Here is a 144,179-nt window from a genome sequence, read left to right on the forward strand (position 1 = left end):
GTGTTCAAATTCCAGCAATGCCCATCACTAACTAGCTGGGAGACCTCAGGCTGGGCAAATCTTTCCACCCCACCAAGTCCCATTTCCCTCCTATGTAGGGTTTCAGGGAAGATTGAAGAGGTAAATGCACACAGCATTCAACAACCCCTCCCAAAGTGTTCTGTTATCAATGACACTATGAGCTGGGTGTGGATACTCCAATTTCACAGATAAGGCAGCCTTTGAACCCAGGTCTGCTGTGGTCAAGGCCCAGGTTCTTTCCATCTCCCCACTGCTGTGACCCTCATGTGAGCACCTGTTCTCATACTGTCTTGCACCGTTACCATACTGTGCATTTGTGGAGGCCAGGACAGCCCTAAGTAAACAACTGTTTGAACTGAATGCATGAATGCCCATGTTAGTAAAAGGAGAGGAAATGATTTGCATTTGAGAGACAGAAAAAGCACTTGTACCAGAGGCTAACATTAATTCATGTAGACAGTCAGCCCTATTCATATAGATTGTACCATTCTGGATGCCTGGAGGGAGTGGGGAAGGCAGGGTGGTGGGATTGGAGGAATGGGAAAGTTGATCTAAAAAAACTCTGAATTATAAATTTTAACATTATTATTTTCAGATAATTGGAAACCTCAAACTGGGTTAAAAAGTATTATTAGAGACAGTGAAAACTGATAATATAATACGATTTTTAATAACTATATTAGTAACCATTATGTGAAAACATTCCTGTCCTATTCTGTTCCAATATCCTGGTTGCATGCATACTTTGCATTATCTCTCAAAACTAGTCACTTTAAATTCCAAATTAGCACCGAGTCCAAGTGAAGGTTTTTATTGGACTGTTGCTATGGGCAGAAAGTACTTGAAAAGAAGACACTACACCTTGGATAGGAGGTGCAGAGAGCCTTCCAGAGAGCAGGACTTCATGTCTTGAAGGAGGTTTATGCTTCTTCACTCAGTCATTCACTTGATTTAGGAAGGAGACAATCAGCACGTGTAGGAACCCCAAAGGTCCCAGGTATGTGCAGTTAGTTGGGGGTAACACCACCATTGCTGGGAAGGCTTGATGTGGTTAGGGTTCTGGATGAACTGGTGGAAAGCGGGGAAGAGAAGGAAGAACCCAGGGCCAAGGATTCCTCAGTGTGGGCATCTGCAGGTTCAGGTGGGTAGAAGAACAGACAGGTTAAAGCAGGTTGGATCACAGGTGACACAGTGAGGAAGGGCTCACGGGAGCGGCTCCCAAGCATGAATCCTCAAAATGAGTGTTGAAATGGGAATGAGATGAATCTGGGGACTTCACTCCTCCTGCAGTCAGTCTTGAGTCATTAAATGGACTCTGGCTGATGTAGAAAGGGGATGGGTGAAGGCAGTCTAATAAGGTGCCTCCAAGCATGTTTGAATGCCAGTCTGTCTCAGGCTGAGTGATCTTGGTAAATTATTTAAACTTTAGGCTTCCATTTCCTCATCTGTAAAGTGGGGATGACAACAACAGTTGACAACCTGTCTCCTGGGATGTTATGAGGATTAAATAACTTGATGACTGTCACATGCTCAGCATTGTACCCAGTACCTAAGCACCTCGGTGCTCAGTACCAGGCAGTGATGATTACTATTGAACTGCAGGGGTCTAGGGCTACCACTTTTGGTTTATTAGCCCCTCAAGGGAGGGATCTATGGTTTTATCTTTAGTACTCATTAAATTATTTAGTTCACTATCACGACTGTTTATAAAATAACATTCAGCCATTTTGTAACATGGCTTCTGCTTCCAATGATGACTAATACCTGATAGCAAGCAACCTCTCTGTGGACCTAGAACCAACTCTTCCAGGTTTTTTTTTGCACCAGAAAAAGAGACAGTTGAGCCACAGCAACACAGTTGAGCTGTCATGTGAGTCATCCCTGCTCCCATTGCATATCCTTAGATTACTCCCCGAACCTCAGATGCCAATAAAAGAGCCATCATAGAAAGAAAGAAGAAAGGAATATGAAAGCAGAAGTAGAGAACTGTCTGCCTGGAGGGTTGGAAGGCATTTCTGAAGGCTCTCCAGACCAAGCACCCCACAGTCAATCAAGTAACAGTGAAGTCAAGAAGGGGACAGAGAGAAGTGATGGGAGGAAGGAAGGGAGCCCTCCAAGGAAAGGTAGGTTACAGGTTCTAAGGGGGTTCGACAGAAGCTTTGCTTCTAATTCCAGTGTTAATAACTGATCTATGCTATGTTAGAGAGGCTGAAATTCTTGGGGAGTTGACAGGAGGTCTCTTCCCAGATCCTGAGGCCTCTGGCTGAGACTATCTTTTGCAAAGAGGCACCTGTAGATATTCTCATCAGATAACTAGGTTAAATTATAATAGACTTTTTTTCAACCCTAATTACTCTTTTCTACCTAGCTTTTGTAGTACTCATGTACAATATGTTACCACTTTCTTTCTCTGCCATCCCTTTTCTTTTTAAATGTTGTTTCTCTACTTCTCTCTTTCATTCAAAGTATAAACTTTTTTTTTAGAAAAGTCCCTTCGTTTCCTTATTTTCTCTCCCTCTGCCTCTCCAACTCTCTATCTGCTGTCCTTTGCCCTTCTGTTTTCTGATTATTTATTTCGTTTTCTGTTTTACTTGCCACTTATCTTGCTCTAACACCGCATATGAGCCTCTACTCATATTCAGGTCTACATCTTCAGCCCAAGAGAATACCATCTCTTCACAGGGAGGAAAAACTAGAAAAAACCCAGAGCTCTGGTTCTGACCCTTCTCTTATCGTGTGGCTCTGTTATTCCTTACTTCTTTTAATTCTTACTCTCAGCACTGAAAAGAGAGAATGACCCAGGATACTACTCAGTAATGCACTCTACCAATCACCTTTCAACTAAAGGCTTAGAAGGCACAGCTTCACTATTTAAGGTGCAAGATGTTCCAGGCTGATATTATGGCGCTGATATTATGCTCTTATTACAGGATTAAGTAATCTGGCTGAAGTCCAGCCTCTGCCACCCTCTACTGCCCACAGGCATTGAGACACTTTGTGATTCTGGGATTCACTTTGGAATTATAGAGATTTTGGCAGAAAGTTTCTTCAAAGTCAGTGCAGTCCATCTGGCCACCTGACATCTACGTCCCTGAATCCAGTGAAGGGAAACTCACTACTTCCCAAATCAGCCTAATCCATTCCACGACCAAATAAGAAAGCTAGATTTTCAAAGAAAACATTCGTATATTTTGTCATGGTGATTGCTTGCTTTGCAAATTCTCCTTCCATGAATTATAGTTATTCATAACTTTCAACAGCCATAGGTCATTGCACTCCTATCAAAGTTTTTGCAAGACATTTGAATTACAGATGTGGAGGTAAAAATGTGTTTGTAGTGCATGGATCCAACCTCATCAGCCTTATCATCTAGTATAATAATAATTGCTAATACTTCTATAGAATTACTGGGTGCCAGGCATTTTCTTAGCATTTTGCATATATTAAATTGAGTAAATGTAATTTCTCTAAACACCATTTCCTATTTGCTTCCCTACAGGGGCCCAGAATTTGATGGCATATCCACAAAAGAAGGAATCTAGATGTCATCTAGTCCAATCCTCAACTTTCCCCACGAGTCCCAGAGAGGGTGTGTGCCTTACCTTAGGTCACACAGCTATTAGTGGTAGAGTGGGATCTCAAGCATCTTAATAACAACAAGCTCACTGTTCATAGCCAGGATCAAGAAAGGTATTGTAGGAACCTGAGACTCTCTTTCATAAGAATCTGCCTTGTTTTGTTCTACATATGGCTAATACTCTGCCGCAAGGTGCCAAAATCACCTTTCCTACCTTGTGGTCTTTTAAAGTAAGTCCTTCTTTGAATTTACTTTAAGGCACTTGTATCATCTCTCCTTCCATTTCCCAGTGTTTTTAAAAACTTTTCTAATATAGCCAAGTGAATTTCTTTCCACGTCAGTGAGATTTCTGCATCAGGAACAAAATCATTTCAACCTGTCTGCCATTAACTCTCCCATCAGAACAACTGACAAACACAGTTCAGTTGACCTATTCAAGATCTGTAGGATCTTTCTCCTATGTGGCTTATGGTGAAGGGTGAGCAGGTGTCAGGAGAGAAGAATCCTGGGTAGAACATGGAGATGTGTGGCATCTTAGCTGGCTGCATGTTGAACAGAGCACCTCTCTGGCAGCAGAGAAGGGAGCTGGATCCCTGGCTGTTTGCTTCCATGGACGTTCACCTGAATTCTGCTCTTGGGACAGAACTGAAAACTCCTGCCCAAATCTGGTTGTGTACATTTCTTTCCAAGAACCCTATCTACATTTGCAACCAGGTCTGGCAATATCAGTAGAGAGGAAGACTTTTGTCCTCTCAGAACACGGGAATATTCTACGTCAGCAGCCACTTTTTTCAATGTTGGGTGCATCAGTGTCTGGGCTGCATAGAATATTTTAAAATCATGTTTGCTTTCAAGCAATGACAGCTTTATAAACAGAATGGACATGAACAGATGATTCTAATTCAGTTATAACTAAAGCTAAGGCAATTCCAAAACTACTTTATTGTATAAAATATTGTTCAGAATTTGTGTATTGGGTTTGAGCTTCTTTTATTTTTAATACAGATTTTATTATAGTTATATTCGTTGGGGAAAAAATACCAAAGAGAGACTGGTTGATTTTTAGTCAGGGTTCTGGTAAAAGTGTGTTTTCCCTAATTGTCTGAACTTTTCTCCACTTCCATAACTAGAAAGATGGGATCTGTATGGATTTTAGGGCCACGGACATCTGCGGCTCAATCTTCATTCCACCACTTAAAATTGTGGGAGCTTGTGTATGTGACAACTCTGAGTCTCCACTTCCTTCTATGTGACTGATAGCACTTATCTCAGAAGCCATTGTGGGTTTCAAACAAGGTATTTGAAAAGCACATGGAATAAGTTTGCATAATGTTAGGTATATAGACACTCAGTAAATGTTAGCTTCCAGTTTCCTTCTCTCACTCTTCACTCTGTGTGTGTGTCTGTTTGGTGAAAAAAGGAGGAAGATTTGATGAGTATGAATTGGACGACTGGTCCAGAAATAAAGGATCAGTATACAATCAAACAAACACACAAAAAATCAAACACAAAACAGAAAGGAACAGAGGTGAGAAATGGAAAAAAGAAGTTTAGAAAAACGCTATCAACAATAAATATTTACTAAGAACTTCCTATTTATATGTTTAGGTCCTCCAATGTATGGGACTCAAGGATATTCTTGTCCTCAAAGAGCCTAGACACTTTTTTTTTTTTTTGCGGTACGCGGACCTCTCACTGTTGTGGCCTCTCCCGTTGCGGAGCACAGGCTTCCGGACGCGCAGGCTCAGCAGCCATGGCTCACGGGCCTAGCCTCTCCGCGGCATGTGGGATCTTCCCAGATCGGGGCACGAACCTGTGTCCCCTGCATCGGCAGGCGGACTCTCAACCACTGCGCCACCAGGGAAGCCCAGAGCCTAGACACTTTTGAGGAGACAAGATTTATTCATTTGTAAAAGAGATAATTAAAATGCAAAGGAGTTGCTACTCTTGGAGTTGAGAGGAGAAAGCAACCTCTGTATTTATGGTATCTTTCAGTCGTGCTATGGGAGACAAGGGAAGACGAGAAAATCTTGAAATGCCCAGCCATTTGAGTCTGATGACAAAAGCTGGGAATATTCTTACAAAGGGAGACCATTGGTTTTGTGAAAACTGCAGTGGTGAAAATGATCGTGGTATTCTTTGTAACAACAGAAAATCCCTAAACAAACCTAAATGGGGCCTGGTAGTCTCACAGCCTTTATGCTAAGGGGCAGGGGGTGGGTGGACAGGCTGAAGACGTCCAGTGCATACTCCTGGTTTCCTTATTCAGCCTGAGAGACGCTGATACCCCTTGTTGAGTTACTTATCTAGATTCTCTTTAAGCTCCATCTCTTTCTTTCCCCAGCAGATCCCTGGAGAGATGCCCTTTCAACCTCCATCTCTACTAAATGCCTTTTGGATCCCAGCAGTGGAGCCCATTGGGTGGCTGGATTGACTCAGAGCAAACTATTACTGAGGCCTGTTAGCGTTGGTGAAAAGAATTCTAGCCAAATCCTCCAGGTTAGAAGAGAAATGACAGCTCCTCCCAGAAGTATTCCCGTGGCAAAACACAGCAACCACCCTACAAAGGGTTAATCTTCCCCCCTCCCCTGCCCCCCAACTTGCTGCCAGAGATCAGCTAATCTGATAATTATGGCAACAAACACAGTTTAGACAAACAAGACCTGACCCTGAGGGTTTGGAATGAAAACATTTACTCTCTCCCTCCCCAGAGAGACTGTGCCTGGAGCATACACACAGAGAGACACTGGGAAAATACCCTTGTGCGGGAGCTACAGGGTGAAAACATCTGTGTTCCTGAGCTGCTTAAGAAGGTAAAGTTAATGGGGAGAAGGAAGGGGGTGGGGGAGGTGGGAGGAGTGGGGAATGGTACAGTCGGAGGGTGTGCATGTTTGGAGCAGATGGAAAATGTACCCAGAACTGGAGATGTAAGCCAATTGTAATTGATTTTACAACAGAGACAGAGTGAGAGGAGTCTCAATGAGGCAGAATTCCAGTGAAGAACCTGGACTGTGGCTAGAGGAGGAGAAACATCTTAAACCCCCAAAGTAGGACTTATTCCTGAGAGCTGGAAGGGAAGATTATTCCAAGTAGTCCACGATTCTAAGTGAATTTTAATATCTGCCTGCCAGGCAATGAGGCTCACAATCTAACTTGGCTGGTCATCCTTCTCTCACCCCTAGTTTTGCTTCTAAACTGAGCAGCATGGGACTTCCCTGGTGGCGCAGTGGTGGCGCATCTGTCTGCCAATGCAAGGGACACGGGTTTGAGCCCTGGTCAGGGAAGATCCCACATGCCGTTGAGCAACTAAGCCCGTGCACCACAACTACTGAGCCTGCGCTCTAGAGCCCGCGTGCCACAACTACTGAAGCTCATGAGCCTAGAGCCCGTGCTCCGCAACAAGAGAAGCCACCACAATGAGAAGCCTGCGCACCGCAACAAAGAGTAGCCCCCGCTCGCAGCAACTAGAGAAAGCCCGCATGCAGCAACGAAGACCCAACGCAGCCAAAAATCAATCAGTCAATCAATCAATAAATCAACGAACTAAGCAACATGCCCTTTCCCCCTTGCTGTCTGCCTCAAAACTTGTCAAGCTACTTTTCCCCTTTCTGCATCTAAAATGCTGCTTCCTAGAAGAAAACTTTCTGGGTTGCTTAAACTGGAGATTCTGACCTTGGCTTGCTTTAACTTGGAATTCCAACAGTTTCTCCTTTCCAACTACCTTCAAGTTTTGCCCCACGTAGCCATGAGCCTAATGTCATCCTAGAGCCAAATGTCATTTCTTTTTTGCACATGGCTGGTGGTATATCAGCTGGTAAACACTCCTTGCCCCTTAAAACTCTCCACAGGATCTCTAGGCATCCAAATCCTTGGGGATTTGCAGACCATATATATGGATTACCCCAAGCTAAGAGGAGCAACTACTATGATTGATGATAGGATCAAGGTTTAAAATGAATTCCATAAGGTGAAAGATGGTCTAAAATCAATAAGAGAGGATGTGCCAGGAATGTGAAGCACTTCATTTAGGTCCAATAATCAATTTACGAGCATAGGACGGAAAGACCTACAAAACAAGTTTACGTAAAAACAAAATAAAAAAACCATTATTTTGGACAACAACTGGTTCAATATGAGATAAAAATGAACCTATCTGCTTAAAGAGTGAATACAATCATGGTAGGTGTTAATAAAAGTATTGTGATCACATTAACATTTTACTGTATTCTTAGCAAGGGAAGGGTAGAACTGAACAAATCTTTTTTTTTTTTTTAAGTCTAACTGTCGGCTGACCAAGCAGAGTCCAGGAGGCTATGCAGATCAATTTTCCTTTGTTTGTGCTTTAATTTAATTTCAGATTCAAGTGCCCTATTGCAATCTACACAGGGTCCACCTTGGCAATCACCATACCTTGTTCAGCTGGTTCCACTTGCCCCTGTGTTTTGAATCCCATGCAGGCCCATTTACTTGTTCCTCTGCCAGTCTGTTGGAGAATCGGAGATTCCTCTACTCCTCAAGGAAAGACACTTCTTTCCAAATAGTCCAGTCTTCTCACTGCTCTTCACACACCCCATGGTCGTTTGTTAATTTGTTCATTCATTCATAAATCCATTGACCATCCACTATGTGCCAGGCACTGTACCAGGAACTGGGATTCAACAGTGATAAGAAACGGTCCTTGCTTTCATCAAGCTTATGTTCTCAGGGGGGTAAGCAGATCCTAAACAAAAACTAAGAAAATTTCAGATAATAAAAAGGTATGAAAATTTACCCTGTACTTGAAACGCCTTCCAACTTCTGCCTAAAATTCTCCGAAAGTTACCTCCTGCTTTCTAACTCAGCTCAAGTTCCACCTTCCCCTTGGAGGGGCAGAGAACTCCTCCAGCTTTCTCCTCCCTGAACTTTTGGTGCCCAAGGGCTTGTAACACATAATTAATACTCAACTGCTCTCCAATTGTTTCCCTTACACTAATTTTGCCTCCCAGTAGACTGTAGGAGCCAGTAAACTCTTTGAAGTTATAGGCTATGCCTTCAGTTTAAACATATTCAGTCAATCTTTATCTATGATACTGTTAAAAAGGAAATGAGAAGCACAGTTTAAACATAACTTGAGGCTTTCAAGCTGATTCCCAGATAACAGGAGAACTTCTTCCAGCGTCTCCGAAATCCTCTAGAATAAGAATGTAAAGTCAGGATAGTAGTTTGTTTATTTGCTGAACACACCTCCTCCAAAGAGTCCTAGATTTTGTAAGGAGATCTTTAAAGCAACAAACATACCTTGAACTGAGTATTAGTGAGATTAGAGGGAACAGCAGGAGGGAAACAGCCAACAAGCTCAAAAAGGGAAGAAAGTTAAGGACAAACAATGGCAAATTCAGAAAAATGTTTGGTCCAAAATTGAGCCCAAACAACATTTTTTTGGGCCCCTCACACTCTGCAGAAGCAAAGCGTCCTGAAAACAAAACAAAACAAACCTAGAAACAACACAAATGGCCATCAATAGAGGATTTGATTAAAGCAATAATGGCACCTTCATAATGTGGACTGGTATGCGGTAAGAATGAAGTAGTAAATCTACATACACTGATGTGAAGAGATGGCCACTTTGTAGTTTAAACAGCAAGTCTCAGAACAATACAGATAATATGACCCCTTTCATTAAAAAACTTATTTATATATGTGTAGAAAATGCATTTAAGGATATATACTAAATTGTTAACGATGGTATTTCTGGGAATGGGTTATAGGCAATGAGGTTGGGGAGACAGGGGGATTTAATAATTTATTTTTACTTTATAACTTCTGAACTGTTGTATATCCTGCACTTATTTATGGATACCCAGAGTGGTTCCTGGATTTGTACGTGCCCCTTGTGCCACGTGGAAGGACTTCTGAAGAGAAATCCTAAGCATCTGCCAATGAACTGTGCATGGCTATGGCCTAGGGGGCATTCTTGGGTAGAAGGAGAGCATGTCCCAGCCAAAGATTTGCCAGGGCACACAAGGAGAGCCATGAGGAGGCCGCTACAAGCATGTTTCATGAGTTTGCTTCCTTAATGCAACTCAAGGATGCACTGAACAAATTCCATGACAAATTTGTTGTTGCTGTTATATAAATGAACCCCTGGAAAAACGTATAAATAAAACTTTTACGTCACCAGGCAGTAAGGGAAAACAATATTTAAGACATGTTGAGGTCAAGAATGTGGCTTTGGGATGATAGAGACATTTTGAATTCTAAGTTTGCCACTTACTAGCTTTGTGAACATGGGCAAATTACATCACCTCTCATTGTTTCCTCCTCCTTCCTGTGAATCTTTTTTGGGGGAGTCTTCTCGTTCTCTTTCCAGCCCTGAAATGCTGGTGTTCCTAAAGCTGCTGTCCGAGGCCCTCTTCTCCTTTCCTTGGGTGATATTATCTTCCTGTGGCTTTAGTGGCCACTGCGTGCCTGTGACATACAAGTCAACGGATCAGGCCAAATCTCTCTCCTTAGCTCCATGCTCTGCCTGATACCTTCTAACGGAACCCCATTTCCTGCATGCTAAAACCCTTTAACATGCTTTACATGGTCCTTCAAAATCTGGGGCTAGGTTACCTTTCTAATCTCATTGCTCACACATTCTCTCTTCCCTCTCTGCTCCAATCAGACCAAGCCATTTTTCATTTCTTCCACTAACCGTGTCCTGTGGTCCTTAAACTCTGGGCTTTTACAACTCTTTGGTCCTCTTGCTCTAGCCTACGTGTCTAGCACCCACCCCGGCAGTTTCCCAGTATTGCACTCCTCACACTGCATTGAATGACTTGTTTACACATTTGGATCATCCACCAGATCATAAGCCCCAGAAAGCCAGGGTATTTGTCTTGTTTGTCACTGTATACTTAGAACATAACCCCCATTACTGGCACTTGACAATCTAATTATAGACATTTGTTAAATAAAGCCCTATCATTATAACATGAGCGAGGTGATATAATCTTTAAGAACTGGGCTCTGGGTTCAAACTTTAGGTCTACTGCTTAACAGCTGTGCAACTTTTGGCAAGTAATTAACTTATCTGTTCCTCAGTTTCCTCATCTGTTACCCCATCTATTAGAATGCTTCGAGGAAATGAAGCACTAAATGATGTAACTGTTTTCATTACAAAGCAAGTGCTTAATAAATATCAGATAGTTTAACGCTTAGAAAGTGCTTAGAACAGTACCTGGCACATAGTAAGAACATAATAAATATTAGTTATTAGTATCACTATAATTTTTTGTAATGATAAAAATAATCTCTAATTAGTTTTAAAAGTTTAGATTTCTGTGTATAGATTTTCTTAAACCACAGCATATTTGTGCTTAGTAAGTCAGGTAGTCTAGTAGCTTTTCCCCTCTAGGAAAGTATTTAAATACTTGAGTGGAAAAGTTATTAGGGACAGTAAGAGAGCAAGGAAGGAGAACCAACTGTGTTTAGTGCTAATAGTGTTTTAGATTTCAGTTGTTGCAAAACAGTGGTTGGACTTTAATGTTTCTATGATTGTTGCTTTTCTTCCAATGGCAGTTCTCAAACTTGGGTGTGCATCAGCATCATCTGATAGCTTGTGAAACTACTGATCAACTGCCTCTATTTCTAGGTGGTTCTGGGACGGGGCCTGGGTCCGTGGACTTTTACCAAGATCCCCTGGTGATTCTGATGCAAAATAAGGTTTAAGAGCCTGTGAGCCAATAAAAAGCAATTGGTTAAAACCAACAACCACTGTGTCCAGGTGGCAGCATCGGGCTCAGCAGGACTTTGTTGGAGTTGCCTTCTGGAAAGGGCTCTGAGAGATTGGTGTCTGGGAGATGCCTCTGTTGTGAGGGACTATTGTGATGGCCAGGAGAATCCTAAAGACAAAAGGCTTCACCTCCAACAGGAACAGCTGCTGAGGACCCACTCTGGGCTTGCTGGGGGAGGCGAAGAGGAGCTCCGCCAAGAGGTGTGCTGGAAGCACCATTAGAAGCCCTTGCTGGAGGCGCTACCCTGTAGCAGCAGTGAGGATCATCTAGATAGTTTGTTAAAATGCAGATTCCTTGGTCCTACTCCAGACCTACTGAATTGGGATATGCATTTTAAACAAGCTTCACAGATTTGTCTCAGGCATGTTAAAGTCAGAGAACCATTGACAGAAGCTTGGGCTGATCCCAGTGCGTCACAGCCTCTGCCAGCTGGTGTGGAGAGATGTTTTTGTTTTGTTTTGTCATACTCCCCTTCCCAGCAGTCTGCATGGAACCTAGACTGACTTCTCAGATCTTAGATGGTCACCAGCCCTCAAAGACCAGGGAGGGTGTAACCCGGAAAAGACTTTTGTAAATCAAAGCATAACTTTCTTTGAGTTATTAGATGTTATGCCCTTTTCTGAGGACAACTAGAGTGGGCATTTGGTTTTCAGGAACTGTCTGGTTAATGATTTTCTTTAGAGAGAAATCTCCATTGTGGTAGGTGGGCCTTGTCTGGATTCCTCCTGTAGGGTCCTGCGAGGGAGACAGGGCTGTCCTGGTACACTTGGCTCCAGTGAGTGAGGTGTTTTGAAGGTGACATCTATTCTCCTTATCTGTCAAAGATAGATGAGCAGGGACTTGGTTGCCGCGGGGGATGTTACCGCCTTGGTTTTCCCATCAAACTCTGTCAGGCTTTGTAACTTGAAGGAATGAAAGAGGGAGTGGGAGAGGGACAGTTTCTAACGAGCTGTCAGCAGGGTCCCACCAGCCTGCCTTAGCCCAGACTTTGTTCCAATGCTATTAGGGTAAAAATCCTTGAGTTTCTCTCAGACAAAGAGAAGTGGCCTGGGGCTGAGAGGCACAGATTCATAAGCAATTTCCCTCATTATACACTTCCAGTTCTTAATCACCAGTTCAAAGAGGATGAGCTATCAGAGCAGACTTTGAGAATTTTGCCCTAGACAAGATGCACAGCCCTCATACTGTAGCTTAATCAGTGTGCTTTTCTCAGCTGCTTAAAATGGGGGAGACCTGGCTCTCAGCATGGCTGAGCTGTAGGAGACCTTTTGTCCCTAGTGATTTTTAGGCCTGGGACAAGGGAGAATTTACGAAGTGCTAATGTAGAGATCTTTCCAGAAGTGGGATCTGCTCGCACGGATGAGATATCCAAGGAACCAGAGAGGTTATTAGCGACAATGCCAAGTGTAACATCGGGGGTGTGGGGGGAATGTATCTGGAAAAGTCAGACTAACACAATTCCAGTAATCCCAGAATCGAAAAGCTACAGGTTTAATAACAAAAACCTTGGTGCCCTAGCAGTTTTTGTTTGGTGCAGGAATTATAGATTTATTTTTTGTCAGCCACTCTGCTATTTATTATAAAATTATGCATTTAGGATTATAATATTAAAATAATAATTAGCTTAAATAGTCTGTAATCCAGGATTACAGATGGTATGACAACCAATAGCCCTGGAATGCACTTGGAATAGTTACACAAGTAGTGCATGGATACATTCTTGTAAAATATTTAGAAGTTTACACAGCAAAAAGTCCCTTTCCCTCCCATTCCTCTTCCCAGAGGTAACCACTGTCAACAGTTCAGTAAGTATATTTCAGTCATCTTTCTGAACATTTACATACACATGTATGTATATATGCACACTCATCTTTTCCCATGAGATCATATATATTGCTATGTAACTTAAAAAAAACCTGAATAGTACATATATCTTGGAGATATTTTCATAGCAGTACATATGAGTCTTCCTCATTCATTTCCACATTAGCACAGTACTGCATTATCGGGATGTGCCCTACTTAGGGAATCACTCACTAACTGGTAGACATTAAAATTGTTTCCAATATGTTTGCTATTACTAACTTTTAAAAATGATGTATACCCATGCTGCACTGCAGACCCACTGATTCAGAATCTTTGCGAGTAGGACTTAGGCTTTGGATTTTTTCAGAAAAAAACTGGAAAATTCTAACGTGAGGCAAGGATTGAGAATCATGATCTACACATTAAACAAAATAAAACAAACTCTAGAGCATTTTAAGATAGTACAATCAATTATTATGGAAGCAATCAGAGACAGTCAAATAGTCACTGATTAATTTTTCATTTACTCTGAAAACACCTTGAGTAAATCAAGTTATCCAAGTGAAAATAAATATGATATTTAATAGCTGCATGGCATTTTTATCTTTGGGAATGCTTTCCTTTTTTAATCTCAGCATCTTCAATTAAAAGCTGTGAGCAAGGTGGGCCAGGAATGATCTTGTCTATTTTACAGTCCTGGAAGCTGATGGGGGTAAAATGATGCTTCTCAATTTTAATATGCTTAGGAAAAATCTGGGAATCTTCTTAAAATGCAGATTCCAACTTAGTAGGTCAGGGGTGGGCCTGAGATTTTGTATTTCTAACAAGCATGAAGGTGACTCTGATGCTGTTGATCTGAGGACCACATTCATTAGTAAGCACCTGGATTAAAGGTAGTGAGCTAAATACAATGGAGAACTCAATTCAATAGAAGAAACTGGGTGTCATTGAAATGATGGACACTTAGCATGACGAAGAAAGGAGTTAAAGGAGAAGGGAATACAGGGTGGAGAAGGATGGACGGCAAAGAAGCTCTTCCTCTACATCAGCTAAACAAGGATGCCTTTCATCTTGGAATCCCATGCCCTAAACAGGGGCACATCCTGAATATGGCACTAAAAGCATTCCAAGCCTATTGGCTGTCATACCATCTGTAATCCTGGAGCTTGCCCAATACTATTTCTTGTCTCTGTAACTTTCCCTTCTGGGGGATCCTGATGGTAGCCCATGGGTCCTGTAGTGCTCATCCCACTGCCTTTCACCTTGTTTACAACCCATTCCTTCCTGGGGGAACCAGAGACTCCAATTCTGAACTTGACATGTCTCTGCAGACCATTTACTCTCTTGGTTCAGTGGTCTTCCAGAGGAGACTTTGCAGCCCAGCGCTGGCTGTTATCTCCGTCAGAGATGGAGGAGACACCATAAGTCTCTTGGTGATATCCACTCACCAACTATGACAGTTCCATCTTCTTTGGGCCGTGCCTGTCATCAGTTTTCCTCTCACTCTTTAGAGATTCCTGTCCTGTGTAGGATCAGAATAATAAACATGTAAGTACACGTTTCTGATTCTCCCTTCTCTTGATATCTGTTTTTATTTAATTAATAAAGATCTATGTGATTCAGAATAAATTTTTTACTAGTTTTACATTTCTCAACTGAGTCATAAAGATAAGGATACTTGTATCTTACTAATAGAAACTAGATTTTTTTAAATGCTGTTTTTGCGCTTTTATCATTTGGAACAAAAGAGCTAGAAGCACTAATAAGATAACAAAGGTATTATTTTAATGGGCCATTTTCTCTTGAAAACATTGGCTTCCAAAACATATTCCAGAAATTTAAGATTAGTATGTGCAAGCTGTAGGGTCTAAGAGGTGCTGCTGGGGTGGGAATTAGAAGGGGAATGCTATCCACGCTGGAGGGAATATTCTGAGGGGAAAGAACTGGCCTCAACTAGATGAATTCCCCTTATTAATATGCTTTCACGTTCCTTTTCCATGAAAGGACAAACAGCACTTACCATGGCTGTAATTTTAGTAATTTTATTTGTGCACTGCTTTTATTGTCTGTCTCCCCCATTAGATTAGAGAATTCGTGAGGACAGGGACTTTGTCTTTTTGTTCACCATGTTATCTTTTTCTATTTTGGCCGCACCGTGCGGCTGTGGTTCTTAGTTCCCTGACCAGGGATTGAACCCAGGCCATGTCAGTGAAAGTTCCGAGTCCTAACCACTGGACCACCAGGGAAGTCCCTCACCATGTTATCTTTAGCACCCAGTGCAATGCCTGACACATAGTAGATGGTCAATAAATATTGATAAAATGAATGAAGTGAATGGAAAAAATCATGAAGAAAATTATGAAGAAAAAGAAACAGTGGTACTATGAGATGGAGTTTTAATGTAACTAAGGTTAAAACTACAATTAAAAGTAAAAAATAAAAGGCTCTCAAGACTACAAAGCTGATAAATGGAATATTGCCTGCCATATCAGTAAACAAAAGATGTCACAGTCATCAGCAATTGCAGCCACAGCCAGTGGTGAGCTGGTGAGCCCTGAGGAAACTCAGGAAGGGAAAGTGTACCTGCCATCTAGCAGCCATCAGGCTGCAGCTACTCCCTAGGGTGAGCCCTGAGGAAACTCAGGATGAGAAAACACAGGATACTGGCCCCAGTTAGCTGAAGTACATATCAAAGGAATGATTTCAATGAGCCCAGACTCTTGCATCTTCCCATACATAGAAAAGCAATAAATTCCTTAACTTGAGATTTCTAGTTTTCTTTAATTAACAGTAATCATTTGTTCCTACTACCTGCCCTTTGTCGCAAAACTCCTATATATCCTAGCTCCCCCCTCACCTCCTCAGAGCAGTTCTCTCAGGGTTATTTGAGATGCTGCCTCCTGGGCTTGAAGCCCTAAAAATTCCCACCAAATAAAACATTACTCTCAACTTTTAGGTTGTGAATATTTTCTCAGTCGACAAAGCTTAGCTACGGAAGAAGGATTCCTGATTGGAAAAGTTGGAGACCCATTGCTTTAGTCATGTGGAAGATTAAAACTCACACCTTATCCCTTTAAATAATTTTGACATTGTTAGGTCATTTTTCTTTGTAAGCCCTATGCCTCTTCCATTTCGAGAGCAGGATGTTTCTCTGTTCCGAACTTGGAACTCTTGTATGGAAATTAATATGATGCCAGAAAGCAAATACAGTGACTTCACCACAGAACAAGGACCTCCTGTGGTCTTTTTAAACTCAAGTAATGAACCAGTAATACATTTTAAATGTTTTTTAAAATATGCTCTACCTTAAGGAGAAGTTGTGGGATTAAATTTTGGTATGCATTAATATAAAATATTCTGAAGTCCTTGGAATAAAAGCACAATATAATATCTAAAACCAGAACATCTCATGCATTCTTTCACTCAATAAACTTTTATGACACCAGAGGCCATATGGCACAGCGGAGCAGGGACCCTGAAGATAGGCTGTCTAAATTCATATCCCCACCATTTTATGGTTGTGCCATTTTGGGCAAATTGTTCCAGTGCTTTTTGCCTCAATTGCCTCATCTGTTAAATGGAATAATAAGACAACCTACTTCCATTGTTATTGTAATTTGAGTTAGTTTTTATTGAGCACTTAGAACAGTACCTGCCATATAGTGAGCACTATGTACATGGTTTTAAATAAACAAACTCCTGTAATGTGCCAAGCAGGTACTAAGCACCAACAGGCTTCCAGGAAATTAGTGAGCTAGTATCTACTGAACACTTGCTATGTATCAAGCACTAATCTGTAGGCAGTTTTGTATCCATTTTTATGACAACTCTGCTGGAGATATCATCCTCCTTCATTCCTTCAGCCAATATTTACTGAGTGTTCACTAGATGTCAGGAGCTGTTTTTGGTCCTGAGACACATGTCTTGGGATTTATGTTTTAAAAAATTACTATTTTACTAACAAGTGATTTTCAAGAGCTCCCTCGATTTCCAGATCAGCTCAAAACGGTAGTGTGTCCCATTAATCTTTATTAAAACATATTCTCATAACTTCTGAAGTTTTAAATTACTACATTTCTAGAGCTTTGTAGAACTATTTTCCTCCGTCTGTTCTACTTAATTACCATTATTAGAAACTATCTTAATTTTGCATTCTTGTTGTCTCTTTCAAATGTTATTTTTTCAATAAAAACTTGATTTTTTAGGTTATAAAATAACACCTTTGTTGGAAAGTATGTCATTGTTTATTTCTCTATTAAAGCAATGCTGCAATGCATAGTTGTATATGACTCTCTCTCTTTGTAAACTTGTATAAATGTCTTTAGGATAGATTCCAAGAGGAGAAATTGCTTGGTGAAATGGTATACACATTTTGACTGATATTGCCAAAATGCATTCTAAGAAAAGGGTTTATCGAGTGACACTCTCACCAATAGTGCATGAAAGTGCCTACCCTACCCTGCACTCTCAAAGACACTATTTTATCCATATTTATAAATATTTTTGTCAGTCTGATGGGCAAAAATGGATTAATTGGTGCGGTTTCAATTTTATAATGAGTATGATTTTTGGTCCATTTATTGGCCATTTGTATTTATTCTTTCCTGATTGATTTCTCTATATCCTTAATTCATTTTTATATCAATACAATGAAGCGCTGAGTATCTACTAGATGTGACTGATAAGCAGGCTGCAAATATTTTTTCCAAGTCATCATATTTTAATTTATGGTGTCTATCGTCAATGTTTTTCTTTACGGCTTCTGAGATTGTGTCGTGATTGGGAAAGTCTATTCCACCCCAGTACTGTTTCAAAAATCTCCACTATCTTCCCTATTTTGTTTGTAGTTTAAATATTTAAATTTCAAAAAATTGCTACAGTGATAGCAATAATGATTAAAAATAGTACTTAATTTTCAGTAATTAACAGAAGTCACATATTCTGGAAATCAAGTAATAACAGTTTCTTTTAACGTGATAGTTTTCTTCATGTAAATGTTTAATTATATGCTAGACATAAATGACCTGTGAAAGCATTTTATAGAGGCGCCTCTCTTTTCTGGCATATATTCCCATGTTTATAGAAAATGGCTGAGAAAATGGTTAGAGAGAGACCAGGACAGAACCTCTCTGAGGGGAGTGAGAATTTAAAACAAAGTAGAAGTCTTTCGATTACCTTGTTCTACACATCCCTATCCGCAGAGTGAAAGTCCTGTATTTTTTTCCTGTTTTTGCCCAATCAACAAAGATGTGCTTTGGAAAGCAGGTGATTTGGAAGATAGTTATTAAGAATTAATTCTGGATGAAAAAGTTACAGAGATCTGTTGTATACAATGTGCATGTAGCTAAATCTACTGTACTATACACTTTAAAATGGTTAAGATGGTAAATTTTATATGTTTTTTACCATAATTAAATAAAGAGTTAATTCTGCATTAGAGTGTATTTTTTAATCAATCAACAAATATTTGAGTGTCTATTATGTACCAAATATCTTGTTGCGGTGCAGGATACCAGGAAATACAATTGGTGGTTTCAGTTCTCAAGGAACTACAAAGCTATCAAGTTGGAGAAAAAAGTTAAGTATGCATGAAAATGTACAATCTCAGGCAATGTAATGATACCAAATGAGGAGAAGAGACACAAATTCTTATAGGAGTTTAGAAAAAGCAGGAATCTGACTATAGTGATAGAAATATTTGTTAGGTACTTAAAGGGCTTTCAAAGCACTTTGACATATATTTTCCAAATTGACCCTTTTACCAGATCTAGGAGACATTATCTCCGTTTAACAGATGAGGAAACCAAGGCTCAGAGGTCGTAATTTTTCCAAGTTCACACGGCAGAACTGGGAACTAGATTCATGTCTTCCAGTTCTTACTTCTAGTGGGATTTATTTAAGTTGGCACTGAAGTTTTGCTGCCAGAAAGTTTTGAGGGTTACAGCAGAATCCAAATGTGCCAGGGACACTATGGTTATGTATTAGCTAGAATTATGATTATTCTCTCCTCGCTGTCATCCTGCCAAAGAGCATCAGGTAACTTTTAATACAAAATAAGGGATTATTTTTTTCTTGCTAGTTACTGCAGAGAGAAACTCAAGTCAAACTGCAATTGAATGAGGACTAACATGCAAGACTTTAAGTTCACCACTGTATACACACAGCCATTTAGCCAGCTGCAGTCCCATGACAGACATTCCTTACTCATCATGTCTGACATCATTCTTTAAAGTCATAATACATATGGTACAGGTCTGATCTGACCCAGGTGTGACAGAAAGGAAAACTAACACAGACAGCAGAATAAAGTCAGTGAATTCAAATTTAAAAGCAGTTATCAGGGCTAAGACCATATGACTTACACACATTTTTAAAACCACATCCTGCTAGTTCAGTGGACTGACTTCTCCCCAGAAAGTGCAGAGGAGCATTAGGTCTGTTCATACAATAACCCTATCTGATTGCCTAGGGTCAAGCTACTGTTTATCTCTGTCAGACACAACCCATATCCTGAACAGAGCCCATATCCTAAAACCTGCGTTTTCACCAATTACTTCAGGGCAATACAGGATCTGACGTTATTTCTACATAATCACCTAAACAAGAAAAATACTCTAATTTTTTGTTTTTTAAATATTAGGTAAAAGTAAACGCACAGACACAGTGGTCAAGAGCTTTGCTTTTCATTTTCCTTCTCGTTGAGTGCTCAACATTTTGCAAAAGAAGGGCAGTGCTGCCCTCTACTGCAGGATGTTGCAATGTTCACAGTACACTTCTACATCCACGCATCACCCCACACTCCACCCCAGACATGTCAGGTAGAAGAAGACAATCTATTACAAGGTTTTACACTACCCCTTTAGGAGCTGTTTAAAAGAAATGTGTTCTTGGAAAATACATTGAATTTGTTTCCTTCATTATCTCTTCATCTACCTTCCTCTTGTATCAAAGCATAGGACTTTTAGGACATGACCTAATAACAAAAAAAAGGATATTACAACTTGGGGGGAAAAAAGCTTAAGACATTGCTCTAGAGGTAAGAGGTTGTGTTTTGATGCATTTAGGGAGAAACGGGGCAAGGGGAGGAAACTTTCTTCTGACTTTAAGGTCTGTAGCCTTCTGGTCTTCTGTCATTTGGTGCGTTCTCATCAGCTTTTAGCTAGGGTGATCTATTTCCTTCTCTGTATTTCTCTGACTGGAGATGACAGTCACCTGGGTATGTTAAGAGAGTAGTGGAATAGGGTGTCTAAAACACTCTCTACTCTTCAGAAAAAGATAATATAGAAATACTAAGGGCTATTATTAATATAGCTACATTTTAATTAATTATTAAATGTCTTGTTACCTTTAAATTGCTTTGAGATTTTACAGATCTCTACAAAGATTTCTTGAAGGGTTGAAGATATTAAGAATTATGTTCTGTTTTCTTTTCCATTAAAAAAAATTTCAGAGTACATGCCCTCAAGAGGCCACGGCAGACAGACTTTAAAGACAGTCTAACCATTACCTTATAGCTACCCAGGAACTAAATTGTAATCTTCATGATAATAATTTCTACAACTGTGTTAAATTCATATGTGTGTGTGTGTGTGTGTGTGTGTGTGTATCAACACCAAGAAAACAATCTTTTTTCCCCCAATTTACGGATAAGAATACTAAAACTCAGACATATTAATTTACTGAAACTTTCAAAACTAGTAAGAGGCAAAACCAGAATTTGATTTCAGAATTTGATTGAAAGCCTAGGTATTGTTCTACTATGCAGCTGATCAACGAACAAACTAAACAAATCTCAAAGGCACATGCTTGTAAACAACATCTGTGATGATGACAATGATGATAGTTAACATACTGAGTACTTACTAAGTGTCCAGTACAATTTAAAGCATTTTAGAGTCAATCATTTAATAACATTAAATCATTTAATCCTCACAGCAACCCCATGAGGTAGAAATATTATCTCCATGTTATAAGTACGGAAACTGAGGTATACAGACGAAATCTAGTCCCAGAGGCCACGCTTTTAACCATTATGCTACACTGCTTCTTAAGTAAAGTACAAAAATTATATAGCACAACAATTTCTAAATGGTGCCCTGGAACTTAGTTCTATTAATAAGTAGATAAAACCCATCCATAGTTGTCAGTCCTGTTGATATCTGTTATACAAAGGCCTCAGCAGCTTTAAAAAAAGTTCTGCCCATGTAAGTGCCTAGTTTAGAACATTAGACCTTGTCCACCGCAGGCCTCACTAGACATGCCCTTCTATGAAATAGGAAACAGCAAGAGACCTTCACTTGGTCCAATCCATGTGTGCAGGTGGGGAGACAAGTCATACATAAGGGAGGGAGGAGAGAAGTGAGGGAAGAGATGCAAGGGGAGATGGTTCCACCAAGGCACAGCCAGGAAACAAGCCAGTTAAGCTGAAGGGAGTGGTTGATAAGTGATCACTTTCCTTAGCAAGAGTAAACTCAATCCAATCAGAAGCCAGCACCAGCTTAGGGGCTCTACTCTTACTTTCTTGCCCACGATTTGGTCACACGGTGACTATCAAACAGATCTCCTCTAACAGCTTTGGTTTTTTTTAATTTTTATTGGAGTATAGTTGATTTACAATGTTGTGTTAGTTTCAGTTGTACAGCAAAGTGACAGCTTTGGTTTTTAAAGAAACTTTTGTTCAATGCACAACTCAGTTTCTAAATAATATCCTACCCTTAGTGACAACATATACCCAAATATAACCATTCCAAAGCGCTTTGTGCTTAAGTACAAAGTGTGATAAACTCCTCCCTCCCTTGTTGCTAAGCATAGACCTTCTGGGTATCAGCGGCAAGATTAAGTACAATAAGCAGGTGTGGATTTGCTTAGCGGTCCATGCAGTGCCTGCTACTGCCCTGGCCTGCCTCTTATGCTATGCGGCAGTGCTGCCTAGCCCCAAAGGCTTCAGATTTCCAAGCGAGTATATTCTAAAGGAATTCATTCCTGATCAAGCTGTTGCTATGTGGTTCCTACTTCCTCCCTTCCAATTCTTTTGGAAAAAAAAAAAAAGGCAGAAGGGAGATGGTAGGGACAGATAGTCATAATGAAGTCAGGAGCCAGGGGAATACCTGCCCCTTTTCCTTCTGATCCTTACTGCCCTTTCCCTGGACACTCACTTTACCTGGCTGCCTACTACTCTGGGCAATGTTTGCCTCTCAAGAATCTTTTGCTTGAATTATCCATTCAGCAGGGAGGCTGTCTTGCATCCATTCTAAGTCCAAGTGTTAAAATTAGTGATGGCCTGGAAAGCATTTTGTTTACTTCAATACAGGCATTTTGCTTAGAGGGGCAGGCTGCAGGGCTCAAGATAGAAGGCTACTGAACTTAAAGTAATCTCCAAGAAACATATTCCCGAGGAAAAAAGTTTGAGACTTGCATCCCACATAATATGCAATCCCTTCCCCCAACACCCAGTAACTGTTTGCCCCTTTCTAAAATTCAGAACAGATAAGTATGGGGACATGAAGAAAAACTGCATATGGTACTTTCTATGCCCCTGTCAGCACTGACTTGGTTATGGGGCTGCTTAGGTTGCCAATAAATATTTATTTGGACTTAGCTAAGTTGATAATGTTTAGGTAATTTAGGGTTGTTTTTCCCCCAGGGAATGACGTAAGGCGTGACCATGACATTGTTGGCTAACGCTGTGAAGATCATACTTTTAAATCAAACTTTGGTAAGGCTGGGCTATATAACATCTCACTCAGCAGTTGCCCTTTGCCTCTGCTTATGGAAGCACCGAAAGTTCATTGTCATTTCACCTTCAGTGTTGAACTCACAATCTTAGAGGAAAGTGTTGTTAATGAAACACTGTTGACAGTTATCTTTAAAACCAGAGGCTGTTTCTGAAAAGAAGCAAATGATACAAAGGTTGGCAGGTGTTGCACAAAGGACTTTTGGCTTATGTTTGTTACTTTGAATGAGATTCATTTTGAGATTTGTCATATTATCCAATGAACAGAGGGTAAGGTATTGCTTTTTTCTGAACCAACAGAACTGACTCCTCCTGCCACCATTTATTGAATACTTACTAAGTGCAAGAAACTAAGGGAGACTAATACAGGGTTAATATCTCTAGCCAAAGGAAGTTTACCATCTACAAGGGGTGTGCATCTGTGCAATGATGACAATAGCTAACATTTAGGGAGTGCTTACTATATGCAACTAAACACTTCATATGTATTAACTCACATAATCCCCACAACAACCCTAAGAAAAGTACTATTATCTCCACTTTATGGAGCAGGAACAGAGAGGTTAAGTAACTTGCCTAGCCCTGACCAAGTTAGTAAGTGGTAGCATTAGAATCTAAACCTAGGTAGTCTGGCTCCAGAACTAGGTTCTTAACTGGGCATTTTGGTCATTTTCCACAATTGTAATATTGCCAACAAGGGACAGAAGCACAGGAAAGACAGAGGGATTTTAACCAGAGTGAGGGTTAAGGCAAAGCTTTAGGGAGGAGGCATTTGCTCTGGATCTTGAAGGTCAACAGATGGAGAGAGGGGCTGGGGAGGAATGAATAGTCTGACTAAAAGAAGAGACAGTCTGAATACCAGCCAGCTGACGACAGCAAGATCTGGTTGAGTGCCTGCGTGGGAGAAAAGCTGGAGGGGGAGGCCGCGCCCAGATCCGTAAGGTCCATGAGGACCAAGCTCTCTCGGTAAGGAAAGGGGAGCAAAAGCTTCAAACTGTAAGAGCGGCAGAAAGGAATTCCTGGACACTTCCTCTTTTAGTAGGATGGCCCCCTGTCTGAAACCAACGCAGGTGGCCCACCCACATTTCTCTCGGGGGAAACAGCCGGCCGAGATGGTCAAGGTCGTCCGCGCGGGCTCCGGAGCTGCGCGTCCTGGCCGAGGACTCACTACCCGTGCGCAGAGGCGGATTTGGCTGCCAGCCCGAGCCAGGCCAGACTGGGTCAGGAACGTGCGCACTCCCGGGCCTGGCAGGGAGAACACCAGCTCCACGGGTACCGGAAGGGCGGTCCTCCAGCTACCTGCCGCCAGCCACCTCCCGCCAGCTACCTCCAGCTTGTCTCCGGGCGCCTGAAGGTCGAGAAAGCTGCCTCCCGCGTACGCCGCTCGTCTCCTCCCCTCAGCGACCCAAGGAACAACGGCTTCAGCGATAGGAGCACGCTCTGCCAATCAACTCTATCCCCGCCCCGTCCCAGCCGGCGTACGTTGCATTGGTTTCATCAATACCGGCCTCCGATAAGATTCTCTTCTTGGATTGGCTAATACCATCCTGTTCCTTTTGCGTCAGAAACTCGCGATTGGTTAACCGCGTTGCCAAGTTCCGGACGCGGCTCGACCATTGGAGGCCGCGGGCCCGCCCCTGCCGGCTAGGCGAAGGTGAGAGTCTCCTCCAGTCGCAGCCGTTGGACCGGACCGAGCGGCTTCAAGCGCAGAGTGGAAGCTTTCGGCCGACTCCAGCTTTCTAGCTATGGCGCCTCCATCAATCTTTGCCGAGGTTCCTCAGGCCCAGCCGGTCCTTGTCTTTAAGCTCACTGCTGACTTCCGGGAGGATCCGGACCCTCGCAAGGTCAACCTGGGAGTGGGAGGTAAGGATGCAGTGCCCAGGAGTGTGAGCAGCCTGGGAGTGGAGCGGGCCTAACCCTGGCTGTGGGGACCGTAGGAGATAACCAGGTCCAGCTTAGCTCCGTCGGAGAGGAGGAAAGATCCATGAGGCTTAGTTCAACCTGCCCATTTTACAGATGGGGATATGGAGTCCCTGGAAAAGGGAGATGTATCAGTGTACACACAGAAAAGGTGTAGCAGTCAGGGTACAAACTCAGTTTTTCCGATTCCGCATTGTGTGTTCTTTATTCTGCATCCTTTCGCCTCTTAAGAAATGGGGCGGCCAGGGATTGAAAGGAGAGGGATAAAAATAGGAAGTCTTATAGGCTTGGAGTCCTGGCTGCTGGGGAATGGAAAAAGGAGAACTCTTAGCCCTAGGGAGCTCTGGTCTGGGTCGGTAAATGTTTGAGGTATCAATCAGGTAGTTTACCAAGCCTTGTGCGGGGAAGACTGAGTCTTGGTTTTGGCCCCAAGGAGATTAAAATCAGCAGGTGTTAAGTGATGTAATAGAGATCTAAAATGCTTCTGAGACAGGTTAGTGCTCCCTGGGGATCTGGGAAGAATGTTCTGGCTCTCACAGATGTGGTGGGAATGGTAGAAATGGTGGTAGAGATGGTAGAAAAGAGAGGAAAGAGTGTGGACAGTAGAAGCTCACTTTCCACACATCCTTGTCATCATTTCTTGCTTGTATTTCTTGGACAGCTCAGAGCATGGGCCTCAGTTTTTCCTACTGCCAAGAAAAAGATTTGGACTGAAATGCCTCTGAAATTCCTTTAACTCTTATCTTAATCTTATCTGGTGAATTTGTTATTTCTGTCACTGTCATTTGGATGTTTGAAGCCACACCAACACTTACTCAACCACATAGAAAGATGAGCCAGGGAGAAGAGAATGAATAGGACAATGTTCTGTGCTAGGGAACAGACTTAGAGCAGAAGGACTAGAAATTTCTGAAAGAGAAAATTGAACTGTTTTGTAGCAGAGAAGCAGTGGCGAGAAGGAGGTGCAGAATCAGGTGTCCCACAGTGACAGTGTCTGTACACAGAACCTGTTAAAGTCTTCACCAAGGAATATGCAGGAGGGGTGAGGAAAAAGCCATTAGAAAGTGATGGTTTGGGCTTCCCTGGTGGCGCAGTGGTTGAGAGTCCGCCTGCCGATGCAGGGGACACAGGTTCGTGCCCCGGTCCGGGAAGATCCCACATGCCGCGAAGCGGCTGGGCCCTTGAGCCATGGCCGCTGAGCCTGTGCTCCACAACGGGAGGGGCCACGACAGTGAGAGCCCGCGTACCGCAAAAAAAAAAAAAAAAAAAAAAAAAAGTGATGGTTTGTTGAACCTGGGTAATGGGTACATGGGCATCCATTATATTATTCTCACAACTTTTGTGTATGTTTGAAATTTTCCATAATAAAGCATAAAAAAGTCAATTCAGAATACATAGTTTCACCCACAGAGGGAAAGTGATGTTTTTAGCAGGCAGCAAAGTGGAAGTAATATTGAAAGATTGCCTTGAATTGAATTGGAATGAGCACTATTCAAGCTCTTAATTTAAAACCAATCCAAAACCTCCAAGTATTCCTTTAGGGCCGGATATATCGTGAAGAACTAGTATTGATATTAATCCAAATACATGTTTTTAAAACCTTAGGTTTCATTGGCTCAATTACCCTTGAACTATCTTACAGCATTTTGGTGAGGATTAAATGCATTTAAAGTGCTTAGAACAGTCCCTGGCACATAAGTAGGAGTTATGTAAGTATTAGCTGTTACTGTAGTTGTTTTGGCATTTCTTTGCATAAAAGATACTGAATAAAAATTTTCAGCTCAAGAACTGCAAAATGAAATAATTTCTGACATTGGTTCAGAAATAAATTGCTAATGCATAGAAAAAGCACCCTGCCAGCCGAGGCCAGAAGTGATTGGCTCAGAAGCATATTCTGCAGCCCGGATAGTGGTCAGTTCAACTGTGAAAGTGCCTTTGTCATGTTTTCCTGGAACCGAGGAATTCTTTCTCTTTACTACAAGCAAATGATTTATGCAGTTAATTGCATTTAGTGCTTAGGATGACTCTGGAGGGTTGTTTATTACTATTACTGTTTTAGAGATAAGAAAGCTGAAGCCCAGATTGATGAAGCATTTTGGTCGAGATCACATGGCTGTAGTTGGTAGAGCTGGGATTCTAGGCCACATTTCTCAGATCCCTAGGTCTCTGCCCCCTTCTCTATTGGGCACCTTCAGGTGGTCCAGAGGGAGCCAGTGTATGGTAGTGGAACAGCCAGGAGACCTGGGTACAGGCCCAGGCCTGCGGTCCAGTGATGTGACCTTGGGAGTGTTATTTACATCCCTGGACCCAGTCTGTTAAATGAGGAGCCAGAACGGAATGACCTATCTCTAAAATTATACTCTAAGATTCACTAGCATGTTACATGACTGTAGTATAGAATAATAATGTTACTGGCTTCATCAGATGACTGAGAATTAAATGAATAATTATGTGTGTGAAATATAAATGAAAAGTGTTGTATAAATGTTATTTTTGATGATCACTGTGACCCGTCTTTTTTGTGGATGGCAGGTGCTCAGATAAAGGTCTCATTAAAGTATAGTAGAATAAGAAGTCTCTTTATGGCTTTTGTATGTCCTAGCTCTATTTATACACATCCCGAAGTATATCCTTTGTGAAGGAAATGTATTGATAATTAATCTCTGACTTTGGTGAAGATGCCCTTTTTTTTTTCTAAGTTAAGATAAAGCTTAATGGAAGTTAACCAGCTCAAGTTCTAATGACGTTGGACATTTAGAACAAACTGCAACTATAATCTCATTAGCTCATTCCTACTTGCAGATAGTTTCCCCAGAGATTTTCTTCTTGCTGTGACTATTTGCATAATTTCCGTATACTTAAACAGAGCAGAGCATCACATTTTTCACTGTTAAATATGATGCTCTTCGAGTTGACTGTTTTAGCGCTTCGTAAAGTTTCAGACAAGTAACTTTAGGGGCAGGGGAGATATGAGTTCATTCAGCCTGATGCAGCCTGAAGCAGGACATTTCTACATAGACTCCAGTCTGTTCATCATGTAAACTTAGCTTTCTTTTGTTCCAGGTAGACTGTGCTTGCTTTCATATTTGTTGTTGTTTTTTTAATATGGGTTCTTAGCATCTTCAAATAAAGTTGTGGGAGAGACGTGCTGTATCAGGTGTTTCTGAGTACCCCCGGTCCTCTCCGCAGGGCCCTAGTTGGAGAAGGGCCTTAAAGAGGCATATGTGCATGGGCTGTTGGGTAGGGATGGATGGGGGAAGTGGAGATCTTAGGAGGAGGAGGAGGGTGATGGTTTGATCATCTAATTCTCCGTGTTCTTCTGGAAATCGAGACTCACCTGCAACCTGTGTGACTCCTCTAAAAGAGCTGGTCCTCAGGGAGAAGGGTGTGGTGTGTGGAGCTGAGGGGCGTGCTGGTAGGTAGAAAAGCCCCTTGCACAGTCAGTCCTCTGGGACCTGCTGGCTTCAGGCTTTCCCTAGACATCTCTTGCTCTTTAGAAAAAGCACAGGGATCCATGAACTTAATATTAATAGTATGACAGCCTAACTCTTACAGTTCTTGTGATCTTGGGCGAACTTTTCTGGCCTCAGTTTGCAGATCCCGAAAATAGAGATCATAATATCTATTTTGTGAGTTGTTATAAGAATTAAATGAAAGTTAAAAAAATGTGAAGTATTTAGCACAGTGCCCTGTATGTAGTAAGTATTCAGTAACTCCTTGTTATTACCATGGCTTCAGCCACCGTCCATGTCTATAATTATGAAATCTTTCTTTCCATCCTGGACTTCTTCCCTGGATGCCAGACCCATATTCGCTACAGTTTGCTGGACACGTTGTACAACCACTTCAAATTCAACGTGTTTAAAACAATGCATGGATTTCACCCTCCCCTCAATCTTTTCTTTTTTCTTCTGCTTTGCTCTATATCTTGGTTGCCTTCTCCCCTGCACCACCCCCACTAGTCGTTATCCAGACTAGAGAGAGACTTTGGAGGTTGTCGGTGACCCTTTCATCAGTCCCATGTATATTTATTTGGTCACTAGGTTCTGTCTTTTTTACCTCATAAATTTATTTTGAATGTCTCCCCTTTTGTTTATCCCCGCGGCCGCTGCCGCTGCTGTGATTCAAGATTTCACTATTTCCTTCGTGGATTATTGCAGCAGCCTCCTGACTTCACTGTCTGCTTCTGTCCTCCTTCCAGTTTATTTTCCATCATGTCACTCAAATGATTCTGTTAAAATGTACAGCTGTCCACGTCACTCTCTTGCTTAAATGCTTTCAGTGGTTTCCCCATTGAGACAAAGTTCCTTAGAAGAGACCCCAAGACTCCCTGAGCCATTCCTTGCTGTTTCTCCATGGATCTTACCTCCGAGCCATGAACATGCAGATCCTCAAGAACCTCATCTCTTCAAGCCTCTGGGGGCCTTGCACAAGTGTTCCCTCTGTCTGGAAAGTCCTTTTTCCTGTCTTTTAAACTCTTATTCATCTTTTATACTTCATCTTCCCTGCTCACTTACAGGAGAACTAAGGACTCTATGCTCTATGTTTCCTGGAGGGAGGCCAAGACAGTATCTTGTTTTATCTTACCCATCTCTGTGTAGCTACTTCTAGCCAGTACCTGGTTCATGGTGGATTCAATAAGTAGCCGTCAAATGAGTGAGATAATGAAAGAATGAATGAGAAACTCATGGGTCCAACAAAACAGGAATAAAACCCCTCTGGGAGAGCAGGAATAGTGGTTGTTGGTAATGCTTAACCTCACTGCTCCAAACGCCCAAGAGTAACTGCAGTTCTCCTTCAGTAGGGCAGTGAGACAAGGCATTGGGAATAAATCTAGAATTGAATCTGGGGGAAACTGGGCAGTGAAGAAGGAAGCAGAGGTGTGAATTGGCCATTTTCTCTTTTGTCACAATATGGACACAATGCCTCCCTGCCTCCAGTCCTATCACAGGATTTTTTAGAGTTGCACAGAGTATACATTACTGGTAAGAACAGTGGTACTATGGCTTTATCTTTCATATTTTATTTATTTATAATACATGATTTACAAATGACATATCATAAATATAAGTAGCATAATTATATATTAACCATCCAAACACAGATGGGAAGCATAATAGAACTAGTTTTTCTACAAACACCCATATTCTTGTACATCTAAACAGTATCCCCTCTGTGTAGTGTAGTCCATATATACTGCTATTGCTCAAAGTTTTCCGAAAACCCTGTTTTGGAATGGCCTTCAAAGCATGTTAGACCCATGTAGGAGGCCATCTTTTTATAGCTGTTCTCCATTAATATTATTCCATTCACCCACTTACTTTGCTGGACATAATACAAGTACCATTTTCAAAAATTAAATTTACTTTCAAAGGACAAAGATTTGGCATCATTAAGGATATTCAAAATAATGAGATATCTCCTCTAAAAACAATTCCAAGAGAAGAATTCCAAGAATATTTTGAACAATGGTAGCATTGTGATCATAGATGGGGTGATCTACTTCAGGGAAAACGATTACTTGGGAGTCATTATTTTGGTATCTCTTTGAAAAACCAGACCAAATCTCAACTGATAAAGTAGACTTTTTGAACTTGTTGAGAGGGAGGGAATTTGGTGGGCCAGGGGGTCTAATGTGAGTGATATGACAGTATTGTGAGTCAGATTCATCTACCCAGAGACTGGTTGTTGGTTAGTGGCTGTCAGTCTGGAACTCTCTCCACATTTTTATTCCTAGCTTGATGTGCTTTTCAAATTTGCAGATGACACATTCCTGGAAGGTAGGGTTAGTTGATGGAGTAGACGACAGATGCAAAATCAAAATATCTTATAAAGTCTTATTTGTTGTCTGACTTTTGATCTAGTAATTTTACATCTAGAAAAAGTTTTCCTAAGGAAGCGCTCATGAATGTGTAAAGTATAAGAACATTAATTACAATGTTTATTTTAGCAAATAGTCAAAAGCAACACAAATAGTTAATAAATTATACATAGAAAGGAATATTGTCTAGCCACTAAAATTGTGTTGTAAATGGCTCATATATATGAAAAATGCCCAGTTGCATCCACGATAAGAGAAATGCAAATTTAAACTACCCTGAGATAGCATTTGGACTCTTAAATTGGCAAAAATTCACTCAGTGGCTGTGGCTGTGGGGAAGCAGACACTCTTGTACATTGATGGCAGTGATGTACACTGATAACACCCCTGCCCTATGGCACAGATGTACACTGATAATACCCCTGCCCTATGGCAGCGATGTACACTGATAACAGCCCTATAAAAAAGGCAATGTGGATATATCTGTCAAAACTACAAATACACAAAGTATGCTTAAAAGTAATATATTTGCATTTAAACTTTTCATTGATTGCCACCAGTATTCTTCCAATCAGTTGTTTTAACCATATTTGTCCTACAACCATGTGTTGTAAAATGAAAATCAGTTGAAAGTAGTAAACTAATGTATACCCTCATAAACAACAACAAAATGACACATACACGTACTTCTCAACCTACTCTTCCATTTTCAACCCTGCCTCTTACAGCTATATTTACATACATGTAAGATGACATATGTACAAGGTTCACTGAAGTATTATTTTCTAATAGCCAAAGATTAGAAACAACTCAAATGTCCATCGACAGGAGACTCACAAAACAAATTATAGTACATTTATCAGTTATGCAGCTCTAAAAAGAACAAAGACAGTCTGTGTGCACAGACTTAAATAGTTAATGATGATGAAAGATATTCATAATATATATTTAATAAGTGGAAAAAAGCATGTTGAAAATTCTATATAAAAAATGACACAATTGATAAAAGAATATACTCATGTAAAATAAAGTTTAAAAGGCTGTACACCAAAATTTTCATACTCCTTATCTCTGAGTGCTGGAATTACATGTTAATCATAATGTTTATTATTTTCTTTCTGGGCTTTTCTAAATTTTCTACAGTCAACATGTGTTGTTCAGTAAACAGTATCAACCACCCTAAAAAAGTGATTTAAAAAAAAAAGGGATTAATGTTGAGCAGAAATCAACAAGATAAAGAAGAATTACTTAAAAAATTTGTTTCACTGTCATTTGCCAAAGTATAGGCTTATTGGAGACCTAAACAGTCCAGCAGAAGCAAATCCCTGTCAGGAATCCTGCTCAGAGAAGTCATTGGCTTGGATGCAAGCCAAAGCAGCTGCCCTCTCAAGCTATAATCTCAGTGATTATAGGGTAGTATAGGAAAAAAATCAGTGACAGGATAACTCAAAGTAGACTAAAAATACTTTTAGCATAGAAGAAATGCTTAGAAATTTGCTGTAATCAAGATTAAAAATTATGAAACAGGTAAACTTAGATCCATAAAAGTGTGAAGCAGAGGAAGTGAGTGGTAGGAACAGTCAAAATGGTAAACACTGACTGATGTCAAAAAACAGCAAGAGGACAAAGATGTGTTTAAACTTGTTGTTCGATGATTGTGTAACCAGTTGTGGGACTCTTCAGTCACAGGTGTTTCCTCGCCATTTGTCTCATTTCTGTTCTTACAGGACAAGAGGAGGAGGTGGGCCTCCCTCCGCCCTCCTCTCTCTCCATGTTTATGTTTGAAGGTGCAGCGTTCATGTGAAGTAGCACCGAACCCTTTTCTTGGGGAGATGCAGAAGGAAGGCGATTACTGGGCCAGTGGTCGTAGAGACCTCAGTGCCCTAGTGATATTGACATAGCATTTGTAAGGTATTTTTAATTTGCGGAGTGCTTTTGCGTGCACTCTCTCACTCGATCAGGCTCTTTGATGTCCCAGTTTTATTTCAGCATTCTACTTTTTGGAGGTCACATATTTAAGAACTATAATTTCCGTAAGGATAGGAAACTGTCCTTCTGCCTTCCCAGCACCTAGCCCGGTGCCTGGCCCAAAACAGGCAGTCAGTAAGTGAATGAACTTTAATTTCCCTCACAGTTCTGTTTGGATTGGAAGGTGGTAGAACTCTCCCTGTTCACAGCTCCGAATTCTTCCTTGGATGAAGCCTAAGACTCCTCCATTTTATGTCTCTTTCCCGTGTCCCAGCTTATCGCACGGATGATAGCCAGCCCTGGGTTTTGCCAGTCGTGAGGAAGGTGGAGCAGAGGATTGCTAATGACAGCAGTGTAAACCACGAGTACCTGCCCATCCTGGGCCTGGCAGAGTTCCGGACCCGTGCTTCCCACCTGGCCCTTGGGGATGACAGCCCAGCTCTGCAGGAGAAGCGGGTGAGTTTTGGGTGAGGATCTATTTTTTTTTAGAAACTGTGAGGGTAAAAAGTGGTTAAAAATTAGGTGTTATGTCTATTGAACTGTCAGTGAATAAGGGTTTAAATAGTGTGACCTCAGGGACTTGATAGCACGAATAACATGCTTCTGTATAAAGCACAGCTTCTTCAGTTGTTCACTTTTGCCCAAGAGATGATTGGATTTCAGCTGCTGGGTTTGAAGCAGTTAATGGAAGTGCCAGCCAAGGGAATTTAATGGAATGATCAAGAGATTAGGGTCTGGACCCAGCTCTGCCACTACTTTTGACCAAAGGCAAGTCATTTGCCCCTCTAGCCCCTATGTCTCATCTGTATGTTAGGAAAAGACTAGTTTATGGTTCATGGTCCCATAAGGAGCATTTGCATAGGGGATCATTCAAGGGGCCTCTGAACTCCCTGAAATTTTAGGCAGAATTCTGTGTGTATGTGTATTTCTGGAGAGAAAGTTCATAACTTTTATCAGATTTTCTGAAGGAACCTATGGCCCCCGAAAGTCCAAGAGCCACTAGTCTAGATGCTCTCTGAAGATCCTGCCAGTTCTAATATTTGATTCTTCTAGCCTTGATCTCAGCTTCTCTTCATTTAAATGCTTCCTGGTATGTAGTCTATGTATAACTAGAGATACATGGAAGAGAAATGCATTTGGGGAGAGTCTGTATGTGGCAGAAAGTGGTGTGATAGAGATTATCAGTGTTGTAGGAATTCAGAGAGACTGACAAAGGCTGGAAATGGGACTTGAGCTGAACCTTGGGGAATGAGGCCAGGACACTGGTTCTCAACTGTGACTGTATCACCTGGGAGGTTTTAAAAACATTCTGATGGCTGGATCCCATACCAGACCTGTTAAATCAGAATCTTGGAGGGTACCACCTTTCTCTGCCCTTTTGTTACCTTTCCCTACAATTCCCTTCCCTTCATGGGTATTTTTTAAAAGCTCCCCATGTGACTGCAAAGTACAGCCAAGGTTGAGAACCGCAAAGTACAGAGGAAGAAAAAGGAGGGGTATTTGTTTGGAGCAGTAGGAGTCCAGGGACAGAGGTTGGAGGTGAGCAGGTCTAGGTTGTAAAGAGACCTACCTACCTGATATGGGCTGGGAACATGCTGGATAGATCAGGGAGGCTGATTTTGGCAGCCAGGGCAGGGGAAGCCCCTTGAAGTTTTGCGCAGAGAAGTTACCCAATAAGAGTGTTTGAAGAAGATAAACCTGGCTGGATGGGTAGGAAAGGGAAGAGCTCAGGTTTTTGCAATAGTCTGATTAGGTATTGTGCAATTTAAACCAACTTCCCTTATTGCTCTGCTAGGCAGTGTCAGCCCCGCTGAGCAGCCTTCATGCAGGTACAGCCTTCATGCATGAAAGAGACCACATCTTGGAGTCACTGATTTATTTCCATGCTGTTACCCAGATGCCGTGATAAGCAGAGTGGGCAGGGTAAAATGAAGGCTGCACACAGGCACGTTCTTATGTATATCAGGAGACCTGGAGGCTCTGCGTGAAGGTCTTGGAACTCAGATCAATGGTTAGATAAGTAATTAACTTGATGAGGGTTTTGTCTGGATTGGTATAAGAGACTGTAACTGACTTGCCTCTAGGAACAGAAGGAATATGGGTAGAAATGGTAGACTTTAGAGATTATGGGTGACATTGGGAAGTTGCTCTGAAAATCTAGGGTTTCCACTGAGGGAGAGAGAGAGTCCTGATGAAGTTTGAAAATGGGGAACTTCGGCGACTGGAGGTGATCTTCTGAGACGTTGTTGATAAATTAGTTGGAATTCCATTGCTGACAAATGAAAACAGAGGTTCTGTGTTGGGGAGCTTCTTCCTCTAAGACTATACATTTCTTATATGATGCTTATTAACTATGTTGGCAGATAGATGCTTGTTCCTCTGCCCAGGAACAAAATGCTCTGTTCCCCATTTTGATCGCTTAATACTGAGGCTTGGGGCTATTGCTTGTGGCATAGAGCCCTTCCTCTTAGTCTAGTTCATCCTGTGTTATGTTTTTGATCATAGAACAAATTTAAATGGCAGTCTGTAAATATTTGAAGATTTTTACTTTTTACTTTTTGTGTGTGTGTGTGTAATGGTTTAGGATACCCTCTTGGCATCTACAACACCCTGGGTACCAGTTCATACTGAGCTCTGAGCACTTGCTCTTTCCCTGGACCATCCCCAGGTGACTGACTATCTTAGCTCAGCCCACCATCATCTCATTTGGATTCTTATAATAGCGTCTTGCCTCTAGTCTCTTCCCCATTCTAGTACATTCTGCACAGTGCAGCTAGAATGATCTTCCTCAGCAAAAAAAAAAAAAAGAGCTAATTGTGTCACCTGCTTCCCCTCTCACAGACACACAGTAGCTCTTCCATTATCTACAGGGTAAAATGCAGACTCTGACCCGGGCATGCAGCGTGTTTTGTAGCCAGGTGTCATCCTGTTCTTGCAGTTACTCTTGCTCCCATCCTCTCAGGGGCCTGCCATCCTAAGAGCCTGCTGTTTTCTAGACCTTCCGAGCCTTGCCATGACTTGGCACCTTTGCCTCAGCTGTTCCTTCTGCTAGGAATGCCCCCTTCACTTCTCTGACTCCCCAGTCCCCACCTCCAAGTCCTTCAAGGCCTGAGCAAGGGTCACTTCCATGCTGAATCCTGAGCTCTCTCAGGCAGAGCTAGTTGTTGGAGTGCTCTGAGTCATCACAGGACTGTGCATCGCTTGGGAAAAGCAGTACTTACTGTGTTTAATGTACAATTTTGTAAGCCTGTCCCTCCCGCAAGACCCTAGGTTCCTCCAGGGCAGGGGTGATGGCTTATTTACTTACTTAAAAAAATTTGTGTGTGTGTGTGTGTGTATGGTGTGAAGTATGGTTCTTTTATTTATTTATTTATTTGGTTGTGCTGGGTCTTAGTTGCGGCCCATGGGCTCCTTAGTTGTGGCACGTGAACTCTTAGCTGTGGCATGCATGTGAGATCTAGTTCCCTGACCAGGGATCAAACCTGGGCCCCCTGTACCGGGAGCACGGGGTCCTATCCACTGTGCCACCAGGGAAGTCCCAATGGTTTACTTATTTACCTCATGAATCTTCAGCATTTAGCTCCTAGCCTGGCACCTCAGAGATCTCAGATGTTTTAATTCACTCATTCGTTCAGTCAGCAGATGTGTGCTCACCACTAGGCACTGTTCTAGATGCTGGAGCACAGTGGTGACCAAAACCATTGCCCGGCTTACAGTTTTGTTGGGAGAAACCGACAGTAAACATAATAAATAGGAACATTATATAGTTTTTTGAAAGATGATAAATGCTACAAAAACAGAGGAGAGGAAGGCATATTAGGAGTGCTGAGGGTGGGAATGAGAGTGGATACAGTTTTAACTAGGGTGGTCATGGTAGAAACAGAAATGACATTTGAGCCAAAACTTGAAGGAGGTGAGGCATGAATGAAAGAATGAACCAGAAAACAAACAGTAATCATGTCCTCTCTTAGATTTTTCTTCTCAAGATTTTACATTACCAGGTCCATCAGCCATTTTGAGGAGACCTGTTTTCTAGACTCGTCACTGCCGCCTTCTGCTTTTCCATCTTCAGATCTTAGAATCCAGACCAAATGTCAAATTGTCATCTCCTGCCTGGTAACATTTCAGCTTCTGAAATTACTGAGCCACTGCAGGTAGGAGGGCTTGTGGCGCATGAGATGGCGTCCCAGTTTCCTGCTCGGACCGTTGCCTCTGGGAGACTTGGGGCTTTCTCTGTGGCTCTCACCTTGTCAACACTGTCTTCTTCTTCATCTAGTTCAGCCCATGTTTCTTTAGTGCCACATGCCAGATACCACATGAATTGCTAGGAGCACCCAGATCAATGCATCATAGCCTTGGCCACAAGCAACTCCTAAATAGCTCTCCTGCTCCTCACAGGGAAGTCATTACATCAGCAAATTGTGATCTCGGACAAGTGTTCTAGAGCCCAGCAGGGATTCCTTCAGGCAATTCATGGCTAAATTGGGAATACAGATTGCTGGCATAGCTTTCTGCCAAGTCTTACTGGATTTCTCTTGTTCTGGATACTCCTGTTTAGCCACCCAGGTCCAGTTGTCTGGCTCCTTTTGAAGTTTGTATTTATTTCCTTTGCTATTATGATTTTTTTCCTTCATCCCAAATACAGGATTTTCTTGAGCTTTACAGCTATTTGCCAAAAATCAGTTCAGAGAATGACCGAATTGACATATTATTGATTCACCAAAAATTCATTTCCGCTAGTTGCTGATATAGTTTAGAGCCATCTGTGTTTCACTGAAGCCATCTAGTGTACAATATATTTTTAGAGGGAATGATAATTTCTTGGGAATTTAATATGTCAAGTGTCATATACATCATGAATATCAAGAATTAGTTACAGGGGCTTCCCTGGTGGTGCAGTGGTTGAAAGTCCGCCTGCCGATGCAGGGGACACGGGTTCATGCCCTGCTCTGGGAAGATCCCACATGCCGCGGAGCAGCTAGGCCTGTGAGCCATGGCCACTGAGCCTACGCGTTCCGGAGCCTGTGCTCCGCAACGGGAGAGGCCACAACAGTGAGAGGCCACGTACTGCAAAAAATAAAAATAAAAAAATAAAGAATTAGTTACTGTTAGTGAAGTGGGTTTATCTCTTCCAAACACATTTCCAATCTAGTCTACTGACTTTGTGACTTCTTTTAGTTAATGACTTTGCTTTTTGGAGTGGGAGAGAAAGGGTGGGGTTAAAAGCTGAGCACAGGAGAGGGCAGACAACAGAAGCAAGAAGAACTACAATCCTGCAGCCTGTGGAACAAAAACAACATTCACAGAAAGATAGACAAGATGAAAAGGCAGAGGGCTATGTACCAGATGAAGGGACAAGATAAAACCCCAGAAAAACAACTAAATGAAATGGAGATAGCAATCTTCCAGAAAAAGAATTCAGAATAATAATAGTGAAGATGATCCAGGGCCTCGGAAAAAGAATGGAGGCAAAGATGAAGAAGATGCAAGAAATGTTTAACAAAGACCTAGAAGAATTAAAGAACAAATAAACAGAGATGAACAATACAATAACTGAAATGAAAACTACACTAGAAGGAATCAATAGCAGAATAACTGAGGTAGAAGAACGGATAAGTGACCTGGAAGAGAGAATGGTGGAATTCACTGCTGCATAACAAAATAAAGTAAAAAGAGTGAAAAGAAATAAAGACAGCCTAAGAGACCTCTGGGACAACATTAAACGCAACAACATTCGCCTTATAGGGGTTCCAGAAGGAGAAGAGAGAGAGAGAAAGGACCAGAGGAAATATTTGAAGAGATTATAGTCGAAAACTTCCCTAACGTGGGAAAGGAAATAGCCACCCAAGTCCAGGAAGCGCAGAGAATCCCATACCGGATACACCCAAGTAGAAACATGCCGAGACACATAGTAATTAAATTGGCAAAAATTAAAGACAAAGAAAAATTAATAAAAGCAGCAAGGGAAAAATGACAAATAACATACAAGGGAACTCCCATAAGGTTAACAGCTGATTTCTCAGCAGAAACTCTACAAGCCAGAAGGGAGTGGCATGATATACTTAAAGTGATGAAAGGGAAGAACCTACAACCAAGATTACTCTACCCAGCCAGGATCTCATTCAGATTCGATGGAGAAATCAAAAGCTTTACAGACAAGCAAAAGGTAAGAGGATTCAGTACCACCAAAACAGTACTACAACAAATGCTAAAGGAACTTCTCTAAGTGAGAAACACAAGAGAAGAAAAGGACCTACAAAAACAAACCCAAAACAATTAAGAAAATGGTCATAGGAACACACATATTGATAATTACCCTAAATGTGAATGGATTAAATGCTCCAACCAAAAGACACAGGCTTGCTGAATGGATACAAACACAAGACCCATATATATGCTGTCTACAAGAGACCCACTTCACACCTAGGGACACATACAGACTGAAAGTGAGGGGATGGAAAAAGATATTCCATGGAAATGGAAATAAAAGAAAGCTGGAGTAGCAATACTCATATCAGATAAAATAGACTTTAAAATAAAGAATGTTACAAGAGACAAGGAAGGACACTACATATTGATCAGGGGATCCAAGAAGAAGAAATAACAATTATTAATATATATGCACCCAACGTAGGAGCACCTCAATACATAAGGCAAATGCTAACAACTATACAAGAGGAAATCGACAGTAACACAATAATAGTGGGGGGCTTTAACACCTCAGTTACACCAATGGACAGATCATCCAAAATGAAAATAAATAAGGAAACAGAAGCTTTAAATGAAACAATAGACCAGAGATATTTATAGGACATTCCATCCAGAAAGAGCAGATTACACTTTCTATTCAAGTGTGCACGGAACATTCTCCAGGATAGATCACATTTGGGTCGCAAATCAAGCCAAGTAAATTTAAGAAAACTGAAATCATATCAAGTATCTTTTCTGATCACAGCGCTATGAGATTAGAAATGAATTGCAAGGAAAAAAACACAAACACATGGAGGCTAAACAATATGCTACTAACTAACCAAGATATCACTGAAGAAATCAAAGAGGAAATCAAAAAATACCTAGAGACAAATGACAATGAAAACACGACGATCCAAAACCTATGGGATGCAGCAAAAGCAGTTCTAAGAGGGAATTTTATAGCTATACAAGCCTACCTCAAGAAACAAGAAAAATCTCAAGTAAACAATCTACCTTACACCTAAAGGAACTAGAGAAAGAAGAACAAACAAAATGCAAAGTTAGCAGAAGGAAACAAATCATAAAGATCAGAGCAGAAATAAATGAAATAGAAACAAGGAAAACAATAGCAAAGATCAATAAAACTAAAAGCTTGTTCTTTGAGAAGATAAACAAAATTGATAAACCCTTAGCCAGACTCATCAAGAAAAAGAGGGACTGGACTCAAATCAATAAAATTAGAAATGAAAGAGAAGTTACAAGACACTGCAGAAATACAAAGCATCCTAAGAGATTACTACGAGCAACTGTATGCCAATAAAATGGACAACCTGGAAGAAATGGACAAATTCTTAGAAATGTATAACCTCCCCTCTTCCTCCAGAACCAGGAAGAAATAGATAAAATGAACAGACCAGTCACAAGTAATGAAATTGAAACTGTGATTAAAAATCTTGCAACAGGGCTTCCTTGGTGGCACAGTGGTTGAGAGTCCGCCTGCCGATGCAGGGGACATGGGTTCGTGCCCCGGTCTGGGAAGATCCCACGTGCCATGGAGTGAGCCATGGCCACTTAGCCTGCGCGTCCGGAGCCTGTACTCTGCAACGGGAGAGGCCACAGCAGTGAGAGGCCCGTGTACCACAAAAAAAAAAATAAAAAATCTTGCAACAAACAAAAGTACAGGACCAGATGGCTTCACCGGTGAATTCTATCAAACATTTAGAGAAGAGCTAACACCCATCCTTCTCAAACTCTTGCAAAAATTTTCGGAGGAAGGAACACTCCCGAAATCATTGTATGAGGCCACCATCACCCTGTTACCAAAGCCAGACAAAGATACTCCAAGAAAAGAAAATTACAGACCAATATCACTGATGAATATAGATGCAAAAATCCTCAACAAAATACTAGCAAACAGAAACCAACAACACATTAAAAGAATCATACACACCATGACCAAGTGGGATTTATCCCAGGGATGCAAGGATTCTTCAATATATGCAAATCAATCAATGTGATACACCATATTAACAAATTGAAGAAGAAAAACCATATGATCATCTCAATAGATGCAGAAAAAGCTTTTGACAAAATTCAACACCCATTTATGATAAAAACTCTCCAGAAAGTAGGCATAGAGGGAACCTACCTCAACATAATAAAGGCCATATACGACAAACCCACGGCAAACATCATTCTCAATGGTGAAAAACTGAAAGCATTTCCTCTAAGATCAGGAACAAGACAAGGATGTCCACTCTTGCCACTATTATTCAACATACTTTTGGAAGTCCTAGCCACAGCAATCAGAGAAGAAAAAGAAATAAAAGGAATACAGATTGGAAAAGAACTGAAACTGTCACTGTTTGCAGATGACATGATACTATACATAGAGAATCCTAAAGATGCCATCAAAAAACTACTAGAGCTAATCAATGAATTTGGTAAAGTTGCAGGATACAAAATTAATACACAGAAATCTCTTGCATTCCTATACAGTAATGATGAAAAATCTGAAAGGGAAATTAAGGAAACACTCCCATTTACCATTGCAACAAAAAGAATAAAATACCTAGGAATAAACCTACCTAAGGAGACAAAAGACCTGTATGCAGAAAACTATAAGACACTGATGAAAGAAATTAAAGATGATACCAACAGATGGAGAGATATACCATGTTCTTGGATTGGAAGAATCAATATTGTGAAAATGACTATACTACCCAAAGCAATCTACAGATTCAATGCAATCCCTATCAAATTACCAATGGCATTTTTTACAGAACTAGAACAAAAAAACTTAAAATTTGTATGGAGATACAAAAGACCCCAAATAGCCAAAGCAGTCTTGAGGGAAAAAAATGCAGCTGGAGGAATCAGACTCCCTGACTTCCGACTATACTACAAAGCTATACTACGGTAATCAATACAAAAGACCCCGAATAGCCAAAGCAGTCTTGAGGGAAAAAAATGCAGCTGGAGGAGTCAGACTCCCTGACTTCCGACTATACTACAAAGCTATACTACAGTAATCAAGACAATATGGAACTGGTACAAAAACAGAAATATAGATCAATGGAACAGGATAGAAAGCCCAGAGATAAACCCATGCACCTATGGTCAAGTAATCTATGACAAAGGAGGCAAGGATATACAATGGAGAAAAGACAGTCTCTTCAATAAGTGGTGCTGGGAAAACTGGACAGCTACATGTAAAAGAATGAAATTAGAACACTCCCTAACACCATACACAAAAATAAACTCAAAATGGATTAGAGACCTAATTGTAAGACTGGACACTATAAAACTCTTAGAGGAGAACATAGGAAGAACACTCTTTGACATAAATCACAGATCTTTTTTGATCCACCTCCTAGAGTAATGGAAATAAAAAGAAAAATAAACAAGTGGGACCTAATGAAACTTAAAAGCTTTTGCACAGCAAAGTAAACCATAAACAAGACAAAAAGACAACCCTCAGAATAGGAGAAAGTATATGCAAATGAATCATCGGACAGAGGATTAATCTCCAAAATATATAAACAATTCATGCAGCTCAATAGTAAAAAAACAAACAACCCAACCCGGAAATGGGCAGAAGATCTAAATAGACATTTCTCCAAAGAAGACATACAGATGGCCAAAAAGCATGAAAAGCTGCTCAACATCACGAATTATTAGAGAAATGCAAATCAAAACTACAATGAGGTATCACCTCACACCAGTTAGAATGGGCATCATCAGAAAATCTACAAACAACAAATGCTGGAGAGGGTGTGGAGGAAAGGGAACCGTCTTGCACTGTTGGTGGGAATGTAAATTGATACAGCCACTATGGAGAACAGTGTGGAGGTTCCTTAAAGAACTAAAATTAGAATTACCATATGACCCAGCAATCCCACTACTGGGCATATACCCTGAGAAAACCATAATTCGAAAAGACACATGCACCCCAATGTTCATTGCAGCACTATTTACAATAGCCAGGCCATGGAAGCAAGCTAAATGCCCATCGACAGATGAATGGATAAAGAAGATGTGGTACATGTATACACTGGAATATTACTCAGCCATAAAAAGGAACGAAATTGGGTCATTTGTAGAGATGTGGATGCATCTAGAGACTGTCATACAGAGTGAAGTAAGTCAGAAAGAGAAAAACAAATATCGTGTATTAACGCATATATGTGGAACCTAGAAAATGGTACAGATGAACCGGTTTGCAGGGTAGAAATAGAGACACAGATGTAGAGAACATACGTATGGATACCAAGGGGGAAAGTGGCGGGGGCGGAGGTGGTGGTGGGATGCATCAGGAGATTGGGATTGACATGTATACACTGATGTGTATAAAATGGATGACTAATAAGAAAAAAGAATAAATTAATTAAAACAAAACAAAAAAACCCCCCAAAAACAAAAAAAAAAGCTGAGCACAGGAAATATAAAAACTATGCTTGGGGATGTCTTTACTGATATCCACATGCACCTGTCACATATCCATGATAACTTTAAGTCCCTGCTTTAAGGGAGACCTTGCTCATTTGTATAGGAAGTATCAACATTCCTATACAAAGTGCTGAGGTATTTGAAATATGAAATAATGAATAAAGTTGACATTCAGCTTAGCTGATGACAAATCCATAAAAAATGAATGTACATTTAGGTTACATCACCTTGGTCGAGATTTGCGTAAGGAATCCAGGTAGGTCACAATGTGAAGCCCAAACCTTTAAGGTAATGGGAAGCAACAGGTACACACTGCTATATTTAAAATAGATAACCAACAAGGACCTACTGTAATAAATGAATGAATGAATGAATGAAATTATTAACATAAAAAGAAAATAAAGTAATGGGAAGGGACCAGTGCTCGGGGGGACCACTTTGAAGAACCACATCTGATGCACAGTGACCTTTTCCATCCCAGTCCACTGCCTTTGCTCCTCTCTGCAGTGGATGCTGTGCTCAGTTCCTCATTTTCCTGAACGTCAACTTCACTTCTGTTTCATGTTTCAGGCGATGTTCTTTCACAGATGCTCAGATCTCTGAATATAAATAGAGCAGTGGGGAATAATAGTGATAATTGGTATTATTGCCTAGTTCCTAGCTTAAAGGGAACTTCTGCTCGTGATTCAGTGTTCTTCATGAAGCTGACTTACTCATCATGGCTGGATCTTATTTTCTTTTCTTTTTAGTTATTTTTAGGAAGTCTCATTGCTTCTTTTTTTACCAAGCATTTATATCAGAAATAGCTCTATTGTTTTCTCCTGTTATGATGATCATTTGGGTGATCATTTTCTCTATCTAACAGCATGACAAATTTTATATTTCTTTTCTCTTTTTTTTAAAATAGGAGAAAATCAAAGTTTAATAACATATATACATGGGAGAGGTCCAGGAAAACTGACTCACTCCTATATTTGTTAATAATCGTGCATTCGTGGGATGACTAACTTGACCAAGGGAGTATTTTTATATGCACTATTGGATTCATACTGTTCATCAATATTTAGGAAGTTAGTATCAATATTCATGAAAGAGGTCTCTTTTTTTCTCTTTTTTTTCCCCTTTGTCATCTTTCAGCATTGGTGTTGACGTTAGTTTTTTTTTTTAAAGATTTTGGAAGCTTTTCTTCTTTAGGAAGTTTTTTTTTTTTTACTTCTTTATTGTGGGAAATTTCAAATATATACAAAAGTAGTTAAAACTGTAATGAACAAACCCCCATGGATCCATCAGCTAGCTTCAACAATGATCTGTATTTGGTCAGTCTTGTATATTCCCCCGCCCTCCCTGCCAAAACTGAATTATTTTATAGCAAATTACAGACATCTAAATATATATTTTAAATTATTAAAAAATTTTCCAAATAATACATGAATACATTCTCCTTATTTTTTAAAAAAACAACTTGTAGATTAGGCCAAAGTCCCTTTGACCACTATTCCCACATCCTAGGCCCGTCACCAGAGGTTGCTGCTGTTATTACATTGGTGTGTGTCCTTCCTTTTCAGTAGACATTCTTATGTGATCTTTCTCTTTCTTTCTCCTTTAGACATATTAAGCAACACGTAATTAATGACATTTCTCTACTGAAAGAGTTATGCTAAAACCTAATTAGAAGTGTGAAGGGGCAAAAGCAAAGATGTTTAGGCAGAACAACAGAAGTAGGGCCTAGTGACTAGATGTAGAGTGAGAATGCCTGGATTTATACCCAGCTCTGCCGCTCACCAGCTGCGAATCCCTTGGTGAACCACTTCTCTGAATCAATTTCCTCATGTATAAATTGGGGATCTAGAACTTACTTTACAGGGCTGTGTGAGGGTCAAACAAGAATGTGTGTGAAGGTATTTTGTAAACGGTAAAACGTAGGACTTTTATTATTGCCCAGGTGAGGCCATTTTAAGATAAGAGGAAGCTTCAGGAGAGGAGAGTAGTATTTGCATATAACCTTTGTTCTGTGAGAACATTTCTAAGGATTAATAAGCCTTTGTCATAGCGATGAGAAAGGGCATTGCAGACTGATGATAGCAAGCTCGGAACATTATTTTACCGGCTTCTGTTGGAGGGCAGTTTTGATCTTGGGATGGGTGCAAAGGGATGGGTTTGCTTTGCAGGGCACACTCTAGTGTGCCCGAGGTATGTCCTAGGGCCTAGGTATGTCCTCCCCCTCTGTGTTCAGAGGGACGCTCCTTTGGGGGTCAGACTTCCAGACTTCCTGGGTGAAGATCTGACCTTTCTGCTGAGTAGCTGGTAACTTTGAGCAAGGTGCTTCACTTCTTAGCCTTAGTTTCCTCGTTTGTAAACATGGGCAAATAATACTTTTTCATGTAGTTATGACATTTTATAGAGATAACACATTTAAGGAAGTGCTCATCATTACCATATTTTCCCTAATATTATCTGACCTCACCATTAAATAACCAGTGACCCTGCTTGTTCTCTTCCAGGTAGGAGGTGTGCAGTGTTTGGGGGGAACAGGTGCACTTCGAATTGGAGCTGAGTTCTTAGCGCGATGGTACAATGGAACAAACAACAAGGACACGCCCGTCTATGTATCCTCACCAACCTGGGGTGAGTCCTGTAGCTGTAGCGAGAGGAGAAACAGAGAAGCCAGAGGAATTCTCACATACTGTGAGACAGCTATATTGATGGGGTCCTATGGAGGCACATAGCTCAGACTCTGGGGAGTGTGTGTGTTTTGGGAGGGCTGGTGGTAGCAGAGGAAGGCTTCCTGGAAGAAGTGGTTTCCGTGTTTAGACTTGAAGGATGAGGATGGGTCGGGGCTGGCAGGGAAGGAATTATCCTCATGAATTTCACTGCTTACACTGAAAATGTAACCCAGCCCTGGATCAACTAACATGAGAATGGCTTGAGCAGTGGATTATGGTAGTACATGGGTAACCTGATGCTTAAATTCAGATTGGGACTACTTTATCCCAAGACTCTTGGTGAACTTGTGTTTTAGTGTATATTGAGCCTTCCCAGAGGAGGGAGGTCCCACTGTAGTAGGATGTAAGTCAGCATGACTAGACTGGTCAAACTTGTTGTTGGTCACAGTCATTCCTCTCAATCTTAACCCCTCACCTCCATGTCACCCAGTGGATGTTGAGCCTGTGAGGGCCCTGGAAGCTGCCTTGAGTCCCTTCTGTTCATGCCTCCTTGTGTTTGTAAAACATTTAACATTTTACCCCTTTGCTTGCAGAGAATCATAATGGTGTCTTTATTGCCGCTGGATTTAAAGAAATTCGGTCTTATCACTATTGGGATGCAGCGAAGAGAGGACTAGACCTCCAGGGTTTTCTGAATGATCTGGAGGTGGGTTATTAGAAGAAAAAGTAGACAGAATGCTATGACGTCAAGAAGAGCAGGGAAAAGTCTTTGGATCAGTTGATAGGTGAGAGAGTCTGAGACACCCTACTCAGGCCAGATGGTGGTTTCTGAAATGGCACGTAAGGAGGGAGTACCTGCCATCTGTGCCCCTGACTCTGCCCCCCATGTCCCTGCTGGTGTCAGAACTTACATAGCTTCCTTCTCTCCAGAAAGCTCCCGAGTTCTCCATCTTTGTCCTCCACGCCTGTGCACACAACCCGACTGGGACTGACCCAACTCCGGAGCAGTGGAAGCAGATTGCCTCTGTCATGAAGGTACCCGTCTTTTCAGAGCATCTCTTAAAATAGTGTGTGTTAATATTTGATGTATTCAACAGCAGTACCTATTTACGGAAGAATTTGGAAAAATGGAGAAAAGCCCAAAGAAAAAATAAGTACTAACTATAAATTCTATTACCCAAAGAAAGCCACTGTTAACATTTTGATATACAGAATGTCAGGCTCTTTTCTTTTTAAATTTTTTTTTAGTGTAGTTATACATGACATGCATGGCTATGTCACAGTACAGATTGATTAAATCAGTTGATGGCCATTTCGTGCCCAGGTTTCTTACTCTTGTGAACAATATATGTAATAAACCTCCTATTTTTTTTTTTTTTTTTTTTTTTTTTTGCGGTACGTGGGCCTCTCACTGTCGTGGCCTCTCCCGTTGTGGAGCACAGGCTCCGGACGCGCAGGCCCAGCGGCCATGGCCCACAGGCCCAGCCGCTCTGTGGCATGTGGGATCCTCCCGGACCGGGGCACGAACCCGTGTCCCCTGCATCGGCAGGCGGACTCCCAACCACTGCGCCACCAGGGAAGCCCCAAACCTCCTTTTTATTATTTCTTCGGGATAACTTTCTACACTGGAATTTCTAGCTCAAGGTGTATATATTCTTCATTAACATGTTTAAAGAATACTTCTTGATAAACTATTATGTACCAGGTGCCATAGGGGGACAATAGTGAACAAAGCAGAGGTGGTCCCGCCCTCAGAGCATACAGCCGGTTTGGGGAGACAGCCACGTACTGTGAGACAGCTGCGTTGATGGGGTCCTATGGAGGCACATAGCCCAGACTCTGGGGAGTGCGTGCATTTTGGGAGGGCTAGTGGTAGCAGAGGAAGCCTTCCTGAAAGAAGTGGTTTCCGTGTTTAGACTTGAAGGATGAGGATGGGTCAGGGCTGCAGGGAAGGAATGTTTCCTGCAGAGGGAAGAGCACCATCAAAAGCCCAAGGCAGAGGTCATGGTCCATATGAGGAAGTAAAAGTAATTCTTGGTACGGGCTGGAGTTCCAGGGGAGGGGGCGAGTGAGTGATGAGGCTAGAGAGGTAAATGGGGGCCAGGTCCTGTGCTGAAGCCTCGGACTTTATTCTGAGGGCAGTGGGGAGCCCCTGGAAATCTTTGATGTCATGGAGTGACATGATCAGATGTGCCCTTGTTGGCAAAGCAGCATCGTGATACTCTAGGACAATATACTTAAAAAAATAAGGTTTACCGAAGTTAGATTTGTTGGTTGGTATTTAGGTGAATAGAGAAACAGATGTAAAGTGGAGTTGGATGCAGAAAGGAAAGAGGTAGGAGAAATGGACAGGGGTGAGACATTCCTTCCAGGCACCAGTTGGGGAAGGAAGGCCGGTGTCTGAGGTTGGTTCCAGGAGGATTTCCTGCCCTGACTCACTTTCCTTTCTCGCAGCGCCGGTTTCTGTTCCCCTTCTTTGACTCAGCCTATCAGGGCTTCGCATCTGGCAACCTGGAAAAAGACGCCTGGGCCATTCGCTATTTTGTGTCTGAAGGGTTCGAGCTCTTCTGTGCCCAGTCCTTCTCCAAGAACTTCGGGCTCTACAGTGAGTGCTGTCATGAGTTACAGCCCAGCTGCCCCGGCCTCGCCGCCCCCGGAGCCCCAAGGCTGATTCTCCTCCTTCCTTTTAGATGAGCGAGTGGGGAATCTGACCGTGGTTGCGAAAGAACCTGATAGCATCCTCCGGGTCCTTTCCCAGATGGAGAAGATAGTGCGAATTACGTGGTCCAATCCCCCTGCTCAGGGAGCACGAATCGTGGCCCATACCCTCTCTGACCCTGAGCTTTTTAATGAATGGTAAGGGGCTCAACGCCGATGGGCGAAGCGTGGGGATGCAGAACAGCGATTGTTCCATTACATTTAACTGTCTCTTCCTTTTATGCTGGCAGAGGCAGGACAAAAATACTTGAACCTCTTTTGAGTGTCAGTTATTATTTCTGTAAAATAGGGCTGACACTTACACTGTGTGTAACAGAGCACTGGGAACATAGGAAGGAGGCCCTCAGTGAATGGGAGTTTCCCCCACTCTCCCACCACCCAGGCTTCCTCCCCTTAAAGTTGGGAAATACAGGTAGGAATTTCTGATAAAATAGAATATCTAACTTCAAGTTAGTGCAACAATTTTGGGGCTCTTCATTCTTATCTAATTTATATACTTTTTGTCTTATTTTGAAACAGTAATTTTTTTGTAGTAGCTAAATCTGCAATCTCTACTTAATTACACCTGATAAAATACATTATCCTGTCTCAAGCAGCACCTAGCTGAAGAAAATATATTATCCTGTCTCAAGCAGCACCTAGCTGAAGTCTGAGTTAAAACATAAGTGGTATTACAGCCAGTATACCTAAGACTAGCCATAAACTCCATCAGTAAATAAAGTCCTTTCCTTCTGCCTAGTAAGTCTATCTCTCTGGTCTTCTTATCTACCCATCCAGGCATCCACATACCATAATAGGCAGGTTGTGATCATGTTTTCAGCTTACAGATTAAATTACATTTAAAAAATTTTTCTTTTTTCGTGTACCATCTCTCCTGTGTGGATTGGTATTCATATTGCTGTCCACTCAGGACAGGTAACGTGAAGACAATGGCTGACCGTATTCTGACCATGAGATCTGAGCTCAGGGCACGATTAGAAGCCCTCAAGACCCCTGGAACCTGGAACCATATCACGGAGCAGATTGGAATGTTCAGTTTCACCGGGTTGAACCGTAAGTGGCCCCACCGCCTCGAATACTCACTGTTGGACACAGCACTCCTCACAGCCAGTGTTCTTGGGCTTGGCTCCCTTAGCTGTTGCCCATTTGGTCAGCTATGACTTTGGACCAGAACAAATTAGATTTTCTCAGTGTGCCCCACCCATCTCCTGGACTGCTTGGGTCTCAGAAGAGCATTGTGTGGTCTACCCTCCAGAACATAACTCAGATACTTTCATTTTTATGGGCTTGGGAAGTGGCTCAGAGCCAGCTGGGAAGTAACAGGATTTGTACCTTGGAGCCTTGATTTATGAAACATCTTTTATAAATGCTTAGGCACCTTTTGGGTTTTCCTTAACCTTAAGTATAAATATTACATATGATTATCGAAGGACCTAATTTCTTAACAGGTCTTTCCTAGTCTCCAAGCATTGCCTAGGTTACAACATTCTCTTTTCACTTCATAAATAAGAATTTAGATTGGTAGTTGGAATTAAAAGTCAGTTGACAGTCTAGCAGGCAGACATGCACGATCTTGGTCAGCCGTCAGTAGGGTGTATCAGTGATTGGCCATCCCGTCTGATGATAGAGGACTCATTCATTTAATAAGTAATTCCTGAGCACCTCAAGCCAAGCCACTGGTTGCATGGTGCAGATATGACCTCCCTGTGGAGCTTGTGTCTGAGTGGCTCAGGGGACAGATGTGTGCCTTTGGGTAGTCAGTAGAACCTTAGGTACTGGGAGGTACTATAAACCAGGGCCATCAGAGTGCCTGTTTGAAATGGGCTCAGAAAAAAGCCAAAAGAAAGGTGGTAAAGACTGTATATTGCAGACTCACTGAAACACTTTGGGGTAAAATGAGGCTAACCAAGAAAGTAAACGGATAGCTCAGTTAGCCTTTGGTGTCCTCACAGTTCTGGAATGGGGAATTAGTTCACTTAATTAAGGAAAATCATCTTTATACAATTTTTAAGATATTAAGTGTAATGGAAATGGTGTTTAGTAGTAATATTCTTTTTTTTTCCCTAGCCACATTTCTTTTTTTTTTTAAAATAGATTTATTTATTTATTCATTTATTTAATTTTTGGCTGCATTGGGTCTTCCTTGCTGCATGCGGGTTTTCTCTAGTTGCTGAGAGCAGGGGCTACTCTTTGTTGCGGTGCGCGGGCTTTTTGTTGTGGTGGCTTCTCTTATTGCAGAGCAGGGGCTCTAGGCACGCGGGCTTCAGCAGTTGTGGCTCACGGGCTCTAGAGCGCAGGCTTAGTAGTTGTGGCATACGGGCTTAGCTGCTCTGTGGCATGTGGAATCTTCCCGGACCAGGGCTCGAACCCATGTCCCGTACATTGGCAGGTGGATTCTTAACCACTACGCCACCAGGGAAGCCCTCTTTTTTTTTTTTAATTTATTTTTTTATGCAGCAGGTTCTTATTAGTTATCTATTTTATACATATTAGTGTATACATGTCAATCCCAATCTCCCTATTCATCCCACCACCACCACCCCGCCACTTCCCCCCTTGGTGTCCATACGTTTGTTCTCTACATCTGTGTCTCTATTTCTGCCTTGCAAACCAGTTAATCTGTACAATTTTTCTAGATTCCACATATATGTGTTAATATACGATATTTGTTTTTCTCTTTCTGACTTACTTCACTCTGTATGACAGTCTCTAGGTCCACCCACATCTCTACAAATGACCCAATTTTGTTCCTTTTTACGGCTGAGTAATAGTCCATATGTACCACATCTTTATCCATTTGTCTGTCGATGGGCTTGCTTCCATGACCTGGCTATTGTAAAGAGTGCTGCAGTGAACACTGGGGTGCATGTGAGTAGTAATATTCTAAAAGCTCACAAGGTGGGGATGTCTTCCCATGAAGTATCCATATTGTCCCACTCTCCAGAGTAGGAAATTAGTTTTATTATGAATTGAAAAGTGGTGAGAATAGACCTGGCCTTATAACATAAAGTTATACTTTTAGAACTTGGCATTATTTACCCTTTTTAAAAACAGGGTTTGTTTTTTTTCTTCCCGACATTTTATTAGGAAAAATTTTAAACATACAGAAAAGTTAGAGGACTTGAACCCCATGTGCCCGCCACATAGTTTCTACAATTCTCATGTTGTGGTACTTCCTTTTCTACATTTTATCTCTCAGAACAGGGGCTTTCATCCTGAAATATTTTTAAAATTGGGTATGCCTATATTGGCCTTTTTCTAGGGAAAAGTCCCTAACTTTTACTAGCTTCTCAACTGTGATACTCCCTTTCCCCATAAAAGTAGAGAAGTTTCATTTCTATTTAAGAAAACGGGGCGGGAGCCCTGTAACCACAACATCTACCTCTGGGGCATAGGCTTTACAAGGTGCTGTGCCCGTGGCTCTGTTGATGTGTGAGGTTAGGCGCTCTCTCCTTGGATGGCTGTAATTCACATAGTTAAAGCTGATCAGGGCTACTGTGAAGGTGGCTTTGTTTGGAGGGGCCCAAAGGTAGCACTGAGTACAGGGTCTAGGTTTTTCACTTCCATACAGAGGCAGTATAGTATCCTGGCTAAGAGCTGAGAGCCGGGAGTTATACTGCCTACCTTAAAATTCCAGATTCACAGCTGACTAGCTGTGTGACCTTGGGAAGGTCATTTAACTTCCATCTATGCCATCTGTAACATGGGGGCGATAAGGTTATTATCAAGATTAACTGAGCTAATATAAAGTGCTTAGAACACTGCCTGGCACCTAATGTTTGCTCCTCTGATGATTATGAATTTATTACTGTCTTAGTCTGCTTGGGCTGCTATAACAAAATGTCATAGACTGGGTGGCTTAAACAACAGAAATTTATTCCTCACAGTTCTGGAGGCTGGGAAGTCTGAGATCAGGATGCCAGCATCAACAGGTTCTGATCGGGTTTCTCTTCCTAGCTTGCAAGTGGCTGTCTTCTTGCTGTATCCTCACATGAAGGGAGGAGGTGAGGGGGGGAGAGAGAGAGAGAGAGCTCGTGCATGAGCAAGCCTCTCTGGTCTCTTCTTATAAAGGTCACTATTCCCATCATGCATGCTTACCCTCGTGACCTCATCTAAACCTAATTACCAGGCAAAGGCTCCACCTCCTAATACCATCACAATGGGGCTTAGGGTTTCAAAGTATGAATTTTGGAGAGACACAAACATTCAGTCCATGACAATTATTATTATCCTGATCCCTCAAATTGATGGTGCCTTAAGGGTGCTAATTACTTAGGGGAAAAAAATCAGCTAAAATTCTCTCATGGATTTGCAATAAAGCAAAAAAAGCTCTAGAGATTGTGGCAGAAGGGAAGTACAGGCAGTCCCTTCCCATTTCATACAGCAGCGTTTCTGCAGACTCATGGGAAAACCCTCCTGTGTGTGTGTGTGTGAATGAGAGCTGAGATGCGCCAGGCCCGAGAGGTCTCTGCAGTGTTCAGGCTGCGGGTTCGCACACACAGCATTTATCCAGCAATGCTCATCTCAGGGCCTTGTCCAATGTACTGTGAAAATGAAACGTCAAAGGGAAGTTGCTCTGGGTGCTCAGGCTTAAACAAATAGAGGTAAAGGAAGAGATAAACAAAGCAGTTCTTAACCAGTTTTTCATATTAATGGATTGTTCTTAGGTCTGTGGGTTTGGTTGAGTGGATAGGGTGTCCCGGTGAACGTAACCTCCAAGGTTTGGTTGGGAGGTAGTCCCAGATTAAAATTCCCATCAGGAAGAACCGTGTTAAACTTGCTGGGGATTAGGAAATTAGCTCATAAGAGTAGTTTCCAGAATCTGCTGAGCGTATTTCTCACTGTGTCAGGTGGACAAAATAACTCCTATTGTTTTGCTTCTCTGTGTTAGGGGGAAGAAAGGAAATTGTCATTGTAATGGACTCTCTGGACCTCCATTACTTAAAGGATTCCTACTGCTCTGATTATGTATCTCTTTTGGTTTTCAACAGCCAAGCAGGTTGAGTATCTGGTCAATGAAAAGCACATCTATCTGCTGCCAAGTGGTCGGATCAACATGTGTGGCTTAACCACCAAAAACCTAGATTATGTGGCCAGCTCCATCCATGAAGCAGTCACCAAAATCCAGTGAAGAAACACCACCCAAACAAGCACCACCAAAGCGGTCCTCTGTCTCGTGTATTCCCTACCTGCACAAACCTGGTTGTATACATCACAACTAGATTAGAGACTACTGAGGGACAGAAAAGCTGTTCTGGTGAGGCGGTTTCTGTTTAAGCTGGCCTCACGGGAAGAGAACATGTCTTGAAAGGAAATGGGGATCTGGGATTAGAGCCCGTTTGGAGGCCAGAGCAAATTAAGGCTTTTATTTGAGAAGAATAAAAAGATACTTTGATGATGAAATGTAGATGTCTTGCCCCCTCGCTGGAAGCAGGAGTATTGCCCATGTCACTTGTGTGCTCCTCTGTGTTGCTTTACTCTGTACAAATTTGAGTCCCAAAGATCAAGTTGTCTGAAGAGCCAAGTGTGATTGTGGGTGTCATTTGTGTCATTAAAACTCGTCATCTCGCAGAGTCTCTGTCTCCCTGCTCTTTCTGCATGGTTGTGTCCCTGTCCCTAAGCTTGAGTTCTTTAGAGTGACCAAGTTAAGAAATACATTTATATCTCACCCACACATTTAACTGACATGAAAGTTTCATAAAACAGTATTTACCCTTGCTATGTGTAATGCATTCTGATATTTTCTATTCTATTCTATTCTATTCTATTCTATTCTATTCTGTTTCACTAAAGTAATAAAGTGAAAGTGCTGATTGAGGCCCATGGACTTGATTTTGTCATCCGCTAATGGGTTGTAACCCATGATTTAAAGTGAATGCTGGGGCATAGAGAATGGACTTGAGGACATGGGGAGGGGGAAGGGTAAGCTGGGACGAAGTGAGAGAGTGGCATGGACATATATACACTACCAAATGTAAAATAGATAGCTAGTGGGATGCAGCCACATAGCACAGGGAGATCAGCTCGGTGCTTTGCGACCACCTAGAGGGGTGGGATAGGGAGAGTGGGAGGGAGATGCAACAGGGAGGGGATATGGGGATATATGTATGCATATAGCTGATTCACTTTGTTATACAGCAGAAACTAACACACCATTGTAAAACAATTATACTCCAATAAAGATGTTAAAAAAAAAGTGAATGCTAAGAGTGGGATTTACCCGTTGCCAAAGAAAAAACTAAAATATATTCCTGCAATCTGCCTCCCTTTAGTGAACTCACCATAACATAGCCCTTTGACAGTTTTGTCCTTCAGAGGCCAGCCATCTTCATATGTTACTTAAGAAACTGAACTTCATGCATTCATAGAAGGGTTGACATCACTCAGGGTGATTCTAGAACCCAGTCCCTCCCACTGTAGTTGGAGTACCTCTTAGTCTATTGAAACTATTAGAGCCACTTAAACATAGATCACATTTTCCAGGGAGTCCAAGGGACTCTCCAAATGATGATTTAGTAGAATTTGAGTTTTACTTAAAACAAGAGGGTCTACTAATTGGTGTCTTAAAACTGAAAAGTAATTCTTGTTATGTTAACAGGATCTGCCCCTTTTTAGGATGCCTTTGAGTTGTTATAAAATCCTACAGTCTTTTTTTTTTTTTTTTTCCAGACTGGAAGAATATATTTGCCATGCATATAATAGACAAAGGATTACTATTCAGAATTATAAAGAATTACTGTTATACAGGATTACTATCTGGGATTTTTTATTTTAACTTTTAAAATCCTACAAATTAAAAGAAAAATACAGATAACCCAGTAGAAAAATGAACAAAGGATACGAACAGGTAATTCAGAGGGAAAACTCAAATCAATTATAAACAATGAAAATGTTCTGAACATCGCTAGAAAAAATGGAAATGTAATGAAAGTAACAGGATACTATTTTACACTTAGATTGGGGAAATGGGAAATATGGTACAAATATGTTGGAGAGCAATTTGGCAACATTTTGAAAAGCTGAGGATGTGTGTACTTTACAATCAAGGAATCATATGCACTTTATGTATGCACGTTAGAGAAACTCACTTGTGCACCTGGAGAGAGCCATGAGAGTGACCAGGGCACAGTGTAACAGTGAAGAGATGAAAACACAAGTGTGCATCAGTAGGGGGTACATCAGCACCCCACATCCAGTACAGTCACAGGACTGGACATGGCACCAGAGCTGTGTGTGTCAATGAGGGTAAAGCTCACACATGATTTTGAGTGGATGAAAGGTGAGATGAGATGCCATTTATGATACCATTTCTCAAAATGTGCTGCATATTGTAGTTGCTTATGAATACATACATATGTAATAAAAATTTTAAATATAGGTAGGAAAGGTACACATCAATCTCAGGACAGTGGTTACCAGTGAGGAGAAACGGAGTGAGACGGTGAGGCGCTTAACCTATAACTGTGATATTTTCTTTAAAAATTATGTATCTAAAAGAAATATGAGGAGAGTCTTTATTAATAAAATTAACATTTACTGAATACAATTTGCCATTGTCAGGCACTATTGTAAGCCCTTGTATGTATCGGTTCACTTAATCCTCAACAATAAATCAGTGTGGTAGGTACTAATGTTATCATCACCCTTTGCAGAGGAGAAAAGCAGCATAGTAAATCAAGTAACTTGCCTAATATTAATATTAGTCACATGACTAGTAGGTGCTAGGATTTGAACCTAAGAAGTCTGGGTCCAGAGTCCATAAGCTTAAGCTATTACTCTACCCTGTTGCTGTGCCTTATTCTCTCTGAATCTCCTAAAGCAGGAAGGGCGAGTACGGAGCAGTTCTCAGGGGCTCAGAGCGTAGCCTGTGATTCGCTCAGTGTCAAGGGCAGAGTAGCCTACGTGGCCTTCTCTGTCAGAATTCAGTCTTTCTGAAGCCTAATCTGGAACTCTGTGATTCCAAAAGGTACAGGGTGGCCAAGGTACAGGATGAGGCCACGGCCTCATCCGAGGCCGCCTCCTACACCTGCCTCTCCCTCAAAATACCTGTCTGTTCAGTCTTCCACTCTTCCCTGTCAGGAAGAGGGAAGACACTCCTCACCAATTCCTTCTTCAGGATCTGCCAGGAATGGGACACCATATATCTCCTCATGGCTCCTGAGCTGGCAAATGGCACAACAGCCCCTTTGCCTTTCAAGGGTAGAACCACAAATCTTTCCCCAAGAATCCAGTTATACTAGAAATAAAGTTTCCTTAGTGGCAAGGTAAGAGCTCCTCTCCATTCCTCATATCCGACCAACAGTGGCTGGAAGCCTTGTTTGGACAGATCTCATGTCACAATGGAGGATTCTGGAAGGAACAGGGGACAGTGGGAAATAATTGGAATCTGGGAATCTAATGTTTACTGAGAACTCATAGGCATTATCTTAGTTAATCCTCACAACTACTACAAATAACCCAGAGGGACTTCACACCCAGTCCTTACATGAGGCTGAGGCTCAAAGTAGCTAAATGACTATGAGTCATGGGGCCATCTTAAAGTGGGAGGCTGCTGGGCTGGAGGTGGGGGCACCCAACACCTCAGCCTGGGGACCACTCTGAGGCTTAGAAACGAACCCCTGGAGTGTAGGTACAAGGCACTATCCTGTAAATCTTGTTAAGTCAGCAAATCAGGAACACTCCGTGTTGGGCTGCGCACCACAGGCCTGCAAGCCCTGTACTTACCCAGCCTCAAGACCGAAGAAATAAAATCCTACAGTCTTGAAGGACAATCAGGGTCTCAGAAATCATTAACTCCAGCCTCTCTCCCAGTGCAAGAGTCTCTTCTATGTTGTCCCTGACTCATCACTTTTAACTGGGGTGGGTTGGGTTCTTTCTTTTTTTTCTTTTCCCACAGCACGTTTTACATGCTTACATTAAATTATATGTTCATTTATTTATTTTTAATTTTATTTATTTTTTATACAGCAGGTTCTTATTAGTTATCTATTTTATACATATTAGTGTATATATGTCAATCCCAATCTCTCAATTCATCCCACCACCATCCCCACCCCCCCACCACTTTCCCCCTTGGTGTCCTTATGTTTGTTCTCTACATCTGTGTCTCTATTTCTGCCCTGCAAACCAGTTCATCTGTACCATTTTTCTAGGTTCCACATATATGAATTAATATACGATATTTGTTTTTCTCTTTCTGACTTAACTTCACTCTGTATGACAGTCTCTAGATCCATCCATGTCTCTACAAATGACCCAATTGGGTTCCTTTTTATGGCTGAGTAATATTCCATTGTATATATGTACCACATCTTCTTTATCCATTCATCTGTCAATGGGCATTTAGCTTGCTTCCATGGCCTGGCTATTGTAAATAGTGCTGCAATGAACATTGGGGTGCATGTGTCTTTTCGAATTATAGTTTTCTCAGGGTATATGCCAGGTAGTGGGATTGCTGGATCATATGGTAATTCTATTTTTACTTTTTTGAGGAACCTCCATACTGTTCTCTATAGTGGCCATATCAATTTACATTCCCACCAACAGTGCAAGAGGGTTCCCTTTTCTCCACACCCTCTCCAGCATTTGTTGTTTGTAGATTTTCTGATGATGCCCATTCTAACTGGTGTGAGGTGATACCTCATTGTAGTTTTGATTTGCATTTCTCTAATAATTCGTGATGTTGAGCAGCTTTTCATGCTTTTTGGCCATCTGTATATCTTCTTTGGAGAAATGTCTATTTAGGCTTTCTTCCCATTTTTGGATTGGGTTGTTTGTTTTTTTACTATTGAGCTGCATGAGCTGTTTATATATTTTGAAGATTAATCCTCTGTCCGATGATTCATTTGCAAATATATTCTGAGGGTTGTCTTTTCGTCTTGTTGTAGTTTCCTTTGCTTTGCAAAAGCTTTTACGTTTCATTAGGTTCCATTTGTTTATTTTTGTTTTTATTTCCATTACTCTAGGAGGTGGGTCAAACAAGATCTTGCTGTGATTTATGTCCAAGAGTGTTCTTCCTATGTTTTCCTCTAAGAGTTTTATAGTGTCCAGTCTTACATTTAGATCTTTAATCCGTTTTGAGTTTATTTTTGTGTATGGTGTTAGGGAGTGTTCTAATTTCATTCTTTTACATGTAGCTGTCCAGTTTTCCCAGCACCATTTAATGAAGAGACTGTCTTTTTTCCGTTGTATATCCTTGCCTTTGTCATAGATTAGTTGACATAGGTGTGTGGGTTTATCTCTGGGCTTTCTATCCTGTTCCATTGATCTATATTTCAGTTTTTGTGCCAGTACCTTATTGTCTTGATTACTGTAGCTTTGTAGTATGGTCTGAAGTCAGGGAGTCTGATTCTCCAGCTCCCTTTTTTTCCCTCAAGACTGCTTTGGCTATTCAGGGTCTTTTGTGTCTCCATACAAATTTTAAGATTTTTTGTACTAGTTCTGAAAAAATGCCACTGGTAATTTGATAGGGATTGCATTGAATCTGTAGATTGCTTTGGGTAGTATAGTCATCTTCACAATATTGATTCTTCCAATCGAAGAACATGATATATCTCTCCATTTGTTGGTGTCATCTTTGATTTCTTTCATCAGTGTCTTAATATTTTTCTGCATACAGGTCTTTTGTCTCCTTAGGTAGGTTTATTCCTAGGTATTTTATTCTTTTTGTTGCAATGGTGAATGGGATTGTTTCCTTAATTTCTCTTTCTGATCTTTTGTTGTTAGTGTATAGAAATGTAAGAGATTTCTGTGCATTAATTTTGTATCCTGCAACTTTACCAAATTCATTGATTAGCTCTAGTAGTTTTCTGGTGGCATCTTAGGTTTCTCTATGTATAGTATCATGTCATCTGCAAACAGTGAGTTTTACTTCTTCTTTTCCAATTTGTATTCCTTTTATTTCTTTTTCTTCTCTGATTGCCGTGGCTAGGACTTCCAAAACTATGTTGAATAATAGTGGCAAGAGTGGACATCCTTGTCTTGTTCCTGATCTTAGAGGAAATGCTTTCAGTGTTTCACCATTGAGAATGATGTTTGCTGTGGGTTTGTCGTATATGGCCTTTATTATGTTGAGGTAGGTTCCCTCTCTGCCCACTTTCTGGAGAGTTTTTATCATAAATGGGTGTTGAATTTTGTCAAAAGCTTTTTCTGCATGTATTGAGAAGATCATATGGTTCTTCTTCAATTTGTAAATATGGTGTATCACATTGATTGATTTGCATATATTGAAGAATCCTTGCATCCCTGGAATAAATCCCACTTGATCATGGTGTATGATCCTTTTAATGTGTTGTTGGATTCTGTCTGCTAGTATTTAGTTGAGGATTTTTGCATCTATATTCATCAGTGATATTGGTCTGTAATTTTGTTTTTTTGTAGTATCTTTGTCTGGTTTTGGTATCAGGGTGATGGTGACCTTGTAGAGTGAGTATGGGAGTGTTCCTCCTCTGCAATTTTTCAGAAGAGTTTGAGAAGGATGGGTGTTAGCTCGTCTCTAAATGTTTGATAGAATTCACCTGTGAAGCCATCTGGTGCCGGAGATTTGTTTGTTGGAAGACTTTTAATCAGTGTTTCAATTTCATTACTTGTGATTGGTCTGTTCATATTTTCTATTTCTTCCTGGTTCAGTCTTGGGAGGTTATACCTTTCTAAGAATTTGTCCATTTTTTCCAGGTTGTCCATTTTATTGGCATAGGGTTGCCTGTAGTAGTCTCTTATGATGCTTTCTATTTCTGCAGTGTCTGTTGTAACTTCTCCTTTTTCATTTCTAATTTTATTGATTTGAGTCCTCTTCCTTTTTTCATGATGAATCTGGCTAAGGGTTTATCAATTTTGTTTATCTTCTCAGAGAACCAGCTTTTAGTTTTATTGATCTTTGCTATTGTTTTCTTTGTTTTTATTTCATTTATGTCTGCTCTGATCTTTATGATTTCTTTCCTTCTGTTAACTTTGGATTTTGTTTGTTCTCCTTTCTCTAGTTCCTTTAGGTGTAAGGTTAAGATTGTTTATTTGAGATTTTTCTTGTTTCTTGAGGTAGGCTTGTATTGCTCTAAACCTCCCTCTTAGAACTGCTTTTGCTGCATCCCATAGGTTTCGGATCATCGTGTTTTCATTGTAATTTGTCTCTAGGTATTTTTTGATATCCTCCTTGATTTCTTCAGTGATCTCTTGGTTATTTAGTAACGTATTGTTTAGCCTCCATGTGTTTGTGTTTTTTATGTTTTTTTCCCCCCTGTAATTGATTTCTAATCTCATAGCATTGTGGTCAGAAAAGATACTTGATATGATTTCAATTTTCTTAAATTTACCGAGGCTTGATTTGTGACCCAAGATGTGCTCTATCCTGGAGAATGTTCCGTGCACACTTGAGAAGAAAGTGTAATCTGCTGTTTTTGGATGGAATGTCCTGTAAATATCACTTCAATCTATCTGGTCTATTGTTTCATTTAAAGCTTCTGTTTCCTTATTTATTTTCATTTTGGATGATGTGTCCATTGGTGTAAGTGAAGTGTTAAAGTCCCCCACTATTACTGTGTTACTGTCGATTTCCTCTTTTATAACTGTTAGCAGTTGCCTTATGTATTGAAGTGCTCCTGTGTTGGGTGCATATATATTTATAATTGTTATATCTTCTTCTTGGATCGATCCCTTGATCATTATGTAGTGTCCTTCTTTGTCTCTTGTAATAGTCTTTATTTTAAAGTCTCTTCTGTCTGATATGAGAATAGCTACTCCAGCTTTCTTTTGACTTCCATTTGCATGGAATATCTTTTTCCATCCCCTCACTTTCAGTCTGTATGTCTCCCTAGGTCTGAAGTGGGTCTCTTGTAGACAGCATATATATGGGTGTTGTTTTTGTATCCATTCAGGAAGCCTGTGTCTTTTGGTTGGAGCATTTAATTCATTCACATATAAGGTAATTATCGATATCTATGTTCCTATTACCATTTTCTTAATTGTTATGGGGTTTTTTTTGTAGGTCCTTTTCTTCTCTTGTGTTTCCCACTTAGAGAAGTTCCTTTGGCATTTGTTGTAGAGCTGGTTTGGTGGTGCTGAATTCTCTCAGCTTTTGCTTGTCTGTAGAGCTTTTGATTTCTCCATTGAATCTGAATGAGATCCTTGCTGGGTAAAGTAATCTTGGTTGTAGGTTCTTCCCTTTCATTACTTTAAATATATCGTGCCACTCCCTTCTGGCTTGTAGAGTTTCTGCTGAGAAATCAGCTGTTAACCTTATGGGAGTTCCCTTGTCTGTTATTTGTCATATTTTTCATGTTGCTTTCAATAATTTTTCTTTGTCTTTAATTTTTGTCAATTTGATTACTATGTGTCTCAGCGTGTTTCTACTTGGGTTTACCCTGCCTGGGACTGTCTGTGCTTCCTGGACTTGGGTGGCTATTTCCTTTCCCATGTTAGAGTAGTTTTCGACTATAATCTCTTCAAATATTTTCTCGGGTCCTTTGTCTCTCTTCTCCTTCTAGGACCCCTATAATGCGAATGTTGTTGTGTTTAATGTTGTCATAAAGGTCTCTTAGGCTGTCTTCATTTCTTTTCATTCTTTTTTCTTTATTCTGTTCTGCAGCAGTGAATCCACCATTCTGTCTTCCAGGTCACTTACCCATTCTTCTGCCTCAGTTATTCTGCTATTGATTCCTTCTAATGTATTTTTCATTTCAGTTATTGTATTGTTCATCTCTGTTTGTTTGTTCTTTAATTCTTCTAGGTGTTTGTTCTTTAATTCTTCTAAGTCTTTGTTAAACATTTCTTGCATCTTCTCGATCTTTGCCTCCATTCTTTTTCCGAGGTCCTGGATCATCTTCACTATCATTATTTTGAATTCTTTTCCTGGGAGGTTGCCTATCTCCACTTCATTTAATTGTTTTTCTGGGGTTTTATATTGTTCCTCCATCTGGTACAAAGCCCTCTGCCTTTGCATTTTGTCTGTCTTTCTGTGAATGTGGTTTTCCTTTCACAGGCTGCAGAATTGTAGTTCTTCTTGCTTCTGCTGTCTGCCCTCTGTGGGTTGGGTTTTTTCAATGCTTGGTGAAACATCCCATTCTACTGATGGAGTAATTTCATTACAAAGATCTTTTACCTTGATCCAGAATTTGATCTCCATCTGTCCTACTCACCCAATCCCCTTCTTCTCTTCCTTTAAACCACAGACATTAATTGTACTGGCACTTCTAATTGATGACTTTTCAAATATTTGAGAATAGTGGTTGTTATCCCTTGTTTTTGCTTCTCCCTGTGAAACTCCTCCCTCCAAGATTTTGCAGTGTTTGAGCACAGATTATGGTTACAGATCCTTCACCACCCGGCTGGCTCCCTAGCAGTCCTTCAGAAAACATGTGCAGGTGCATGATTGGGTCTAGTGGATGGGAACAGATTTCAAGTGATGAGATGACCTTGCACTCAACTCTTCATTACTTTCATTCTATTTTTCTTTCTTTCAATATTTGTTCTTCCTATTTAAAGATGCTTGCCCTTCATAAGGGAAGAATAACAAAACTTGAGTCGAATGATTCTACATTTTGTCAGTCTTCTATCATTCTTCCGAAACACAGCTTTAAACCATGAATTCTCAACAAGGGTGATAGTACCCCTTAGATAGGGGCTAAAAATTGGTTCATGAGGGCAAAGAAAGTCCGAGATATTAAAGTGATTTTGTAGTCCTGCAAAGCACAATCTTACTTGACAAAATCTTATTTCTGGGTATTTAATTTCTCTTGTTGGGGAGAATTTGAACTTAATTTTTGTCTTTAGGGGGATTGCTAATGAAAAACCGGTTGAAAACACTTCTTTAAGTCAAAGTATACCTACCAAAGTTCTCAAATGTTTTTAGTATTTAAAAAAGCCCCAATCTCAGGAGTTCCCTGGTGGTCCAGTGGTTAAGAATCTGCCTTCCAATGCAGGGGATGTGGGTTTGATCCCTGGTTGGGGAACTAAGATCCCACATGCCATGGGGCAACTAAGCCTGCCTGCTACAACTAGAGAGAAGCCCATGTGCCACAACTAAGACCCAACTAAGCCAAAAATAAATAAAAGCCCCAGTCTCAATAGGAATCTGCCTTTCTTCATTCTCTTCTTACATATATTCCCAACAGCGTGTTCTTTTTCCCCACGAGCGGGGGCTCTGAGCAAGTCTGGGAAAAGCCAGGCTAAGTGAGTTACACAGGTTTCTTTACTGCAGGGCTTCTCGGCACCTCTCCCATGCAGGAATGCTCATTTCTTTCTCAAAATCACCCTGGAAAGGAAGTTTCACAGCCTGCCCTCTTTTACAGTCTATGAAATAGGCTGGGAACAGTTAGGTGAATTGCTCAAGTTTCCATGGCCAGGAAGTTGCGGAGCCTAGGGGTGTGAGTGCTTCCTCACAAGCGTGGACCAGTCCTACCTCTGAGGTTCACAGTGCACACCTGCTTAGCACAAGACCTGGCACATAAAACCCTCAGCAAAATAGTTGTATCATTTATTTACTGTTAATGAACTTAACAGCCTATGTAGGCTCCTGGGAAGAATCATGGGTCGTACTTGTGCAGGTCACTCGCTAATTGTCCTGTGTGGTGGTTGAAGATTTTGGTAGTAGGTGTCAGATTCCAACCCTCTGCAAAGACCTTAAAAACCCCAACACCTGTGCCCACCTATCTGGCTGTCCCCTCGCTCCTGCCTTGGTTTAAAACTAATCAATAAGCCCTGCCCGCTCCCTCGTTCCTTTTCCCAGCCTTTGGTTGGAAAGTGCTGAAATTAGGCCACTTTTGCTCCTCTCCAAAGGGCCTACAGAAGTGAGCCAGTGTGACCAGCACATTGTCTCAAGTGCTAGACTGGGTTTTGGCCTCCAAGACCTTGAACTTAGAAGGCACCCAGCCCAGTGCCTTGCACATCACGGGGCTCTGGCAAACGCCAGCCCTTCTCATTATCATCCTTGTGCTTCTTCCTTGTCCAGAAGTCACACTCTGGCTTCTCATTTGGCTTTTACTTTCCATTTCTGGCATTCGTTCTTGCAACATCTTACCCATCTGATATCCCAAAGCAGAGCGTGAGGGCTTTTCTGTAACCTTACCTGCAACCTCACACCTGGTCTCAAGAGGGGTGCCTCTTTAGGCAGGTGGGCCTCAGGTAAGATAATTATGTGTGCACCACCCACCCTGCACCTCAAATGAAACCATGTCAGAACACTGAGATGCCAGGGCAAGGGAAACAGCCACATTCCAGGAAAAGCATTTTTATTTTATTTAAAAATTATTTACAGTTTATTGAGCCTTCACAAATGCTTTATTTTAAAATCCTCTTTTTTTTTTTTTAAATCTGAAGAAAATCTTGGGTTGGGGTGGGGAATAGGGAGGGGAGTGGTGACAGGCTCCTTAGGGATTTTGCATAGGGATGGATTAATGCAACAGCAGTGGTGTAAGGGGTAATGAAAGGAAGACTAGACAGGCAGGCACCCTCGGGCCAGTGGCCAGCTGGGCAAGATGACTGCATGATGGCAGTCCTTGTTTGAAACTCACTGTTTACTGGTTTGGGTCAGAGCACCCAGCACCAAGGGCTGACACTTTGCCTATTTCTACAAGGCAAGAGTAGGTGTTGGGGGTGGGTGGTAGCTGTGAGTTATCTACAAGAAGTCATGCACTGCTGAGCCTCAGGCAGAGCCAGGCAAGGGATGTGAAGTCAATAATACATTGATGAAAGAGGCATCTCCAGCTGGAAAGTCTACTTCCACATGCTGTGTCCCTCCTGTTGGCAACACCTGCTCTGGTTTGGTGGGGGAGGGGGACCGAGTTATGTCGGGTGTAGGCTGTACAGCACCACAGGGTGTGTCAGGGGTTTCTGACGACTTCCACGTGGCGTGTGCCAGCTTTCCCTATCGATTTGATGGACACTTGAGAAGAATCTGTCTCAAACTAACCAGTATTCACTTCACTCTGCACTGCAGAAACTCTGGGCTGAAAGTTCCACTAGTTAAAATAGTGGGTTTTAACACTTTGTGGGTCTGAGACCTTTGAAAATGGTATGAAAGCTTTAGGCCTCTGGAAAACACACATAAGAACGCAGACACTAATTATGACAGAGTCAGGGGTTTCATAGACCCTCTGAAGTCCAACAATGGACCCCCTGGAGCAATCGACCCCAAGTTAAGGACCCCCTGAGTTAAAGGTTCCTCTGGGTATTTTCTTTTGAGATGCAAATAACCCAGAGGAATTATCAGCCTCCCCGCTCCCCATGTGATTATTGATTGAATGGGTGGGGGGAGGTGAGAGTAATGGTTTTGGAGGAAGGGAAGGGAAGCCTGAATAGTATACCCCAGAGAAAAGTTAGGGAATGGTTTGGAGATCAGCAGGTAGCACTGGATCACTGGATCCCTGATCTAGGGGTGGGATATACATCAGAAAGGGGGGCAGGTGTCCCAAAGACAACCTTCACTTACTTCCACATTTTCCCTAAGGCTGGCTGTGTGGTTCCGGATCAGAACGAGTTTGTTCTTCAAGTAGGTCTGTGCGGTCATCCTGCCATCTGGTGGTGATGCTTGGAATTGCACCTGCCCCAACATCAGGTGAAAAACCAGAGATCTAAGATCAGTATGTTCTTAGAATAAAGTACGCTCAGCTGACTTGCTGGAGTGGAGTAATGGGTGGGGGTGGGGGGAATGGATGAAAAAAGAAGAGTGATTCTTCAGTGTTCCAGTGTAATATACACTGAAGTCCCATGAGAGCTTGCATCCTTCTTGGCCGACCTGGGCACTCTTTGGTTTGTCATGGCTAAAAACTTTCCACATATATTTTTTGAACTTAAAACCTGAAGTTCCATCTCTGGCTCCCAAATGGGGTTCTCTGCTCCCTGCTCCTCCTCTTCCAGAGCAGATTTATTGTTGGATTGATGAGTACTGATCAGGAGCCAAAACAGATGTGTCCCTGGGAAATAACAGTGACTTGAGGTTCCATCTCACATTCGTTCCATTCCAGCTGAGACACACCTCCCAGGCTGCTGGAACCCTTATCTAACAGGAAACTGGTCACTGACAGTTTTCTGTCCTGTAACTTCACATGCCAACGTGACTGTCCCGCTGCTCTAATGTTCTGGAGGAATTCGTGGTGCATCTCCTGAACTAATCTTCCTATCTGCTGCTCCAGCCTCCTTTGTGCCCGTCTGCCAGTGGCACCTTTTGACCTAAGCTAAGTATGAAATATGGTGCCAGGGGACACCAAAGAACAAAAAAGGGCATCAGGGATCCTCGAGTGGCACTGTCAGCCTGGGGTCATTTCTTCTCCAGTCCCAGACTGTGCTGTGGATAAAACCATTTCTAGCATGTTCCACTGAGGCACCTCCTTCCGTTATGGCTACCGCAAGGCTCTGAGTCAAACTGGAGGAACGAGGGAAAATCTGCCAAACTGACAGCTAGGGGTGAAGAGGTGGTAAGGAAAGCGGAACGCTCTGTCACCTGTGGGAGGCCTTGGGGAGAAGCAGATGATGGGAGGACGGGTTCTCCCCAAAGCTCTGGAATCTCACGCACCCAGCGAACGCTGACTGCCCTGTCATGTGATGAGAGGGGTTAAGTTGGAGTTCTCCTCAGAGGTTCTCTCTCCATCTGGTGACCTCTTCCTTTTTTGACCACCTGAAAAACACAGCTTGTAAGGATCAATCTTTAAGACTGGGAGGACATTGATACTCTCTCGGTGGTCTAAGCTTTCTTCAAAACAGAAGCAGGAATGGAGACAAAGCCCTTGATAGTTTGTCAGAAGTAACCTGCATTGTCTCCTGGTGCTGACATCAGCATATTTACATCTTGAAGGATTAGGATGCACCTTCCACCTGAGATGACATCTCCAAAAACCCGCACACCCAGGCTAGTGCCAATGGAATGGAGATTTCCTGGAGGGGACTGAGTGAAGCCCACACAATGCCTCAGGATCACGCCCCACCATCCCCAGCTCAGATGACTGCCAGACACCCTCTGAGAGAGGGCTGGTCTCATGGACTTTGATGTCCCTGAGCCAGGGGTGGTAGGTGTAGCTGGGAGCCACCCCCCCCCCCCCACCGGGGACCTACATTCTCTAGATCAGAGGCAACCTTCCTTCTGCACTGGGGTACGTGGGGGTAATTATGTAACTGCCCTCAAGGATGGAAGGGCACTCTGTTCCCAGCTCCACTGTTTTTAGGAAGGAGTATTTTTCACCTTGTTCCCTCTGCCATGGACTTCTTTCCACGGAGGATATTGCTTTCCTTTTTATTGAGTGTCCCAAACACAAATTCTTTCCTTAAAGGACCAGATTGTAAATGTTTTAGGTTTTGCAGGCCATTTGGTCCCTGTTGCAACTACTCAACTCTGCCATTGTGGCCATCAATAACAAGGGGCTTCTATGATCCAGTAAGTCTTTATTTTTTACAGGAATGGGCGGGGGAGGGAGGTCAGGATTTGATCTGTGGCCATGGTTTGCAGACTCCTGTCCTAGATGACCACCAACTGAGTGGGACAGCTCCCCAAAGTATCAAAGGTGCAGTACTGCCTGAGCCCTATTATGGGTTTCCACAATTGTACCTCATTAGAGTTCCCAACAGGAGTCAATGGTTCCTCCTCCAGGAATAAGATCCTGTTTTTTGTACTAACCAGCTGGCGGGCCGTTTTCATCTGGGTGAAGAGCTACTCACTCAAGGTTCTCAGCAACTTCTGGCCCATGGTTTCCTCAAAGCTGCTGCTGCAGCGGCTGGTCTCTGTGTCCAGGTTGATATGACAACATTCACTATCTGATGCTGAGAGAAAGGAAAGAAGAAAGAACACAAGCCTTTCCCACCTACACACCCAGGGATCCAGGTAGGGTGTTTTGGTTGAGGTTCCTCAGCAAGCGAAAGTTCAAAACCAGCTTACTAGCTAGTCTCTGGAGCCCAAAGGAAGGGACGAACCTTAGTAAGAGTGATGCCTGACCTCAGTTTCCTAATGTGTAAATTAGGCCTAATAATAACTATTGATACCTAACATTTAGGGAGCATGGTACCAAGTACTATGATGTGCCCTCCTGTAAACGTGATCTCATTTATGCTCAGAGCTACTTCATGAGCTAGCCACTGTGATTTATATCTACTAATATAAGGAAACATATCTATTAAGATAAGGAAACCTAGTCTTAGGTTAAAGTAACTTGCAGAGCTCCTAAGTGGAGAAGCCAGGATCTGAATCCAGGTGGAAACCTAGCTAACAGTGTCCTACACACTGTTTTCCTAGGAGAATGGATTAAGATGGGTCTGACGCATGGTAGGTGCATAGTAAGCCTTAGTTTCCCTTCCCGGGTGGAATAAGGAGGTGGGAAGTTTTACATGGGGACAGGGGTCCCAGACTTCCCTCACATGGCTCACCCTGGGCCATCCCAGCACCTGGTGGCCTTGACCCCCACCCCCACCTGTTCCTGCAGGGCCCAGTTACCCTCCCTGACCTGCTGTCATGGGAACAGCTGCAGGAGACAGTGAGAGTTGCTGCGTGCTCTGCCCCTCGAAGTCTGTCATCTCCTCCTGGGTGAAGGCCATCTCCTCCATCCTCAGGTACATGACCTCACTGGGGCTTCTCAGCCCATCTGAACGGCTGCCTGGGGAGGACAGTGAGTGCGTCACCTCCCTGCTTTGTAGAAGACCTGGGGCCCCATGAGGACAAGATGGCAGCTCTGGGCAGGACTGAGGAGGAAGGTAGGGCCGTCCCTACCCCACGGTAGCCCGGCCCATCATCCTCCCAACTGACTTACACGGCAGGCTGTTCCTGTTGCTCAGGAGGGTGACGGCAGGGTCATCCTTGGGGGTCTGGGGTGTGCCCCGGGTCATGGGGGCCTTGGTGGAGTCTCCATCAGTGAAGGCCTCCACGTCGGGGGACTGAGGTGAGCTGTCCATGTGGCAGGCGGTGAGCGCATTCTGGTACTGCTGCCGTGTGATCTGGAAGGAAGGGGCGGAAGCTCAGGAGCAGCTGGGCAGAGCCCTCCCTGGATGTAGTCTGCCTCCCTGAGCTCAGAAGCAGCCCCACTAAGGTGCTTGGGAACGCCTGGCCTTGGTGGCCCGGGATCTATGATCTGAAGGCCTTACCCAAGTTGTACCAGCCCAGCAGTTAAGGGACAATGAGGGGACCCTTTTGCTTGTTTGCCACCAGAGCTCCCTTTGTTCATTTTCATTGGCTCTGGACTCTAGCACCTGGCGGAGCCAAGCCTTCTCCCGAGACCCAGGAGAGGATGGAGGGCATCTTCAGTTAGCAGGGTGGTTGCCCACTGAGAGGTTTAAAACACAGGCTTATACTGTTGCCAAGGACCCTCTTCCTAAAGGGCAGTCAGTGGGGACTCGGCAAGAGCAAGACCCCCAGCTTGTGTCAAGGGCTGAAATAAGAAACCTCCAAATGAAGAACATAAACTGGCAAAACCACCGATGAAGCCAATTTATTACTATTATTTTTTTCTGATGCCTTCCATAGTCATATAGGAATCCATCTGATAAATCCTTCATGAAATTAGTGCCAGGAATAAGCTCCTTCCTCTAGATGAATTATATACTTTCTTATACTGGATGAGAACTCAAATATCCACTAGGTTTCTCCTTTTTCCTTTTATGACCAGGAAGCTCACAAATAAATTTATTTACTTGCAGTAACAAACTCATTCCTGATAGCGTTGTCACAAAATTGGTTTGCAATTTCTTTTCAATTTTTTATTTAAAACATCGTTGGGTTATTTCTTTTGGGAAACCCTACATATTACTGAAAGTTCTACAAATATCCTAAAGAGATGGAACTGATGATTAGATTTTCAGACGCTGGTGAAAGCTCTAGTGCTAATGTTACCCAAGAGAGCTTGCTTTTGCAGACAGATGTTGGGATATGAGGATGGAAACTTCCAGCCATACAGTGCATTATGGCTCACAGAGCACTTAGGAATGTGTTGTCTCCTTTGGTCACAATGACTGCATGGGGTAGGCATGAGAGGTATCGTGATGCCCATTTTACAAATAAGAAAATGAGGTCCAGAAAGATGGGGGACTTGCCTAAGGTTTGACAGTTAGCAAGCCTTCAGAGTCCCAGCCATGTGATGTGTGTTCTGCCTGGGAAAGTGCTATTCATTCTTTGGGGCCAGGGAGATGGAAGATGGAAGTGGGAACTCCAAGTTCTCAGAGGGGAAACTCCAGGGTCTGATAATGGCACCCCTTGCAATCTGGGCATTTCACTTTAAAGGGCCTTTACTCTTGCTCTCCAGGGGAAATCATCTGAGCTCAGCTCTGTACACTGCAAACACACCTGGCTGCATTAGGCTGCCTTTCACATGCCCGCGGAGGCTGCCTTTCACATGCCCGCGGAGGCTGCCTTTCACAAAACTTTATGGGAGGTCCCCCCAAAACTGCTGTTTTTTTGGGGTCCATAGGCATCAGATGACTGAAGAGAAGCTGGCACATGGTCTGAGCCAAGGTTATCATCAAAACTCAATTTTCTAATGTGCCCATGGGTGTCTAAAGGTGAAGCTTTCTTCGGAGTCTTGCAGGTTCTCCTGGCTTGAACAGGAAAATTTCCTAAATGACACTTCATAAGCCCAACAAAGCACTTGATATTATTGTTTGGGTTCTTTTAACTAGTTAGTTTAGATTTGGCTTCCAGTTTAGTTAAAGAAGACCCTTCGCCTAGAAAATATGGTGTGAAACACACTGCCTATTCAAGACAAAGGCACTGCCCATTGGTTACCTGCTCTAGGCATCTCACAGCCTTGCTTTCACACTGCTTCCTCTTTTTAGGCTAAAAAAAATATCACAAATACCATGTCAATGTGTCACCTTGAAAGAAATTTGAGAAGGGACCTCTCTGGAAATGTATTCAGGGAATCTCCCCAGCTGCACTTCTAGATTCAAGCATCACTTTTTGTCAGTTCCCTCCCCTTGTTCACCTATGAAGCCTTTTCTACGTACTACAGTACTGTCCAAGAGAAAAATAATGTGAGTCACATAGGTAAATTAAAATTCTCTAGTTGTCACATTTTTAAAAGGTAAAAACAAACATGTGAAATTAATTTTAATAATACATATATTTCATTTGACCCAATGTATCCAAAATCACTTCAACATGTCACCAATATAAAATAATTAATAAGGAATCTTACATTCATCTTTGTACCAAGTCTTTGGAATTCAATATGTATTGGGTTGGCCAAAAAGTTTGTTTGGTTTTAAGTGAGACTAAAAGACACATTTTTCATTTTCACGGAGAACTTTATTGAACAACGTCTTCACTAAACGAATGAACTTTTTGGCCAAACCATTATTTTACATTTTACCAAACATCAATTTGGATGAGCCACATTTCATGCGCTCAACAGTCACATGTGGCAACTGGCTACTGTATCGGACAGTGATGGTCCAGCAGATCAACTAAACGGCTCTGCCCAGTTTTGATAATACAGCCTTGCATGGCCATAGAGTCCCACTGCTTGCCAGTCAGAACCACTGGTCCAGCTCAGCTCCTCTTTCACATTCCTTGAATGTGCCATGTTCGCTTGCCTTCCATACCCCTATTTATCAGTGTTCCCCACTCCTCGCTCTTGGCATTGCCTTCACTCTCCTCTTATTCTTTCCTAATTCTTAAAGGTCCAGTATATTCTCTAGACAAATTAGTGCTTAAAATAAAGTGCCATACGATTTTGTAATCAATTAGATACTACCCTGCATTGGTTACTGTCATTTGACTTATGTTTCTTCTCCCCAACTGTATTTCTTGAGTATTGGTCATGGTGCCCAGAACCAGCCTTAGTGCTCAACAAATACTTACTGATTGGCATTGAGGGAATCTAACCACTGTTCCAAAGACAATATGTTCTTATTCTTTTTTCATTGCTGTAGCTACAACCATTTCTTAACAATAGCTTGAGTTAAAGTTGCCTTATACTCTGGCCAGTTAAGAACTCAAGCATCCTCTAAATTACATAGGAAATGGAGACCTGTTTATCTTGAAACTAATAGGAGTTAAGGGTACCCTTTGGGACATTTTGACTTAGCAGTCGATGTGTCCAGAAGTTAACCTTTCAGCCAGTGTGATGTTTCCAATCATTTTATGATGTTCCGTTCACATTTTCAACTTTCAGGTGGTTTATTCATCCCTCAAAACACGATTCTGCAATTTAGAGATTCTGCCACCAGATGGTAATGGGGCATCTTGGCCATGGTTACACAATTCTGTCTATATGACATCTGCCAAATATTCTTCATTTAAAAATGATACTTACAGAATACATTTAAAAAATTCATAAGGATTCTTTGGTACCTTCATAACTTATTAACTACTATTAATCATGGCTTTAATACCTTTCCCAGATACTCACTGGATACACCTTTCTATCTAATTTTATCTTGAACTCAAATTACTACTGGACTTAATGAACAGTTCTAGAACTTAGTCTGTTGGACAGGAAAAGCCCTTGCAGACAGTCACAGGGGCTTTGGCCAGTGAAATCACCCCTTGAGCTTCCTCAAAAACTCTCTAAATGTTAAAAAAAGGGGGGTTTGAGGAGGTGAGTAAAAGAGCAGCCTGAACATGGCCCTGAAAGTCCATTCAGTCAGGAGGAAAAAAATCTCAGCGTCAGTTTACTGTATCATCTTATTGATAACTTACATTAAAAAACAAAAGCGGGCTTCCCTGGTGGCGCAGTGGTTGAGAATCTGCCTGCTAATGCAGGGGACACGGGTTCGAGCCCTGGTCTGGGAAGATCCCACATGCCGCGGAGCAACTAGGCCCGTGAGCCACAACTACTGAGCCTGTGCGTCTGGAGCCTGTGCTCCGCAACAAGAGAGGCCACGACAGTGAGAGGCCCGCACACTGCAATGAAGAGTGGCCCCCGCTTGCCACAACTAGAGAAAGCCCTTGCACAGAAACGAAGACCCAACACAGTCAAAAATAAAAATAAATAAATTAAAAGAAGGCTCAACATTTAAACAAACAAACAAACAGAAAAAAGAGAAAATCAAACCCTTGTGTTAAACAAGAGTTTGAACTCACAATGCCCCCTTCCGTAGAACAAGCCATTGCAACTGAAGTTTTTAAGAGACTAGAGCCACAAGTTGAAAGAGGTTTCTGAATTATGCTTTAACTGTTTCTGTCCTCCCCTCAACTTCTACTTTTGACATGGAGTCTTCTCAATTTCAAAATATCTAGGTAGAACAACGGACCATGTGCTGTGATGCTCAGCTGCCCTAGTCACAGCAAGGTCCTCTGGCCTGAGAAAAAGGACGACACCTGCACCTGAGAATTGACCTCAGATTTGGAGTTCTCAACACCTCACTGGCTCACGTCAGGAAAGAGACTTCCCTTTGATGCTCCTTGTTATTTATAGAATGTTCCCTTTCCTTATGTTTTAGGGGTGGATATATGAGATCAACTGTAAGTTTTAGGAAAATCCTTACAGTCTTAGTGTCAGGTATTCATCCTAACACATTCCTCTTGGAGGAGTTGCCAGATCCATCTCCTGAAAGCGCTCTCCAGTCGATGCCCAGAGGTGTTTCAAAAAACTCTGGGCTCATTAAACACCACTCCTCAAAATCTCATTCACTTTTCTCCCCAAAGCCTCATATGGATTTTCTCAACTTAAGATATAAATGGTGTTATGGACTGAATGTTTGTGTCCCCTCCAAAATTCATATGCTGAAACCCTAACCCCCAAGGTGATGGCATTAGGAGGTGGGGGTAATTAGGTCATGAGGAGGGGGAGACTTCATGAATGGGATTAGTGTCCTTATAAGAAGAGAGCCTTCGGGCTTCCCTGGTGGCGCAGTGGTTGGGAGTCTGCCTGCCGATGCAGGGGACGCGGGTTCGTGCCCCGGTCCGGGAGGATCCCGCGTGCCGCGGGGCGGCTGGGCCCGTGGGCCATGGCCGCTGAGCCTGCGCGTCCGGAGCCTGTGCTCCGTGACGGGAGGGGCCACAACAGTGAGAGGCCTGCATACTGCCAAAAAAAAAAAAAAAGAAGAGAGCCTTCTTCTTCTCTCTCTCCTCCCCGCCATATGAGGATACAAAGAGAAGACAACCATTTTCAAACCAAGAAGTGGGTTCTCACTAGACGAGACACCACCTGGATCTGCCAGCACCTTGAACTTGGAGATCCAGCCTCCAGAACTGTGAGAAATAAATGTTTGTGCTTTAAGCCACCCAGTTGATGGTAATTGTTATAGCAGCCCAAATGGACTAAGACAAATGGAAAGACCCGAGAAGCAAACTTAGCAAAAATTCCCAATGCACTTAAAACAGAATCCAGACACCATACTCTGGCCTAAAGATGCCAGGCAACATTGCTGCCAGCACTCCATCCCCAACTCACATCGGCCTCGTCTTTGCACATAACGCGCCAGAACAAAGATCCTCCTTGGACCACCAAGCTCTTTCCTGCCTCTGTTGTTTCTATCTTGAACATTCTCTCCACATCCCCTTCCAGGTCTCAACAAAAGACACCTGCTCTCTCAGGCTGCTCTGACAACCATTTCTAAAGCAGCTTCCTTGCCAACTCTGCCCAAGCACTGTTTATCCCATGATCCAGTTTATTTCCTTCATAGCCTTCATCACTCCCCTAGATTACCTAGGTTATTTATGTAGTTACTTGTTTATCATCTTTCTCCCCCTAGGAGCATGGAAGCTCTAGAAAGGTAGGAGCTTGCTGTCTTGTTCACCATGGTATCTCGCTGATGCCTATACAGTGCGAAGCACGAGCAGGTAGTCAGTAAATACCTGTTGAACCACTGACTCATATAGCGACATTCAGTTTCTTTTCCCACAAACCATATGCCCAGTCCTACAAACCACTAAGAGTTAGTTATAGCAGAATTTCTCTTCTCCCATTTTTTCCTACCTCCACTTCTGAGGAAGGTCTGCAATGAGAGGGCTTCAGGGCTGGAAGCAAGAGGGAGGAGAATCGTGGGCTGCGGTTTTCTGAGGTTCATTCTCACTGTCACGATAGACTAGTAAGTGTCCACAGTCATACACACCGTGCGTGTTGTTGGGTTAGTGCCTAAAGCACTTCTCCCAGGCTCTGTCAGCTCTGATTTCTCTAAACTCTCCCCAAAGCCCAAGGACTTGAAGGCTTGGACTCTGGAGACAGAGAGACTCAATCTGAAGTTTGGCTGTGCCACGTCCCAGTCACGAGACCTTATACTCCTCAAGCTCCCACGTCGTCTATAAAGTGGGGATGACACAGTACCTACCTGTTAAGGTGGTTGTAGGACTCAGTGGGAAATTCGTTCAAGGACTTAAAGTGCATGGCACACAGCACCCCACCAACAGTCCTTGTCCCAGCCCACCCCCCAGGAGTGACCCCTCTTCTCCACGGTTACTTTTCTCAACGCTCTTGAGTTTTAGTTCAGGGTGTTTGCAGAGTTCTGGAACATAGAAAGCCAGCCAGCACACACCACCCTCAAATAATCAGGGTCAGTGTTCTGAACAGAAGGAAAGGACCTCCTCCCACCTTTGTGATTTCCGTACACCTCTCACCCGGCCTGCAGCTGGGATGACTGTTACCAAGTGAGTGCATTGAGTGTTTAGTTGGACTCGGGTAAATGGGTTCCCTTCTGATCTCAGGCCAAGTGTGTAATGGTTTGTGGAATGCTAGCAAACAAAACAAACAAAACCTATCAAAGCAAGAGAAAGGAGGGAATCTTAGAATGTTTCTGTCCAATACCAATCTCAATGAGGGGTATGAAGAAACAGCTCTCCTCCTTAATTACAAGGCGATAAGCACTGCTGCCTCTCTCTACAGCACTTGCAAAGCGGCTCTCTTCAAATAGCTCAGTGACAGCAAGGGGGTATAATAATATTTACAGGCTGAATTGTGTTTTAGACTTTAAATATTAATACGTAAAATCTTATCCACATGTGAAATCATAGCATGGTTTCTTCTATACCCTTGGTTCATTAATCACCTGCAGATTTATCTTGAATAAATAAAATCAACCTGGTGCCAATGGCGGGGCATCCAAAGGAAACAGTTCTGCCGGCAGCTTGTCTCGGGCAAGCTAATTCCCTATCGCTTCATGCCTCAGTTTCTCCACAATGAAAAACGGGGATCAGGAGATCTTAATGAACAATCATGGTTCAAACGAACAAAGGGACAATAACGGTGACAAATAATGAACAGAATAAAGCTAACCGAAACCAGGGCCTTTAGAAAGCCAGGGAGCAATTGCCACGCAGCATTATCTTGGAACAGGGGGAACAGGATGCTGCTGGCTGGGAGTGAGGGGACAGCCCTCCCTGCGGAGCTACCTTCACAAACTGCACGTCGCTGAGGATGTGGACTGAGTAGTCGGGTGTGTAGAGGTTGTTGCTGCTACTGCACAGCTGGGTGTTGCTTCCCCCAAAGTCGCTGCGCTCACGGCTCGGAGACTCGGAGCGGTTCAACCCGCTGCAGCGGGAAGGGGACCGGTTTACTGCAGAGGGTGAGAGAGAGGAGAGGGAGGAAAGGCAAGGAGGAAGGGGTGGGGAGGAAGGAGAGGGGAACAGAAAGAGGGAGAGAGAGAAAGGGGTGTCGTTTACCGAGGTCTCGCAGTATGTTTAGGTGATGGCAACACCGGGTGGCGGACTGGGCCCTCTCCCCTCCCATCAGAGCCCAGGAAAATGCCTGGCTGCTCCATTTATGAGGAGCAAATGCCTAAGGCCTCGTGGCCCCACTCAGCTCAGGTTCCTGCTCCCCACGACCTCTAGCAGCGGGAAGCTGGGTGGGCCGCTGCCTTTCTCGGTTCTGGGGTACGTGCAGGAGATGAGGACCCTTCTATGAGTGAGGGTTGCTACCCCAGACCATGAGACCCTCTATTGGGGTGAGTTCTTTTGTATAAACTCCATTCACAAACCTTCTTTTAGGAAGGCTGAGGCCTTAGGTTTGCCCTAAAAACCACCTGTCGCAGAACAGGTAAGCAGCCCTCACCATAGTGAGGCATTTCAGAGGGGATGACGCAGGCCCCAACACTGGCAGGGCCGGGGACAAGCGGAGGCCCATAAACCACGTGGATAGATATTTAAATCATGTCAATAAACTGTTAAAATATGTTCTATCCTTGTCTTTGACAAATATAACTTCTTAAAAACCTAGCAGGCCAGATAAGGCTCCTTAAGAGTTTTGTGCTGGAAAATGGGCTGTAGGGGGAGAACCAGCTCTGCCCTAGGGCTTTCTGGCCCGGTCTCCCAGAGCTGTTTGGGTGGGGAATTCCATACCTGAAACGTGGTCTAGAGGGAAGAACACAGCTCTGGGTGGTACATCCCTTTGGCTCTGTGAACTACTCACCCCACAGAGAGGCGTGGAGCTGAGGAGGGCCAAAGAGAGGCCCCCTAAAGGGTGGGTCTAGGGCAGGGCTCTTTCTAGGCTCAAAGGCCGGAGGCTGGAATAACCCTCCAGGCCTTCTGTCAAAGGCCTCTTAAATGTTCAGAGCTGGCTTCTTTTTCCATTTTCAAGAACCACTTCTTGGGAAAGTTCAATTAAGACCACATCACTTGGTTTCAAAATGGACTGTGTGAACTACCCTCCCAGGATCAACAGAAGAGAAGAGAGGTTCTTAAGGTGACCCTAGCATTATCTCCACCACAGAATAACCCTGAATGAGAGACCGCAAAGCCCCTCCCACCCCTCTGCTTCCCAACTGACGCCACTCTTCATTTCTTCCCAAAAAAGAGAAATGGGAGGCTGTCAGCCTCTCCTAACACAGATTCAGTTCAGGGGCTCCAATGAAGAGTCTGATTCCTCAGAGATTCTGCTCCTTGGTTCTTTCAGGGAAGAACCTTGGGAATTTAATTCTGTCTCTTAAGATAATGCTGCCATCCATCAAAATGATTAGCATCTATTTGGAGTGACTTCTGAAGGTCTGTCGATGTGTTTAGCTGCCAGGCTGTTATTGTTGTCTGGCAAACCATGTAGTAGTGGAAAGACTAAAATGACCATAGGTTGAATCATTTTCTCATTAGAGCCAGAATAATCACTGCCTTGATCAGATTATAGAATTAAGGGTTCCACCTCCAGTTTTCTCCTTCTCAGTAAGTGTCATTCACATACATGCTGTTACTTAAACCAGAAACCTGGGAGTCTCCCGTGACTCCTGCCAATCTGTCAGCCCCACATCAAGTCTCCACTTCCCCGACATAATAAACTCATCTGCCCCTACCTCTGTCTCCACTCAAGTCCTAGTTACCATCACCCTCGCCTGGACCACAGTCTGGTCTCCCCAGTTATAATCTCATAATCTGTTCTCACTTCAGCTGTCAAAAGCACATTTTAAAAACACAAATCAGCTTCCTGTTGAATCTCAATAAAATCCATACTCCTTGCTGTGACCCCTAAACCCCCTATGACTTGAGCCCTGCTTTCCTGTCTGATCTCATCCTGGGGCTCCCTCTCCTCGCCTGCTTGTTCTGCTCTAGCTTACTGGCCACCTTGGGGATCCTCAACCATGTAAGCATACCCATCTCAGCAGATGCCATTTCCCCCGCTCCCCCTCCCCCCATTTTAGCACCATTCCCACCCCTGCTCTCACTTCTCAGTCATTAGGTCTCAGCTGAAACACCGCCTTCTCTGAAGACCTGGTCTGGCCACCCTAAGAAGATTACCCCTATTTTCCTCTATCACTGTCCCCTGTTCATCTCTTTAAAGCACTTTTCACAAGTTTTACTTAATTACATGTTTGTGTTTATTTGTAATGTCTACTCAGTTCAATGATAAATTCTATGAGGGCAAAGACCTTGTCTTTTCTGGTCATTGTTGTATATCTGGTACCTAGCACAGTGCCTGGCCCAGAGTAGGCACTCAATAAAAATGTACGGAATGAACAAATCAGCACCTAAGAATCCCTGAAGGAGTTTTTATTTAGAATCTAAATTTTGTTTTAAAAAGGTTTCAGGGCTCTCAATCACCCTGGAATCAGAAGGCTTTCCCCCTGCAACCTAAGTCATTTTAGGGAAGCTGACTTCTTGAAGTGAGGGGTGGGTAGAAGAACACTCCAGAAATGCACTGGAGTGTTAAATAGTGCGCAGTGAGACTCCAAGGGCACCAAGAAGCCTCAGGCCTTGGCCCATAACTTGAGGAAGAGGCCGCAGCGAGCATCAAGACCTTCTGTCTGTCTGTCTGTCTGTTTAATAAGAGCATGTGAAACGGGGGGTCCTGGAGTCAGGTCTCCTACTTATCCGCTGGGTGACACCAGAGTGACCAGGGACCGAGAGGGACAGTGACGGTGCCATGGAGAACAGAGTGGAGCACCAAGGTGACTGTAAACAGCAGTAACATTGGGCAGAGAAATACCCATTTCACGTCTGGTCCTGATCCCTTGAAAACAAACCGATGAGGTCTGGCTTGCCTAGGCCCACTGTGGCTGTTCTGAGGCGGTGACTGACTAAGTAAGTCGGTGGTGTTTCCTCAGGGCTGTTGGTTGTGGAAAAGGGGGGCAGGCAGTCCTGCAGGAGTGCAGCTTCCTTGGTGTGAGCAGAGTCTGGAAATCACACCTTGATCTGGTGGGTTTTATCTTCAACTCAGTTTGGAACGAAGAGAGAGAGTGTGGGCAGGCGTTTGTGGTTTCATTTACCCTGAGGAATGACCACTGCTCCTTGATAATCCTCCACCCTGCCTGGTGGGACACGTGCTTCACATACCCCACATCTGCTGTTCTACATCCTCATCCCTTATGTCATAATTCAAGATAGGGTCAGGGAGGCTGATAGGGAACCACAACCCTATTGTATCTGCTAAACAACTTCTGCCTGAATCACTTCTACTCCCTGTTGGAAACAGAGGAAACAGCTTCATCCCTGATCTCCCCAAAGCTCTCATCTTCACTGGCACCCAGCACAAGCATGTCACCCTGCTGTCACTCACAAGGACCCACATGTCAAACACAAGCGACATCACTGTTGTGCTGGGAGGAAAAACATGTCTTTTTTAAAGTAAAAACAATGCTACTGAAGCTTTATTCATAAAATCCCAAAGGATTCCCAACACCAGAAGATACAACTGTCTTACAAAGGTCGAGTATATAAAAGCAATTTTTAAATGACAAAGGAATCCTCATTTCATGACAAAGAAAGTCCCAGCTCATCTGAGTGTTGTGCAAGATCAATGTTTTTGTGTCCCAGAGCCTTACATTCCTCAACAGGTAGGATGCTGATGACTCGGCATTTTGGTAATTGTGCACATACACTCAAGAGGTTCCTGAGCGAGGGAAATGGAAATACTCTTAATAAAAAAAAAGAGAAGAAATCAGTAACAGACGAGTGTCCCAGCAGCATGGCAAACTACTTCAAGTTGTATAATTCCCCCTGGCATTTCCTAAGAGCACAGAGGCACAGCTTGGGGGAGTGAAGAGAGAAGGAGAATCCTAAGCACAGTGCAAAGAGGTCTAAGAGGCGACAGATGAGCATGAAACTGACCACAGGACCCCTCAACAGGGCCCAGGCCAAGCTTCCGACATATCCCTTGCCCACTTGTGCTCTTACATCATACCCTCAAGCTGGCCCTGGAGAGACTGGCAGGAGGGCAACCCTGGCGGAGGGCAGGGTTTCCTGCTCTAGACCCCCAAGTGCTGTGGAGAAGTGTGGCAGACCTCATTCCTGCAGACTTCACATGGTCAGTCTGCAAGAGATATCTGTCCTGGATGGCAAGTTGGAGTTACTGAGGTTGGGTGGAGAAGACACCGGGGTAAAATTGGGTCGGGGTGGGAGAAGGGGAGGAAGAGGATTTTAAACTGCAATTAGGACTGGATGGAATCTCCCCTCATTCTGCACTGATGGGCCGGGGCCCTGAAAACCTATGCACAGTTCTGCTTTACTCATGACACCTGTGTCTGGAGAGCTTTCGCAACTCTATCACAGGGGCAGGACCCACGACACAGAAGAACATCCCACTCCCCTTTTCAGTCTGGGGATTTGAGAGGAGGTAGGGCTCAGCAGCTGCTCGCTTACATCTTTCAAAGCATCAGTGAGGGATGGGGAGGAATAGCTCACTCTGGTCATTGTCACTGTGCCACGGGGCATCTGTGTTCTCTAAACTGGATGGGGGAATTTAATTACATAGGCTTACAGGATTACAAACTAGGATTATTAAAATTCATCATTCTGGGGTAATATTCAACATCAGACAACCAAATGCCAAAAGCTCTCTGTCAAAGCTACAATGTGAACCCTGCAAATCAGCCCAAGTTAGGAGTCCAGATGAACTCACTCACGTTACATGGAGCTTTAATGGTTCCCAAATGTTTACTATGCAAGAGCCGACCCAAAGGAATACTTCCACTTACCACATTTCACAAAGTAAAGAGATTATTTTTAGGTACTCCCTTTATATTCTGGGGAAAATCTAACCTCACTGATCTCAGAGTACATTACAGATGGACAACTGGGCATTGTAAAAGGACCCTTGTTGCGACCTCTCTCCTGCCTTTGTGCTTTTGTGGAAGGACTGTCATGGGGAACTTGGAATCATCTCCACCACTGGGAGAAGAAAAAAGGGATGAATCTGGGGAGATCTGCAGTGGGGCCGTGTACTCTCAGCAGCTTTGTTTTTAAATGAAAGCACCTGCAAATCTGGCTAATTACACCACATTCTGGAGGTAATCCACACACCACTCTGCTCTCCTTATTTCAAATAAGGCTCAAATAGAAGGAAACTGCCTATGGTAATGGTGGCAATATTTGGTGTAGGGACCACCGGCCTCAACCCAGAGGGAGCACCTTAGTTCATTAGCACAGCTGTTTTCAAAATGCAGACAAGTCACAGCCCTCTAGAGGGCACAACACGCCCACGTTCAGAGGGGCAGCAAGGTCCCGGCCTAGAACAGGACCTCAGAGCCTTGGACACCAGTCCGCATCCTTCTACCTTCCTACTACACCTTTGACAGTGACCCAACGGCTTAATTTCTCAGAGCTGCTTCCTTACCTATTGTTGCGCAGCAATAATTCCTAACTTCCAGGGTTTATCTAAGATGGGGGTAAGACATAATATACGTAAATTAATGTATCTGGATCATAAATCAAGTATGGGACCAGAGTGTGCCCAGAACTGCTTTCCATAAAAATCCAATGACTGAGGCTTCTTCTGCTGATATGGAACAGAAGCAAGAGCTACTGGGAAATACCAAATTATAGGTCCTGGGGATGTCACCCGGTCGCTAGGAAAGCTTGGCAGTTGGCTACAGAAGGAGGTGAGACAGAAGATGGTGGGAAGAAAAGAGCCGAAAGAGAAGCAGAACGTTCCCATCTCTCATTTTCTCCTGCTGTGCCCATCACTGCTCCACTCTGCAGAGTTAAACCAAGGGTGGGAATAAGCTGGCCTTGCCCTCCCCTGCTTCCTATTGGGTTGAACACACACAGTCATGGAAAAGTGGGGGAAGGTTAAAAGAGCTCTCAGGAGCACATGGCACCAGCCAGAGTTGGATCGGAAGACTCAGTACCTCCTATAGGGGGACTGCACAGCAGAAATGAGTCACCTTAATTTTCATAATAAATACCGATGAACTAGAACTAAACTTCATAAGTAGGAAGTTATAATTAACTAGGTTGTCTGGTGAACTAAGGGTTAATTTAAAAAAAAACAACTCCTGCTCTCATTCTTTTTTTTTTTTAATGCTTTGATCCTTTTCGTTGAAAATCTTTTAAAAATGTCCATCTTTCCTTTCTGCTGAAGCTTCCTAGCACATTCTTCATTCACCAAGATTCCTCACATTGGAAGGATCTTGAAGGTCCATGACGTGGTCATTTCTAATTTTATGGGCATGTGGGGGTGACCACTTAGCTGGGGAGGGTACCAGACTGGCATCTCCCATTGACAGTACTCCTGTAGTCATCATGAAGGCATGAGCTCTCACAAAGCAAGAAAAAAATTTATTTCTTGGTGGAAAACCTCCACTAAGTAAGAGAGAAAACTTTGGTGAAATTTGAGAAGGTGATTAAGTCCTCTCGTCCAGATAAACATGGGAACCAGATGGTTTTTGATGGAAAAATGTGATTTGTGAGAAAGTAGAGATCAACATAAGTAGTTCTGAAGTTGCAAATTTGGGGGTTTGAGGTCCCAGAACAGAGCCTTTTGAATGTTGAGGGTCTACTATACAGACAGTGAAACATAACTGGATTCCTGATGCCTGAGGCTACGGTGGGGCCTCAGAATCATCGCCAAAGCATTGGGATAAGGGAGACAGATGTAGAGGGTACGGGAAATTGGGCTGTGCTTTCACTTCAAGGTAACTTAACAAACAAATTCTTAGTTTGGTCATTACTTGCTCCATGACCCTAAGAGATCAACGTCTAGGGATGAAAACAATATAAACACTTAACTGATTGTTCAGATTTATTACATTCTACTCAATCCTTGAGTTACTGTGTGGCTCTGTGAGGAGCTACTTTACCTGATTAAAAAAAAATCCAGTAACTTTTATTTAATTAACAAGAGAGGTTAAGCCTGATGAAAAGTTGTTTTGAAAATTTTACATATAGCATCCTTTGTATGAGCAGAGCTAGAGGGAATATGGTCACTACACAGTGACATTACTAGAAAGATAAGGAGGGGTTAGTGGGTTAGCTAAAGGCAGAGACCACATAGAAGAAAAGATGGAGGAAAAATAGGAATAAAGCATAGTCTTTCATTGTTTCTTCCTATTTTTCTTCTGCTGCACCCCTTATCCCTCCATTCTGCAGTCAGACAAATGATAAGGAAAAATACACACCATTCCTCACCCCACCATTTCTCCATCTACGTACACAGATATATCCTTCGGGGCTAAGTTCACACGTGACACCCATTGAACCAGCAATGCCTGGTCAGTGAGTACAAGTGAGTGTTAGCCGTGCAACGTGCTGTGCCTTGGTCCTGGGAGAGGCTAGTTGAGAGAGACTAGTTTTCATGTGGGACAGTGACAGAGACCAAAGGCCTCTTGCAAACCCCATGGATCTATGGAGATCGAGACCCCATGCATGTTTACCTGGGGAGCCTGCCAGAGAGTCCCCTCTGCTGAAGACGAAGGTACGAGACACAGAGATGGGCACTAAAGAGTCAAGGATTTGTGAGTTGCGTAAGGGAAGATAAACATAAAAGGAGAGAGACAAAGAGCAAAGCGTGTGAGACAGTCTGTTCCCGGATCTTCACAACATCACATTTCTCTGCCAAAGTGAATCTTGCCTCTGGAAACATGAAAATTGCATCCTCTCACAAAGTCACTCTCCAGAAAGAAGAAAATAAAATAGACTTTGCTGAAGGTCTTCCAAAAAGATGCACAATAATTTCTGAGGGGATCAGACCCGCCAATGACAAGAACAGGCGGTGCCCCAGCAGGGAGTGTGTGTGGGCAGTGTTCTGTCTGAGGCGCCTTTTGGAGCCAGCAAATGTGCTGGGAGCCCAGCACTGTATTCCCGCCGGGCTCTCCCAGCTGCCTCAGGTCTCCAGCTCACCTGTGGGAGGGGTGAAAGCAAGTGCATGCTCCTACTAGGGGCATCCTCGAGGAAGCTGTCTCCTGCCTCAGACTCCAAGGAGCTCCCTCTGTGGTCACAGTGCTGGGGGAGAAACTGTGCGTGGCTAGAGCCTTGGGACACAGGAAGGGCAGCATTTCTCGCAATCTTAATGTAAATCAACTTGATAAACTAAATCAGTCATTTCTTTGCAAGTACAAGTGCTCCAAACCACCTCTCTTCCTATCCCCTTTTCCTCCTCTCTCTTTCCCCACAGAGTCTGAAATGGTGCTGGCTATCGCTTGGGGCCTGGGTGGAGTGGAGTGTGTAGCAATACTCCAGTCCTTTCCCGACCTTGACCCTGATCAAGTAGTGTTTCTGCATAGGAACCTGTTTTCATCTCTCTTATCTGGTCATTCCCAGAGTCTCTTCCAAGGAACTAAATGAAGTCAGAGTGCAGGTGACAGCACACTGAAATAGGTGGCTTCCATACTCTTAGCTGCTGAGCCCGATGACTTGCCTGAAATTATCCAATAGTACAAAGGAGTGGGGAGGGGAAAGCCTTATACCTACCTGATAATCATTTGCTTTGTCAAATAATCATATTCTTTGTCAAAGAATATTTTAACAGGCCCCTAGTGTCACGAGACACACTGGAATAAGAAACCCCATTGTCTCAAGAAGAATCCTAGCACTTCTGGGCCACAAATTACATGTATACCCAGCCAAGCAGATAGGAGACTTGTTCTCTCTCCAATTGCACACCACTGTGGGCATCTGTTCTGGTCACGCTGAGCTCAGGCCCCGTTCCTCCAGAGTGCCAGGCTCACCACGGTCCTCCTGGGTTCCCTGGCAATCAGAACCAAGACAAAGGAGATAGTGCTGACTGCGTTCCCTTTGCCCTGCACAGGAAAACCAGAGGGACTTACTTGTAACCTCGAGTTCAACTGTGAGGCATTGGTCACAGGGCCAGTGTTCTGGCAAACTCATTGTCTCCTTTATTACCCTCAAGGCTGACAAAGCTCTAGGCTGGCATCAAGGACAGGGGTAGTTTGGTGGACTGAGACCCTACAGGAGTTTACTGCCTTGTGGCTCAGCTTAAGCTCTTCCTCAACCTACAGGTGAGGTCCTTGGCCAGTGAAAGATGCTGGGTGGCTGGACCTGGGCTGAGGGTGGACCTGGAACAAGGGGGGGGGCAGGGGGTGGGGTGGTGGTCTTTGGAGTTCTTCACGCTTTGCTGTATTAGGTAAGGAGGGCTTGGCGGGGAGGATGGAAAATGTCTCCATACCCCTACAGGCTAATTTAATTTCTTTTTCCTCCTGAAGATTGATAAAGATGCTCAGAAGTGTGGGGAGGGAAAGAGAGGTTAATATTTCTTTTTAGTTAACCAGTTTTGAAGGAGAGATTAGTGTTGCAAATTTACTGTGTCTCACATATAAAATGGAAGGATTTTGATAGAAAGAACTAGAGACAGGAAGGAAGGAAAGGAGGAAACCAGATAACATCTTCTTACTACTTAAAAAACTTTTTTTTAAAAGAAAGAAAGTCATCTAAATCAGATGGGCTTGGGAGCTTTAGGTAGCTCTTTTCCCCTAGAGTTCCCACATCTTTTGGTCTTATGGAAGAGCCAGAATAAGGCCAACATGTCTAGGTAACATTTCATATCCCAAGAGTTACTCTACCATGAGCAATCCCCAGTGTGATGGATGGTGGAAATCTCCTTTAGAGAACCAAGGTTTACCAGGTCCTGTAGACCATCCCTCTCCCATCTAGATTTCTTGTTCTGAGAACTGACACTTCCTTCATCAACCTTAATTGAGACTTGTTGGTTTATATAAGTATAATAATGTACGAGGATGTTTTATTTTACAGCTCTCCTTCAACTCATCTTGGACCACCCCTTGGGTGTGGGCAGCTACTTCAACTTCATTTCAGACATCTGCTGGGCTAGGATGTGAAGTTACACTGCAAATTGTTCCAATATTTCCACATAGAAATTACATTCTGGAACATGATGGATTTAAAAACTCTATTTCATTGTGCTGTGTGAACTAGTCAGGACACCGGAATGCATCTAGGTAAATCACCAACCTGCTGGGTGATTTGGAGCAAGTCATTTCTTTAGTTTCTCTGTGTTAAAATGGTATCTACTTTTCATGTGCCACGGATTGTGATATCAAGCTTTGGGTCCCTCTGATAAATCCCAGTAAAAAGCACTATGTAAAATCTTTCTTATGATGAGAAAAAACACCCCTTTGGCATTAAAATGGCCACCATAAACAATAAGAGTTGAAAGCAATGCAAAATTCAGACCGGTGAATCAAAGAGAAATTTAGAGAAATAATGCTTTCTGGATCACACTTATATCACAATAAATGCCATGCTCTCTAAGCACAAGTGCAATAACTTATGCAGGAAACAGAGAGAAGGTAGAGCACAGAAGGCACAGAAGACACCCGCCAGCAGCCCCGTGCCAGCCCCCACCAGCATGCACGGCCAGCTGCAGACACTTCTCCACCAGCTGAGATGTGGTAAATGAGGAAAGAGAAGCAGATAAGCAACATACGCACCAGCCTGGGACTTAGGTCCTAAGATCTTGCAGTCACTTCTTACTAACCGCCACAGACACAATAATAGCGTATTAGGGTTTGCAAGTAAAGGACAGTGGGTGAATTATCACAGCAGCGAAGGAAAGGCTGAACCTCCACCAGAGCACACAAACCACCTGCCTGCATTCCCTGGCAGGTGACAATAAATGGGGCCTCCCCTCACAACCTCCCTCCCCCGTCATTCGTCATTTGCACGTGAGCAGAGAAGCAGCAGAAAACATTCCAGACACGCAGAAACTAAGCCCCCTGTGGTCCGTGGGTACCTGGCAGAAAGCAGTGTTCCTGGCAGAGCATACAAAGAGGCTGCCAGCATTTGTGTTAGCCCTAGCCCAGGCTGAGAGTGCTCGGTCCAGGTCCCCAGAGTGGGCTGAGGCAGGACCACAGCAGGGAGGATGAGGGAGGGGTTTGAGAGATACATACGAAGGACAGAGGATCCAGCCAGACTTCCAACCTTCCGCACATCGTTATCTAAGGACAGAAGGATGCAGTGTGTTTCAGAGGCAATTCAGAAAACACACCTTCTTAAAGGAATTCTCCCTCTTCCACCCCACCCACAGCACCAATCAACCCTGTAAAAACAGGGCAATCAGGTGGAAGTGTAAAAAGTAAAATAAACTTGTCTTTTCATATTGAAAATTACCACTATCCACCCCTAACACTGGGTAATGTTACAGTCTACCATGTACTTCCACAGCTAAAGCCTGGGAAGGTAAAAGGCTTGTTCAGGGTCCATAACGGGAGTCACAACTTGAACCCAGATGCATTTTCTCCACTGTCCCACTGCTTCCCCAATAAGCTATGGCTTGGAAAGTGGAATACCTGAGCAAGCAGTGGTCATGATGGCTGGGACACCATAGTAGGTGAAGGCTCCGTTCTCGAAGCGAAGGCCTTCCTTCCCAACCTCCACCTCCACTTTACCCTGGAGAAAGAAGGAAGTGTACTAAGGGTGTGGACAGCACTTCCAGATCTACTAGTGATTACGACCCTAAGCACTTCTGCTTGGATAGTAAGTGGACTTAAAATCTTATCACAGGGAAATGTGAATTCTGTCTGGATACGTTTCAGAAACAGCAACTCCAACTTCAGAAGGCCTTGGCAGTAAATGACTTGCTTAGTTCATAAAGCAGCATCCCGTCATGTACATCCAAGCTTTCCCTGCAGACTGTAATGGCTCTTCCATGATGCGGGTCCAGGCACCAGCTAGCCCAGAACCCTGTAAACTGCCCCACAGGTGTAGTCTGAGACTAAACCATCTCTAAGTCTGGCTGAGATAAAGCCTGATTCTGTGAGAAGCTTGTGCATATAGTGTGCATCTATGTGCCTGAAATCCACTGCATGGATCCGCCCACACCCTATGAAGCCTGTACTATTTTTATCCCCAGTTTATAGATGAATCATTTCTGAGGCTCAGAGAGGTTAAATAGCTCGGTCATGGTTAGTTAGACTTTAAAGCTAGATCTTTCCAATTTCTGAACCTACATTCTTGCCACTACATTTTACGCCTCCAAGATTTATTTGAAAATGGTTAAGTTTATATTAGGCATAAGACTCTATGTGTTCCTTGTGTTATATAAACGATGTAACAGGACACTTCTCCATTTCCAACAGTAAAGAATGCAACTCCATTTCTGGAGAAGAGAGGGCATTTTATTGAGGCTATCTGGAAGGATGGGTGTGAGGCACACTACCGAGTCCGAGCAGACAGGCTGCAGGGGAACTGTAACAGAGAGGCCCTTTCTAAGTCAACGTGAGTTTAATGAAGATTTTAAGACAATCACTGTATTTAGGATTCACCAGATTCTGTTGGAAAGAGACAGGGAATAGGGACGGAGTTAATGGTGGAGCCAGGTCAGGACACCAGCACTACCTAGTGCTGGAACCATGCCTGACACTTACTTACAGGCCTTTCCAGGCACCCAGGGCAAAGGGTGACTCTACTCCTGTGAGTACCGGGAAGATGCTGCCCCTCTTTCATTTGCTCGTTTATTCCCTTCCCAGTCTTCTGAAGGAGGAGAAGATTAAGGGACTGCAAAGGCTGAAGTGTGGTAGAGAGAGCGGATGTGTTCTGTGCGCTTTCAGAGAGCAGAGCAAGGACCAGTGGGTGGAAATCAGAGATGGTGAGATTTCAGCTCAACAGAGAGAAGGGCCTGAAACAAGAAGTGCCTGAAGTTTGGGAGGCAGTGCACAGTTGCATTCCCGGGCATGGCCAAGCAGAGACAGGGAGGCGTTAGCGATTCTGTAGGGCAGCAGGTTTGGAAATTCAGCGGCAGAACCCCTCTGCTGGGAGGTACCCACTGCATCCCACCACAAACATCGCTGATGTCAGATTAAATGCCATCAAGATCCCACCACTCCAGGACACCAGCCAGTCACACCTGTCCCCTCTGAGCGTCGCGGACAAACACCCACACCAACTGGCCTTGCTCCCAGGGCAGCCAGCCGAACCTTGGAACCTGGCACAGAGGAGGCATGGCCGTTCCTCTCCAGTCTAGAGAGGTCCTGTCTTGCCCTTGGGGGGTCCGTGGCTTTCCCGCTCACCTGCAGAAGTAGCACAAAGTAGTCCACAGGGCGGTTGCGCTGGTACAGGTAGTGTTCCGGGGCCTTCTTGTTCTTCTCATCACACTTCAGCTCCTGGATCACGTTGGGATGTTTCAGGAGCCGCAGCAGGATCTTCTCCGAGAGGTACAGAGACTTAAACGGCTCCACTTCTAGGGGAGACCAGGAGGCAGGAGGAATTGGCAGCTGGAAGGAGTCAGGATGGGCAAAGCCAGGGCCATTCATGCTCTCGGGCACCAAGCTAGCAGGATTCCTGCAGTTCCCTTGGGTGGGTGGGGGTCTTAAGCCCACGTATGTGTCTCAGGCCCTCTGGGGATGTGTGTTCCTGCACTGGCACCTCAGGAGAAACAGGTCACCATTTTGGCAATGTCAGTTTTGTTATTATTTTTCTCCTTGACTTTATTTAAAGCTGCACATAAACTTAAAAAAGAAGAAAATCCTGCCATTTGTGACGACATGGAGGAACCTGGAGGATGTTATGCTAAGGGACATAAGCCAGGCACAGGCACAAACACTACTCGATACCATTTATATGATGAATCGAAAATAGTAAAATTCATAGAAGCGGAGAGAATGGGCTGGGGGAAGGAGGTAATGGGGAGGTATTAGTCAAAGGGTACAGAGTTCTGGTTATGGCAGATGAATAAATCCTAGAGATCTACTGCTCAGCCTAGAGAGGCTAAGAGCAATACTATCCTGTATACTTAAAAATTTGCTAAGACAGTAGATCTTTTTTTTTTTTTTTTTTTTTTTTTTTTGCGGTATGCGGGCCTCTCACTGCTGTGGCCTCTCCCGTTGCGGAGCACAGGCTCTGGACGCACAGGCTCAGCGGCCATGGCTCACGGGCCCAGCCGCTCCGCAGCATGTGGGATCTTCCCAGACCAGGGCACAAGCCCGTATCCCCTGCATCGGCAGGCGGACTCTCAACCACTGCGCCACCAGGGAAGCCCGGACAGTAGGTCTTATGTTAACACACACATGCAAAAATAATAATAACAAATAAAGAGGGAAGTGATGGATATGTTTATGGCATAGATTACGATGATGGTTTCCTGGTGTATGCTTATCTCCAAGCTCATCAAGTTGTATACATTAAATAGGTACCGTTTTTTTGTATATCAATTATACCTCAATAAAGTTGTTCAAAAAGCAACATGAGGGACTTCCCTGGTGGCACAGTGGCTAAGAATCCGCCTGCCAATGCAGGGGACACGGGCTCGAGCCCTGGTCTGGGAAGATACCACATGCCGTGAGCAACTAAGCCTGTGCGCCACAACTACTGAGCCTGTGCTCTAGAGCCCGTGTGCGACAACTACTGAGCCCACATGCCGCAACTACTGAGTTGGATGTGGATAAGTAAGCCATGTAAACATGGCTAAAAAAGTTTTAATGCTACAATCAAATGAAATACAGAGAATTTAATCTGACTTATTTGTATGACGTGTATCTGTTGAATGAAATGAAATTTCAAGTTAACAGGAACAGTTAATTATTTAAGTGGGAAGTTCTCAATAATGAGAAGCATCACTGTATCATATTTACATATTAATAGATATTATTATTTATATCGTTATGTTATACTACACTATTATGGTATATCATTATATTAACAGATACAGCTGTTTTGTTCTGGGAAATCAGACAGCCAGTAATTAAAAGAAATCTGTATTGAGAACTAGATAACATGTTGAAAACCCTAAAGAAGCTCCAATTTATTTATGTATTTGTTTATTTATTTATTTTCTTTATGACCTGAACTTTTAAAAAATTTTTATTGGAGTATATTGATTTACAATGTTGTGTTAGTTTCTGCAGTACAGCAAAGCGAATCTGTTATACATATACATATATCTACCCTGTTTTGGATTCTTTTCCCATATAGGCCATTACAGAGTATTGAGTAGAGTTCCCTGTGCTATTCAGTAGGTCCTTATTAGTTGTCTATTTTATATATAGTAGTGTGTATGTGTCAATCGCAATCTTCCTGTTTATCCCTCCCCACTCTTACCTCCTGGTAATCATAAGTTTATTTTCTACATCTGTAACTCTCTTAGAAGCTCCAATTTAAAATTTTCTACTTTTTAGTGACTGGAACAGTACTAGCACTCATTATATACTCAATAAATACATGTTAGATTAATTACATATTGAACTTAGTAATGTGTGTGATCATTTTAGGTCAGCACATTATTTAGACATGGATGAGAAGGTTAGACGGTTCAAAGACAAACTTTACTTTCTTCACAAGAAGTTTATCTTTGGATCCTCTCTTTTTTTTTCTTTCTAAAGATTCCAGTATTCACAATCCACATCTGTATTTGAAGAACTCGTAGCTCACAGGCCTACATGGCCCCTGGAGGGTCTGGGCCCCAGGGCCTTTGTGGCTGCACAGGACATCGCCTGTCCCTCCCTGATGAACCCTCTGGGGCCCACCACCTCCCGCCTTGAAGCAGGTGGAGGAAGGGAAAGTGCAGCGGTGAATTCCTCAGCCCTTTTTTCGAGTAGAAGAGAGAAAAGCAGAGTAGCATTATGCTCACTTCCCCACCTAGAAGATCAGGCCTGAGGCTGAAAATGACAGTATGTGGAGTCCTGTCGCCCCACCTAAGATGACCTCCTCTCCTGGAACAGTGGTTCTCAGTCCCAGAATTGGAATTAGGTCGTAAGGTATTAAAAGTGATTGGTGCCTGGGTCCCACTCTCCAGAGCTGCCTTGCCTGCCTGCGGTGGAGATGCGGGCGGGCAGAGTCATCATACCTGTGGCCATGAAGCGGTGCGTGGCCAGCAGAAGCTGTGGAGAGATCTTCACCCTCATCTCCGAGTCAGAAAGCTTAAACAAGGAGAAGTCGTGCCGCTTCCTCTCCCTGTGTGGGACCCTCTGCTTTTTCCGATTGTCGGCTGTCGGGACAGGGGACACATTGCAGCTATCTCAGAATCGCTAATGGTTTTTGGAGGTTTCACCATAACCACCTGAGACAGATAGTTCCTTTGGGACCACAGGGATTTCTGGAAAGTGTCAACTGTAGGTGACATCGCAACATCTCTTTCCCAGAGACTGGAAGGATGTGGATAAGGGATAGAAGGTGGGAGCTGCTGCCATGTCTCAGTGTTACTTGCACTGAAGTGGTGAACAGTGGAAAAGGGGAAGGCCAGCCTGGGGCTCCCAAGTTCAGGCTTCTAGGGCTGGCCTCCCTGTTTACGAGCTGTGCAAGCTCTCCAAGCATCAGAGTGTTCGTGTGTTTTAATCTATACAATAAGGTTAGTGATTAATCATAATTTTTCTGCTCATCTCAGGAGTCTCTTATTATGAGACTCCAATCTGAACCTATCTGTGAAATGCTTACAAAAAGGCGTTCAAACGCGAGGAACTTGCACTCATAGCCTCAAGGACTTTGGCAGGGCCCAGGGGGTTTCTGCCTCTGCCTTTCTCCTGTCCCCAGAGCTGAGCTCACCTGGTCTCTTCCTGCTGATTTAAACCACACTCTGAGTGGTACTTGAGGCATGCCACCCAAGGGAGGAGGGCAGTCACCCCCCTCCCCACTGACAATTCTCTTGCTTCAACCCTGGCCCCTCCACGGGGAGAGAACTGGGGGAAATAAAGGAAAGAAGGAAAAAAAATGGAAATAGCTCTGTAATCCATAAAGGTGTGGCCTCTGGGTGGCGGCCTCAGGCAGGACTATTGTGATTACTAATTGAGAAAATCTCTGCTTTTTCCAGTTTAATTTTTTCTTCCTGCTTTTTAAAAGCTTGTCTTAAAAAATATGTTTAGGGGTAAGGGGAATGTTTTCTTTGGTCATGTCTCTTTTGCTTTCCCTTAGTATTGAGTAAAATTTTGAAACTTTAGTCTATCTTAACCTGTGCTAAGGGGAGCAAAGAAACAGATTTGGGTTTTCTCCAAAGTTGGCCTAGAGAAAAACAGGGCTGCAGGGAACTTTCAGTGCAGGCTGAGAGGACACAGTGGAAATGAAAGGGAATGAACTCCAGGGACAGGGTTTCCTTTGGACTCTCCCCCTCCCTTTGGAGCTCACCCCACCACACAATTGGGGCTCCCTTCTGGAGGGAGAAAGTGCCTTCCACCGCACTGCTCTCTTGTGGGCCTGCCTTGGACTCTGGGCCCTGGCTTTAACACTCCTTGTGTCTGGCTGCCACAGTGGTGAGATCCAGGCCCAGCTGCCCTGGGGGGTCAGGGTCCAGGGAGAAGCAACACTGTATTCCTGGCTCCTTGGCCTTCTCAAAGCTCTTAAGGATTCATGCCAGAGTGGGAAAACCCTCTCCTTTAGAGAGAGGACGGTTAGGCAAGACAGCAGCAAATATATGTATCAGACCAGTCCTTTTGTGTGACTAGTGAGTAACGTTCCGATTTGCATGACACGTTTGTCTAAATATCCCCTCTCCCTCCTCCATCAGAATGCCACCGAACAGTTCATCATTGGAGAATCAGTCTTCTGATCTCCCTCTTCATTCCTTCAATTTTATTAGTGTGCATTCGGAGTATTAGGTCGTTCAAACAAAGGCCCTCGGAAGAGCTTACTCATTTAGACCCCTGTCACTACTATCAGCCACTAACACTTTAGTGTGAATGTTTTCACCACTATATCTATTGAGACACTTGGGAATTCTAAATCATGAGCCATGGGCAGAGGTGGAGAAGGGAGAAAGGAATGGGGGAGGGAGAAATTAACCCCTAACTCAAGAAGATGAGCCCCCTCAGGGCTCCACAGCAATAGCAGACACTGGGACATTTCTGCTATGTTTCGTTAAGGCCTGACCCACCTTTTAGGTCTCACCCCAAAGTGAAGCACTCTCTCTGTACCACTCACTGCCTTAAGAGTCTCAAAACCTTTTCTACAGGGAGCTAGTCTCTGAACAACTGCCTCTAGCAAACTAAGGATAGGGGTCCGGAATGGGTTATCTGAGGGGAGGAAAAGGGACTGCTGTCCCAGGTGATGAAATTCATTTGGGAGGAGGAAACACTTCCTGGCCTAGGGGCTCCCATGGATTTAGATAACACTCCCATCCCTGAGGAAAGCAGGCCTTTGTAATGTTTGCAAGCAAAGCTGTGATAAGGCTCAGTAACCAAAAGCAGTCACCATCTGCAAGAAGGAGTCCGTGTTGTTCCTGAGGGGGAGTGGGGAGGGGGGGCCAGGAGGCCAGAAAGGAGGGAGCAGGGACCAGAGCCAGGGGTGGGAAGGGGGGAGAGGGAGAAACCAGGCGGCAGGGCTGAAAATGCACAGGGGACAAGAGCGACTAAAAGGGTGACTTCAGGTTTAGCTTAGGTTGTGGTGGGCAGTCTCGTGAGTCTCTACGGCTCACGGATGTTTTGAATGAGTGGATCCTGAGTGGAACCCCAGGGGGTGCTGGGGTCTGTGTCTAGGTGGACGAAGAGACAAACCAGGAACAGCACAGGGGACAGAAACAAGGGCAGAGGGGTCATCCGAGGTGCACTTTATTTCCTTTGGTTCCTTTTCCATCCAAAGGCCAGGAGGTCTCCTTTTCATAGTCTTGGCTGTGTTCCTGAAGGTTCCCTCTGGATAAACATTTAGCTAGCACACTCTCAGTGACTCAGGGATGGTTCAAGTCAGGGCATCTTGCCGTGCCGGCTCCTGGCAGGAGGGGGCTGACACACAGCAATGCCTGGGGCTTGTCCTGACCCCCTTTTACACTGTTCACCAAACTAAGCCAGCTCTGAGAATCTCAGAGAAAAATATGATGGCCTTGGACAAGAGCCAAGGCTGTGCACTTACTGTAGAGGTCAGTTTCATCCAGGATCTCCGACTTGATGATCTCCTCTATGATGTCCTCCAGTGTGACAATGCCCATCACCTCATAGAAGGGGTCCCCTTCTCCCTCATTATTCACCCGCTGGACAATGGCCAGGTGAGACTTTCCTAGAGATGAAGGAAGTCACAGTTAAGCATCTGGGACATTTTCAGAGAACTTTCCTTGTGAGAAAATTATACTAAGTTTACCTCTGACCAGTCTTGGGACTCAACCCATCCCAGGACCTCTTTAAAATATGAAGTTTGTGTACAAGTTCTTATAAATGCAAACTTTATACTTTTACATCACCGTCTCTTCTTAAGAAAGTTACCTAATATACACAATGTCATTTAAGTGTTTTTTTCTGTAACTTTCCTATGTTAGCAAGTATATCTAAGCTGAAGGATAATGAATAATCTAATTGAGAGAACAAGAATTTGGCGTCAGAAGAATTAGGTTAGAAGACTTTTTCCTCCAGAAAACTTCCCTGCCCCCCCCCCCCCACTATCCCAGTGACTATCTGTGCAACTGATCCTGGATAAATCATTAAACCTGTACTGAGCCTCAATCTTCTCATCTAGAATTAGGGGATAATACCAGTATGGTGATTTTCAAACACGGCCCCCAAATTCTTTGATATGCCTTCTACTGAGAGGTGTGGTCTAATCCCTTCCCTTGAGTCTGGGCAGGCTTGTGACTGCTTCAACCAATAGAGAACAGGGAAGTGTTGGCTATGAGGCTTCGGAGGCTGCGTCATAAAAGGCATGTATCTTCTGCTGTAGAAACACTCTAAGAAGTCTGACAACTATCGTGAGGCCACCATGGTGCAGAGGTCACATGTAGGTGCTAAGGTGACAGCCCCAGCTGAGCCTGGCCTTTCCGCCATCCCACCAAAGCGCCGGACAGGTTAGAGAAGAAGCCATCTTGGCAGTGGATCCAGACCCACCGCTGGTGTCCTCCCCAGCCATCCAAGATGTCTCCAGCTGGGGGCACAGTCACAGAGAAGCAGAGATAAGCAACTCCCACTGTACCTTGTCTGAATTCCTGACTCAGGAATCTGTGAGCATAATAAAATGATTGTTGTTTTATGCTTCCAAGTTTTGGGGTGGCTTGTTAGCAGCAGTGGTAACTAGGACAACCAATATCCATAAGGTAATTGTGGAGCTCAAATGACTTGGTGGATGTGTGAAAACGCTGTGTAAACTATGATGTGTCATAGGCAGTTAGTTAACTGACTGCCCAACCACTGAATAATAGTTAACATTTATTGAGCTCTAACTACGAGCCAGGTACTATTTGGAGCACTTTACATGTATTAGTTCATTTAATCCTCTTAACAACCCCTGAGACAAGTACCATTATTATCCCTATTTTACAAGGGAAAGAACTGAGGCACAGATTGGTTAAGTAATAAGCCTAAAGTTACACAGCCTGTAAGTGGCAGAGCTGGATTGTGAACCCAGGTAACCGGGTTCGGTCCTAACCTAGCGACTGAGTCCTACCTAACAGTCCTGCTTCACCTTGATTTGTTTTCATTTGCTGATAGATGCATTTCCTGGATCTGTTTCTAAAATGTCAATCTGGGTGGTTCTTTTCCTTGGCTAAGAGAACATCTCTTTAAATTAGGAGAATATCTAGGGTACTGACTCAGATGTTATTCTTGCCAAAAAAAAAAAAAAAGGAAGTTCATGCCTTATCATTACTACCCTTTTTAAACTTTTGCTTGGCCATTGCTAAAAATATCAGATAAGAGGAGTAGTCAGTTTGCCAGAGGCATAATTAACCATTAACATTTAAACAAATGAATTTCTGTATCAAATACCTCAAATCACAAGATAGCTACTTAGTGGGATTTTTAATAATGGGAAAGATGGTATCCATATCACTCAAGAATGGTCTCTAATTTCCTCTCTACCTTCAACCCATCTCTCAACTTACTCCCAAACTGATCTGATCAGGCCACTGCCCTACTCAAACACCCGCCAAGGCTCCCTAGTGTGCACAAAATCAAATCTAGGCTCCTTAGTTCGCTATTATCAAGACTGTAAAATGTAGCTCTTCCCCGTCTTTCTGACTGTGTGCCTGCTGCATCCTCTAATCATCCTGGACTCCAGGTGCACCAGGTTACCTCCAGCTCCTCAACTTCCTCCACGTCCACTCTCCAAGTCCTCACTCACACTGCTTCCTTCTCCTACTCTGTCTCCACTGACCCTTTGAGTTCCAGCTCAGGTGCCAGCTCCTCAAGAAAGCTCTCCCAGATTTGCCCCATTTTGTATCTGAATCAACCTCTCCTTGCCTGTGTTTCTAAGCCCTTGATAACTCCATTAGCGCATTGATCACAATTTGCCGCTTCTCGTATCTTGCAATGTGTGTGTCCTCTACTGGACCACGTTTCCTCCTCAGATCATAAGCTTCATCAGGACAAAGGCTCATACACTGAGACAGGGTTCTCTCCATATAACAGGCAGCCAATAAGTGCCTGAGGAACTGAAGTAAGACTGAATAAAAATCCATAGTTGATGTAATAGATGGTATTAAACCCAGACACTAAAACCTTTTTTAAAAATAAAATACAGGGGCTTCCCTGGTGGCGCAGTGGTCGAGAGTCCGTCTGCCGATGCAGGGGACACGGGTTCGTGCCCCGGTCCGGGAAAATCCCACATGCCGCAGAGCAGCTGGGCCCATGAGCCATGGCCGCTGAGCCTGCGCGTCCGGAGCTCCGCAACGGGAGAGGCCACAAGAGTGAGAGGCCCGCGTACCGCAAAAAAAAACAAAAAACAAAAAACAAAAAAAACCCCAATGTGTTTAAATAAACATTTAAAATGCATCAGTGGTTCTAAAATTATCCTTTGAAACAACTACATCCTGCCCAATTGGACTGAAGTGTTTTGTAGCTTAAATTAGATTATGTTAACTGTTAGTATGTGCTCAATTCAAAGTTGTTTTTTTCAACACCTGTTCTTAAACTTCTGGCACCTGTTCTCACTTTTCTGCTAACATGTGCTAGAGATGACAAAACAAATGACTACCATAACGGAAAAAACTGGAAAAGTGATTTCTTAAAATTATTTTCTTTTTTTTTCTTGGGGTATCGTTGTTTTACAATGCTGTGTTAGTTTCTACTGTACAGCAAAGTGGAGTTCCCTGTGCTGTACAGCAGGTTCTCATTAGTTATCTATTTTATACATATTAGTGTATATATGTCAATCCCAATCTCCCAATTCATCCAAAATTATTTTCTATAATTGGATAATTTTTGTTATGTGGAGCCCAGAATATATATAATATAGCCATACTTCCTGCCACTAAGAGATTAGTTCATATAATGGGATTAAATAAATTAACGTCTTATGTTGTTTCACGAAGAGTGCCATAACTTCCATGTGAAAATCCACCATTTGTGTACACCTTATAAGGTCAATTTGAGGACAAGCTATGTGATCACCAGGCAGTAGAGATTTTAAGTCCTAATTGTAATATTCAAGACAATGTACTTATGTAATCTATTTAGAAGCATTTTAAATTCACAATCAGCCTTTATGATTCCCTCAAATGCCTGTAGAGATCTACAAACAAATGAAGGAAGTCATTGTTTCTTGGGGACAGACTGGAACAGGAATCAGCAATCACATAACCCTGTTCTGAGCTGACACCGGGACAAGAAAACCAGCTGTTCCCATGACACACATACCCGAGGTCCTTCCCTCAAAAAGTCTGGCCTTTAAGAGACCTACCTCCTGGTACTCCTTCTCTTCCTGGGCCCCAGAAGTGTTGGGGAGCTGTGGGCCTGGGGCATAATAGGTTCACGGCTTTATCAGAGATCTTATCAACCCTGAGGGATGACTCACAAGTATTTAAAACTGGGGCAGCAGGGGCTCAAATTTCCCAAGTGTTTTCACCTTTTTCTGGGCAAAAGCTGGTTTCTAATACGCATTATTTCTCCTCCCACGGATGAGTGTTGTGTTTACTTCCTAATGGCATACTTGAGGGAGTGGCTTAAATCTTGGCTAATCCCCTCTTCTGCCCTTCCATGAGGTTCTGTGAATGGGAACTGTGGTCTTTTCTGCTGAGCTGTCCCTCTACAGACCAGCAGAATTTTTCAAGTTCCTTCTCACGACTACTAGTCTATTGATTTCAGTTTCCTTCCAACTTACTAGAAAAGCGGGATGTCTGTGAAATAATTTAGGCTGACAATGATGATCATTAACATTTATATAGAACTTAACAATTTGTTAAGAGGTTCCACACAGGGTACAGGAGAGTCATGGAGATTGTGAGCAGATGTTCCTGAGAATTGTGAGAAGCCCTCATTTTGTGAATTAGAAATGTTTGGCCAGGTCCCCAGCTTTCTCCAGAATCTATTTAGAGACAATAAGAACTGATGTCTTATGCATGTTTCTTGGGTAGGTCCTGTTCCAAGTGCTGATGATATATCAGTGAGTATGACGTAGGAGGAACAGTAAAGGAGACTGAGAAGGAGTTCCAGAAGGTAATGAAGTCTCATATTTCCCTCCTTCCAATTTTGGGTGTATAGTTCTTAATTTCCATGCCCTCATTGTATCCTGGATGACTGCACTAATATCCTAACCAGTCCTCCTTTTGTTTTTTTTTTTCTGTTCTAAGGCATACTATCCACTAAAACCAGATTGACTGCTCCCAAACATTGCACTTACGAAGTTATTCCCCATCTCAATAACATGGACCAATAACCACGGAGGGTCATTTCTGAGCTCTTTTTCCTGTCATTAGAGGCCTCCATGGTTTAGGGTATATACCTTGCCTTCTTTCCCACTACTCTATCAAAATATAGAGCATTTTGAATGATTTTGAAAATATTTCTGAATGCTTTTTCCCCATTCAGAAAATAACTGGTCCAAGGATACTCAGCCAATAAATGGTGGAGTCAAAATGTGAACTCAGGGAACTGAAGAGGACCTACCCAGCTAGGATTTGTGGAAATCTCTGAGACGAACTAAACAAGACTGGATATTTTAACCTCAGGCCTTTTAGGCACAGAACTGGCCTAGGAGGCTGCCCGTGGGGTCGATTTGACTCTCTCCAGGTTCAGGCTAAACATAACCAGGATCCTCTGCTTAACAATCACCATTGGCTAAGCTTTGGCAGATGGTGTCATTCTCAGGCCACAAAGCAATCTCAGATATGAGGAGGATACATGCAAGGGCCTTTGTTGTCCAGCAGATCTATTAGTTCTGAGCCAGCCCAGGGGCTATGGCCAAACTTGGCTAGTCTCTGGGAAAAGAGAGAGATGTGGCTCTGGGGGCCCTATCTGAAGGAAGCCAGACACCTGAGGTGGCCTGAAAACCCGCTATTCTGAAGGTTCTCATTCCAGGTGAAGACCGCCTACAGCTACTCCGATGTTCTCCAGACTGTTTCTGATCTAAACCAAGCTGACTCCTGAGAGCACAGGTCAACATCCACTCGATTTTCCAGTTTTTGCCATGGTGGTGATAACCACACCTACTGTAAACTGGGGTCATATGTCACCTCTGGTCTTCACCATCTCTTTGCAAAATGGGGATTGTTATTACTAATATGAAGATGAGGAAAATGACACTCAGAAAAATAAGTGACTCACTCAAGGCCGAGAATTAGTACGCCATAAAGCCAGGAAACAACTCAGGTCCGTCTGCCTCCATAGCCTGTGCTTCTCCCAGTACACCTTGCTGACTCCACACTTCAGGCCAGATCTCAGGTTTCCTGTCCCAAATGTGTTAAGAGAAATGGGAACTTATTTTGTAAATGGCTGAAAGTATGCAGAACTAATGCCCAGCACCTCACAAAGGCAGAGGAGGGCTTTAGACTGTGAAGGGGAAAGGAGGAGTCACTGTCCCCCTACTCCCCGGCACAATACGTCTGCCTTCCGGCTCAACCCTTCCTACGTCCAGCCTGATATTTTATTTTGTGGACTGCTTGCAGCTTTAAGGGGTTTCATTGATCTGGCTGTGATATTTGTAGGTTAGTTTTTTTTTTTATTTGCCTGGGATGTCTGAGGAAGGGCAGAGTGATACAGGAGGAAACTGAACTGATGACAGGATAAAAGAAATATAAGGAAATTTCCACAATCAGTTTTGGTCTCCTGGGCCCTATCCAAAGTAAACAGCTCTCACTTTTATTTTCTTATTATATACAATGACTTCTACATGGGCTGAATCAGAGAAAGCACTTGTTATACAAAACAACTAACTAGACAGAATTCATTTAACTAGATCAGTGAGGAGAGAGGCAAATGGTGGAATGTCTTAAATGCTGTACAAGCATTATCTTTAGCCTTTGCGTTAAGCTTATAATGTAGGATCAATATTGCCATTTTAAGAAGAAGGAAGGTAAGCCTCATTCAGAGTGGTAGAGTGACCTGCCCCAGTCACACAGCTAGTAAACAGATGAACTGGGCCCGGACTATCTCTGTGGCTCCACAGTCTGAGACAGCAAGTCACAGATGTGGCTTCCTGTTCTGCCTCAGTCACTAACACTGAGCAGGACACTTGTGTCTCCAGATTCCATGTGCCTGTACAAAATGGGGATAAATTCTACTGACATCACATGCATGGTGAGCACAAAATGAGTTACTGTTTGGAAAGATCTTTGCAGAGGTAAATGCTTTGCAACTATAAGGGATTATCATTGCTATTTTATAATTTGTCTTTTCTGGGCCTCAGTTTTCTCCACCTTAAAATTAAAGGATGGGATCAGGTGATCTCCAGCGTGCTTTTTTCTGGCTCTAAAATTCTACACTTTTATAAGGCTAAACAGTCCCGGGCTACAAAAACAGTTTGGCTTAACAGGACGTTTCTTTGTGATGATGTATGACATACCAGAATTTTAACAGTGCCAATAGTTACAGCCTCTTGAGTTTACAAAGGAGCTTGAACTCCGAATGTTTGTATTTTAATTTTAAGAATAAAATGAGAAAAATTACCCTGACACATGCTAGACTTTAAAAAAAAATTTATACAATCCAATCAAATCACTTTCTATGAAATCAGGAAGAGAAACACAAAAAACGTTATCCTACCAGTCCTGCAGCAATCACCTAAATTTGGAAAAACAAAACAGTCCCTTTCTCTAGTTTAAAAAAAAGGCTGTACTTTGTAGTAATCCTGCTCTACTTCATCAGAAATAGAGTAATCAATGCATTTATCACCAAAAATTTCTCGAGCCACTAAAAGGCAATTATAAAAAAAGCCAGGCACGTCACCCAGAACACCATGGTAACCAGCATCACCAGGGCATGAAAAAATAGTTGTTAGTCACTAGACCCTAAGCTGGTTGGCAGTTTGGCTTGCTAAGCAACACTGCAAAAATAGCAGAGTAACGACCCATTATCTGGAGGTCTGACTTTGCATGGTCTTGAATCTGGTCCCAGAAGGAACTATCCCAGGTCTATATATCAACCCCATACCTGAGGCTCCCAGTCAAAGCCTAATTAATAATTTATTCAACAAATATTTATTGAAGCCTATTGTACACCAGGCACACAATTCACAACATATGTATTTACTTGGTTTCTCAGTTAAGTAGAATTGACACAGAGTGGTTTTGTGATGAGTGAGGTGAGGGTAGGGATTTGCTTGAGGCCGACTCCAAGAGAACTAGAAGCTGACAGCCAGAGGACAGAGAAAAATGTAAAAGTAGACGGAGAACTGCTTTATAATACAGCATAAAATAACTACACTCTCATGACCATGATCATGCGTCATCAAGAAAAGATTGTTATATTTAGGATCCTTTGTTAAGGAAGGCTGGAATGGGTATAAAACATTTTAGAAATATCATCACCAAAAATAGTTAAAATATACAGTTTCGGCACTTGGAGGGAATGTAAATTATGTTTGACAAATGCCTCAATCTGCCTAGCTCCCCATTTAGCTGGAAGAAAAGCAAAATTATAATCACGGTTTTACCAGCTTTTGAATGTTGTCTCGGTTCCCTGTCTGCCTTTATTTTTCTAGCTCAAGCTCCCGCCTCAGCTAAAATGCCCTTTCCCTTCCTAACTGCTTATCAGAGTCCCTCTTCAGTTACTTCCTCAGAGAAGTTTTCCCAGGTCCTTCCAGGGAATTATTTCTCCCTTGCCCCCTCGCCCATAGATGTTGTCTCGATGCCCTTCCCTGTACCCCAGGCTGCTTTGTATCATTTTCATCCCTCTTTTCAGCTCCTGGATATTTATATCCATGTCCATCTCCCAGAGCCCTGGTAGCCCAGCACTCAGATAATGTTGGCAGAGGGAAGGTTGGTGGCAGAGGTGGCGCTTTCCCTAATGGGTGTTAAATGGCCTAGGAACCCTGCATGGCACGCACACGGCCCTCTTTCCTCAGAGCCTTTGGATGTCTGTTCCCTTCTCCCGGCAAGCTCTGGCGAACTCCTTTCCACACTTTAGGATTCAGCACAAATATCTCTGAGGGGAGAGGGGGGAGTTTATCCTAACCTATAATACCAGGTCAGGCCCCCCTATTATAAGCTCTCATAGGTCCCTATACTTTTTATTCAAATCACCTGTCTTCACTTGTAACTGTTTATTGATTCGTGTATATCTCTCTACTTGACTGTAAGCACCAGGAGAGCTGGAGGCCTCACACAAGATAACGTCACATGGAAGGAAGGAAAGGAGGGAGGGAAGGAGGGAAGGAGGAATTGAGAAGAATCTCAGTTTGGAAAGGAATAGACAACAGAAAATAGAGGATTGAGAGTTGTTATTGAAGGTCCAGGGGTGGCTAAACGTGGGCCTAGAGGTAAACCAATTTAAGAGAGTACTAGGAAAATCCACAGGCCCCCTGCCCTGAGACACCAAATGCTTTAAGGGAGCCAGAAACACAACCAGATGTATTTGGTTGTTAAAAAATGGAATTGAGGTGAGCTACTATATTCTCCAAATAAAAGAGGACTCACAAAGCATGATAAAAAGAGGAAATGGAATTTGACTGCAGCCTGTGGGATTTAGATTAGATAAAAAGAGAGTCTGATAATAAAGGCTGTTATGTCCTGGAAAGGATAACTAAATGTAAAAAAAAAAAAAAAAAAAGTGTGAATTAGATTCTCTCTCAGGTTTCTCAGTGCCCCTTCCAGCTCAGATTCTCTTGTTACCTGGTATTTCTATTGCCAGGCTAAGAAAAAACCAAATATTGCATAACAATATTACAACAATCATAATGAAAAATTGTAAAGAAAGAAATATAAACCAGCAATGTTAGAACCTTGTATAATTTATTGTTTTTCACTTTTCCTTGTTTCCTTTTGTTCTTCCTCCCTGTAGGGGAGCATGATGGACTGTGCTTTGCTTACTGTCTATTCTAATTATTGTTTAGAAGGTAAACATCTCATTCTAAATTTTACTAATTATTATTTAGCAATGTTTAACACATTTTAAAGCATATTACATCTAATTATACCAGTGAAATGTAACTTTGAGTGAAATAACTTTTTATTTTCTTTTGTGGAAGACAAAGAATGGAGCACGAATGTTTTGGCAGCTTTTTATAGAATTAAGCAGTGGGATGACTTTCTGCTAGAATAGCTCACACCGGAATTTGGAGTGATAAAGCAGCACACTGACTGAAAAAGTGGTCCACATCAAAAACATCTTTAAAAAAAAAATCCCTCTGAGGATTAGAATGGGATATTTGATTTGTGTAAGAAGGCAAGACCATAGGGTTTTTCTTTTTTTTTTCTGTTTAAGAATTTGATTAAGGTTGTTATTGCATGCAATATATTTTTAACATGACAGAGTATTAAAAGTCATTATTTCAGGACAGTGGGATGATTATCTTCAGGTGATTTTCATACTTTGTTCTATATTTTTCAATTTTCTATAATGAATAAATATAGAAATTTATAAACTTTAGTATAAATTTTATAAAAGCAAAATAACCCTATCATAATTTCTCTCTTCTCCATGTTCTCATTGCGTGTTAGTATTTCTATTATTGCATGTTTGCTTTAATGATTTAGGTACCAGTCTGTCTTATCCACATTCTTATATGCTGAGCTATGACTTGCGAAATGTAACATTGTTGGAAGTTGGGGGGAAAGGTGAGTCCAGCCTGCCTTCTAGCTTTATGAAGGGGAAAGCTATTCTCCCATTAGGCTGAAGGCTCTTTGGGAGCAGGGACTGTATCTCGTACACCCAACTCTTAGCACAGTGCTTTGAAAAGGGCTAAATCATTGTTTCCTAGAGAAGTAAAGAAAGATAATACATAACACTTTTCTTCTAACATTTAAAATTTGACTTTGGCCTTCTGCATGGTCCAAAATGATTGGGCTGGAGATAATGAATGATTCATTTACTAGAGCTCTGCAGATCCCTTCCATTATATTAAAGTTTAACCCCTTCCAGTCATTCATTCAGTCATTCAATAAAGATTTATTGAAAACTTACTGTGTTATATCCATCGTTACGGGTTACAGCTACAAAGGTAGATAAGACAGCCTCTGTCCTCCAGGTGCTCATTATATGGATGGGCAGCACTTTCCATCACATACTAATAATACAGCCTGTTAGTTCAATAATAGAGATATTGAACAATTAAGTTGGCCAAACTGGGGTTTACAGAAGTTTCGCAGAGGAGGTGGCCCCTGTGCTGATGTTAAAGGAAGGGCTAGACTAGGGATTAGTCAGGTAATGTATATTCCTGACAAAGAGGACAGCATGAGTAAAGGGACAAAGGCAAGAAATAACACAGTGTGGCTACGGATTCGGCGTTGCTGGAGCGTAAAGCTGTGGTAGTGATGAGTGATGAATCTGCAGGGGAGGGCGGGGAGCAGGTCATGACGGCACAGCTTAGACTTTATCCTGCAGGCAGAAGTGTTTGAAGCAGGGGATGATGACACCAGGGATTACTTATTGGCACTGGAGAGGATGGATTTGAGGGTGAAAATAACCGGAGGAAGTAAAACTTCTCAGGAGGCATTTGCACAAATGAGTATGTAACAGATTTGTGTTTATATTTAAAAATGAAAGCTAACATTTATTTAGCATTTATTATGTGACAGTTACTAAATAAGCAGTATTATGCAATATTGTCTTAATATTTCAAACAACCCTATGAGTAAATACTATTATTACCCTTATTTTACAGCTAATGAAGCAAAGAGTTAAATAACTTGCCCAAGGCCAGGATGCAACCAGAGCAGTCTGGTACCAAAGCTTATGCTCTTAATTTCTATCTCATTTGTTTAATTTCTGTCTCCTGTATTAGAATGAAAGCTCCATTCAGACAGGGGCCCTATTGGTGGTCTTCTCCACTGTGCCTACACAATAGGTGTATAGTAATGATATGCTGAATAAAATGAATGAATAACCTAAGTGGAAGAAATAGCAGCCTAAGTTATGTAACGGTACAAGAAATATGCAATATTGGCAAATTTTTTGCAGACTTTGTTCCAAATATTTGGCCGACTTTGGAGATTATTACGGACTGAAAATTTGTGTCCCTTCCCCTCTCCAAATTGATATGTTGAAGCCCTAATCCCCAGTGGCCCTCTAAGATTAAATGAGATAACAAGGGTGGGGCCCTAATCCAAAAGGATTGGTAGTTTTATAAGAAGAGAGACCGGAGCTGTTTCTCTCTCTCTCTGTGCTTGTGCACTAAGGAAAGGCCACGTGAGGACACAGTGAGCAGGTAGCTAGCTGTCTGCAAGCCAGTAAGAGAGGTCTCATCAGAAACCAAATCAGCTGGAATCTTGATCTTGGACTTCTAGCCTCCAGAACAGTGAGAAAATAAATTTCTGTTGTTTAAGCCATTCAGTCTGATATTTTGTTGTGGCAGCCGGAAAAGACTAAGACAGTGATTAGTAGGATGAGGGTGGGGAGTGAAGGAGAGGTTTCTCCCTTGGTATACTGGGGGCACAGGTGTGCCACTAATTGGGGTAGATAAACTGGGAAGAGGAAGATTGATTATGGTCAATGGAACAACACTAATTATCCTGTACTTAAGGTTCACCTCACTCAAACATAGAAATACAACTGAAATTAGCTATTTAAGATCACTTGTTCAATAAATATTTATTCATCCTCTAGCCATCAAGGTCACTGTGTTTGTCCTGAGTATACAAAGTAAGTAAGATTCATTCTCTGCCCTCAAGGAACTCACAGTCAGGTGGGGAGAAATATTGTTCCTTTTTGTAAAGCTAGCATGCTTGCTTTCCTTTTCCCTTACTTCTAAAGACCTGGAGCTCATAAGAAATATATATGTATAAAATCCCATATGGATAAGAGCTTTGGAATCACGAGACTGGGACTTGAATCTGGGCCTTGGAATAGACCAGGTGAGTGATGATCTTAGGCAGTACAAGTAACGCTTCTTATGTTCTTATGGTCCTCACCTATACCTGCAGAGTTGTTTTAAGAATAAGAGAGGTAGGTAGAAATGTTTTGTAAAATGCAATATGCATGTTAGCAATTATTGTAATTATAAAAAGCTACATTTCCAACCTGCAGAAACTCAAGGGTAGCAAGTCATGGGCAGCAAGTCAGAGGTGAAAAGACAGCTTTGAACCGTTTGGGTGGCAGGAATTTTGGGATGGGAGATGGAATAAGAACAGGCTTTGGGGTCCTGTGATCTGGTTCAAATCACAGTTCAGTCAGTTATTAGCTGTGGAAAGTTGAGCAAGTCATGTAATCAACCTGAGAGTTAGTTTCTTCATCTGTAAAATGGAGGTAATAATACCTCCCCAGGTGGGTTGTTCTGAGCATGTCAAGGGCTTGGCATTGGGCCTGGCAGGGCTGTTGCTCAATTAATGGTAACCGTTGTTCCTATTAAAATTACTATTTTCCTCTCCTACCTCCTAAGGGGTTTGTTTAGGTGGTTAAGTTACTTGAAGTGCAAGGAAGTGAGGGAAATGGAAGGGCTATTACGACTTGCTTAAAACGTTATTTTTAAAGGTAAAGAAAAGTAATTCAATTCAGCTTTCCTCTCCTAACCTATGATGCAAACGTAACTCTTATAGAAAATGACCACCGTATTATATGGCTTGGAGCCAGAGAACACCTACCTTGATAATTATACCTTGTACTTATTCTATTCTAAGTTAATCTACGAATCATTGTTAATAAGGTTCTCTGAAGACAATGCTTCTGAAAATTTAATGTACACATGAGTCACTTGAGGGCTTGCTAAAATGCAGATTTTTATTTAGTGGATTTAGAGTGAGGCATGAAAATATGCATTTCTAAAAAGGTCCCAAGTGAGGCCCATGCTGCTGGCTCGTGGACCAGCAGTGAGGAAAGAGCAAGGCTCTACAGGGGCATGGAAATCTCTTGGGGTGGTGTAATGGCCTGCTTCTCTTTAGGGATCTACCTAATTGCAAACTAACCACTTACTGACAGAACATTACCGTGCCTTTTTTTTTTTTTTTGCGGTACGCGGGCCTCTCACTGCTGTGGCCTCTCCCGTTGCGGAGCACAGGCTCCAGACGCGCAGGCTCGGCGGCCATGGCTCACGGGACCAGCCGCTCCGCGGCATGTGGGATCTTCCCAGACCGGGGCACGAACCCGTGTCCCCTGCATCGGCAGGCGGACTCTCAACCACTGCGCCACCAGGGAAGCCCTACCGTGCTTTTCTACCATGGCTTTTTTTAGACCAGATTTAGATATTCTGCAACAGGACTCATTTCTGATCAATAGTGACTTTTTCCAGCAGCCTACTACATGGGAGGCACAGTGCAAGGTGCTGGAGATACAGAGGTTAGTAAGACACAATTTCTGCTTCAGAAGACTGCCTTTATTCTAACACTGTCCACCCCTGTAGACTGTTAATTTTCTCAGGGCAGTCTTATTGTTTCCCCCGTTGCTTAGCACTATATAGAAGCCCGTAAGTACTAAATGAATGAGTTCCCAGGAATTTCATTAAAAATGTTGTCTGGCAGAGAAAAACAAATGCTGTATATCACTTATATGTGGAATCTAAAAAATAAAACAAACTAGTGAATATAACAAAAAGAAACAGACTCACAGATATGGAGAACAAACTGGTGGTTACCAGTGGGGAGAGGGAAGGGGGAGGGGGCCCAATAGGGGTAGGGGACTAAGAGGTACAAACTACTATGTATAAAATAAGCTACAAGGATATATAGTACAACACAAGAAATATAGCCAATATTTTACAATAACTATAAATGGAATGTAACCCTTAAAAACTGTGAATCACTAGGTTGTACACCTAAAACTTATATAATATTGTATATCAACTATACCTCAATAAAAAAAAATCTTGTCTGGCAGCACGTGACTGTGAACTCTATCTTAGCTATCACGCGTAAGAGGTGGTTAAATTAAAAAGGGGCTGATAGGGTGAGCCTTAATCCAATCTGACTGGTGTCCTTATAAGAAGAGATTCAAATACAGAGAGACTCCAAGGCTGAGCACACACACACTGAGGGGCAACCATGTAAGGACACAGCAAGAAGGCAGAGCCATCTGCAAGCCAAGGAGAGTGGCTTCAGAAGAAACCAAACTGGCCAACACCTTGGTCTTGGACTTTCAGCCTCCAGAACTGTGAGAAAAGAAATTTCTGTTGTTTAAGCCACTCAGTCTATGGTGGCAACCCTAGCAAACTAATATAGATTTTCATAGCTTTTATGCCCAGAACCAAGACTCCCTTCTGTAGGGTACACAAAATGTTAAGAAAAATGCTAAAGGTGTATGGATGAACCTCTGAATGCAATGGGAATGAGTCATGGAAGGACTGGGGGGAGACAGACAGAAGAGGGTGAGACAGTAGCCAGACTGGGCTAAAACAACTGCAGTATATATACATTTCCTTCCCCTTCTCATGATATCAATATAAAGCATAGGGCTGTTCTCTCTCCAAATCTGAGAGACTGAAAGTAGCTTTTTGAATTTTTCCCCTTTCTCAGGTTACTTTTTGATATTTAACACAATTTCACTTGTCTTAAAATATTGTGGCAGGAGGAAGACCCCAGATTTCTCTCTGTATGCAAAGTCTTTATATACAAAGAGTACCTGTGCTGATAATGAAATGAGATTGAATTTTTGACAAACAAAGAAATGTATCAAAAACACATAGTCAAATGAGATTCCTGCTAGCCACAGGGAAGCTACATTTGAAACCTGATTCTAAAGTCAGGGGATTAATTATTTGCTTTGTTTTGCTTTCAATAAACATGCCAACTCATAAGTACAGATGAATGCCTCTTTCAAAATAGTTATTCTGGGAGGTTCTACACTTATTCTAACCATGTCACTGTTCTCAAATCATTTCTGGAATTGCTTTCAGGGTCTGTGAGATAGTTTTCTGAACACTCTCAACTGTGACTCTGGAAGGTAGATTTGATTTTCAAAAACAACCAAGGGTCCTTCTGGGTCAACTCTGGTTAATAGGGGGACCAGTCACACTGTGTAATGTCAAGAGGATCAACCCTAAAGTATTCAGGCTGATTTTTCTGGAGTGAATTGTTCTCAACCTCAGAAGACAGTTTCCAAAGGCAAACCCCAGAAATGGAGTAAACATGTTACAGGCATGACGTCAAGGGCAGAGGATGTGACCGCTCTGAAGGAAACCCCATTCATTTGGATATGCAGGTTTTTTAGTGAGTCCCTTTACCAGAATATTTCCTCAGGTCTAGATCTACCTTACTTCATGGGACCAGAGTTCCCAGAAGTACAAGGACCTCACTGCCTTAGTCAACTTTTAATCTCCAACCTGGGTACTTGATGTGTGTCCAAGGCATAGCTGATGGAAAGATGAATATGGGGGAAGAATGGCTAAGGTGTCTGGGGCTTACTCTATGTGATTCAAAGGGCAGAACTAGGGCCCACAGAGAAGCTCTGGAGACATAAATTTCTGCTCCTTGTAGGAAATACATTTTCAGCAGCTGGAGCTGTCCAGCAATGGAGTTTGCCCTGCAATTGGAAATGGTGAGCTTCCTACCCAGAGAGGAAGCAAAGACTGCTTGTTATGGGAACCCTTAGAGGTACCTCCTGCAATGGGGAGCTATGCAGTGCCCTCCAAGGGCTATCTCCTGAGTCCTATCCGCACAATACCCGGCAACTGGTAGGCCCTGAAAAAATACTGGAATGCAATGAATGAGGAATGCAGTGCATCCTGTGAGCCAAGTAAACGGGAAGAGGCAGGGACTCAATCAGCCTCAAGGAAGGTAGGGAGAAGTGAAATGAAAAGACCCAGGGAGCCATGAGGTAGGGCCTTCCTTGAGTTTTTGGTACCACAGGAGAGAAGCTGCTTTGGGTACCTGAAGCCTCACGTATTTATGAGAGGGTAATACTTTTTAAGGGGGTAGGAGTTGAGGGAGGAGATTAGACCACATGCTCACCCTTCTTAAACTCCTCCAGCACCGTGTCCAGCCGGGTATCATTGAAAACGCAGTGCAGGGGCCGGTTGTAGAAGCGGGTGACCGTGAGAAGCGGCGTGCAGTCGTCGGGGTCCACGAAGGCCAAGTCCTTGACAAACAGAATGTCCACAATGTTGTGCCGCTGGTCGCCCTCGTACACGGGGATGCGAGTGTAGCCGCTGCGCAGGATCTCGGAGACAGTGGCGAAATCCAGCACAGCGTCGGAGCGCAGCATGAAGCAGTCCCCAAGAGGGGTCAGCACCTCTTCCACCACCTTGGTGCGCAGCTCCAGGGCGCCCTGGATAATGTTGAGCTCCTCTTTCACCAGGTCGCTGTAAGGATCCGCGGCCCGCAGCGTCTCCAGCAGCTTCTCCCGCGTGTAGAAGGTGCTGATCTCCTGGCGCAGCGCCCAGTCCAGCAGGCGGCTCAGCGGGTAGCACACGGGGAAAGCGGCCGCCATCAGGAGCCGGGTCAGGCACACGCTGTGGGAGGCGATGGCCAGCCCGTGCCGCGAACACACCGAGTAGGGGCAGATCTCTGCGCCCAGGAACACGGCGCCGGTGCACACGAGCGCCGGCAGCCAGGGGAAGTGAGTCCCCGCGTCGCCGTAGTCTTCCCCAGTGTTCCCGACGCCCGGCGGCAGCGAGGCGCACAGCCAGCCTGCCAGGGCCGCGTTGGCTCCGGCTTGGCCCAGGAGCAGGGTGCAGAGCAGATGGGTGCCCCTGCCGCGCACGGCCTGCACTCGGCGCGCCTGCTCCTGCTCGGCGGCCGAGCCGCTGTTCCGCAGCACCCGTAACTCCACCGGGTCCAGCGAGAGCAGGCTCAGGCGCAGGCCGCTAAACAGGGCAGACAGGGCGAGCAGCAGGAACGCTCCGAGCGCCCGCAGCCACGCGGGGGGCAGCAGGTCCCCGCCCGGGCCATAGAGCCGCGGGCGTACGCGCAGTAGGAAGCCGCCGGCGGCGCCGTGGTGGTGCCAGGCGCGCCCGTCCCAGGCGCACAGAGAGAAGAGCTTCCCGCCACCGCTCGTGCCGCCTCGCTCTGCCTCGCCCTTACGCAGTTCCCGCACCCGCACCTGGACTAGAGCTGAGCCCGCCACGCCTCCGGGGCGCAGGGGCCCCAGGACCTCCACGTCCGATGCCCAGTCGCTCTGCTCGCGGCAGCGCTGCGACCCCGGGGGGCGCGTGGGAACAGCGCTGGGCGCCGCGCCGCTCCCGCCCGGAGGCTCCTCGATAAACACGAGCCGTGGAGCCCAGTCGCCGGTGCCGTTCTCCCCTGGGGAAAGGGGGGGTGTGGGCACCGGCTCCACGGGCGCCGCGGGCCCGGGCTGGAAGTAGACGCGCAGGAGGAAGCTGGTGCCTTCGGCGGCGCGCAGGGTGCCCCCCTCCAGGGACACGCGGCCTCCAGCGGTGTCCTCGGGCCGCAGGCCCAGCAGCCAGGCGGCGGCGGTCGGGGGCCGAGGGGACAGGGAAAAGAAGAGCAGGAGCACAGCGCCCCTGCTGCAGCAGTCTCGGAGCCTGACACCCACCGCTGCTGCCGCAGCCGCCATCCTGCACCCGGCGCGGCTGCACGTGATACTGCAGAAAGCCTAACGAGAGCTGGAGGGAGGAGGAGCCGGAGCCGGGAACCCGGCCCCAGGCAGGTCACCACGTGTACGCACCCCTGCGCGCGTGAGCTGGAGGCGGTGGGGGTTCAGACACTGCCCGGGCAGTGGGTCCCGGCGGGAGGCTGGAGATGGTCACGCATCACTGCACGGTGCGTGACCCCGACGCACTTGGGTACGGCAGAGTTGCAGCCTCAGGAAGGCTTGTCTTGAAGCACGGCCTCCTATTCCAGCAGTAGGGCGCCCCTCAGCGAACTCCAACCGGGCAGAATTTCCCATCTGGTCCTGCCACTTCACCATTGGCCAGGGAAATTTCCCAGCATCTCGCCTCTCCTCCTGCCTCTTGCATTCCCCCTTCTGGTCAAAAGATATTCTGGAGACGAGTCCTGAATCTGTGTTTGGTCTCAACTCCAGCTGACCTTTCATGTTTTAAAAATTTACAAATTCTTTGGTTAAATTCCTTGTTAAGATCCAAATATCCATTAATAAGAAACTGTTGAATTATTATACCACTGTGCGATGGAATACTATGCAGCAGAAAAAAATAATGATGTGGATCCATGTGTTTGTGATATGGAAATACCTCCAAAGTAATAGCTGCAAAATATCAAGGTGCAGAACAGTGTGTATAATATGCTACTGTTTGTATTAAAAGTATGTAAGTATAAATGTATATGTACATATATACATATATAAAATATTAGATTTAATATGCAGAGGATACACAAGAAATTTGTAATAGTGTTCACCTCTGGGGAGCAGGCCTATATTGTACAATGCCAAAAGCAGGGAATTGGCACTGGTATAATGTGTGTGTATAGTTTTGTCTCATTTTACTACATGTATAGATTTATATAATCATTGCTGAAATCAAAATGCAGAACTATTCTATCACCATAAAGAGCTAGGAGGGAGACATTTTACTGAATTCCTTGTATTGTTTGAACTTACCATGGGCCTGTTACTTTACTTTTATGCATTTATTTAAGAAATTTATATAGTAAAATTCACTTCCTGGCGTACTGTTCTATGAGTCTTGACAAATATTCATGTAACTATCACAATCCAAAATAGTGCCGTCATTCTCCAATATTCCCTCTTTCTGTCTCTTTGTGGCCAGCTCTCCCCCCATTTCATCCTCTGGCAGCTATTGATTTGTTCTCTCCTACAGTTTCCCTTTTCCAGAATGTCGTGTTAATGGAATAATACAATACGCAACCTTTTGTCTCTAGCTTCCCTTACTTAAGTTAGCAATATGCATTTGACAGTCATCCATGTTGTGTTTATCAATAGTTCATTCCTTTTTATGGCTGGGTAGTATTCTACTACATGGATATATCACAGTTTATCCATTTACCAGTTAAAGAATTTTTGAGTTATTTCCAGTTTTTGGCAATTATGAATAAAGCTGCTATAAATGTTTGTGTGCAGGTTTTTGTGTGAACATATATTTTCATTTCTCTTGGGTAAATTTACCACAAGTCTGTATTACTTTTTAAAATAATTTTATTTATTTATTTATTTATTTTTATTTTTTGGCTGCGCCGCATGTGGGATGTGGCACGTGGGATCTTAGTTCCCCGACCAGGGATGGAACCTGCACCGCCTGCCTTGGAAGTGCAGAGTCTTAACCACTGGACCGCCAGGGAAGTCCCTGTATTACTTTTTAAAATATAAAAATAACAATAATTAGGCATACTACCTTTGACATCTCTAATTAGAAAAAAATCATATGTGAAATCTTATTTTTCATAGAACTCCAAAGATATTGACTGAGAAAGACTTGCAAATGATAAAGCTCAATACAAATGGTCCCAGCTAAAAGTTACCTTCTTTTCATAACAAACTCTTATCATCCAGAGTGGAAATAGCCCCTTCCTAGTTTGAGACTAAACAGGCCTTAGTGGGTTGCTGCTCACATAGGCTGCCTTTCACACTTTCTGACAGGAGTGTGAAACAAACCTGCCACTGCCTTAAAATACACCAGATCTTGTGCACTACAAGTTGCCTCTTGCATGGGCTGCTTAAGAGACGGAAGGAAGGTTTAATCTAGAGAGGGAACATTGAGGCATTTATTGGAAATGTAGGGGAAAGAGTGAAGAGGTGTCAGGCATGTGATTGTTTCTGTTAAGTATTGGCAAAAAAATATTCTCACTTTTGTCCTGACACTTAGATCTCTCTCCTCTCCCAGCCTAAGCTCCTCAGCACAAAGGTACCTGTTATCCTAAGGGTTCTCCCGCCTCTTTTTTTTTTTTTTTGCGGTACGTGGGCCTTTCACTGCTGGGGCCTCTCCTGTTGTGGAGCACAGGCTCCGGATGCGCAGGCTTAGCGGCCATGGCCCACGGGCCCAGCCGCTCCACGGCATGTGGAATCTTCCCGGACTGGGGCACAAACCCGTGTCCCCTGCATCAGCAGGCAGACTCTCAACCACTGCGCCACCAGGGAAGCCCTCCCACCTTTTTTTGATCACAGGACTTAATCATCCTTTATCAAGGATGATAAAGGATCTTTATCAACCTAACACCTTTATCAAGCTTTAGAGTTACAAAGGGATTTCATATCTATTGCTTCATATACACACACAGAGCCCTGTGAAGTAGATATAATAATAAACCATTTTACAGATCAGGTGAAATGACTCGTAAAACTTCTTTGGACTCTAGGTTTATGCTCCCTCACTCCACGGGGTTGATCTGTGCCAAAATAGAAGCTTTCAAAAATATTCAATTAGGAATTTAAAAACCTAAATTTCTGATATAAAGTATTACATTCCTATTGAAAATAAAGTTTTAATGCAGAAAAGCTTACGTAAAAATAAACTATAACCCCACCAACCAGAGATAAACACTGTTAATATTTTGACACATTTCCTTTTTTATCTTCTACATAGATAACCGAGAAACAAACACACACACATATATAATTGAATACATATTATGCATACAAGTTTAGTCTGCTTCTGTCACTTAACATATCAAGAACATTTTCCCTAATGTAATAAAAATTCTTTCATAAACATAATTTTTAATGACTGATGCTGTTACATTATTGGATATATTATATTGACAGAGAGAGAACTGTAAGGATGATATCATTTCTAGTTATACCAGCTCTATTATTAACAATGTTAGGCTTTCAACTCACTTTTCTGGACCCACTTTCTTATCTGTGAAATGAAAGACAGTTTTAAGTCCCTACCCTTTCATGAGACAGTGAGTAAGGACTAATGTACACCAGGGGAAGATAATCTAGAGAGACTGAGTACTTTTCCTTTTCTGAACAGGAGTTAATCTGGAAAAGTACTGGGTTTCCAAAGCTCTACTGTAGCTGAAAGGATTCCTGGGGACAGGTTCAAGCAGTGTGATTCTAGTAAGGAAGAGCTGCCAAAAACAGCTCCCCAGAGTCTGAATGTTGACTATCTTCCTATCTTACAAAATGAGCAACTCCTCACTTCCCAGAGAGATGAAGGAAATGACACTTGCCTTTAATCTCATGACTCTGCTATTTCAGAACGTATGTATTTAAATGCTTTCGTTTATTTCATTACCTGTTCATTCATCAATAAATACTTGTTAGTCAACAAAGGGCTAGGCCCTGTGCTAGATGTTGTACATAGACAGATACCATCCTTGCCATCACTGAGTTTAGATTCCACTGAGGACGACAGACGTGAACTGGAAACTGCTTACCTATCTAATTAATTAATTACTCCCATGAAAGAGATGTCAAAGTGCCATGCAAGTATATAACCTGAGGACAAAGAGGAAGGTCTGGGCAGACTATTCCCAAAATGAAATGAAATGAAAATGGAAGAATTTATACATTAGGAAGAACATGAAAAATATATTTTGTACCTTCTATTCTTTTTTGTAATACTTTTAAAACTATGACAATGTATTAATAATATCCCTAATAATATAACCTTTTGACATTTATCAAGTGCTTTATCATGTGCCAAGTATATTATCCCTTTTAATCCTCACAATAGATGAGAAAACTGAGGCTCACAATAGGTAACTTTGTGAAAGTCACGTTGCTGGTGGGTAGTGGAGCTCAGTTGGATACACAGTCTGAATCCAGAGACTATAGTTTAAAGTTAAGAAAATAATGCCAGCTAACCCTTACATAAGGTTTACTACGTATTAGGCATAAATCAACTCATTTAATTCTCATAAGAACTTTTGGAAGTACGTGTTAGTATTATTTTCACTTGATATGAGGAAGCTAAGCTACAGAGAGATTAAGTACCATGGTGGCCAAGATTATGCAACCAGTGGCAGAAGCACTGCCACTATACCCCACAATTTTACATGATACTGTACTATAGCTACCTGTCATATTTTTGCCCATTTACATACATCATCTTACATAGTTGCACATATAATATTCCTAAAACTGCTGTATTCTATTTCTTTTCATTCATCATTATAGCATGGTTTCCCTCATTAAAACTATTTGTGAACATGTTTTTCCTTTTTTTCTCCCCACCCCCATACTCTGTTGTTATTGTTGTTTATTGGTTGGTTTTATCACAGGCACAAAGGATTGAGTTAATCATCTTCCTCAGTCCATGGGCTTTGAAAAGGCCTCCTCCACTCCATCCTAATCCCAATCCCATCCCCTCCCCTTTCAGGCAGCCATTCCAACTTTTTGATATGTCCTTAAAACAAGTATAAAATATTGGTTTGTGTGTATTTTTTCTTTTATTGCAACATGATTCACATACCATAAAATTCACCCTTTTAAGCTATACATTTCAGTGGTTTTTAGTATATTCATAAAGTTGTGCAGCCGTCATCACTTCCTAATTCTAGAATATTTTCAGGCATCCCCAAAAGAGACCCTTACCCATTAGCATGCTTCTCTTCCCCTGACCCAGCCTTTAGCAACCACTGATCTACTTTGTCTGTGCTTTTAATTTTCACTTGTTCTGTTTATCACATTTTCACTCAACACTATGCTTGTAAAATCTGTCCATGTTGCTGAATGTACACCTGGTTTGATATTTCTAAATGCTGGGTGGTCTTCCACAGTGGATAGCCATAACATTAATTTAATCCATTCCCTTAGAGATGGACACTTAGATTGCCATCAACTTCCCACTACCACCAATAAAGCCACAGTGACATCCTTACCATTCCCTACTGGACCAGTGGGGGATTCCTGTGGGATGTACCCACTGTGGGACTGTTGGGTCACAGTATATACATATACTTAATTTCACTCAGTACAGCCAGATTACTCTCCACCAATAGTGCCTGAAGTTTCCTGTTTTCCTACATCTTAGCCTACACTTAGTATTATTCACTTTCCAAATTTGGCCAAGCTAATGGGCGTGAAGTGCTATCTCATTTAAAAAATTGGAATGTCTCTGATTTCTAACAACTTTGAGCATGTCTTTATATATTTGTTAGCCTTTCGGGTGTGAAATTGAATGGAAAGGGCTAAAGTTTGGAGCTGGCATTAAAAGTACATCTGCTCTTTTATAGGACATATATTCAACAGTGCTTCATATCTGAAAACGCTAACCCATGCTTTACTCAGCTTGAAGCCCTGGACCAACTCAGACGGAAGCATGGAGATGGAGCTTCCTGACAGAGCAAGGGTAAAACAGCCTGCACTTGTTAATGTCTACAATAAACAGTTGTTTGTGGGGACTTCCCTGGTGGCTCAGTGGTTAAGAATCCACTTGCCAATGCAGGGGACACGGGTTTGAGCCCTGGTCTGGGAAGATCCCACATGCCGTGAAGCAACTAAGCCCATGCGCCACAACTACCGAGCCTGTACTCTAGAGCCCACGAGTCACAACTACTGAAGCCCACGGGCCTATAGCTCATGCTCCGCAACAAGAGAAGCCACCGCAATGAGAAACCCGCGTGCCACAACGAAGAGTAGCCCCTGCTCACTGCAACTAGAGAAAGCCCGCACACAGCAACGAAGACTCAATGCAGCCAAATATAAATAAATAAATTAAAAAAAATTATATTAAAAAAAGCCTACACAAACAGTTAATTGTGTGCACAGCATTTCTCAGATATAGGAATTTCTATCAGTTAATAAGAGAAGCCCCTGCCCAGGGCAGGGAGAGTTTTTTTCCCCAAAAAGGTCAAGAGCTTTCTAGGGGAATGATTACTCTCTAGCATCTGGGCAGTCAGAAGCTCGGCCCCACTTTGGTCACGAACTAATCAGTTCATTCAACACCTGAATCAAGAAATCCAGTGGGGGGTACCAGCCTGGGTCACAAAGAGTTGAAAGCGGGGGCAATAACCTCCAGTCAAACAGAAAAAAAAAAACCCACTGAAGATGTTTTCTTTACTGAGAGGGGGTGGGAATTGAAAGCTATTAATAAGTGATTGGCTTGCGTATTGTTTTCTGGGATAATTTGGTTCTCAGATGGGCAGGAGAGAAAGTCAGTCTTATTAAGACAGTCTTTAATTCAGGCAAACATTAATTTTTTTCTTTGTAGATCAATGATTCTCAAATTTTTTATGCATAAAAATCATGAAAATCACTTGGGAGTTTTTTTTTTTTTTAACAGATTCTAGAAGGATACACAGGAAACTGCTAACAGTGGTTGCCTCTCTGAAGAGAAACTGGTAGTTGGGCAACAGGGATAGAAGAGAGACTTTTCCCTTTTGATCTTTTAAATTTTGTACCATTTACATTTCCTATTCAAAACCAATTTACATTTAATTTTAAAATGCACATTCCTGTCTCTATTTTGATTCTGTGGATCTTGAATAGGACCCAAGAATCTGCATTTTAACAAGTATCTCATGGGGTTCCAATACAGCTGACTGTTGGTTCACTTTCTGAGAAACAATGATATGAAAGAGTGGTTTTTAAACTTTTTTGGATTTACATACCCCTATGAATTTCTAATGAAAGCTACGGGTCTCTCCCTAGAAAACTGCACATGTACTCAAGGACACAATAACGTGAATATGTTGTGAATACAATTGCAGGAATTCATGCCATCCAGTGGCATTGTGCCCATCCATGATCCTTATGTTAGGGACCCCTGATATAGAGATTTTGTTCTATATAATGGCAAGGAGTTTGTTTGCTTTTTTTTTAAGAGAGGGAAATTCATAGAATTGAGAAGATTTTTAAGTTGGTGAATGCGTGTGTGCATGTGTGTGTGGGTGCATATGTGTAAGAAAAGAGCAGAGGCAATTTCTACTTTTGATGATGGGGTTCCTTCTCCATTTCTAGAACCAGTTCCTAATTAATAAAGGAACAGAAGATGGATCCCTCAACAATTCCCTTCCAGCTACATCCTGTCCACAAATATGCTAATGAAATTTGCAGATGACCCCAAAAGAGGATACACTCCAAACACCAGGAAAGCCAAAGAAATTACATAAAACATTAGCAATATGGCAAAGAGAATGACACTCAACTTGAAAAAATTTCAAGTTGAGGCATCTGGGGAAAACTAATTGGAAAGAAAATTTTTCATGGGGAGGGCAACACCTGAAAAATAGTAATGTCTGTAAGAGGCCCAAGGGTGACGCTAAATGGCAAATTAGATACATGTCTGTTGTATAATATTGTGAGAAAAATATAACACTGACCTTTTGTCACAAAGCACGGAGATAATGGCTCTTTCTGTTTGGCCCTAGTAAGATAGCACCTGGGATGCTGTTTTTGGTTTTGGACACTTCATTAGTGGAAAAATGTTGATTAGCATTTGGGAATTTGGAGGCAAGAAACAAGAAACAATTAAAAGCATACATCTGACACGATTAACCCATTCAAACAACAGCACAGAGCAAAAGAGGAAAAATGAAACTCCGCATTTAAATTGTGTTGCTGAGAAATCAAATTAATCAAAAGTCTCTTCATTTTAACTTCAGCATAGAACCACTGATTGTTGGAGCTGCGAGGGACTTTGGAGATGAATTTTGCTAAACTTTAATTGAGTTCCTTTAATTAAGTGTCCTTTCATTTCAGCTTAAAGAAACCACTTTAGCAATTCTTGCAAGGAAGGTCAGTGGTGATCAATTCCCTTAGCTTTTGTTTGTCTGGGAAGAGATCCATATGTATATAACAGAAATCTGATTATATCAATCCTCTGCTTCCAATGGCTCTCTATTGCTTATGACATGGCTTATCAAAATCCTTCATGAACTGCCTTCTCTCTGCTTCATCACCTTGCTTCTCAAGAGTGGTAAGTGGCAGTGCTGGGATTTGAACTCATGTAATTGACTTTCAGAGCCAATATTCTTAACTGCTTGCTTGCATTGTCCCAGCAGTCAGCCATATTGAATGTCCTTCATCGTCTCCCATGAACTATGCTTTTTCATGTCTTTAGGCTGCTGTATCTTATGCTTGGACTTTTCTCTGTCCACTCTTTTGGCTTGGAAAACCCCTCCATATTTATCTTTCAGATCTTAGCTTTGAAGTTTCTTTAAGAAGTTTCACGTGATTCCCCAAGTCTGAGTCAGAAGCCCCTGCCCTATAGTCCTATAAATTCTTTTTCTTCCCTGACATATAACTTATTTGTTGTATTATAACTGCCAGTTTACTTACCTCTTTGACAAAAATTTGAATCCTGTGATCTCAAGGACTGTGATTATTTTATACATCATTATATCCCCAGTGCATACAGTAGGCACTGGTAACATATTTGTTGTATAAACGAACAGAAGATTCCATTCTGCAAGTTTTAGAGCTTAATATTGGGGGTTGGGAAGAGAATACTATAGTCATCTTCCTGTTTGGATCTCTTGCGGGGGCAATTCAAAGCACAACCTAAAAAGAACTCAAAGGCAGCGGAGATACTCAGGAGAGATAGAAAAAGAGGGACCTGGGATGAGTGGAACCTGGTGCTGCTTTGCTTCTACTGTTTTCCTCTCCACAGCTCTTCTTTGCAGGTGTATCAAACCCCTATCAAACCTATTTTGGCTGGGTGGGGCCACGTGCTTCCTCACAGCCGGGAACATCTCGCGGTGCCTCATCATCGCGAGAGTCGGCGCGAAGCCGCCTCATAGTCCCGAAGGCTTCCTCGCTGGGTCATTGAAAATTCAGGAACTTTCCGTAGGTCGTCGAATGTGCAGTGACCTCCCAACAGATGTTCCGTCTCTGCTTGACTTTCTGTGGGGCCCGGAACACGGGACTGGAACCGACGAAATCTGCGGAAGAATGGTGGTCGCCTGACTGGAGCCCCCTGCGGGGAAGAACCTCCGCGAGTGAGGAAGAGCCGGCAGAGCCTAGCGGGCGTTGCCGGGAGTGTCCACCACAGGCCCGATGCGGGCCTGTGCCCTCTGACAGGCGGAGGAGAAAAGGGAAAGACGGTGTTGGGGAGCGAAAAAAGAGGCACCCAGGAAGGGAATATTTTTCTCGGTCAGCAGTGGAGAAGAGTCCCAGGGTCGGTGGACAGAGGAGGCCACGGAGTCGACACACGGCCCTGGGCTGCGGAACCCTGGGCTGAGGTCGGAGAGCAGCAGGCGGCGGCTCAGAAGACAGGTGAGCAGCATCCTCTTTTGAGGACTTGTGGAGGAGCTAACGTAGGAGGGGGTATCCCGAGAAAATATGGACTTCCTGCTAATGAAGGGGTAGCTGAGAGCACAGTATTTGGGGTATGGCCCTGAGGGGATCAGATTTATGCTCACCGTACTGGAAGACCATGGGAAATACTGGTTGTATTTGGACTTAGATATGATGCAATCGGGTGACCCTTTATGGGACTGAGCGGGTGGGACTCAGCTGAAGAAACTACTTGTTATAAAATGTAAATATAAAATCACCATAGAAATAACTCCAGCACTGGCTGCGAATCTCCAAGCTTATTTGCTTAGTCTGAGTCCAGAGATGTAGCTGTATTTATTTCTTGCTCGCCCTCATTCTATTCTGTCCCCCTTCCCTTCTTCCCTTCCTCACTTTTCACTCCTCCCCTTGCTTTGTCTCCTTATCACTACCTCCTTCCTTCCATCAAACCAGGAGTTCTTAACCTTAGAATTATGGTGGTCCGCGAACCACAATGGAAAGAAAATCATAGTTGTTTAACATCTAAATAAAAATTTGCGTCTTCATCAATTACGAAAGTGATCGTAAACCACAGGAATATTAGCAGTACCCATGACTCATCAATAGAAATCAAGTGGTTTTGACAGTACCTGTACCTTTGCCACCACAGAAATCACAGATGTCATTCACATTGTCGTATGTAGAAATATTTTTGCTCATTGCTATAAAATTATGAGTTATTTGATTGCCACCTGATCTTGTATTCAGTGCATTAACACTGAAGCATGCTATATCATTAACTTAAAAAAATATTTTGACAACTGTAGTACAATATAATTCATTTCCTTTGCATACTTCTTATCCATTCCTGATTTTGCTATGGTGCATAGAAGGAAAACTGGTGCTGATCTTCAGAAAGTGAATGACCCAAATCACTGGGCCACAAATCTTTTTCCAATTTAAGTGGTTTCCAGTTCTTTCTTTCAACAAAATAGAAGGAGGACCTAATGTAGTTGTTAACTGATAGATAATTAAAAGTAATTTTTAGTAATAGGTCAGTGTAGGATTTTTGTCAAATAACTCTGGAGATCAAAGAATTATGTGCTGTTACCATAGCAAAATGATTATTCCTAATTACTTATTTATGTAAACAAGCTTTCTCAGAATTTATATTTAAAAATAAATAAATATAGGAAAGGGATTGATTTTGTACATCTACTATTACTGTCAGTAAAAGCATGGATCCATAAAATAAAAGCCACATTCCTTTCACTAAGGGATATGATGTGAATACAATTTTTATTATGTTTAATATTTATATAAATTTTATTATGTTTATGCTGTTTTGCTCAGTTGGGTGCTAATACTAATTATAATGACAGTGCAATTAAGAAGAAATTTTTTTATAGTCTGAACCTCCAGAACTATGAGAGGATAAGTTTATTTTCTTTTAAGCCAACAAAGCTATGGTAATTTGTTACAGCAGCCAGAGGAAATTAATAATAGGGTTTATAGTGTATGCACTTGTTCAGTTTTAGTAGATACTGCCAAATAGTTTTCCAGAGTGGTTGTACCAATTTACACTCCCAGTATCAGTGTATGAAAGTTCTGGTCGCTCTACATCAAGGGTTGGGGGTTAGATATTGAAGAACCAGATAGTATTTTAGGCTTTGTAGGCCATATGGATTTGTGGCAGTTACTCAGCTCTGCTATGGTAGCGTGAAAGAAGCCATAGACAGTGCATAAATGAATAAGCAGGGCTGCATTCCTATGAAACTTTATTTACAAATAAGGTGGTGGGGGGTCTTATTTTGCCGACCCTTGCTCTGTGTCTTCTTCAGCACTGTAATTTCTGTCCTTTTCATTTTAGCCATTCTTGTAGTGTGTAGTGGTATCTCATTATGGTTTTAAATCACACATCTCTGATGACAAATGAGGTTGAGCATCTTTTCAGGTGTTGACCACTTAGATATACTCTTTTGTGAAGGGTCTGTTCAAGTGTTTTGCTAATTTTTAAAATACAGTAAGTCCCCTACATATGAACCTTCAAGATGCTAACTTCCAAAGATGTGAACGTGCCTGCCAGCCCCTGTATGCCAGCTGTTGTACTGCACTATTGTACTTTTCAAGGTACTGTACTGTAAGATTAAAAGTGTTTTATTTTTTGTGTTTGTTTGGTTTTATGGAAGAATTATTTGTGTGAAAAGTATTATAAACCTATTACAGTACAGTACTATATAGCCGATTGTGTTAGTTGGTTAGTTGTGTTAGTTGTGTGAGATGTAATCCACGTACTATCAAATTCGTCCTTTTAAAACTATACAAGTCAGTGGTCATAAGTATATTCACAGAGTTGTGTTACCATCACCACTACCTAATTTCACAGCATATTCATCACTGCCCCACAAAAGAAAACCCCATGACCATTAACAATTACTCTCCATTCCTTCTACTCCTAGTGCCTGGAAACCACTAGTCTACTTTCTGTTTCTATGAATTTGCTTATCCTGGACATTTCATATAAGTGGAATCATAGAATATGTGATCTTTTGTGTCTGGCTTCTTAGCATAATGTGTTCAAAGTTCATCCATGTTGTAACATAGTCAGTACTTCATTTTTTTTTGTTTAACAATTTCATTGGAGTATAATTGCTTTACATTGTTGTGTTAGTTTCTACTGTATAACAAAGTGAATCAGCAATACGTATACATATATCCCCATATCCCCTCCCCCTTGCGTCTCCCTCTCACCCTTACTATCCCTCCCCTCTAGGTGGTCACAAAGCACCGAGCTGATCTCCCTGTGCTATGAGGCTTCTTCCCACTACCTATCTGTTTTACATTTGGTAGTGTATATATGTCCATGCCACTCTCTCACTTCATTCCAGCTTATCCTTTCCCCTCCACATGTCCTCAAGTCCATTCTCTATGTCTGCGTCTTTATTCTTGTTCTGCCCCTAGGTTCTTCAGAACAATTTTTAATTTTTTTAGATTCCATATATATGTGTTAGCATATGGCATTTGTTTTTCTCTTTCTGACTTACTTCACTCTGTATGACAGTCTCTAGGTCCATCCACCTCACTACAAATAACTCAATTTCGTTTCTTTTTATGGCTGAGTAATATTGCATTGTATATATGTGCCACATCTTCTTTATCCATTCATCTGTCGATGGACACTTAGGTTGCTTCCATGTCCTGGCTATTGTAAATAGTGCTGCAGTAAACATTGTGATACATGACTCTTTTTGAATTATGGTTTTCTCTGGGTATATGCCCAGTAGTGGGATTGCTGGGTCATATGGTAGTTGCATTTTTAGTTTTTTAAGGCACCTCCATACTGTTCTGCATGGTGGCTGTATCAATTAACATTCCCACCAACAGTGCAAGAGGGTTCCCTTTTCTCCACACCCTCTCCAGCATTTATTGTTTGTAGACCTTTTGATGATGTCCATTCTGACTGGTGTGAGGTGATGCCTCATTGTAGTTTTGATTTGCATTTCTCTAATGATTAGTGATGTTGAGCATCCTTCATGTGTTCATTGGCGATCTGTATGTCTTCTTTGGAGAAATGTCTATTTAGGTCTTCTACCCATTTTTGGGTTGGGGTGTTTGTTTTTTTGATATTGAGCTGCATGAGCTGCTTGTGTATTTTGGAGATTAATCCTTTGCCAGTTGCTTCGTTTGCAAATATTTTCTCCCATTCCGAGGGTTGTCTTTTGGTCTTGTTTATGGTTTCCTTTGCTGTGCGAAAGCGCTTAAGTTTCATTATGTCCCATTTGTTTAGTTTTGTTTTTATTTCCATTTCTCTAGGAGGTGGGTCAAAAAGGATTTTGCTGTGATTTATGTCATAGAGTGTTCTGCCTATGTTCTTCTCTAAGAGTTTTATAGTGTCTGGTCTTACATTTAGGTCTTTAATCCATTTTGAGTTTATTTTTGTGTATGGTGTTAGGGAGTGTTCTAATTTCATTCTTTTACATGTAGCTGTCCAGTTTTCCCTGCACCACTTATTGAAGAGACTGTCTTTTCTCCATTGTATATTCTTGCCTCCTTTATCAAAGATAAGGTGACCATATGTGCATGGGTTTATCTCTGGACTTTCTATCTTGTTCCAATGATCTGTGTTTCTGTTTTTGTGTCAGTACCATCCTGTCTTGATTACTGTAGCTTTGTAGTAGAGTCTGAAGTCAGGGAGCCTGATTCCTCCAGCTCCGTTTTTCTTTCTCAAGTTTGCTTTGGCTATTCGGGTTTTTTTGTGTTTCCATACAAATTGTGAAATATTTTGTTCTAGTTCTGTGAAAAATGCCATTGGTAGTTTGATAGGGATTGCATTGAATCTGTAGATTGCTTTGGGGAGTATAGTCATTTTCACAATGTTGATTCTTCCAATCCAAGAACATGGTATATCTCTCCATCTATTTGTATCATCTTTAATGTCTTTCATCAGTGTCTTATAGATTTCTGCATATAGGTCTTTTGTCTCCCTAGGTAGGTTTATTCCTTTTGTTGCAGTGGTAAATGGGAGTGTTTCCTTAACTTCTCTTTCAGATTTTTCATCATTAGTGTATAGGAATGCAAGAGATTTCTGTGTATGAATTTTGTATCCTGCTACTTTTCCGAATTCATTGATTAGCTCTAGTAGTTTTCTGGTAGCATCTTTAGGATTCTCTATGTATAGTATCATGTCATCTGCAGACAGTGACAGTTTTACTTCCTCTTTTCCGATTTGGATTCCTTTCATTTCGTTTTTTGTCTCTGATTGCTGTGGCTAAAACTTCCAAAACTATGTTGAATAACAGTGGTGAGAGTGGGCAACCTTGTCTTGTTCCTGATCTTAGTGGAAATGGTTTCAGTTTTTTACCATTGAGAACAATGTTGGCTGTGGGTTTGTCATATAGGGCCTTTATTATGTTGAGGTAAGTTCCCTCTATGCCTACTTTCTGGAGAGTTTTTATCATAAATGGGTGTTGAATTTTGTCAAAAGCTTTTTCTGCATCTATTGAGATTATCATATGGTTTTTCTCCTTCAGTTTGTTAATATGGTGTATCACATTGATTGATTTCGTGTATTGAAGAATCCTTGCATTCCTGGGACAAACCCCACTTGATCATGGTGTATGATCCTTTTAATGTGCTGCTGGATTCTGTTTGATAGTATTTTGTTAAGAATTTTCACATCTGTGTTCATCAGTGATATTAGCCTGTAGTTTTCTTTTTTTGTAGTATCTTTGTCTTGTTTTGGTATCAGGGTGATGGTGGCCTCCTAGAAGGAGTTTGGGAGTGTTCCTCCCTCTGCTATATTATGGAAGAGTTTGAGAAGGTTAGGCATTAGCTCTTTTCTAAATGTTTGATAGAATTCACCTGTGAATCCATCTGGTCCTGGACTTCTGTTTGTTGGAAGATTTTTAATCACAGTTTCAATTTCAGTGCTTGTGATTGGTCTGTTTGTATTTTCTATTTCTTCCTGGTTCAGTCTCAGAAGTTTGTGCTTTTCTAAGGATTTGTCCATATCTTCTGTGTTGCCCATTTTATTGGCATATAGTTGCTTGTAATAATCTCTCATGAGCCTATGTATTTCTGCAGTGTCAGTTGTTACTTCTCCTTTTTTAATTTCTGATTCTGTTGATTTGAGTCTTCTCCCTTTTCTTCTTGATGAGTCTGGCTAATGGTTTATCAATTTTGTTTATCTTCTCAAACAACCAGCTTTTAGTTTTATTGATCTTTGCTATTGTTTCCTTCATTTCTTTTCTTTTTTTTTTTGTGCGGTACGCGGGCCTCTCACTGTTGTGGGTTCTCCCGTTGCTGAGCACAGGCTCCAGACGCGCAGGCTCAGTGGCCATGGCTCACGGGCCCAGCCGCTCTGCGGCACGTGGGATCTTCCCGGACCGGGGTACGAACCCATGTCCCCTGCATCGGCAGGCGGACTCCCAACCACTGCGCCACCAGGGAAGCCCCCTTCATTTCTTTTTCATTTATTTCTGCTCTGATCTTTATGATTTCTTTCCTTCTGCTAACTTCGGGATTTTTTTTGTTCTTCTTTCTCTAATTGCTTTAGGTGTAAGGTTAGGTTGTTTATTTGAGATGTTTCTTCTTTCTTTAGGTAGGATTGTATTGCTATAAACTTCCTTCTCAGAACTGCTTTTGCTGCATCCCATAGGTTTTGGGCCATGGTGTTTTCATTGTTATTTGTTTCTAGGTATTTTTTGATTTCCTTTTTGATTACTTCAGTGGTCTCTTGGTTATTTAGTAGCGTATTGTTTAGCCTTCATGTGTTTGTATTTTTACAGTTTTTTTCCTGTAATTGATATCTCGTCTCATAGCGTTGTGGTCAGAAAAGATTGATACAATTTCAATTTTCTTAAATTTACCAAGGCTTGATTTGTGACCCAAGATATGATCTATCCTGGAGAGTGTTCCATGAGCACTTGAGAAGAAAGTGTATACTGTTGTTTTTGGATGGAATGTCCTATAAATATCAATGAAGTCCATCTTGTTTAATGTATCATTTAAAGCTTGTGTTTCCTTATTTTCATTTTGGATGATCTGTCCATTGGTGAAAGTGGGGTGTTAAAGTCCCCTACTATGACTGTGTTACTGTCAATATCCCCTTTTATGGCTGATAACATTTGCCTTATGTATTGAGGTGCTCCTAGGTTGGTGCATAAATATTTACAATTGTTATATCTTCTTCTTGGATTGATCCCTTGAGCATTATGTAGTGTCCTTCTTTGTCTCTTGTAATAGTCTTTATTTTAAAGTCTCTTCTGTCTGATGTTTCTTTTTCTTTTTTTTTTTTTTTGCGGTACATGGGCCTCTCACTGTTGTGGCCTCTCCTGTTGCAGAGCACAGGCTCTGGACGTGCAGGCTCAGCGGCCATGGCTCACAGGCCCAGCCGCTCCGCAACATGTGGGATCTTCCCGGACCAGGACCCGAACCCGTGTCCCCTGCATCGGCAGGCGGACTCTCAACCACTGCGCCACCAGGGAAACCCTGATATTTCTTTTGATTTCCATTTGCATGGAATATCTTTTTCCATCCCCTCACTTTCAGTCTATGTGTCCCTAGGTCTGAAGTGGATCTCTTGTAGACAGCATATATACGGGTTTTGTTTTTGTATCCATTCAGCCAGTCTGTGTCTTTTAGTTGGAGCATTTAATCATTTTACATTTAAGGTAATTATTAATATGTATGCTCCTATTACCATTTTCTTAATTGTTTTGGGTTTGTTATTGTAGGTCTTTTCCTTGTCTTGTGTTTCCTGCCTAGAGAAGTTCCTTTAGCATTTGTTGTAACTTTTGCTTGTCTGTAAAGGTTTTAATTTCTCCATTGAATCTGAATGCAATCCTTGCTGGGTAGAGTAATCTTGGTTGTAGGTTTTTCCCTTTCATCACTTTGAATATGTCCTGCCATTCCCTTCTGGCTTGCAGAGTTTCTGCTGAAATGTCAACTGTTAACCTTATGGGGATTCCCTTGTATGTTATTTGTTGCTTTTCCCTTGCTGCTTTTAATATTTTTTCTTGGTATTTAATTTTTGATAGTTTGATTAATGTATGTCTTGGTGTGTTTCTCCTTGGATTTATCCTGTATGGGACTCTCTGAGCTTCTTGGAGTTGATCGACTATTTCCTTTCTCATATTAGGGAAAATTTCAACTAAAAGCTCTTCAAATATTTTCTCAGTCCCTTTTTTTTCTCTTCTTCTTCTGGGACCCCTATAATTCGAATGTTGGTGCATTTAATGTTGTCCCAGAGGTCTCTGAGACTGTCCTCCGTTCTTTTCATTCTTTTTTCTTTATTCTGCTCTGAGGTAGTTATTTCCACTATTTTATCTTCCAGGTCACTTATCCGTTCTTTTGCGTCAGTTATTCTGCTATTGATTTCATTTATTAATTTCATTTATTGTGTTGTTCATCATTGTTTGCTCTTTAGTTCTTCTGGGTCCTTGTTAAACGTTTCTTGTATTTTCTCCATTCTATTTCCAAGATTTTGGATCATCTTTTTTTTTTTTTTTTTTTTTTTTTTTTGCGGTACGCGGGCCTCTCACTGTTGTGGCCTCTCCCGTTGCGGAGCACAGGCTCCGGACGTGCAGTCTCAGCGGCCATGGCTCATGGGCCCAGCCGCTCCGCGGCATGTGGGATTTTCCCAGACCGGGGCACGAACCCGTGTCCCCTGCATCGGCAGGCGGACTCTCAACCACTGTGCCACCAGGGAAGCCCTTGGATCATCTTTAATATCATTACTCTGAATTCTTTTTTAGGTAGACTGCCTATTTCCTCTTCATTTGTTTGGTGGGTTTTTACCTTGCTCCTTCATCTGCTGTGTATTTCTCTGTCTTTTCATTTTGCTTAACTTACTGTGTTTGGGGTCTCCTTTTCGCAGGCTGCAGGTTCGTAGTTCCCATTGTTTTTGGTGTCTGCCTCCAGTGGGTAAGTTTGGTTCAGTGGTTTGTGTAGGCTTCCTGGTGGAGGGGACTGGTGCCTGTGTTCTGGTGGATGAGGCTCGATCTTGTTTTTCTTGTGGGCAGGACCGCGTCCGGTGGTGTGTTTTGGGGTGTCTGTGAACTTATTATGATTTAGGCAGCCTCTCTGCTAATGGGTGGGGTTGTGTTCCTGTCTTGCTAGTTGTTTGGCATAAGGTGTCCAGCACTGTAGTTTGCTGGTTGTTGAGTGGAGCTGGGTCTTAGCGTTGAAATGGAGATCTCTGGGAGAGCTTTTGACGTTTGATATTATGTGGGGCCGGCAGGTCTCTGGTGGACCAATGTCCTGAACTTGGCTCTCCCACCTTGGAGGCTCAGGCCTGACACCCGGCTGGAGCACCAAGACCCAGTCAGCCTCTTGGCTCTGCCTGGGGGCAACCTCGGAAAGCGTCCTGCGTCCCCCGCTGCCTCCCCCGTCTCCGGGGTGCCACCCCCAGCCGAGTCACCAGCCCAGCTGTGTCTCGGATGTGTGTGCCTGGCCCCAGCTGGCCTCCCCTCGGAAGACCCCCTCCCCCCAGTGCAGCTGCCTGCACCCTCCCGGACCACTGCTTCTGGGTGGCTAAGCTTCCTAGCTTTAGCTTTTATTGTGGAAATAGTGTGTGGATGGGGTGATGGTAGTTACCCATGGGCCAGGGCTTCTGTGGTTTGGAACTTCTTGCCAGTGCCAAAGCGGGGAGCGTGCAGGCTCTCTTGCTGGCTTGCCTTTTTGTGAGGCACGAAGGTAAACAGAAACAGTAAGCCTTGAAAGCTGCCAAAAACAGAGTCAGACTGTTTATTCCAGTGGATCTTTGATCAGTTTTAGAACATCCCCCATCATTATCTCTTCAAATATTGCTTCTGCCCCATTTTCTCTCTCTTGCTTTTCTGGAGCTGTAATTACATGTGTGTTAGATCTTTTGGCTGTGTTCCACGTCTCCATGTTCTGTTTATTCTTTCTCTTTCCCTTCATGTTCTCTTTCTCTTCTCTACTACCCCCAGCAGCCTTTTTTCTTTTTGTGCTTCAGTTTAGATATTTTCTATTGATTTCTCTTTGAGTTTCCTTCCTGAGTTTGGCTAGGTCAGTTTACTTTTAGACACATCCATTGAGTTCTTACTTTCATATATTTTATTTTTGGTTTTAGAATATCCGTTTGATTCTTTATGTAAATTTCACTTCGTTGAAATTTTGTGTCTTTCACCTCTTTGTCCATCTTTTCCTTTCTTTTATTTAATATATGAATCATTTAAAGTCCTTGTCTGCTCAATCCAATATCTAGATCACTTATAGCTCTGCTTTTATTGGTTACCAGTCAAGTGGGTATGTTTTCATATACCTAGTAATTTTTGTCTGAATGTCAGATGTTTTATATTAAACACACACACACACACACACACACACACACACACACACACACACACACACACACACACACACACACACACACACACACACACACACACACACACACACCCCCCCCCCCCCCCCCAGTAACAACTTTAGAAGCTTCAGATAATGGAATCTTTTACCAGAGAAGTAATATTCTAAGACGGTGGAATGGTTGTTAGCTTAATCCTGTTGTAAACTTATTTAGGTCAAGACTGGTTTGCAGTTTTGGTCAGATCTAGTCCACCTTTGTTTTCCTTATTCCTGGGACATGGTCCTTCAGGGTTTTTCACTGAGAGCATGAGGGGAAGGGGGTAGTCCTCTGTTTAGAACCAAGACTCTGAAGAAGTTTTCAGTCTACTTTCCAGAGGTACTTGGATTAGCCTTCCACCCCATGAAGCTTCAAAATATCTCACATGTTTGAGGAGGAGACTGGCTGTGGGCTTCAGGTCTCTCAAGTCTCCAGTTTTGGTGCTCTGGTCCCCCACAACTGCCAAGACTACTGGTTTTTCTATTTTCTAGGAGCAGCTTTCTGAAGCCTGAATTCTTAGCCTCTAGCTGTGTCCATGTTGGAAAATGCAATGAGGGAAAAAGTGATAGTAGATGGCAGCATTAATCTATCATTCCCTCCAGGGCTTTTACCTCTCAGTGGCTATATTCAAGGCCCTTTGTCTCCTAAGTATCCACAGACACTAGAAAATTCTACTCTGCTTTCTGGAAGTTTTGGCTTATCTTCAGAATTCAGCAGATACCTTGAGGAAGAAACTGGCCTTGTGTTTGAGACTTTTCAAATGTTCACTTTTGTCATTCCATCCCAAGCAATTGTCAAAGGTTTGGCTCTTTTCTTTGCCTTATAGTAGCATTTCTGTGCTTGCCCCAATTCCAGATCTCAGCCACAAGCTTGTGCCCAGAAGTGACAAACGCCCCCCAAACACCGTAGATCCTAAGATTACCTCTGAATGGTTCTCTGCTCTCAGAAATTTTGTCCCTGATATTCCTTATTGTCTTTGCAGCTCTTTTTTTTTTTTTTTGGCCACTGCAGGGCATGCAAGATCTTAGTTGCCTGACCAGAGATTGAACCCGTGCCCCCTGCAGTGGAAGCTTGGAGTCCTAACCACTGGACCGCCAGGGAAGTCCCACCTTTGCAGCTCTTTGATGCCTTTAAATATATGATTTTTGTAATTTATCCAAATTTTAGTTGTTGTTAAGTGGTAATATTTACCTGACTCAGACTACTTCATCCTACATGGAAACGTGAGTGTTCAGAGGCCCATGTTTAAAAAAAAAAAGTCTTTTGGAGGACTATGGAGCAACCTTTGGAAGACCACTAAACTAGAAAGTGATTAAATAGATAATACTGTAGTGTGGTAAGTATTGTGGCATGTTTAAGGGAGTAAGTTCTACCTAAGCCAAGGTTAAAGGAACTAGATTTGGGGGGTCAGAGACAACACTGCCTCCAGAAAGTGTCCTAAGATGATAACCTAAATATTAAGCAGGAGTTAGTCAGACATAGTTGAGGGTAGATATTTTGAAAATTTTTTGGAATCTCTTACCTTAGCTAACAGACTGCATCTGGCCAATACCTCAGACTTTCCGGATAGTTAGTCCTTAGCACTTGGAAACTGTATACCATGCTTGCCAGTGTTCTGAGGTCTGGATGTACCCATATCACACTTCCTGTCTGCTCTTCACAGTTGACCCACCTTTCCTAAAATCCTTATTATCTGACATAAATTTAGACTTAAATTCTTGGAAACAGTGCATTTTAAATTGGAACTGCCAGCGGACTCAACTTTGGCTTCTAATTCCATGAGCCTAGGATAGCATTATTTTAAAGGAACTTTACTTCGCAGTGGAGTAGTTGACTTTTGTAGGACACTGGAATAAGGAGAGGAAAGGTTTGCTAAGGTCCCTTACCTGACCTTTGCTGTGTCAGAGAGGATGCAGCTTCTTTCAGAAGTCTGAGAGAGTGAAAGGTGTTTTCATAGTCCTTGAGGCTGTGAAGTTGAATATGGTACCTGGGAAGGTTTGATTATAAATCAGGTTTTTCTATATGTTCAGATACCTGTGTTCATCTTTCTGTTCTTACAAGTTAACTGGGATGGCCATAGGTAAAGCTGTTAAGTCATTAGTAACTTCGATGCCAAAGATCTTCCTTCTAAATTCCTTTCTCTTCTCAGTTTTACTCTTTCACCATAGAGATCAAAGAAAGGAACAATAGCTGTCTTTACAACCAGGTAGCCCACCAACACTTATAAAGCATTTTCATGTATACTTTCTTTATAATCATCTTGTAAGTCTGGCATTTTTCTAGTGCAAAACAGCTCAGAGAAAGTAAGGGACTGCTTAAGGGACAATGATGGGCTTTACTCTGTGTCCTTAGTAGGACCAAAGTGGTCTGGTGGAGTCCAGAATATTTTAGACCCCATTTGGAAGATTTACTTTCATTGTAGTTTCTCTTATTCTGCCATTCCACAGCCCAGTGTTCTTAATGCATCTTCTACTGCTTTAGACCAAAATTTGATCTGCTATCAGTCATTTATGAATTTGAATATGCCGGCTCAGCGGGGACTATTAGAGATCTGTTCCCAGAAATTACTTGGTGAGAAGACCTTCTGTAGATTTTAAACTGCTTTATATTTGTTGGTGTTTTTATTGCAGTCATACACAATTTACCAATGTGGATGACTAGGAGTTAACTGCCCATTTACGTTTCTGTAGGAGAACGTATTTGACTTTAAAACAAACCAATGAATACAGTTTATTTGTAAATTTTAAAGTGATCATAATTAAGGTTTTTTTTTTTTTGATTTGTTTTTGGTAAATATCTTGATTTCTAATGGGGATATAACACCTTTTGTGTAAGTCAGCCTGGATGCAGAGAAGGCTAGGGGAATTATGATCCTCGTAATACTATGTTGCTAGTGGTTAGGGTTGAGGAGGAAGTAGAGGTACTGTTTGATACACAGATAAAACCTCAGTTTGGCTGATGTGCAGATCACTTTTCAGGGTTGGCATGGTGGGGATTATCTGGATATGGGAGAGAGATCTCTTGGGCTTCGAGGCCACTGAACTAGAGAAGTAAAAATGGGCTCATATAGGGAAAGAGGAGAGAGATTTGCAGCTCAGCTGACCTGGAGAGGAGGAAGAAGTACCTTGATCAAGGCTAGTAAATAATACCAAAGTTCTTTCCAATTTATTTTCACCTGAATTATCTTACTTGACCTTCACAGTACAGTTGACCCTTGAAGAACATGGTTTCACTGTGTGGGTCCACTTATGCGCAGATTTTTTCCAGTAAATATGTACTACATGATTTGTGGTTGGTTCAGTCTGCAGATATGGAACTGCAGATACAGAACAGAGGGCTGACTGTAAAGTTATAGGCAGAGTTTAGACTGGGGTAGGGGGTTTTGGCACTTCTAATCCCCAGTTGTTCAAGGGTCAACTGTAATTGTAGGATTTGTTTATATTCCCATTCTACAGATGAGACTACTCTGCCTTGAAGGAGTTAAGTGAAATGTTTCAGTTTTTTCAGCCCAAGTCTTTCAGTTCCAAAGCCATAACCTTTATCTGCTCTACCTTGATGCCTTATTATTGTTATTTTTTTATATATAAGATTTTGAAAATAAAGTATCATTGGGATCTCTCTTTTTTTAAATAAATTTATTTATTTATTTATGGCTGCATTGGGTCTTTGTTGCTGCATGTGGACTTTCTCTAGTTGTGGTGAGCGGGGTCTACTCTTCATTGCGGTGTGCAGGCTTCTCATTGTGGTGGCTTCTCTTGTTGCGGAGCGCGGGCTCTAGGCGTGTGGCCTTCAATAGTTGTGGCACATGGGCTCTAGGTGCGTGGGCTTCAATAGTTGTGGCACATGGGCTCAGTAGCTGTGGCTCATGGGCTGTAGAGCGCAGGCTCAGTAGTTGTGGCGCACAGGCTTAGTTGCTCTGCAGCATGTGAGATCTTCCCGGACCAGGGCTTGAAGCCATGTCCCCTGCATTGGCAGGTGGATTCTTAACCACTGCACCACCAGGGAAGCCCCCTCATTGGGATCTGTTTTAAGTAGAAGTATGGGTGTACTTTACAGTTGTCCCTTGTTTCAAATAAAAACTTAAATACAGTATTATAATTTGGAAAATATAGAAAAGAAGAAAGAGGTAAAAAACCCATCTTTAATCTTTTTTTCTTGCCTTTTTTACATAGTTCAAATAGTAACTGTGAGTGTTTATGTATAATTTTATTCTTGCTTTTTCCATTTAACATTACAACATAAACATTTTCGGTTTTAATAAACGATTCATAACCTAATTTTTTTTTTTTTTTTTTGCGGTACGCGGGCCTCTCACTGTTGTGGCCTCTCCCGTTGCAGAGCACAGGCTCCGGACAGGCAGGCTCAGTGGCCATGGCTCACGGGCCCAGCCGTTCCGTGGCATGTGGGATCTTCCTGGACCGGGGCACAAACCAGTGTCCCCTGCATCGGCAGGCGGACTCCCAACCACTGCGCCACCAGGGAAGCCCCATAGCCTAATTTTAATGGCTATTTGATAGTCCATTGTGTGGATATACTGTAATTCCATTTTGCTGAGGGGCAGTATGTATAATGGTTAAGAACACAGAATATGGATTACTTGTGTTTTAATCCTGGTTCTACCACCTTTTAGCTGTCTGTATGACCCTGGACAATTTAATTTAGGTACATCAACTTCTCCATATTAGATAAAGAATCTAATGGAGTAATGGAATATACTTTTATTTCATTAAAAAGAATGAAATAATGCCATTTGCAGCAACATAGATGGACCTAGAGATTATCATAAGCGAAGTAAGTCAGAAAGAGAAAGACAAATATAATGTGATAGCACTTATATGTGGAATCTAAAATACGACACAAATGAACATCTCTATGAAGCAAAAACAGACTCACAAATATAGAGAACAGACTTGTGGTTGTCAAGGGGGGTGGGGGAGGGAAGGATTGGGTGTTTGGGATTAGCAGATGCAAACTATTATATATAGGATGGATAAACAACAAGGTCCTACTGTATAGCATAGGGAACTCTATTCAGTATCCTGTGATAGACCATAATGGGAAAGAATATGAAAAAGAGTGTATATATGAATAACTGAGTCACTTTGCTGTACAGCAGAAATTAAACACAACATTGTAAATAAACTATACTTAAATAAAATTAAAAATTTTTTTTCCATTTTAAAATTGAGAACATAGTATCCACCTGTTAGAGGATTAAATAAGTCAACATGTGAAAAACCCTTCAAATATTGCCTAATACAAAGTAAATGCTATTTAAATAAGGAATATTATTATCGTTAATTTTCTGCTGATAAATATTTAGCTTATTTCAGTTTCTCATCTGATAAATAATGCTGTTACAAACATCTGTTCTTATAGATTTTTGTGGGACTTTGATTACTTAAAATAGATTGGATTGGAATTATCAAGTTAGAGTATATATATTTTTTAAAGTTTTGGTAGTTTTGTTGTTTATTTATTTATTTTATTTATTTTTGGCTGTGTTGGGTCTTAGTTGCGGCACTCAGGATCTTCATTGAAGCATGCGGGATCTTTCATTGTGGCGTGCTGGCTCCAGAGCACATGGACTCTGTAGTTATGGTGCGCAGGTTCCAGAGCATGTGGGCTCTGTAGTTTGCTGCACACAGGCTCTCCAGTTGAGGCGCACGAGCTCAGTAGTTGTGGCGCGAGGGCTTAGTTGTCCTGCAGCACGTGGGATCTTAGTTCCCTAACCAGGGATCGAACCTGTGTCACCTGCTTTGTAAGGCGGATTCTTCACCACTGGGCCACCAGGGAAGTCCCCAGAGTATATTTTTTAAAGCTCTTGAGACATCTCATCAAATTGCTTTCCAAGTGTGTTGCTAATTTACAATTAACCCTCCCACTTGCAGTGTTAGAATGGTTGTAGCTCTGTCCTGTGAGTGCTGTTGGTAAAATGTAATAAATATAGCACAGCTTTTCCTTGACACACACACACACACACACACACACACACACATTTTTAATTAGATTTATCTTCAATTAGAAATATAGCCCCAGGAACTATCATATATATATGAAAAGCCATTCTCTTGTAGATAGACTAATGTAGAAGCCATGTTTTCTGAGCATAGACCCAGAAGAAAGGGAGTTGATGGACAAAACAAATGTTTTATGTCAATAGGCTGATATTGCCTGATATATCTGTCTCCACAATGGAGATCATCATGTCAATGGAAAAATAATGATAATAAAATCACATTGAGCACTTACTGGGTGCAGGCCCTTTATATATGATAAGTAATTTATACCTATTGTGTTATTTGAGGCTGTCAACTTTAACAATATAATAGCTAGTTATTTTACCACCAAAAGTGAGTCTATTTGGAAATAGCCAGAAGAATTACATTTTGGGATATGAGAACTATGGGGACCATTGGCAAATCCAGAGAACAAGGAAGGGGAACTTGCTTTTATAGGAAAAGGGGGGAGTTGGGAGGGGCTGTAATAGCCAAAGAGTCCATTAGAAGAAGCTAGGAGTCCAAAGTATGGGGAGGCTTCTCATTGGTTAGGCTGCTACAATCTCTGGCTGGACTGCCCTCTGGTGGAGAGTAGTTTTCTTCTTCCTGCTTGATGGTAAAGTAGGCAACACGTTCCTGTCAGAGATGTAAGTATACCTCTCTTCCTGTTTGGAGTAGTTGATCTTCCTGTTTGGAGTAGTTGATGAGGGGCATGAGAGCTCCCCCTGCAGGCCAGTTCTGACTCTAATTTTTAGCTGACATTTCTTTAGTTAATTCCACAGGACTACAACAATCTATGAGGTAATATTATTCCACTGTTTTACACCTGTGTAACTGAAGCTCTGACAGGCTGAGTAACTTTCCCTGCAAGTGTAATGCCCATATCTGTGTTCTTTACCACTGCCCTATTTTGAGTATTGAAAATTGTTAGTTAAGAAAATTGTTAGTTACTCTTACTTGATATAATTTAAAAAACATAATCCACTGATCAGACAGTACTGTTGCATCCACCTGAGAGAAATATCCCTAGGGGTATTCTTGCTCTAAAAAATTTTGCCAGGAGGTGAAGACTAAGAAGGAAACCTGGAACCTCATTTGGAGTTTAAGGTGTTAGCTTTGCCCATCAGCAGTGGGCCTGGACAAGTATTTGTCCAGTCATATTGGCAAACGTTTTGGCTGGTGGACTTGGAAAATCACAGGGATAATCAGGGTTTGGACTGAGAGAGTAAGACATTGTTACGTTTCTCTGATCATATTTCCCTCTCCTTTCCGGCTCCTGTAATTGGACATAATCCGGGGCTGAGGTTTAAAAAATTGTAACTGTTACATTGTTAGTTAAAATCTAATTTTATGTTTTCTTGATCAGTTTTTCAATTATTCTTCTGTGGCTATATACGGTTTTACATTGTTTAAAGATTAAAAAATACTTTTGCAGTATCTGTGTTTTCTTTTAAAATTGGAAGCTGTAAAAAAAAAGTTGTTTTTCACTTGAGCATGACCCTTAATTGACTCACCACCTCCCTTACCCCTCTTTTTATAGGAGGAACAAAATGTTCTTATCCCCTTCACAGAAACATACTTTAGGACTGGGTACACAGTCTCCTCAGATTTTTAAAAAATACCTTTTAAGTCATGGCTTGCTCAAGTTTTCAAATTCCTATTTTTGTATGACAAAGGCAAAGTATTTAAAATTTTATTTCTATGTGCATTATTCATCTTTCAAGACACAGTTCAAGTTCCATTCCCTCAATAAAGCCTTGCCTGGCTGCTCTGGCCTATCCAGTATTTCTCAATCCCAGCTCAACATTTGCTGTATAATCATGCACTGCTTTGTGAAATAGTTTACATAGTTTGCCTGTTTTTTTTTTTGCTATTTACATCCTACAATAGTAGCACTATCTTATTTTATATTTGTGGCCCTTTAGATTTAATGGTGGCTCTCAGATAGGTGTTGTATCTGTGTGTGTTAGTAGTGGTGGTGGATGGTAGCTGCTTATCAGACCTTACAGATGAAGAGGGTCACGTCTTGGAAAAGCATAGAACTTCTGGCCTTCTGCTTTAGCAAGTAAAGTAGAGATTACCAAATGAGTGGGGATAGACAGGGAAAAGTGAAAATGGAGAGGGAATTCCTCCTTGAACAAGGGTAGGGGGGAAGTGGGAACAGGGAAGATACATATCAGAAACTTCAGAGGTATGTGAGATGTTTAGGTTTATTGAAAGAAATTTGAGAAGTATCACTTTAGAACTCTACTCTCCAATAAGGTAGCTACTAACCAACCACGTGTGGCTTTTGAGCACTTGAAATGTGGCTAGAATGAATTGAGGTGTACTATAAGTGTAAAATAAACACTGGATTTCAGACAGTATGAAAAAAAGAAAGATATAGAATATCAATAATTTTTATATTAATTACATGTTGAAGTGATAATATTTTAGATGCATTGGGATAATTGTATTACTAAAAGTAATTTTAACTGTTTCTTTTTACCTTTTTAAAAAATGTGACTGCTGGATAATTTAAAATTATATATGTGACTCATATTTGTGGTTCTCATTACATTTCTATTGGGCAGTACTGCTCTAGAATGCAAATTCTGTGAGTACAGGGGCTGTCTCATTCATCTCTGTAATACCTAGCACCTAGCACAGTGCCAAGCACATGGGTGAGCACTCCCTGAATGCTTGCTTAATCATATGTCTTTCCCTCCAACTAGATTACAAGCTTCTGACAACTCAGAATTGAATTTTAATGTTTTGAATACCTCCCCATAGGCTTAGTAGAGTGTTATACACATAGTAGGCATTCAGAACATATTTATTATTAGATGAATGAATAAAATAACGCTTTCTGATGGAAACTTCCCAGATGTTCACTTCCTCTGGTATTAGTTGGTTCCCAGCTGGTTTTCAAAAATTTCCAATGTGATATGTCTGGCTACTTGCCCCCCTTCCTTTCCCGTTTCTTCTCCTTTCCCCTCTCCCTGTCCCTATAAACTCTTCTTTTTTTGGACATCTTCCAACCAACATGGTATGTAGGTCCTGACAACCTTTTATTTATTCCTTCTAAAGCCATTTAGTCAGCCCCCTCCTGTTTCTAGATTTTGTTCCTCCTTGCAAATTTCAATTAAAGTTCACTGGATCTTGCCAAGGGCTGAGAGGAAGATCTAGCTTTCCTCGCTCTCTGCCGAGACACCTGCACAGCCCTTTCTCAGTGGAGCTCACTACAGTGTGATTTACTTGGCAGCTTGGAACCCTCTACAGGCCATTATCTTTTATAAGTAAATAACTAAATGGGACTGAGAACAAGAGAGAAAAAAAGGGAGAATGTGAGCCAAGGAAGAAAATGCACACAAACACACAGATAGTCTGAAGATCTGGGTGGTGGTGCCAGCCCTAGTCCTTACTAGGAGTGTAATTTTGGGGAGATCGCTTCTTGGAGTCTCAGATCTTCATTAGAAAAAATTAAGGTGATAGGGTAATTTCTGTGTTCCCTTCTGGCACTAGCACTCAGTGATTCTCTAGCCACTAACCAGAGAGGGCAGAAAGAGAAACAAATGAAGATCAGACCATTGTGAATTCAGGATGGGAACTCTATTGGTTGACCCACCTTTTGTGACTTTGTGTGCTATATTATTCTAACATCAGTGTTGTAAGTTCTCTTACTCTTTAATCCTACTTGTTACTCTTTCCTCCCTAGTATTACTTCTGGAAACAGAATATAAGAAGGGGGCTCCTCCAGGGTTCACTTTAGCTGTAATTACTTATGGTTGTTCAACAATTGCTTTTTTCCCCCTCTTTTTAAAAAAATTATGAAAACAAAAAAATAGGGCTTCCCTGGTGGTGCAGTGGTTGAGAGTCCGCCTGCCGATGCAGGGGATGTGGGTTCGTGCCCCGGTCTGGGAGGATCCCACATGTCGCGGAGCGGCTGGGCCCGTGAGCCATGGCCGTTGAGCCTGCGCGTCCGGAGCCTGTGCTCCGCAACGGGAGAGGCCACAGCAGTGAGAGGCCCGCGTACCGCAAAAAAAAAAAAAAAAAAAAAAAAAAAAAATTATGTTAAAATATATATAACATCCTTTTTTTTTTTTTTTTTACCATATTAACCATTTTAAAATGTATAGTTCAGTGGTATTAAATACAATCACATGGTTGTGCAGCCATCACCACCATCCATCCCCATAACTCTTTTCATCTTGTAAATCTGAAACTCTATACCTATTAAACAGTAACTCCCCATACTCCCCTCCCCCCAGCCCCTGGAAACCACCATGATATTTTCTGTCTTGATGATTTTGACTAACTACCTCATATAAATGGAATCATACAGAATATTTCTTTTTTGTGACTGGCTTATTTCACTTAGTATACTGTCCTCAAGTTTCATCCATGTTGAAGCATATTGCAGAATTTCCTTCCTTTTTTAAGACTGAATAATTTTCATTTTGTAAACCACATATTGTTTATCCATTCATTTGTTGATGGACTCTTGGATTGCTTCCACGTTTTAGCTATTGTGAATAATAGTATTGCTATGAACATGGATATGGATGTACAAATACCTCTTTGAGACCCTGCTTTCAATTCTTTTGGGTATATACCCAGAAGTGGAATTAGGGGTCATATGGTAATTTTATTTTTAATTTTTTGAGGAGCCCCCATCATATTTTCTACAGTGGTTGTACCATGTTACATTCCCACCTACAGTGAACAAGGGTTCCAGTTTCTCCACATCCTCAGAAACACTTGTTGTTTTCTATATTTTTTAAAATATTAGCCATTCTAATGGGTGTGAGGTGGTATCTCACTGCAGTTTTGATTTGTATTTCCCTGATGATTAGTGATGTTGAGCATCTTTTCATGTGATTATTGGCCATTTGTATGTCTTCTTTGGAGAAATGTCTATTCAAGTCCTTTGCCCATTTTTGAATCAGATTGTTTGTTTTTTCATTGCTGAGCTTTAGTAGGAGTTCTCTAAATATTCTGGATATTAATCCCTTCTCAGATA

General features: G+C 42.5%; 2 protein-coding genes and 2 long non-coding RNA genes across 12 annotated transcripts; 2 read left to right on the forward strand and 2 right to left on the reverse strand.

Moving 5' to 3' along the window:
• Positions 1-944: 944 nt before the first annotated feature.
• LOC115857875 (uncharacterized) lies at positions 945-24,287 on the reverse strand. Of its 3 annotated transcripts, none has more exons than XR_011376775.1 (4): positions 23,978-24,287; positions 14,610-14,683; positions 8,009-10,045; positions 945-1,150 (listed from the first exon to the last, which is right to left on the reverse strand). It is a non-coding gene; the product is annotated as an uncharacterized lncRNA (long non-coding RNA). The 3 variants fall into 3 exon arrangements; XR_004041427.3 differs by lacking the exon at positions 945-1,150 and having other exon boundaries at positions 7,790-8,768; positions 9,883-10,045; XR_009559256.2 differs by lacking the exon at positions 945-1,150 and having other exon boundaries at positions 7,790-10,045.
• A 234-nt stretch (positions 24,288-24,521) lies between these two features.
• GOT1 (glutamic-oxaloacetic transaminase 1) lies at positions 24,522-54,446 on the forward strand. The gene is made up of 9 exons (XM_030865303.3): positions 24,522-24,757; positions 32,878-33,059; positions 45,746-45,869; positions 46,501-46,613; positions 46,838-46,942; positions 48,362-48,512; positions 48,598-48,763; positions 49,536-49,678; positions 53,617-54,446. Exons 1-9 carry the CDS (start codon positions 24,640-24,642, stop codon positions 53,754-53,756), a joined length of 1,242 nt encoding a protein of 413 aa, XP_030721163.1. The 5' UTR covers positions 24,522-24,639; the 3' UTR covers positions 53,757-54,446.
• A 10,509-nt stretch (positions 54,447-64,955) lies between these two features.
• Positions 64,956-114,099, reverse strand: CNNM1 (cyclin and CBS domain divalent metal cation transport mediator 1). Of its 7 annotated transcripts, XR_009559362.1 has the most exons (13): positions 112,222-114,096; positions 95,904-96,047; positions 92,917-93,057; positions 90,146-90,315; positions 88,427-88,526; positions 88,028-88,075; positions 84,536-84,598; positions 76,857-77,020; positions 69,346-69,529; positions 69,043-69,192; positions 68,264-68,365; positions 67,056-67,229; positions 64,956-66,155 (listed from the first exon to the last, which is right to left on the reverse strand). XR_009559362.1 is itself a non-coding variant. In XM_060286458.1 (12 exons), the coding sequence occupies exons 1-12, from the start codon at positions 113,783-113,785 to the stop codon at positions 67,150-67,152; spliced, it is 2,910 nt and encodes a 969-aa protein (XP_060142441.1). In that variant the 5' UTR covers positions 113,786-114,096; the 3' UTR covers positions 64,956-67,149. The 7 variants fall into 7 exon arrangements, 6 of the variants coding, with proteins under 6 accessions (XP_060142441.1, XP_060142442.1, XP_060142443.1 ...); XM_060286458.1 differs by having other exon boundaries at positions 64,956-67,229; XM_060286459.1 differs by lacking the exon at positions 92,917-93,057 and having other exon boundaries at positions 64,956-67,229; positions 112,222-114,099.
• Positions 65,009-79,483, forward strand: LOC115857873 (uncharacterized). Its single transcript, XR_004041426.2, has 3 exons — positions 65,009-68,426; positions 69,022-69,148; positions 73,767-79,483. It is a non-coding gene; the product is annotated as an uncharacterized lncRNA (long non-coding RNA).
• Positions 114,100-144,179: the final 30,080 nt, after the last annotated feature.

This window comes from Globicephala melas, chromosome 16 (assembly GCF_963455315.2).
Source record: "Globicephala melas chromosome 16, mGloMel1.2, whole genome shotgun sequence".
Lineage (NCBI taxonomy): Eukaryota > Metazoa > Chordata > Mammalia > Artiodactyla > Delphinidae > Globicephala > Globicephala melas.

What these genes read in the sequence shown, in the direction of transcription:
- CNNM1 (XM_060286458.1), bottom strand. Translation starts at nt 113,785, where the DNA reads ATGGCGGCTGCGGCAGCAGCGGTGGGTGTCAGGCTCCGAGACTGCTGC. An exon ending in GGCTGGATCCTCTGTCCTTC is followed by an intron (nt 84,599 to 88,027) that starts GTATGTATCTCT and finishes TTGACTCTTTAG; the next exon opens with TGCCCATCTCTGTGTCTCGT. An exon ending in GAAGTTGCTGAGAACCTTGA is followed by an intron (nt 67,230 to 68,263) that starts GTGAGTAGCTCT and finishes TGTGTTTTTCAG; the next exon opens with GTGGTCAAAAAAGGAAGAGG.
- GOT1 (XM_030865303.3), top strand. Translation starts at nt 24,640, where the DNA reads ATGGCGCCTCCATCAATCTTTGCCGAGGTTCCTCAGGCCCAGCCGGTC. An exon ending in CAGCTCTGCAGGAGAAGCGG is followed by an intron (nt 33,060 to 45,745) that starts GTGAGTTTTGGG and finishes GTTCTCTTCCAG; the next exon opens with GTAGGAGGTGTGCAGTGTTT. An exon ending in CCTGAGCTTTTTAATGAATG is followed by an intron (nt 48,764 to 49,535) that starts GTAAGGGGCTCA and finishes CTGTCCACTCAG; the next exon opens with GACAGGTAACGTGAAGACAA.